Source organism: Centropristis striata, chromosome 14 (assembly GCF_030273125.1).
Source record: "Centropristis striata isolate RG_2023a ecotype Rhode Island chromosome 14, C.striata_1.0, whole genome shotgun sequence".
NCBI classification, from domain to species: domain Eukaryota; kingdom Metazoa; phylum Chordata; class Actinopteri; order Perciformes; family Serranidae; genus Centropristis; species Centropristis striata.
The window spans coordinates 16636128-16780306 of record NC_081530.1 but is presented as its reverse complement, the minus strand read 5'-3'; the positions used below and the strand labels follow the sequence as shown (position 1 = coordinate 16780306).

The 144179-nt window shown below is 39.3% G+C and overlaps 1 protein-coding gene across 1 annotated transcript; it reads right to left on the bottom strand.

Annotated features, from left to right (window-relative positions):
* Nucleotides 1-35820: 35820 nt before the first annotated feature.
* On the bottom strand, nt 35821-141845 carry pou2f2a (POU class 2 homeobox 2a). The gene is given in 18 exon segments (XM_059350681.1): nt 35821-36200; nt 40491-40564; nt 42118-42259; nt 42826-42874; nt 42988-43185; nt 44335-44483; nt 46009-46150; nt 47290-47547; nt 48970-49061; nt 49958-50072; nt 50226-50480; nt 51824-52012; nt 55713-55769; nt 56947-56975; nt 58849-58914; nt 136181-136285; nt 139265-139508; nt 141633-141845. Coding segments are annotated over 17 exon segments (2388 nt in total). The 5' UTR covers nt 139353-139508; nt 141633-141845.
* Nucleotides 141846-144179: the final 2334 nt, after the last annotated feature.

Here is a 144179-nt window from a genome sequence, read left to right as displayed (position 1 = left end):
CTATCCAAGGAAATCTGCCGTGTTTTTAAATGGAAAATAGGCCTGAGGGGGCAAATGGTAACAGAGCCACACCCAGAGAGAGCAGTGAGCAGCACTCACACTCCACAACAAAACTGTAATGGGAGAGGCCATTTCACACCAGCCCATCTGTATGCATAAGAAAACACACTCACACACACAGCAGTGGAGTGAAAATGAGGCAGCTCGTGTGTTCGTGACAGCAGAAAACGTTTTGAGTGGCCGGAGGGGAAAGTTTCTGCCTGTTCGTGTTTTGTGCTAAAGATGGAGTGATGAAGACATTTTCCATGTTGCGTTCCTCGGCTTTGCACCATGACCGTATGTTTGTGGAATAAGGAGGCCCTTGTCTGTGTTTCTGTCTGTCTGTCTGTCTGCCCGCTGGCTGGTCAGATGATGTCTGTGTGTCTGTGTGTCTGTCGCAGGAGGACTGGAGTCCCTCGGCTGTGCAGATAAGATGGAGAAATGAAGGGAAGAGGCACGTGGAGAGGTTTTTAAAAGAAAGGATAGAGGTCAGGGGAGGAGAAACTAGTGGGGATCAGCAGAGGGGGGAGGGGGAGAGAGGGAGAGAAAGAAAGAAAGAGTGAGGCAGAGAGTGAGAGAGAGTGAATGGGCCCTTTGTGATCAAAAGGCTTGTTTATTTTCTTGGCGCTTGAACTCTTCAGGAGCCACATTGGGCCTGTCTGCACTGTCTCGCTGCAGTCCTCAGCGCCTCCCCGACATCCCAGCGACCGGCCCTGAATCACAAAGAGGAGCCGGGTCGCCTCAGAACCAACACACACACAGAGAACATGGAAACTCAGCTGAAATATGACGTCAGAAGAAGAAAACATGAGCTAAAACAAGAGCTTCGAACATGCAGATACAACTGTATTTTACTTTATCTTCATCAAATTATGATCTGGACAGTAAGTAATCAAGTACTGGACTAGAATATTAAGATACTTTACTTGAGAATATCTATTTTATATTTGTTTATACATCTACTGCACGACATTAATATAGTTTCCAGTCCATAACTGATGATTATTTTACACAGAATACATGCAAAATTAGCTGAAATGTGACGTCCTGGGCACTTAAACAGTGTCAAAAGTAGAAAAATGAGCTAAAACAAGAGCTTCAAACATGCAGATACAACTGTATTTTACTTTATCTTCATCACATTATGATCTGGACAGTAAGTAATCAAGTACTGGACTAGAATACTAAGATACTTGTACTTTACTTGAGAATTTCTATTTTATTCTTGCTTATACATCTACTGCACGACATTTCAGAGCGACATTTATCAGACAATTTTAGTTTCCAATCACTAAACAGATTATTTTACACAGAGAACATGGAAACTCAGCTGAAATATGACGTCAGAAGAAGCCAAAATGAGCTAAAACAAGAGCTTCAAACATGCAGATACAACTGCATTCTACTTTTATCTTCATCAAATTATGATCTGGACAGTAAGTAATCAAGTACTGGACTAGAATATTAAGATACTTTACTTGAGAATATCTATTTTATACCTGTTTATACTTCTACTGCACGACATTTCAGAGCAACATTTATCAGACAATTATAGTTTCCAGTCACTAAACAGATTATTTTACACAGAAAACATAGAAAATCCGCTGAAATATGACGTCCCAGGCACTTAAACAGTGTCAGAAGTAGAACAAAAATGAGCTAAAACAAGAGCTTTGAACATGCAGATAAAACTGTATTTTACTTTTATCTTCATCAAATTATGATTCTGGTCAGTAAGAAATCAAGTACTTGACTAGAATATTAAGAAACTTTACTTGAGAATATCTATTTTATATTTGTTTATACATCTACTGCTCGACATTTCAGAGTGACGTTTATCAGACAATTTTAGTTTCCAGTCAGTAAACAGATGATTATTTCACACAAAAACTTATGGTAGGCTCATTAAATAAGATATACTGTTGTATAATTAAAGACACAGTATATAAATGAGCTCAAAACAGCTTCACTGTGACAAACTACAACAGCTAATCACAGCAAAGGTCACTTCTATAACACTATCTGTGATTACTAGAGCTAATGTATCCAATCACACACTTATTTAGGATCACAGAGAGCAGATTAATCAGACGTCTGTCCCAGTTCTGATCAGATGTGGGCTGTGATGCACAATGTTGACACAAAAAGGACAAAGAAAAGATAATTAGTGATTTGTTCTATGATTCAGATACCAAAAGAACTTATGATGGGCTTATAAAACGAGATGTACTTTTGTCAAATTATAAGGACACAGTATGTTAATGAGCTCAAAACAGCTCCACTGTGACAAACTACAGCAAATCACAGCAGCAAAATTCTGCACAATGCATCAATAATACAATCAAAAAGTTTGGACTTTGTCTAAAATATATTAAAAAAACAAAGTTTCATGTTTCAGAATGTGTCACCAAGTAGATTATGTAACGTAAATTCCAAGCAGTTTAGCAAGCACTTTATCGAACTTAACGTAATCAAATTCAAGTAGAAACCCTGAATACAGTACTGGAGTAAAGGATGTATAACTAGAGGTGGAAGAAGGATTCAGATCCTTTTCTACAGTAAAAGTACTAATACCACACTGTGAAATTACTCCACTACAAGAAAAAGCCCTGCATTTAAAACGTACTGAAGTAAAAGTACAAAAGTATCAGCATCAAAATGTACTTAAAGTATCAAAAGTAAAAGTACTCTAGTCTCACTCAGAGACTCACTTGTTTTGTATATTCTATATTAGATTATTTTTATTGATGCATATATGTAAGCAACATTTTACATTTGTCCAGGTAGGACTCACTTTAAAAGTATCATGTTTTTCATATTAAATCTCAACCTGAAAAGTAACTAAAGCTGTCAGCTAAAAGAAGTGGAGTAAAAAGTACAATACTTGCCTCTAAAATGTAGTAAAGTAGAGTACAAAGTTATATAAAATGGAAATAGTCAAGTAAAGTTACAGAGGCTCTAAACTGTACTTAAGTATGTAGTTGAGTAAATGCACTTAGTTACATTCCTCTACTAGATTTCAAAGCGTTAATCCCTCGGGTAAAATAAAATTTCTCCTCAATAAAGAGACTTCTTTTTGTGTTGGTAGCAAATTACTTCACCTCAAACTATAGTCCCTCAAAACTGATTTGAGTAAAACTTGTGCTGCTTATATTGAAACTCGCCCCCACTGCAGATTCTTTGTCCCCGAAAAAACCTAAAGAAGTTAAGAAACCTACATTTACTGAAATAAAAAGAAAGAAAAACAAGTGTAACAGGATATTTCGAGTATAATGAAGTCCTCCTCTGCATTACTAGATCTGAAAATGAAAAACTCCCACATTACACTTCATTATAATGCATTACATTATATTACCGTCACTACGCTGCATGAGGGGATTTTACTTTGAGCAGACAGACACAGAGCCGGAGTGTGCAGTCAGTCTCACTCGGACACAAACACTCTCTGTTCCCTTCTCTCTCTCTCTCTCTCTCTCTCACTCTCTCTCCTCTCTTTCTGTCTCTCTCTCCCGCTCTCCTCCAGCTGGTATTCACACATGTGTAATGGGATTAACACGCTCCTGTGCCGGCAGAGAGGACAGAAATGGAAGGAAAGAGGGGAGGATGAGGCCATGGAAGAAATGGGGGAGGATGGAGAGAGAAGTGGGCTAAAGAGGGGGAGGAGAGAGAGCTGGGTTCCTGAAAAGGAAAACAAATGTATAGAGGAAAGAAAGAGGGGTGGCAGAGCTCTTTCCATCAGCTTGTTTTCAGGCTACGGGAGGTCACGGGGGACATTTCAGCCTCATTTGAATTTCGGGGAGGACAGCCCCCGAGAAGCTCCATCTGCATAAAGTCAAACCAAGAAATGACACCAAGTTATCAATAAATAACCGTCCCACACAGTAAAAAGCATCAATCGTACCAAGTTGATCATTAGTGGCAGCTCAAATTAGAGTTTGGATCAGTGTGTGTCGAATTTGAGAGTAAAAAAGTGAAGATTTGTAAGAGGGGAAACAAATTAGAAGAACATGTAAATACAGAGTGGTGAGTGTGACGGATGTTTTGAGCTCACAACAGGTTTTAAATCTGTATTTTTCACAGAGGAAGGAGCTGATATTTACTGTGTTTTGCCAGGTTTAATAGGTAACTTTTATTAAGAAAAAAAAACATTTAATCATATTTCTTGAAATGGTCACAATATCCTGATGGAGACAGCAGATCTAATTCCTTTAGCTCCTTTTAGTGACTCTTATCTTCTCTTCTCTTCTTTTGCATTGATTTTTATATTATCCTTATTGTTTCTATCTATCTATCTATCTATCTATCTATCTATCTATCTATCTATCTATCTATCTATCTATCTATCTATCTATCTATCTATCCATCCATCCATCCATCCATCCATCCATCCACCCACCCACCCACCTATCTATCTATCTATCTATCTATCTATCTAGTTTAACAGTTATCTTTGCCGTGTATGCCGTGTGCTGCGGCGGAGCCGGGTTCGAATCCGGCCTGAGCTCCCTTTGCCGCATGTCTTCCCCTCTATCACCCCCTTTCTATCTCTCACTATCAATAAAGCAACAAAATGCCAAAAAAATAATCTTTAAAAAAAAAAAAAAAAACTTTCATATGTGGAAAAACCATGTTAAACAAAACATTTATTATAAAAGAGCATTTTTTAACATATTATCTATCTATCTATCTATCTATCTATCTATCTATCTATCTATCTATCTATCTATCTATCTATCTATCTATCTATCTATCTATCTATCATTAAATTACATTATTCATTAAATACAGTACAACAGATATATTTGCAAATATTTTCAAAGTGTTTTTCATATTTTTATTGGGTTTCTTTCTATTCATACAAAGTCTGCAAAGTTTGGCGAATGCTTGAGTTTAATCGTTAGATTTGTCAAGGTTACGAATAATAAAATGAAAAGTATCTGCATGAAAAGATCATACTGAAGTGTATATAAAGTGGGTGACTTGAACTAAATTACTGAGATCATTCTATTCTATCAGTTTTGGTCCTTCATCTAAACTGAGCTAAGTGTGTTTTTGTCACTTGAAAATAGACGCAATAGTGGATTCATCTTAAAAACATCTCACCTCGCTTTAGGTCACTTCTAACTACATCTGTGATTACTAGAGCTAAAATATCCAATCAAACAGACTTTTAATCAGACTGCCTGTCCCAGTTCTGATCAGATGTGGGCTGTGATGCACAATGTTGACACAAAAGGACAAAGAAAAGATATTGAGCCATTTTTCTTATGATTCAGACACCAAAACAAACTGAAAAATGTTTCCATGCATAACGGCATTTCATAATTAGCCATCTAAATGTAAAATAAGGGTGTAAGAAAGATGGAAAATTTTGAAAAGATTGCTCGAATCTTACTTATGAATCTGTCCTACGCACTCAGAATGATTACCACTTGAATATGTTTTGTGCTCAACTCACACAATAGTTTTTGCTGTTAATGAACCTCCACAGATTATTGCTCTGCATAATGAATCGCACAAAAACACTCACCATGTGGCCGAGTGGTGGGAACATGAAAAAAGTGGGCATTTAATGAGGTGCAAGTCAACTCTTCTGCACAGAGACGATGCGGTCATATTCAATAAAAGCTCTTAACATGCAGAGAGAGAGAGAGAGAGAGAGAGAGAGAGAGAGAGAGAGAGATAGATAGAGGCCACATTCAGTCCTTGGAGAGGAAGAGGGACTGCAGAGAGGAATGTGAGAGTTATATTTGACCTTTTTGTGGTCTCGTGCCAAGTCTGTAATGGAGAGAAGAAGAAGAAGAACATGAGTAAGGGAAACCCAAGAGGCCAGAGTACACAGACGAGAGAGTGAAGGAGAGAAGTGTGAGTTGGCAAGCTGGAGCGAGGGGGAGAAGGAGCGAGAGCAGAGGGGGGATTAGAGAGCGGAGCAGCAGTCGGTCAGTCAGACAGACAGACAGACGGAGGTATGTGTGGAACGGTGTCAGTCTATATAGAGCTCAGTGTGTATGTGTTAACAGCCTCCTCTGTCTATCTCTGGAGGAACTCCTTCTTCCTATTCCTATTGGCACCACGCACCGCTTCCTCCCATAATACACTCCCCGAATACCCAGACTGCTCCGTCAACCCCCGTCAATATAGAAACACGCTGCATCGTGTGTTAAAGGAACACTTCACCTGCAAAATGTATATCAATAGTTCACCCAGTGTTGAACCTGATTACAACCATAACCAGGCTCTGGAAGCCTGTCATATCAAGCTTTCAGGGTTTTTTTTTGTCTCCACTAGCATTCAGAAGATAACGTTAACCCTGGATTTGCAAAGAAAAATGCAAAGATGGTGCATATAGATGCAATCTGAGAGTAGTCAGGATAGGCCGGGTTCCTTGTCCCGCTGATTGGGACATCTGTGGGATGTTGTTGAATGTGGTTTGACCCATTACCCTAAAACAACGAAGCACTGCTGACACACCTTCCTCGTCCTATACACCAGTGATTCCCAAACTTTTTCTTGAGGGACCCACATTTTTATCATTGTAAACTTTGGCGACCCCCTCACTGTGTTATGGGACAGTGGTACAGTCTTAAATTTGTTAGCCACCTGCGGTCCACATAGTATCTCAGCCAATTTAATGCAAGTAGGTTTAATCAGTGTTTCCCCAATGTTGTGTGGCTTCTTAGCTTGTGCAATAAGGAGAGAGCACTTAAAAGATGCAACCGTTGCCTGCTTCTGGTTGCTTCCAGCTTCATTAAAACTGTAATGTTTTGGGGCCTGTTTGTGACAACAAGTTCCCTTTTTCTGAGAAAAAAACTCTTTGGGTTTACCGACCGTCTGGGGATGTTTAGTTGTCTGGTGTCGCTTCAGCTTGCAGGGTTTCAAATTTTCATTTGCCAGTTTCTCACTGCAAAAGATGCATTCGGCTCTAATTTTGAGATATTCAGCATTCTCGTCTCCCTGACGCTTCGCCATTTCTCCATTAGCTCTGTGTTTCTGTTGCTAGGTGAGGTTACCTCTGTGTATACTGCAGGAGGGATGTTACACATGTCCTTATTCTCTCGATATAGTCTATATTTTTAAACATTTCTATAGTGATTTTTTATTTAAATAAATGAATATACGTTTAATGTAGCCTTTATTTAGTTGTTTTTTGTCACACTAATGAATTTAATGCTGACTCGTCTATATTTAACACATTAGATTTATTACACCCCTTAAAATCAAGAGGGCTTCGCGACCCCCCTTGGACCTTTGGCGCCCCCATGGGGGGGTCAGGCCCCCCTGGTTGGGAGTCACTGCTATACACAACTCTCTCTCTTTGCTGTTTCAACCAAGCAGCAAACTTGAGGCCTGAACTGAAATGTCTTCAACCTGCATTCCTGCTAACGGCCAGCAGGGGGCGACTCCATTGAGTACCTTTTGGAAAGTGGCTGAGTGTTTTGACTACGTGCACTAGTTGTTCCCCTTTGTAGAAACTAACCAACGGTGTTCGAATGTGACGTAAATAGTTCTGCGACCCTTACGTAATTATTCAGCGCCAATTTTGACTGTGACGTCAGTGACGAGACACTGACAGCAGGCCGATGCATCCAAACAGTCCAAACAGTCGAGACATCAACATGGAAGGAGAGGAGATGGTTTCTTGGGTTAGGGTTCTCTCATCTCAGTCTGCTCTGCATATTTTATTTCAACCATTTGATGCACAACATATTGACACCCCTCCTAATGCACAACATGGGTCACATTAATTTCCCAAGTTATTTAATGCTTGCTGTGTGTTTCTGTGCTCTATCTTTTGATATCAACTCATTTTAAATTTGAATATTCCAAGTATTCTTTAAATATCTTGTTTTTCATAATAACAGATCATTATTTCCATTTTGCCTCTCATACTTTATGAAGAAAAAAAGTTTTTGTATTATTACATAGCTAACTTCTTGGCGAAGTAGCTTGCTAAGCTAACTACTCAACCAAGAAGTTAGCTATGTAGTTAGCTTAGCAAGCTACTTAACTAAAAAGAGGATATGGGTAATTTTTGACCCATGTTGTGCATTAGAAGAGTAGTGACACAAAAATTAATTAAAAATATGTTGTGGTTGTGTCGAGTTCTACTCACGTCATATTCCGTCTCAACCGTATCCAATCAGCGTCCACTAGATAGTAGCTACCTGAGCTGCTAACTTGTGAAGTTGGGCGGATCCTCTCTCCCAAGCCACACCCATAGCGGCTCACTAGAGGGAAAAGTACCTAATGGAAATGCGCCTCATGAAGCACTGCTGACACATCTTCCTTGTCTTGAACACAACCCTCTCTCCTTTATTTTGCTCCAGGCCTGAACTGAAATGTCTTAAACCTGCATTCTTTCTAACGGCCAGCAGGGGGCGACTCCACTGGTTGTAAAATGAATTCAGTTTGTATATAAGTAAATAGGAAAATGAGCCTACTTCTCACTTGATTTATTACCTCAGTAATCATTTTCATAATGAGTGTATGGTCTCAATTGTTAGTTTCAAGCCTTATACGGCATTATGTTCAATTTGTAAACTATGGTCCCATTTAGAGTAAAATACACAATAAAGCAGAGGAGGATTTAGAGCAAGTCACTACCACAGTGCACTGTGTGTTTTCCTCTTTGAACTATTTCAAAGTGTGTTTTTTTACTTCACTCAAGTTAAATTGAACATTTTATAAATGCCCTTTTTACTGTTTGGTTGGTCTAAAAGACCATCTAAAGAGTTGACTGTTGCCAAAATAAATGACAGGGTTTTACTCCTTCATGCCACATCATTTTTTTCCTGGTAGTTTTTTGCAAAAGCATATATATTAACAATTTAGATGTGTTGATAAAGGCTTCAGGAGTCTGGAAATGTTTTGTTCAGGTAAAGTGCTGGAACTTTACTCTTAAAGAAAGCTTTATGAACCCTGTAGATTTATGTCGTTTTCAGTACTTTTTATTCTGACTATGTTTACACAGAAACAAGGCAAATTCCTTGTATGTTCCTGGCAAAAAAACAGATTCTGATGCAGTAAATCTACTTAATTAAATTTCCCCACTGTAGAAATGATAATAATGCTTAATAATAACAAACAAAGTAACAAGTATGTAGCTGTGCAGAAATTTAACAGTAAGAAAAATACCCCAGCATCTAAGGGAATGATTTCTCCCCCAAAAAACTTTAAGTTATGTCCTAAAAAAGTTCCCTAAGTTATTTTTAGTCTAACTGCTTCCTTGCACGTCACTGCTCAGGATGCTTAGTCTACGTCCAAACTGACTGTAAATCACTCAGACAAACTGAATTACATGTCAGATTGAGTTTAGTCGCGATAGTGATGTTTTCAGGCTCTTTTCCCTGCAGACGCTCACAGAGCTTCATTCATTCATCGGTTTTACTGTCTGTTGACAGCAGAGACAGAGAAGTATGTAGAAGTCGACGGCACCAACACAGCGAGGGGCCAACAAAAACACCAGCCAGGTGCTCAGATTTGGTTCAGCGTTGATGTAAAAGTCTGTGGTTTGGATGCAAAGCTGCACGAGTTCTTGTGTGTTTCTTTGTTCTTTCACTATCTCCTAAATTTATCTCCCTTCACTTCCTTTTCTCTTCTGATCCTGTTCTTCATCACTCTGTCTTTTCTCTCCTGTCTGTTTCCTTTTTATGCTGACAAGAAAACATGAGATTCAGCAGCCTCCTCTCCCTCATCCTCCCTGTTTTTATTGTTTGAACATAATGTATATACGCAGTCTGACATGTATAGTCTGAACTGTCTACTATTCAGGCACGGGAGGCTCTGTTGTACGTCCACACTTGTCTGTACCTGCGTGTCTCGGAGACAAATTATAGTTACTGTACTGAGAGATTAAGGCGACTCTGACTCAGATCGCTTTTGCTTTTCTGAGTGTTTTGTTGGCCGCTTTTCACAGTCGAAACTTGACTTCAGAACCTGAAATAAAACCTGAAACATTGCATCACAAGGGAAGGTTTGGCTGCTCAGTTTTCCCCCTCTGCTTACAGTCTAAACCTCTATCATTTTCTACTTATTTGCATTTGAATTATTGTCTTTTTCACTTCTTTTCTATGTGGATATATTTGTGATTCATGGTTTTGGCTCTTCTCTTCCCACACTCGAGTGGTTTGTGGTCTCGAGTCTTGCTTAAACACTTTGACGGTAGACTGACAGACAAATCAGTTGTCGATACGATCAAGTGTTTGACCTTTCAGATGTGAGACGCCCTCTCTACCCACAGGGTGATGCTGCCACAGACAATTATGATGATTTCTTCCACTGTTTGCAGTCATAAGTCGCTCTGGGGGAGAGCGTTGGCTAAACGATGTCTGGGGTATTAAATATCAAATGCTGGGTTAGGGCAGGGTGGAGTGTGGTGGGCTTGGCTGCACACAGTTACGCTTGGATGGCTTTGGATTGAGACTGAGTTTGTCTGCGTTGGGTTGAGATTGGCTGGCACTGTGTTTGTGTAGGTTTGGCCCGGCCGGTCGGGGCGGGAAGCAGCCTATAGCCCCAGAAATATGCACACGAGTCCCGCTCCTTTCTGGCTGGAGTCAAGAGCGTGATGGCAACAGACATCACACCAGGGCTGCGGTGATTAGCCAGCAAGACAACGCGCCAACCAGCCGACCGCGAGCAGCCCGGCCACCTACCACACACCCCGAGCGCACAGTTTTGTTTCTATAGCTACAGAGGGACTGTCTGCATCACAGCGGTTACCGGGGGACGTTGTGTCTGGAGGTGTCTGGATTGTGGGAGACGAGTCGAGCGTCACAAGCAGATGTGGCGCTGTGGCGTTGGCTCCGGTATTTACGTTTTTGGGCGTGTGGCCATGTGCTCTCAAGCAGAGACGTGAAGGCTTCGGGGGGCAAATCAGGAGAAGAACGGTTCACACCAAATCCATCCACCCTGACAGCCAGGAGGGGAATCCCCCATCTACAGAGACAAAGCCTGTGGAGACAGTTTACAGGATTTATACTTAATTCACTTCATGTTTGCTCCCAGACTGATCTGAGAAACTCTGATCTGACTTCGTACTTTCACTCTATTTCACAGGGGAATATTTACTGTTCTACATTTAAACATGTCAGATGAATATTTTATATTAAAAACCAGCACGTTCTCACCCTAAAAGTACAGACACTTGGTCAGGACCTGTTGTTGTCACTTTTTAATGCCCTTTAAAATAACTTTTCCACATAAATTGCAGTGACAGACCCAGATAAACTCCCACAACGTCTGAAAATAACACCACGCCATGACACAAGTTTAATGCTTGTTTTGGTAACAAAACTACTTGGTTGGGTTAAGGAAAATACCACCTGTTGACACTTGTTAATGACGTTCAAAAATAACTTTTCCACATGAACGGCAGTGCGACAGACACATATTAACTCCCACAACATCTGAAAGAAAAGCCACACCACCATAGACAAATGTTCATTGCTTCTTTTAAGTTTAATGCTAATGGTTTCGGAAACAAAACTACTTGGTTGGGTTTAGGAAAAGACCACTTGTTGCTGTCACTTTAGGCCCTTCTTACCCCTTTTAGTGTAATCTTTGTGCAGGGTACTTCACAGTTCAAGTTAGAATAGATATATTTCTTATGCAACTTCAGTTATGTGTATCAGTATGTTCAGTTACTTAACTAGGAGACTGGTCTCCCCTCAAAAACGACCACATACAGTCATGGAAAAATGTTTTTCTTGTTCATTTTAATGCCTGGTACCACTAAAGGTACATTAGTTTGGACATATATAATGATCACAACAAAAATAGCTCATAAGAGTTTAATTTAAGAGCTGATATCTAGATATTTTCCATGGTTTTCTTGATAATAACCAAAATCATTATCAAGAAAACCATGGAAAATGGCCAGATATCAGGTAATAAATTAAACTCTTATGAGCTATTTTTGTTGTTATCATTATATATGTCCAAACAAATGTACTTTTAGTTGTACCAGGCAAGAAAACAAGGGTGGTCTAATTTTTTCCATGACTGTATTTCCTAATATATACAGTCATTCTAAATTTGATGTTTTTATCAACAGCATGCCAACTTTTCTGGAATCATTGTAGCTACTACAGCAACATGTGATTGCACACCTCCTGATACTTTAAGAGGATATTGATATCCAGGACTTTTACTTCTATGGAGTATTTTTACACTAATATATTGTTGCAGTCCTGTCTGAGTGCTATCAAATAATTTGAAGGTTACCTTAAACAAACCTCATTAACTAAACAAACACTAAATCAACGGTCCAGGCTCATGAACGCATTCAGTGTGAAGCTGTTTGCCCAGTAATTTTAATATTTATTAAAAATAACTCAAACCAGTGTGACATGTTTGTACCGGTTTGACAACACAGACAGTTTGACAACATTTACATGTGAAATGTAGCAAAGCACGCCAACTGCTGCAGAGCAAGTCTCTCCAATTCAGCACAAGCTCATTTCCATTTTATTGTAACAGAGACGGAAAGCTGAGAGAATAAACTGTTTCAAGCAAATCCTGCAGATGATTTAACAAGTCTCTGTCTTTTCTGATTTAAGATCTTCTAGTTATGGAAACTTTTTTTTGAAGACTTATGAGGTTTGAAAGGTCTATTTCTAAACATAAGTATTTAAAAGTGTTTCTTATGTCACAGAAACCACTCAAAGGGAATCATGTGTTTTGATGTTATTATACTGTTGGTGTGATAGCAGAGAATTTTTAAGTAAAATTTTGAAATGTCACATTAAAGAAAATGTGAATTAGTGACGTTTCCTTCAGCTTGTTTAGTGCAAATAAAAAAAGCTGCAGTAACGTACTTTGGTCAGAAGATGGCGGTGTAATGTGCCGCTTTAGCCTAATCTGTCAGTAAACAGGAAAGGAGGAGGAGAAAAAACAACAACAAAAAGAGGTTGGAATCCAGAGAAAATGGAGACAAACTTTCAGGAATTGGATTCAATTGGACAACTTATAATTGTTCTTTCATATCAGAGGAAACAGCTGATCAGTCATGAGAGTTAAATGTTTTCTACGTCAGAACTTTTTCCTGAAAAGTGTTTCCATCTCCTGTTTAGCGCATAAACTCTATTTTTTCCCCGAAAAAGAAACAAACCAACTCAAGTGAGCATAAAAACATTTATGCACATTTTCAAAAGTTGTATCAAATTCGGTGTTTCCATCAAGCTTTTTTTCACGCAAATCTTCAAAATGTGCAGTTGATGGAAACATGACTAATGTTTACGAGCCAGGTGGTGGTGTCGAGGGCACAGAGGTCCCCTGGAACTGTCAGTCGACCATGATCTGATACTTTTAGGATGCTTGAAATTCAGGAATATGTGACATTCTTGTCATTTTACTAAGTTTTGAGGTACGTGTAATTCACTTGACTCACTCACATTTTGCTGACAGCTTTAGTAACTTTCAGGTGAAGATTTAACATTAAAAAGCATGATCAATTTAAAGTCATTAGACATTTAAAAAATAAATTAAACCTCACAACAGCATATAAATAGTTAAAATGAGCCCTATCTTTACAAAATGAAAATGCTGTTTACATTAATGCATCAATACAAATAATCTAATAATATATTTGGAATATATAAAACAATCTGAGTGGGCTCAATCTGCATAACCAGTACTTTTACTTTTGATACTTTAAGTACATTTTGATGCTAAAACTTTTGTGCTTTTATTTCAGTAAGTTTTGAATACAGGACTTTTACTTGAATTGGAGTAATTTCACAGTGTGGTATTAGTACTTTTACTGAAGTAAGGGATCTGAATACTTTTTCCACCACTATTACATCACATCAACGTCTTGCTTTACTTCAACTACCTAATGACTTAAATCCTGGAAGCTACTTGCATTTATTTTTACTTTTTAACTTCCTTTGGCTTCGCCTAACCATGTACTTTACACCGCTAACATTAAGCAAGTAGTTTTGCTGCCTAAACCAACCAAACTACGACAGTTTCACAACAACGACATGTTTAAAATGGCACAGTCAGTGGTAGAGCGTCGTTTTCAATACACTCTCTCACCATCGGTTGTATTGGAGGTAGAAGAAACAACATATTTTATTTGGGGGACTTGTTGGAAATACAAGAATCTAATCTAAACTGGAGGTTTTCAAAGACACAAAAGTCAATAGTCTGCAGAGTTGTTACCTAATGCTCTTGAGAGGCAGTTAAGTAAGATTTATTTTCTCGAAAATTACAACAATTCTGAGAAGCTCGAGAGCTGGATTTCTGATGAATTTCTTTGAGGGGGGGTCTGAGGGGAATACTTTGTGCTCAAATGTATCTCTCTATGCTTCCTGAGAAGTGTTTAGGAGAAGGAATTCATACAAATTACTATAAATAAAGACCACATTTAAAAAAATATTTCCACAGAGACAAAACAAAGATGATTATGATTTATTATCTGCCACTTCAGATGATGACTACAGCCTAAAATGAATAACAAGTTAATTAAATAATAAGTGACCTGTTGATGTTCCCATTGAAGTATTTGAGTCTTTTGTGTCTTCATGATCTTATTTTTTTTATTATAGTGAACGGGCGCCCCCGTGTGGTGTTTGGGCTGAACTGCATCTATAACAGATGCCACGAAATCTCAAAATACACACGCACACAAAAAAGGAAAGTAAAACAGCTTATATTAGGCTGATGGTAACTTTTAAAAGAAGGGTTTGTATTGGATGAAAATAAGTAGTTATAAATACATTTTTGGCTGTTCTATGTGTATCAATGTGGTTAATTTAGTTGTTCCAAATGAGAAAATTAGTCTTGTTTAAGGAATATATATATTATGTTTAGTATAACAAAATGTGTTTGAATTCTGTTACTATTTATTTATTTTTACTGTTGATATCTGTATTTATAATCGTGACTTGGACATCCTATCAAATTTAATATGAATTATTATAAAAGGGAGTGACATTTAGGGTTATTTTTTACAAGGGGGAAATTTGCAATTCTATGTCATAAAGCTTTTTTGGGAATTTTCTAAACCTATTTATGGTTCACTCAAGATACAAGTAGAGCATATGATAACATAACTTAAAATGACTTATGAAAGCTGCAAAAGGAATCATTCTTAATTCTCTTAACCCTCTGGGATCACTTTAATGTACTACGCATTAAGGCCATAAGGACAAAAATGTCCACATCAAAAAAAACAAAAAAAAAACGCTATAAAAACTTGACAGATTCATTATTTTTTAGTTTTTTTCCTGCATAAATCTCTTAAACAACTTCTGCCCTGCTCAAAACTACTAAATGTTTAAACATTTTTTGGCATTTTAACCCTTTAATGTCAGTTTGATTACACAATGTCACTGATGTTTTTTTTTTTTTACATGAAAAACCCCCACAAAAATGTAGTTATTTTCCATATATTAAATCATTTTTGGCTTGGGCATTGGTTTTTATCACAGTCTTAGATATTTCAAAGATTAAGAACAAAATTGATTTTGATGCATTTTTAGTTTTTGTGTAGTGTCAGATTTAATATTTACTACCCTTTAAGGCCATTAATGCAAAAAATGTCCTATTAAAAAAAAAAAAATGCTATAAAAACTTTATAGATTAATATTGTTTCTACTTTTTTCCCCCACATAAAACCTCTTAAACAATTTCCACCCTGCTCAAAACTACCAAATGTTTAAACATTTTTGGCATTTTAACCCTTTAAATGCCAGGTTGATTACACAATGTTTCACATTTCACTGATGTTTTTTTCATGAAAAAAACAAAACCATAATTGAGTTATTTTCCATTTAATAAATCATTTTTGGCTGGGGCATTGGTTTTTATCACAGTCCTAGATATGTCAAAGATTATGAACGAAATTAACAAAATGATTTTGATGCATTTTTATTTTATTTTTTTAAATTTATCACCCTTTAAGGCCACGAAAGCCAAAAATATCCACTTCCAAATAAATGCTTTTTTCCTGCATACACCTCTTAAATAAAATGATGTGTTGTAGTGTCTAAGTTGTTGCTTTTTTTCTTCTATGTGGAATATAATGAGACAGATTGTGCACCCTGAGAGGATCTCCCACTGGAGAATAATCGTCCCACACCTGTGCACACAACATGAGCGGAACATTATCTATTTAAAAACAATGATGTAAGACGTGTAGGGAAGACTCCTGATGAGGGTCCACAGGGACCGAGAGTAAGAATGAGCAGTAAATTGGGATGCTGAGCCAGAGCAGTGTGCAGGCTCTTCTTTTTCTCCAAGGAGATGGGAGCAAAGAATTCATTTAAACTAAATCCTCAAGATCAGGAAACAGATCAAGTTATTCTAAAACCTTTTCGTTCCTGTGACTCTGCCATCTCTGCACCCTGCTCCGGTCGGGGCCGAAGCTGCTGATTTTACGCCTGCTTCACACCTGGTATTTCAATTTTGGTTCCCAAACATTTGGCTCATTCACATCTGGCACGCAGAGTGTGTAAAAGGTGCAAACACAGACGTACATTCACGGTTACGGAGCAACAGAGTGGAGACAGAGTTAGGACTGAGTGTGAGTGAGAGACAGAGTGAGCTTCTTCCTTGCAGCGGGAGAAGTTACTCCACAGGGACCTGTGGGTTACAACATGTTAGTTCCCAGAAGAGAGACTGGGACTGCCTGGAAACACACTCACACACACATTCACAGACCGGGCCACCCAGATCTGAACCACCCAGGACCGAAAGCAGCATCATTATTTCATGAGATGAGTTCATGAGGGAGGCGGCTGAATGTCAAAACTACACATCATCACACAGAAGCCTCATATCTGCCTTTTATTTCACCACAGCTGGCAGCAGCTGGGAGAGAACGCTTTATACGACTGGGACAAAGTCAAACTAAATACAGCGTCAAATATTTGAGGTTTATTGTCTTTGATGGGAAAAAATATACAGTGATATTAAAAAGCTAAATGACAGCGTTTACGTTGGTTTTTAGGTTTGACTTTCAGACTGTATGTCTGCCAGAATGTGACCCCATAGTTTGTTTGTACAAGCAGCTTATTATGAGCTCTATTATGCTTATTGTTGGGCAGCAACCTCTTGTGGCCGTAGTAATTATGACAGTAGAAAATAGGAATTCAGATGAAGTAGTATAAAGAGCGACAAAGTCCGGGTGAGGAGGCCGGGTGCTGTTCTTACCTCGTATAAAACAAAAAGTAATTGTAACTTGTGCATGTTAGTTAACTTATGTAAAAACTGAACTGTAGATAATGTACTTTCTACATCACACATGTAACAAAGGTTTACTTTCATACATCATGTATGTAAAGAAAAGTTACGTAACAAACTTATTTCAACCCAAAACCTTGATCTTTTTAAAAACCTAATCAAATTGCAACCGTTTTCACATTAACCACACGTTTAAAACTGCAACGGTTTCATTTATTTATGAAGTGTTCCAATGAGGAAGGGTCTGAAATGCAAATTTGTTAATCTGCGTTTAATTTTTTGTCCGGTGAAAAAGCAATATGATTTGTTAAAGCAGCATATCTGCCTTTTATTTCACCTTTCAGCTGGGAGAGAACGCTTTATACGACTGGGACAAAGTCAAACTAAATACAACGTCAAATATTTGATTTGATATGTATATAGTGATATTAAAAAGCTAAGTGACAGCGTTGACTTTGGTTTTTAGGTTTGAATGGTCTGAATTTCTGCTTTTTATAAGGCAACAACCTCTTGTGGTCATAGTAATTATGGCAGGAGAAAATAGGAAGTTAGGTGATGTAGTATAAAGAGCCACAAAGACTGTTTGCCCCTAGCCTGGGTATACCCATACTGCCTTGCGTGCTCAAATTTAATTTCGAACCTCCATCCAGCCTGGCAACCAGAGCCGTTTCTTAGCCCTGTTTTAGGGAACCAATCACAGAGCGGGGAGGGACGGCAAGACGATGACGCGTACTACTCGGCACTTGGAAGCTTGTAGTTTTCTTACTGATCCAACATGGCTGCTGCAGACGCGAAGCTCTCTTTAGCTGTAGACGGCGTTTTAAATAGTTTAGAGCGAAAGTTGAAAGGCGAAAGGTCTCTCGGCGGCTCCGCTGTCCCCCGGCTCGTAGCCAGATCACCGGCGTTACTGTACCGGGGCTATACGGCACTAATCACCGGCGCTACCGCAACGCCGGTGATCTCGATACCAGCTGGGGGCCAGCGGAGCCGCCGAGAGACCCGCAGCAGCTTGTTTATTGCCCATAAAATCAGTGGATGTGTGTGGCTGAATGACATGAGGGGGAATAAAGCGTGAAAATAAATAATCTTGCAGAAAGCGAGAACTGGAGAAGCAAAGCAGCAAACAACACTCTCTCACAGACACACACAACAAACATCCATTTCTGTTGCTCTACTACGTCATCTGGTATAACTGATCTGATTGGCTAAGAGCTACCTACAGACGCTTTTGATAGACATTCTAAGCGCCCAATAAACGGCTCCGGAGGATCGTAAACCACACCTCCTCTACGGAGAAAAGCATTGTAGGTTGCCAGACTAGACCTCATTTGAGAATAGTCTGGTGTTAGCCAGGCTAGTTTGCCCCCAGAATATGACCCCATAGTTTGTTGGTACAAGCAGCTTATTACGACCTGTATTTATGCTTATTGTTAGATAATGACCTCTTGTGACCACATTAATAATCACCAGAGCAATTAGGAGGTCAGGTGATGTAGTATAAAGAGCGACAAAGTCTGGGTGAGGAGGACAGGTCGCCGTTCTTACCTTGTATGAAACTAAAAGTCATCTTAACTTATTTATGTTAGTTAACTTACGCAAGAACTGAACTGTAGACAATGTACTTTTTACATCACACAAAAGTTTACTTTCATACATCATGGTTAGTGATTAGTTATAATTAGTTATTTTTACCCAACCTTAACCAAGTGGTTTTGGTGGCTGACCTTAACCAAAGTACTTTTAAGGTGCTTAACCCTCCTGTTATGTTGCGGGTCAAGTATTTTTTCGGGATTAAACTTCTTCTACTTGGTTTAATAAGTGTAATCAACATATAAAATGAAAATGCGTATCTGTAAAGTATGATAATGCAGGTGTTATGACTTTTGTTTTGTTATTTGTTATATATTTATCTCTGAGAAAAAATGTTAAAAAGTAAAATATACTTTTTTTAAAGGTCAATGTGATGTAAATGTATTGTATTTTATTGTAGGCCTTTCCAATGTAGATAAAAAATTTTTTAACATACTTATTTAAAAAAATGAAAAACGAGTGAATTATCCTCATTGAACCATGATCTGTGAGAGGTAAAGAACACCATTGCAATAAATATTGATTTAAATGGTTAGTTATAGAGTTATTAAACAATGTTCATTGGGATTTTTGGTTTCTGACACTTTTGGATAATCCAACAAATCAAATTGACCCATGAAGATTATTGCTGATCCTGAGAAATGAACACAACAGGAGGGTTAAAATGGTGATAATCACAACAGGGTTGCAGCGATTTAGAAAAGTTCAGATTCCACATATTTGTGGTTCAAAAATGGAGACATTTCCCTTTATCAGTAGTTTGCAGAAATGCCAACATTTATTCTGTCACTTAAAATAACTATATCCGGTATTTTGTTGTCATTTTGATTCTTTAAATCCTTTTCATTAACCTCACTGTCACCTGTTTGCTCTCCTGCCTTCAGGAAAACGCTACAGGTCACACAAACAAACAAACAGACTAAAGACCAATTTCTTTCCCATAGCAATACGTACCCTAAATGGACAATAACTCATCATTTACATCCATCGCCACTTTATCTTTTACCTATAAGGTATCTATTATGTTTTTAGACAATTTATTACATATGCGTAATGTCTTTACCTTATACAGTCATGGAAAATATTATTAGACCACTTTTTTCCTTCAATTTCTTGTTAATTTTAATGCCTGCTAGAACAAAAAGGTACATTTGTTTGGACAAATATAATGATAACAACAAAAATAGCTCATAAAAGAATCTTTGTGCCCAACTAAAATGTGTCATGTAGTGCTATGAACCGGCAGTTTCATCTCCTCGTGTTGCTCTCCTGCCACCTGTGTGGGAGCTTGTGGGTTAGAAACCAAAACCCTATTAGAGAGGAGGAACAAAGGACCTATGTGGTCGAATGGGTTCGGGGACTTGTTGCCGACTCGATATCTCAGCGCCCAGTAATTCGCTGGACAGAGAACTGAGAAAACTAATTTGTTCCCTGCAGCTATCTGTTTGTGGAGTTGGATGCACTGGTATGAATTACTGGATTTGGGAGGAGCTGAGGGGATTTTGGTTTGGCAGATGTGTGACATTGCAAAGCTGCTAACCACTCTGGATCCATCTCATGAAAAAAAGAACGAGGAGAAGACGGAGAAAAGGAGGAGGACGCATGTAGGCTGAGAAGATGTAGTTTTTTGGAAAGTAAACAAGTTCGATCTTGTCTCCCTAAACAACAACAACAACACAGTGTGGAGGGCGGCGGTACTGCCGGGCAGGAAGAAGGTGTGAATCTGTGCAGCGATGCCGCTAGAAATCCTGGACCCTCTGAGCTCCACAACATTAAATATCTATAATCCCTGGCAGCAGCAGGGCTCATGTCCTGCTCCAGGCTCCCTGAATCATTCAGGGCTTTCTCTCCCTCAACATGTGTAACTGCAGGAATGTAAAGCAAAGTGCACATGTGTGCTAAAATTCCTGCTGCTATGTCAGCAACTCTCGACAAACCAAAACTGCAAGACACAGAGCAGGGGAGGAAAAAAACTTTAGTTATACTCACTGTATATATGTGTAGTTTACTTGAGTATTTCCATTTTCTGCTTCACCACAATTTAGACGGAAATATTGGACTTTTTATGGCACTACATTAATTTAAAGCATTACTTCACTCACAATGATAAATGGTATATTAATAACTCACCCTGTGTTTCCTTAACCCTTTATCGGGGGAATAACTATATTTGGTAACTTCAGTGGATATCAAAATGGGGTGGAAAAAATTGAAAAAAGTCACAGATTTCTCAGAGAGAAAAAGGGAAAAAAAGCAACTTTTTGATTTTTTTTTTAAATCATTTAAATCTGCAACACTTTAATCTAGTAAATTTGCAACTTTCTCTGAATATTACAAATCCATGTGGTTCTACGACCTCACAGAGAGACATTGAGACCCCATTTTGATATCCACTGAAGTTACCAAATATAGTTATTCGCCCGATAAAGGGTTAATGCTTCACCTACCCCTTAAACAACCAGGCAGCTGGGTTTTGAGAGATTTATTTAAAAAAATATTAAATTGACAGTGTTTTTGAGCTGGTAAGATATGAAAAATACTTGCAGTTATATATTTTTCAAAATGATATCTTATAAGCTATATATTTGTGTCAAGAGAAACCTGAAGGAATAAAAGCACAGTTTGGTTGGAAGTTGAACCAACTTGGGATTTGAAATACGAAGAACTGTACTTTTGGATTTAATCAATACAATATACAAAAGTGTCTTTAAAAAAAGAGTCTTCCTCAGGGTCAAAGGCTTTTAATATATTTTTTGTTGTTGCTCTGCTTAAGAGAAGAGTCTTTTTTGTGGCTATTTCTCCCTCCATATTCAAGAACACTTTAGCATTCCTTAAATTTACTGCTTATGAAACAGTCTGAGTACTTTGCATCTGAATTTATTTTTGTATTTGGAGGACACAATATTTTTTGGCTTAGATTATATTTGGTTTGAATGTTTTCACCCCAAAAGCATTCACTGTTTCACCCTGGAGAGCTTTACAGTGGAATTAAAAGTATTTTTTGGCCAGTTGGTGGCAGCAGAAACACAAAAAGAAGACAGCTGCATATTCATGCACCCATTGACACCTATGTTGAAGTTGTATTTCTGGTGACCCGACACACATTTATGTTAAAGTAAAAAAGTGGCTGTAGGAATTATGACCAGAGCGGAGAAGGAACCAAAGCGTGTTGTTATAGAGCGACAAAGTCCATGTAGCGGATCGCTGTTCATTAGTGTTGGGACAACGAAGCTTCATGAACCATTTGCTTTATTTACGGAGCCCAAGAGATAGCGCTCTTTGTTTAACAAAGGGCTGAAAACACACTCAATTATCATGCTGAAGCCTTTCTTTTAAGCCAAGACCACCATCTAGTGGGGTCAAAAAAAAAAGCTAATGCTTCACGAAGCTTTGTTGTCCCAACACTACTGTTCATTCAACTTCCCTTTGGCTGTTTTTGGTCTGCAACCAGTTAATTGCTAACTTTGTCTAATCAAGCATAAGTTGTATAATAGAAGACGTGCAGAAACCGCCGTGGTGTCACCTATTGGTTTGCGGACAACCATTTTGAAGCCTGGACTTTTTTTTGGCTGTTGCCGTCTTGGCTTTTTGGAGCCAGAAGAAGGTACAAAGTTAGCTTCTATAATTTGAGGTAAACCAAAAACAAGTTCACAGCTGTTTAAATGTACACAGTGCCATGGATGAGCATTGCTACGTCTCTATCCTGACTGACAGGTCACTCTGGTAGCAACTTGTCAATCACAAGGTAGCCCCGCCCTAAATCATACCCTGTCTTATTGTCTATTTTTACTCTAAATGGGAACATAATTTAAGAAACAATCATCATGCTGTATTGAAGAAGACTTGAAACTAGATAAGAGATCATACACAGATCAGGAAAATGTTTACTGAGGTAATAAATCAAGTGAGAAGTACAGTGAATTCCTCATATGCTTCTTTCTCCAACCAATGGAGTCGCCCCCTTGTGGCCATTAGGAAAAATGCAGGTTTAAGGCTTTTTTAAATTGACTTCCCTTTATAGACTATGTCCAACTTTTTTTTTTTCTAAATTTTTATCCCACAATTTTGTAACCCATTTTATTTATCACCCAGTTTTTCCTATCGTGACCCTGGGCGTTACCTCGTCCCTGTCGGTCTGGAGCCCTGAACAGGCCACATGCTTCCTCCGATACATGCGGAGTTAGCAGACCGCTTCTTGTCACCTGACAGGGGGAGATTTCCCGGTAGGACGTAGCGCGGTTTCTAAATGGGTTTGCCGTGACACGGAGCAGAGACCTGCAGTCCAGCGGTGCAGGCTGTCTCTCTGAAGCAGAGGATGGCGGTCGTACGTCAGTCTTCTCACACAGCCCACAAACATGAAGACTTTCTGATTAAAGGTTAAAAAGTGTTGTTCCGGCCTTTATTTGTTCATGTAAACAACGCCCCCGGCCATTAGCTATATGAGACCGGCTATTTATTGAGGAAATACGGTAAATAACCATCACAATTAATGATGTAAAATAAAACCAACATAGCAGTCAGAAACACCTAAGAATCAATGAATCAATAAAGGCCTGATTCAAGCACAGGCCGGATCAAAACATTAAAAACATTTGTTGGCTGTCTGAGAAGACTGACATAAATGAAGACGACCGCCATCCTCTGCTTCAGAGAGACAGCCTGCACCGCTGGACTGCAGGTCTCTGCTCCGTGTCATAGTCTAAATGGAATTGTCCAAAAAGTGAAAGTGAGGAGCATTTATGGGTACAAGTCGGGAACCAACCTATTTTTCATATTTCAAAGTTCCCAAGCGAAATTTTGAGTTTTTGACCTTCTCATTTGCATATCAAAATGGCTGCCAAATTGCCCATTTTGCTCAGTCATTGGACCATTGGGGGGGGGGCTTTGGTAGCTAAGCAACCAGGTGGCCAGGTGGAATTGACCAATCAGAGCAGAGCAATCAACTGAAATGAACTGCTGGTGGAGACAGTTCCGCCACAGAGAGCAGGCAGAGGTGGTGCGCGGAGCGAGGACTTTTGACACATTGGGGGCGGGGCCAAGGCTGACCCCCGGCCTCTTATGATTGGTCATTTTCCAGCCCTCCACGTGGGTGCCTTTTCAGTTTTCTGCTGACAGCTGGGAGCGGCGGCATCATCTCAACAACAACAACGGTTGCTTCATGACGTTCACGACCACAACTCTACGCTTCATCACTGGTAATAAAAAGGTTAAAAATGCTGTTTCTTGTTTCTAAATGGGTTTGCCGTGACACGGAGCAGAGACCTGCACGTTAAGCCATTCATCTTCTCTTATTCTCCGTGCCTTCAATTATTTATCCTTCAAGTTGCTTACGTCAGTGTCCAGGTAACATTTTGTTTTGGCTCGATCCAAAACAACTGGTTACCTTGAGCTGAACATAGAAAATTACCGAACATATTTATCAAGTTCCTCCCTCTCTCACTCACTGCCCCTGTCTTGACCGAGGCTACTGTCCAATTAACCACTTTATGAGACACATATGAAACATATTGTTACAATTTAATGAATATATAATTGAAGCTCAGGAACATTGAGGAGTCCAAGTGGCTTACGCCGCGTAGCGTCAGTCTCAAAAGCTTTTTATTTTTTTCTGTGGGGAGTTCGAATCTATCTTTTAAATTCGTTTTCTGTGCTAAATGTTGATTAGCTACTTTACTGCTCCATCCGGATTGATATACAGTCGGAACATAATTTACAAGACTTGTGCGTGTACATTATGCATTTGAAAAGCATGGACATACACAAGTATTTTGACCAGAGAAGTATTGTCTGAGTTAGATCGTCACTTTTTAAAAGCATTTATTTGTCACAATATGTTTCATATGGGGCTCATAAAGTGGTTAATATGACATGGCCTCGGTCAAGACAGGGCCAGTGAGAGAGAGAGGGAGAAACGTGATAAATACGTTCGGCAATTTTCGATGTTCAGCTCAAGGTAACCAGTTGTTTTAGATCGAGCCAAAACAAAATGAATAAGGTGAATAGACTCAGTATGCAGCACAGATCACATGGAATCTAATTTTTTTTCAAATCAGAACTGGGTCTCTTTGTGATCCCAAATCAGATATAGATCTGATGTTTTCCATTGCGACCTCAGGCTGAACAGTCACGTCGCATTTCACAGTGGTCACAATTCAGGACTGTAAGTTCACACGCAGTCTGATGAACCACATTTATAAAATAATGTGAACATTAAAATTGAATAAACAATGACAGTTTTTTCATCAATTTAATTATGGTGTGGAATGAGCCAGGGGTACTTAAAGTAGGAACCCACAGAGCATCATCACCCAACTCTGCAATTCCTTTCAGGCCCATGGAGATTTAAGAATCTTGGTTTTAGTTATGGCCACAACTTTACTGTTAATGAGCTGTCCCCTCAACTATAGCGCATGACACAGAAATGCAGTGCCGCCCACCTTCCTACAAGTGCTGATTGCACTTAGATTTTATGAAAAGGCAGCTTTTTAAATAAATCAGACAACAGCATAAGTGTCCCTTACGGAAGCCCTAAACGGCCATGCATTCATATATTTTTTTTCCCGAGATAACGAGATAATTATCTCGTTATTATCTCGTTATCTCGAGACAGTTGTTTTCCCGAGATAATGAGATAATTTTCTCGAGATCTGTAGTCCAGACGCGTAGCCAGTAATGGGCCTACTTACTGCTTACTCACTGGCCCACCCAGCCAAGTTTGATAAAAACATATTTCTCACAACAGCTGGCAGGTCAATCTTAAACAGTACAAGTTAACACTGGCGTGAGACAACAGAATGTCTAAAGGCCGGTGTTGTGTCCTTACTGGTTTCCACACTAACTGGTTGCCGTAGGCTATGATCTGCGCATTTTCTGTTACGCATGAGCTGTCCATGGTACTGAAACCACTTGCTGTTAATGTGAGAATTCTGTCTGATGCAGGCCTATGTTATGCTGTGCGTTGACACCTTATCTACCGTTTAATACTGTAAGAAATAAAGCACGAAAATCATAAAAATCTAAGTGCAATCAGCACTTGTAGGAAGATGGGTGGCACTGCATTTCTGTGTCATGTGCTATAGTTGAGCCGCAAATATAACGACCACCCGTGTCCGACTGGTCCCTCCTCCGCCCTACATCATCATAAACAACACAACGCAGAGTTCCAGGGTGTGGAGAGGCTCATCCCACATGGTCTGGGTTACAAATACAATTATACATTTATTTCCTTTCTTACATACATGTTTATATTTTTTGTAACAAAATATGTTTTTATCATACTTGGCTGGGTGGGCCAGTGAGTAAAATGGGCGGGCCCTTTGCTGGCTACGTGTCTGGACTACAGATCTCCAGAAAATTATCTCGTTATCTCGAGAAAACAAATGAAATTAACTCGTTATCTTGAGAAAAAAATATATGAATGCATGGCCGTTTAGGGCTTCCGTAGGTCCCTGGCCCTCCACCTAATAAGGTAAGATATCTATCTACCCACTCTAGAAGAAGCAGCAAAAACAAGACAACCTGTTATTGTCTAGGGCAGGGATTCCCAAAGTGTTGTGCATGCACCCCTGGGGGTGCGCGAGCTGCCGCTGAAAAATGTAATGGCAGTCTGATAATTACACAATTCAATTTTTTCCCCCACACAATAAAGAAGTGTAAATAAACATTTCCTTTGTAAAATGTAAAATCAAAAACTGTAATATTAATTAACAAATAAATGCAGGCTATTCAAAATGCACTTCATCTTAAAATGAAGCGTAGAAGTTATCTTCTTCCATTTTTCAAACCTGTGTTATGATGACGGGTTGTTTAGCTCCACGCTCATTTAAACTTGCTGCAATTTTTGTTCAACACGGCTCAAAATATTATAAAATTTTCCCCAACTTATGTGCTTTCTGCCTCTGATCCTGAGCCTGTCATCATCCTCTTTGCTCTTAAAAGTGTAAGCTTGCGCATAACTTTGTTGCATTATATTGAAACTGTGTTCAGGTTAATTCAAATGCGAGACCGCATTGTTGTGATGGTGATTATTTAATTATATGTGTGTTCTCATTTGAGCATGATTAAACATGCCGCCTTTAATATGGCTATAAAAAAGCTTGTTGCATTTTGTTTTATTTGAAGGTGTGGGGGATTGGGGGTGCGTCAACACAGTTGGGACATAGAAGGGGGTGCGCGGCTAAAAACGTTTGGGAACCGCTGAGTTAGAGTAAACTGTTTTCAGTTAAAATGTCTGTGTTGGAGGAGGGGAGGGGGGCTTTGGTAGCTAAGCAACCAGGTGGCCAGGTGGAGTCGACCAATCAGAGCAGAGCAATCAACTGAAATTAACTGATGGTGGAGACAGTTCCAGCCAGAGGTCGACAAACTGGAAATTCTGGCCTCGAACAGAAAGCATTTTTGGCAAAACCATAATAACCATAATAATCATTGATCCGACTTCACTTTGAGCATCCTGACTTCTTCCTGAACGTCTACATATGTTTTTTTTAAGAAAAATGAAAAAATACCTTTGTTAGAGCGATCCAAAAAAACTGTTACATCTCCCCTTTTCAGAAATCTTCCTGCGTGTTTAATATGGGAGCCAATGAGGCTGTTGGTGCGTGTTGGTGGCGCATCTGTGCGTCCTACGCCCAAACTATAACTCTGACAGCTTTACCAGAGGATTGTGAGTGAGAAGACAAATTTTCCTACGTTTCTATGTATAAATTATTTCTGTAGTATAAATTATTTCTGTAGAGTGGAATTTGCGGCCTGGAGCGCAGTTTTCAAATTTATTTTTTGACAATTCTTTCTCTCCCTCTACACTCTGTGTGATGACCTCATCACTCTAGACTCTCCATAGGGTTACATTGGGGGATTTTTTGACGTGTTTTTTCCCAATAATTTGAAAACCGTTTGTCGAAACCCTATGAAAATTATCATAGCACACTGGTCATGGGCGAGCCGGTCGGTTTGATACCTTTTTTGTGTATGTGCGGCCAAAACTCTGGGAGGAGTAGTCGGCCGAAAAATGACACGGAAGAAACGGAAGAATGAGAAATAAGCCCGGTGAATAGTAGTTAGTGTGCTTTTGCAAGCAAGCACACAAAATAAATAAATAAACAAATTAAAAAACAACAAAGACACAGGGGATGACTTTGGTCTAAATTCGCACTTTATTCCTAACACTTACAGGTTTGTTTTGTCCCCGTTTTCCCTGGCCCCTAAAACAACAGGCACACAGATAGCGATGAGTTCAGGGACAGTAGAGAACAGTTTCAAACCCAAACATTTCCAACAGAATCAGGTTATAGAATCAACTCAGACAGAGAGAGCCTTGAGGTCAAAAAACAGCATATTGTAAGCATACTTCAAAAACAGAAAGAAAGACCCGAAAAACAGATACTAAAGCTTACAGAGCAGTGTTTGCTTCATCTTTATGTTCATCGCCACCATCATCATTGCCACCATCATCATCATTAGGCTATATTAAAGAATACTTTTGGAGTTTACAGCCATCATAAAAACATGGGAGTTGTACAATGCGGAGAAAAAAGAAAATCAAGGTGAGAAGATAACAGTGGAGCTCTTTGGTTTTCACTATTGAGGTTCTTTTTCTTTAGCAGTAAAATCTATCTTTGCTGTCCTCTTAACCTTTGGATTTAAGCTGCATTGTAGAAAAAATAGAAAGGAAAACGTTATCTTTTTTTTTAAATTTCTCCTTAATAAACGAACAATAAAATGGGGGCAAACAATATCGACTGGTTATTCTCTCTTTTTTTTCACTCTGTTGTCAGTCAGGTTTTACATTTTGTGTTCTCAAGGCCAAAAAAAGAGTTTTTTTGTGTTTCACGGTGACTTTGAAAGTTGAGCAGAGTAGTAAAATTAACATTCACAGCCACAGAAGAACTACAGTAGAAAACTGTCAAGGCCTGAAGTGCTCTTATTATCTGACAGTGTTTTTATATTAACGACAGGCGCCGGATACCTTTTATTTTAGCAGTTACAGTCCCTAACAAGAATCCTGAATGTTTATATACACATGGAATGACTGTGAGTGTGTTTGTGTGTGTGTACGGGTGTGTGTGTGTGTGTGTGTGTGTGTGTGTTGTGTTTGTAGTGTAGCGTCTCACTGTGGTAGTTTTTTACTTTGGTATCATTCTCTGTCCACCACAGGCAAGTCCGACTACACAGGCACACAAACAGACAGAGCTGCACTGCTGTCGGAGACCAAAAAAAAACAACAAAAAAAAAATCACATTTTAAAAATATAAAATTTTCTTATGTTTAGTTTGACACCCATGCAGTTTTTTTTAAAGCTCTGCAGTGGATTGTGTTACAGCCCAAGGGTCAAGCAACACATTAAAAACATAAATTTGTACTTTAAGTAAAAACCTGGAGTTCAAATGTTTTCCTCCGACAGCAGTGATGAATATACACACACTTTCCTCTCTACAAAACACGGCCACATCCTCCGAACTCCTTTAAGAAAAACGGGCGGACACAGTGGTGTATTCTGTAGGTTAAAGCCATAAGAACAACTGAAGATCTTTGTTTCTCCATCATCGAACTAACTTTGCTAGGGCCAGTTTCACATCCCTCACTCCTGAGTTCAGACAAGTCACGTCTCTTTTTTATTTTATTTTTTATTTTTTGTCATTAAAGCTTGAATGTCTATTTGGTTTTTTCATCAGAGTATCAGAGGTATGAGTTAAAAGCCCCCTTGTCCCCGGAGAAGGAACGGAGGGAATCAGAAAAAGCTTTTTAAGAGAGCAGAGGAGGAGACGTGAACGGAGGAAACTCACTCAGCGGGAGAGGAATGTTGGATTTTAAACCAAAACATCAGGCAAACGTTGAGAAATGTGTCAAACACTGACCGGTCTTACCAGTTAGGAGTGTGTGAAACTGTGTGTTTTATAGTCGGATTAGTTTACTTTCAATTAAGTGATTTACTAAATCAGGTTGCACAATAAACAAATAACTGTTAACATCACAAGCTGTGCCATAACTGAAAGAAATAAGTATTTATCTATTTACTACTTCACTGCTGTTTCTCTGTAAATGTTGAATTGTTGTTTTACTGCTGTTGTTCTATTAATATTTGCAAAGAACTTTGTGGTATTTACATTAAATTATGCTAACGGTATTAGCTAGTTGTTAATAGCATGACATTGTTTAACAAGAAGTAGTTTTATTGTGTTATTTCTGTAAAATGTAATCATTTTTTAAATATTTTTGAAAGACTGTCAGGTCAGCTATGTTGTCCATTTTTTTTTTTTTTTTTTGTCCAGTATTAGCTCTTTATTTGTTAATCTGAAGTTTTTAGTTTTAACAGGTCACATATCAGCAAGCTTGTTTGTCAGTTAGTCCCGTTAGCTATAAAACAGCTAATCTGGCAGTTACTGGGTGTAAATATTTAGCAGCCAAACAACTAATATCTCCCTAAAAATATTTTCTGAGGTGCAATTTTAATCTTAGCTATGTGAAATAATAAATTATTTGTAGTAGCCTAATCACATTTGTAATTATGATAATCTAACAAATGCTATATTGTAATATTTTTGTGAACTGTAATTTAAAAAAATGTTACTTTACATTATTCTTAATAGCATTGTGTCAGATCAGCTATGTCATTCACTTTTTTAAAAATATATTAGCTTTTTTACTTGCCATTCTAAACATTTTGAAAAGCTAAAGTTAGCTTTGTCAGTTAGTTCCGTTAGCTATAAAACGGCTAACCTGTCAGTTACTGGGTGTAAATATTAAGTAGCCTAACAACTAATCTCAACCTTAAAAAATAGCTTGTGTTCATGTTATGCTAAACTACATATAAAGAAAGTTTCTTTATTGTAGCCTAATCACATTCAATTATGCTAATCCAACAAATGCTATTTAGCTACTTATTAGCATAATGTTATGTATTTGTGAAATGTATTTTAAAATCTTCCATTTTACATTGTTTATCATGTTTTGATCAACTTTCAGATCAGCGATGTTAATAGTTTGTATATAAGTGCTCTTAGTTGTCAATGTAAACAGGTCACATATTAGCAAGCTAACGTTAGCTTTGTCAGTTAGTTCCGTTAGTTATAAAACGGCTAACCTGGCAATTACTGGGTTTAAATATTAAGTAGTCTAACAACTAATCTCAACCTAAAAAATAGCTTGGTTTGATCCGTGTCATGTTACGCTAAACTACATGAAAAAAGTTTCTTTTCAATTGTTGTCATTAGCATAGCTATGTGAAACAAGGGGTAGCTATAATACGTTATTTTTGTGAAATGTGATTTAAAATTTTCCAGATTACACTGTTTTTAATTTTTGATCAATTGTCAGATCAGCTTTGTTGATGACTTTGTATATTAGCACTCTTACTTGTCAGTCTAAGCAGGTAAAATATTAGCAATAACAACTGATTTCTACCTAAACATTTGTTTGAGTTGTACAACAAATTATAATTCGGTAATGTGTAAACACTAACGAGGCGAAATTTGAATTAACAAAGAGCTGGTGTTATGTGATTTTAAGTACTAGCTCAAAATCCCATAAGTCTGATCCAAATAATCGACAAAATGTTTTAAAAGCTGCTATTCTTTAAAACAAAATGTGTTATGAAGTAAACATCACTGACTGAAGCTAACAGGAACACACACTCCATGTTCTGCATGAGAGGATTTCCAACAAAGCTGTTTTAAAAACAGCCTTTTCCTCCGTCACAGTTTCCCTGCTACTTTCTCTCTCTGTCTCAGGTTACAACAGTCTTTATGTTTGGTTTTGCTTTGAAACATTCGTTTGGCACCTTCTCTTCTTGTCTTGATCTCAAGAACACCCCTCTCTCTGCAGATACAAGCTTCACAACAACCCCTGAAAAACTATTACAAAGATCCAGAAAGACATAAATAGAATCCAATAAATACATAAATAAAGAGTCAATAAATAAAGGTGAGGGACAAAGAAGTTAATAAAATACAAACGGACCGTTTTTTCCCATCCCCGAAAAAAGCACACACCTCCCTCGTACAATAAATACAAATATTTTTTTTTCCAACAAAGAGCCCGTGAGAGATAAAGAGTTTTAAAGCTTTTGGTTCTTAAATCAAGTCATCGTCTTCGGTCGTCATCAAAGGATATTAGTCCCAGCCTTTTTATACATCAGCAACAAGTAAGAGCAGTTGAACATAGATTATTTTCCCCCTACAAAAACCTAGAAGAACTAATGGATACATTCCCTCTAAAAGTGGACGTTTTTAGCCTTCAAGCCGCCTCAGACGTCAGCGTCCCCCTCCCCGACTTCCCTCCCCCATATCGTCTTAGTCATTGGTTGCCTTCGGTTCTTGTGTGTTACATTAAAGCTTAACTCTGTTTTCAACCTGGACCTTGAGTTTTTCTTCCATCAGAAGGATCAATTCTCACAAAAACATTGCTTTACTGTAGAGGCATCCAAAGGAGCATGTTTTAGACCATTGGATTTAAGTGTATGACCTGTTTTTTGGTTTTTCTTTCATTAAAGTCAGTATGATATGAAAATGTTTCTTTAAAACTCTACCTTGGTGATGCATTCAAGGGAAATTATAGATGTTAGAGTTGACTCCAGATCATGATGTGTTGTTGATATTTTCTTCTTTATCTTGTTTTGTTTTATCTTGTTTACAGTTTGACTTCTAGCTCAGCTCTTATAACACCAGCACTTTGGGGAAGAAACAAGTGACTTGATTACCAATCTCACTTATGTTTAAGTTTCCATAAGTTGATTTTTTTAAAATTTGTTTATAGAAACTAGAAGAGTTCTCGGAGAGTGCAGCGATCCGTCAAGGCCAAATTTAATGGGTTGTTTCTTTGGCTCAAGTTTATTACACACAGACCAGTTGCTTTGAATAATTCTACAAAAAAACAAACAAACTGAACTGAAATCATAACCTCCTTGGCAGAGGCAAGTGGCTGGCTCTGGAGTATTATAAAAAATAAATAAAACATATGGCATGCTCTGGAAGATACTCAACAATTTGATGATTATTATATGTCATTTTTAACCGGCAGTTTAGGCACTGAACTTTCCCTCTCTGGTTGCTTTGAAACTCTTAAAGCTATAATTTTTTTTGGGCCAAAATCCTGTAAAAAAAGCATGTTTTTGTCCTTTTAAACACATATTAACTTTTCACTCAGTAAAGAAACGTCTGTTCAAAGAAGTCAAGACTCAGACGCAGACTGATGAAATAAATAGTGAAACTTATCTGAACATAAATAAACTAAAAGCTACACTTGTGCATTTTTTTGGTGAGACATGGGTTTAAAAAGCCATACTTTGTGTTTCTCCTTTGGTGTTTCTATTAGATACGATCTGCAGTTTGATGGGAAAACTGTGTGAAATCGGGTCCAGGTTGAAAATGACCAGAGTTTTGCTTTAAACTGTCTAAAAACAAACATTAAGTGATATTATTTTGTCCAACATGTTTATGTGACAGAAAGAGTGGGTTGTGTTTTTTTACGGTTTAATTATTGTTTATACCAACATATGCTCACACAAGCACACACACCCATTCGTGTACACACACACACACACAAACACACACACACACACACACTCATACAACTTGTGCATTGGTTTGGTTGTTTCTATTATTTGGTTGTATATCTAAAAAGTTTTGCTTTTGGTTTTCAGTTTTGGCTTTTTCACAACATTCTGGATCAACTAAAAAAAAAAAGAAATGTTTTTTTTTAAATCTTGGAAGCTAAATTTTCACAGTTATTTCCAACCTGAACGAAAACTAAATAGAAAAACCCAGAGCACAACCGAAGAGACAAGAAGATATGAAAATAGGCAACACGCCGCCGATACCCCCCCCCCCCCCACCACCAACTCCCTCCCTCCTCCCTCCCTCCGTCCCGCCGCATAATAAGTAGAAAGCAATGAGACAAATCCATACATCATTAACAGACACACTATGGTAAGCAAAAACAAAAATATATATATTCTCAAAGTCAGTTTTTGTTGAGGTTATTCCATATTTTATCCATCCAGGAAAAAAGAAAGTGAGAACAAAGCCGAGGTCGCTGGCAGAGGGAGGGAGGGAACGATTTCTGTCTGTCGATACAAGAACAGCAATCACAGCTAAAGACAAACAGACAGACAGGGCCTTTCTCCCCCCTTTTCTCCCCTCATCCTCCCCCTCTTTGTTTGTATTTGGTTTAGTTACGGTTCAGTCACTCATACATAATTAGTAGCAGTAGTAGTAGCTTTTGGTTTTGGGTTACTTTTTGGTTTATTGGTCCGCCGCTTCGAGCGCACCTCCTCCTGCTCCTCTTCCTTCTTTTCCTCCTCTTCTTCTTCTTCTTGCTTTCCCCCTGCAGCTTTTCACACCTTTGGCTCCTCCGCTTCTCCTCCTCTTCTTCTTCTCCTCTTTTCTTTTGGCCCTTTGATCTGATCTTTGGAGACAAAGGAGAGGGGCAGATGGGAGGGAGGGATGGAGGGCAGGGGTTTGGGGGCAGTAAGGGGAACGCCGGTGCTTCACCTCTTTCTTTTGTTCTTTTTTTTTTTTTGGTTTGGACTCTTATGCTTGTAGTGTGTAAGTGTGTGTGTGTGTGTGTGTGTGTAAGTGTGTGTGTTTTCCCTTTGACACTGCTGAGGTTTTGTCTGGACACTCGTCTCCTGGGCGAATCAAGAGACAACGCTGCCAGAGGCGATGCTTTGGTATCCAAGAGTGACTGTCTGGTGGTAGATGGGCAGTCTGGAAGATGACATGATGATGGTATCGGTGTGTATGGAGGGTGATAATAAATAAAAGAAGCCAAACAATGCTGAATATAATCCCAAGACGGTCCACATCTGCCTGTGGGATCCTCTTTGTAGGAAGTAAAAGAACTGCTGAGTGTGTCTGAACATTAAAAATAAAAGTGAGAATGATGATGGTGATGGAGATGCTCTTTAAAAACAATACAAATAATCCAAAAAGTCATTGCAGAACTAAATAAAAAGAAGAGATTTTCCAGTTTTTGTGCGCCAGAAGAATTTACTGAGAAGCTTGGGCATTCACAGTAAGTTATTTTTGTACTCGAGTGTGTATGGATTGGCATCACACCTGATGCTACAGTAGTTATATTAGTAAACTCCACCCGTCTGCCACGCTAGGCTGGTGAAAACAAACACTGTCTGCTCTAATGTAAGGTGTGTTCATCACCGTAAAGCTGTAAAGAGAGAGGTAGGTAGATATCCTGCATGTGGGATCAGCTGTAAAACATTAAATGTACGTATTTGGTAGAGCAATGAACACAAAAGAATAATAGAAAAATAGATGTTTTGTTCAACTGAAAATGAGACTAACAGAAATCCTGAGTGAAATGGGAGATGTTTGTCATGAATGGAGCACTGAACTGATCCTGGACAGATCAGAAAGTCTTTTTGAACTAAAGCTTTTCTCTCCGTTTGTTGTTTTTTTGTCATTTTTGGTTTTCAGTTTTTGGTATTTGGAGATTTTGGTTTTCATCTTTGTAAGTGTGTGTTTTTCTTCTAGCATCTTGTTTTTTTCCTCTTTTTTTTTTTAACTTGGTTGCAACCACACATGACCTTCCAAGCTTGTTAAACAAGTCTTTTCTCTATGCCTCCCATTTCTCACACACAGTTTTCGCTTCTCATCCCTGCCCTCAGCGAGTTTATTTTTTTTCTCCAGCCGATAAAAAGCATGCTGTTCGTTTCCCGATGCCGAGCAAAAACACTCCTCAATGCCACCTCTCCAGCTGTAGATCATTATTTGGTTTCAAATTTCCCCCCTCCATTCTGCAGTTCTCTCTATCCTCTCCATCCTCCCTCTCTCTTTGCTTCCTCCCGTCATCCATCTGTGTATATTTTTGGCTTCAGAAGACTTCAGCGGGGAGACAGAGAAAGAGAGAGACGAAATCAGAGATGGATCAGACAGAGAGATGGCTTTGGTTGAAAGGCGAGGTTGTAAATTTAGATTTTTAAAGCTCCTTTAACTCTTCCTCTTCCTCCTCCTCCTCGTCCTCTGATAGGATACTTTGGCTGTCAGTCAGGGATCACTCGGCCATGGCCCCTCCCAGGGGTGGCGGCGATGCTTCGCTGAAGGAACAGAAAGAGGCGGGACTTGAACAAGGAGATGCGGACTCCTCGTGGCACGAGGTCGGGCTCATGAGGTCGCCGGCGCCAGGGGGCGGAGACTGGGAGAAGGAGAGCCTTGGGCCGCTCCCCACGCCACTGCTGACCAATCCCAGGGTGGGCGTGGAGGTGGTCGCCATTGAGCAGGTCACCATGGGGAGCAGGGTGGGGCGGTTGAGGAAGAGGGAGGGGCGGAGGGAAGGAGGTACAGCGGGACCCCCGGGTCCGCCCAGAAGCATGTGAGCGTGTGGGCTCCCCTCGAGGCCGGACATGGACAGCTGACCGCCGCTGGCCGCCAGAGCTGAGAGAGGAAGAGTGTGGACGATGGAGAAAAGAGAAAAGACAGGTTGAGAAAAAGAAGACAGGAGGAGGAGGAAGAGAAGAATCAAAACCCCCAAGAGAGATCAAAAAAGACAAAGAAAGGACAAAATGATGAGACAAACGATGAGAGAAAAAGATGGAGGTAAAAAGAGTGAAACAAGAGCAATGATGCCGGGGCAGTGAAGAAGAAATATGTAGAAAATAGAGAAAGACAGGAAGTAAAGAGAAGTCAGTGAACACATCAGACACATCAGTAAAGTAGGGTCCACACCAAGAACAATAACTGTAAAGATATATTGTTTAAAATGAGTTCGTTTCTCAGGAACAGCAATAGTCTTTGTGGGTTAATTTGATATGGTGTTTTCAGGTTAAGGTAAAGTGCTTGAAAGTTTTGCTTATACAGGATGCCAAGTCAAACATAATTATTATTGTCTATAGCTCATTTAATGTGATGAAGAAATGCAATAATCTGTATACTGAAAATGCTGTATTAAAATGAGTTTCAATTTAACCCTTCTGTTATGTTCGTTTCTCAGGAACAACAATAATCTTTGTGGGTTAATTTGATCCACAAAGATGTTTAATTATGAAAAAGTGTCACAAACTAAAAAAATCCCAATAAACATTGCTTATATTTCATTATTTCATCAATTATTAACCATCTCAATAAATATTTAGTGCAATGGTGTTCTTTAACTCTCAAAGATCATGGTTCAATGAGGATGATTCACTTGTTTTTCATTTTAAAAAAATGCACTTTGAAACTTTTTTTTATTGTATATTAGAAAGACCTACATATAAAATACAAACTTTTTACATGACAGTGATTTTTTTCTAATTTGATTTTACAATTCACAAAATATGTGAAAATATGTGAAATAATATTTAGATTTTAAAACTTTGAAATCAGTCAATTTGACCCGCAACATAAAAGGAGGGTTAAGTGGACGGTGGAGTCAACACCGTGACTATAACGACTACAGTGATAGAAACAGTGACAGCCAATCAAAATCCATCTGAGATCACAGGGCGTCACGTTTAAACTCTGTATAATAAAAAACGCTGATACCAAAGAATGCTGTGTGAAATGTAAATATGGTCTTCAGAATGCATAGCTCTATACAAAAAAACAATAGTTTGTTGTCCCTAGATGTTTTTATTGTTGTCTCTGCACCTTAATCTCCTCCTTTAGCTGTTTTCTTTAATGTACTTTATTACCTGTGTCTTTTTATCTACTGCTGATTTTAACGTGTCTGATTTTTCTCTTAGTCTTTTGTTTATTTTGTTTCTGGTTTCTGTAGCACTTTGAGATTTCTTTATGAAAAGTGCTTTACAAATAAATAAACTTTATTATTATTATTATTATTACTAGTATTATACATTATCTAACTTTTGAACTTAACTTTGGAAAGTTTCCAACTGAAAATATGTCAAAAAGACTAAGCCCATTCTGTTTTTATGAACAGTTCATCCTTTTTTGGAGACAGGGTTGTGATAAAAAAAGTGTAATAAAGTTCTTGGTGTGGACGGACTTTAACAGAATAATATTTGAGATAAAGATGATGAGGGAAGACTGCAGCGTGAGTCAACTTTTATAAAACTTGACAACTATAAACAAACCGGGAAAAAGTTTCCATACAATGTCTGATACAAACTATAGAACACAAATGATTTACAGACAGATGTTAATTATTAAAGGACCAGTTCACTTAAATCATAACCAAAGTATTTTCAAATTAATATTAAAACAATTCAAACAGTACAAAGGGGCTTATTTTCAAATCTGCTGTCAATTAGTAAATGTTAATGTTATTAATGGTGGCACTATTACTGTTAATGAATTCATACTGAAAATATTGATATTGAATTATATTAAATGTCACTGTATTGACACAGAAGTCTCAAAACCTGCAGATAAAACCAAAACTATCTGCATTTTTACTATCATGACAGTTAAGAAAATATCCTTTTTGTTATGGGGTGAACTGAGCCTTATACAAATATGTCTTTTTTCGTGATGAATACTCAAAGCTATAATGCAACAAGACAAATGATAGTCAGCAAAGCATGAAGATGGAGATTTACTACACATGCAAGTGATGAAATGAGTCTGATGCTTGTTGGAGTGTGAAGATAAACTTTTGTTTCATTCTGCTGATTCTCTGCACATGAACCAAGTCTCGCCAGAAACAAAATAAGTAAATGAAATCAACAGTATGTGTTGCATTGTTCATTGATAGTCAATTAGTGATATGAAGAGGTTTAATTTAGATATTATAAGACATATTTCAAGGCGTCGTTCTTTTTCATTGCAATGAGAATAACCCATGTATACAGTGCATTTGTAATATGCGTCTTGATCGGGGTTTTTACTGCGGCTTGCAACACAAAGTGTTTTGTTTACAGTCAGCAACTAACTAACAACTATTGCCAAGAGTTTGCAAGGCTCGGCTAGAGAAAGAAAAGCCCATATGTCTGATCGGCCACTTAAAACTCTAAAACAAAAGAAGCAAAAAGCTACATGTGGATGCAGCCGTTCCACTTTTCTATATTGGAAATTGAAATGGCTGATTGTGTTGAAGTGGATTCACTCGAGCACCGTGGCTGAGTGCAGTATTTTAAGGTGCTTTCTACCTTTCTTGACCAAATTTATTTTTTAAAAGCAGGTATTCAGGGCTCCTACGGATGCTGGAAAATCTTGATAATACTTGAATTAATGGGGTGCTTTCAGGGTTTGAAAAGTATTTGGTTGAAAGTTTCGCTTGTATGGGATGCTCTTTTGGTGGTCTGCTTTTTACGAAAACATAATTATTGTTGTTTATAGCTTGATAAAATCACATTTAATGTGATGAAGAAATGCAATAATCTCTACACTGAATATACTGTATGCATTGTGTTTAAATATGCAATTTACTACAGCTGTAAGGTGCTGGAAAATATTGAAAACACTTGAATTTAATGTGGTGTTATTAGGGTTTTAAAAGTTTTTTTTGTATAAAGTGGTTGCAAGTTTCGCTTATATGGGATGCCAAGTCAAACATAATTATTGTTGTTTATAGCTCATTTAATTTGATGAAAAATGCAATAATCTGTATACTGAAAATACTGTATGCACTGTGTATAAATATGCAATATACTATAACTGTAAGGTGCTGGAAAATATTGAAAATACACCTTGAAAATGCTTGAAAAGCTATTGAATTAGGACTTTGGATGAGGTGTAGAAACCCTGAGTATTACCGATGTTAATTTATGCTGTATAAGAATGTGATCTTGCACTTTTATCGCTAATTAAGTTATTAACTGATTGTGTATTGTAGGCCACCATTGCATTGGTCACCCCTGATTAAATAAAGGTATCTATCCGTCTATTCTTGTATTTTTCTGCAGCAGACGCGGCAGAATAAGCCGTCTATCAGTTGTGGAACAGAGAGTGACACCTGCTGACTTTTGAATTCCAGTGTAATAGTCAACACTTTTATCCATTACAGCAGCACGGGTGTAAACATTCATAGCGTGTGTGGCCCCAGAGGGATTCAAACCACAAATCCTTTTCCACGTCAACACTTCATTTCTAGCCCCCGCTCTCCTTTCAGCGCGCCTCCTCTTTCTTCTCTCCTTCAGCCTATAACTCTATCAGAGCCGCCAGTGCCAGAGCGGCAGTTTCCATAACAGACTGTATCCTTCTCATCAACACATGGCCTGGAGGGGGAGTCGGCTCTGAATGACGCTGAGAAAGAGGAGAAGGGCCTGAATCGGCGCTATAGGGAGATGGATCACATGAGGGATTCAAAGCTGAGCTCTTATTTGTGATGCTTAATTGATTTGGCAGCAGATCGCCTCTTTCAGAAACGGGGAATTTTGAGTGGAAACTAGTTATTTAGCCAACAGGCCTGGATATTGAGAGGGAGGGGATTGTGCCTGTTCAACTGTTTACTGTAAGCTGACTTGGCCTCCTAAGCTTTGCCATAAGGGGCTCTTGTCACTTTGTGATAATAGCAGGCTATTGTATGAGAATCAAATTGAATCTTTCACCATACTGAGCGATTCAAAAAGTTTGTGCTGAGGAGGAGGAGGAGGAGGAGGAGGAGGAGTGTGCGGCGGGCTCGCTGTTGGCTACTGTCGTCCGAGGCTGCACGGAAATGAATTTCAGAAAGAATGGATGAAGGGTGAAATGGGAAGCGGTCTTTAGAAATGGAGACTCATGAAGACTTGCTGGGCTGGAGGGGACAGTCTGCATGCACCAACACACACACACATGCACACACACCTTGCATGGTAGCCAGGGGATTGCTGCCAATGAGGGCCTGGTTCATCCCTGTGCTTACTCCCATCATTGTGTTCCTGGACGGCAAATTCACACACGTGGAGAGACAGTTTCAGTGATGTAAACCCAGTGTACTTATCAGCCACCTGCATGCTTCACTCTCTTTGTTGTGGCTTCCACTTTGACAGCTTCTCGTATTTTTGTGCAGCACCTGACACTTTCTATCTGTGTCAAAGCTGCATGCCTTGGCTTGTACGTATACGTCTCTTTGTGTGTGGAGACATAATTGCAGTGGAACAGGTGTGGCGGCCGTCTGACATAACCTTCAACAGCTGAATGCCACAGATTGCTGTTTTTTATTACAGGCTGTGGAGTGTTGATGCACTCATTCAAAAGCAGCTCAAATGCTTCAAAATGTGTGAAAAAAACTCCCATAGATGTAAGAAAATTAAATAACAAAGCTGTAAAAAAAGTATTGCAGCTACATGTGTGCTTTTATACAGAAGAGTGTATAGGACTTTTCCCAAGAGTCTTTTATTTTGAAAGAAAACACGTTTCTCTCTTGGTTGTTTTATTTCTTGATAACGATATATAGCATGACATAATATGCTTTCTAGTAATTTAATAAAAAAAAGTCTATATGAAAAAACAACCTTTTTTACCCTCATTTAATGAAGTGAAATTATATATATGCCTTAATCTGATTTTCTGAGAAATTTGAGTAAGTATTATGTACTAATCAGTTTGGATGACGTAAAATCTCAATCTATGATTAAATTACTATCTGGTTCCACTGAAAGACAGAAAAATATCATGAATAACATTAAATCAGGTTGCTTGATCATATTCAATAATTATTGCCCAGCTCTAACTGCAACTACTGACTATTTTTATTATCGATAATATATATATATAACATAATATATCGATGATATATATTTTTTTTATATAATATCAATCTTTTTTTTTTCTTCTTCAAAATATGGATTCACATAAAATGTAAAATTCCTGGTTTTATCTTACCGAAAACGTATAAAAAAATCAGTTTGGTTCAGATTCTCACCAAAGCAAACCCCCAATACAAAATAATAATAACACCACGATTATTTTTAATATATTTTTTCAATTCAAATGAGAATAATTCTGCAAAAAAATGTTAACTCCTTCAAGATTGTGAATCTTACCACAGTTGCAATATCACTCAAAATAATCACAATAAGATTTTTTTTTTTAAATCGTGCAGCTGCAGTAAAAGTGCTGCCTGCGAGAAATAAAAGCTGTATTTCTGTTCCATTGTGACATTGTATGATTTTTTGTTTCCCCTTAAGTTAGAACATCTAGAGGGGGTTAAAGGTTATATGACACTATTTGCAGGTGAGCAAATAAAACGCACCTTTACCTATGACAAAATACAGATTTCTCTCGGTTCGAACATTGTCAGAAACTTTTTTTTTAAAAATTCAAGCAAACAACTGAAACTATATAACGTAGATTTAGTTGTTTTTTTAAGACATTTTAATGCAGAAATGTTACATTTTTCATCTTTAGTAGGGATGAAATGTTTCCCTTTTGGATTAAAAATGGACTAACTGAATGTAAGATGTTTATTTATTTTTTTTATTACACTCACCCGGTGTTGAGCCCGTGGGCCCCGAGGCTGGGAGGGGCGGGGCTAGCTGTGCTATGAGGAGGCGGAGTCACAGAAGAAGAGGTGGAGCCTACTGCAGCTGAGCTGACGGGAGTCATGGGGCAGGAAGCTGAAGAGCTGGCGGCTGAGGGGAAGAGAAGGAGATATTGATGTGTAAACACTTTGGGTGACAAAAGTTCTTCATCAACAGTCAGGATCCCGAGATTTCTTCTTCAACTCCATCCAGCGACAGACTAGAGAGAGACTGGACAGTATTAGCTCCGGCTCAACGGGCCAATAAATTTCCAGCTGTGTTTGTTACCTGTCAGGCTATCTGTCATAGCAGTGAAGCCTGGGATCGCTCACACTGCAGCCGCGGTCTATAAATCATGAGGACAAGCCATGACTCATGGAGGTAAACAACTCAAGATGGGACCAGCGCTTCCATGTTGTTGTCCACAAAACATCATTGTTTTCTATTTCAATCTTCCTCTCGCAGAAATCATTTTTTTTTCAAAGTGATGATTTTTCGGTGTTTCATCAAACCAGCAAAAGGCTCCGCCAATACAGAAACATCAACTTCTTCCAAATAACGTCCAGTTTAATCTTCCCGTGACCGACCTTAGGGCTCCAAAAACACAATCGGGGCTCTAACCTTTAATAATTCATTGACGAGACTCTACACGGGCACAAACAGTAATTACAGCTCACCTGTTGTGCTGAGACAGGTGGTGACCTGGGACAGTCCCTGACTCGATATCTGGAGAGGGAAGGAAGGAAAAAATCATGAATTACTTCCATCCATCTGTGAAACAAATACCAGGCAGAAATTACACAGAAACTAGGAGTCAGTGGCTGAAGGGTGGAGCGTACCATGTGCGGGCTGTAGCACGGGGCTTTGTGTGTCACAACAGGCGAGGTCTGGCTGGGCAGGGGAGGGGTGGTGCTGCTGGACGGGTTGATGCGTTTCTCTTTCTGCCTGCGGTTGCAGAACCAAACGCGGATCACCTCTTTCTCCATGTTGAGCTGCTCCGCCATGAGCAGGATCTCCTCCGAGGTAGGCTTCTGGTTCTGAGGAGGAAAACATCAAACAGAGTAAATAAACCGACGAGGAGATACTGAACCCAACGTGAGCCTGTCGCAAAACAACTGATGGTACATTTTTATTTGTAAGCACTTTTGTAGACCCAAATTGCCCGACAGGATACAAAGGCATAAAATAAAGAAATGTAGACATTAAAGCCAGGGTTCGTACACTTTAGCAGTCGTCAAATTCAAGCATTTTTCCAGGACTTTCAAGGTCAATTTTCAAGCTTTTCCAGTATCTTACACCTGTTGTAAATTGCATGTTTTAGATGAGTACTTACATACTAAAAGGGGGAGATTTCACTTAACCATACCAATAGCGATGGTATTACACTTTTAGGAGGAACGGTCTTCATTTCAGATAGGCTACTCATTATTCTTTATATTAAACATGTGATTATCTATAGTCTATAGATGGATATAGTCAGATTGCGAGAGAAATACAGTAAGAATTTCAAGCATTTACAAGCAAAATCCAAGCACTTTTTAAACCTTGAAAATACCACATTTAAATTCAAGCATTTTCAAGCATTTCAAACACCCATACGAACCCTGTAAAGCACAAAACACTGCAGGTACAGATTAAATCATTAAGCATAAGAGCAGTTTAAGAGCATGTTTTATGTGTGTTTTAATAATTAATTAGTCTGCATTCCTGAGCACTGATAGGAGCAGTTTAACCCTGGATATCACAACAATTTGTCTTTAACAATGTTCTGGTGTCAAAAAAAGTATTGTTTTTCTTCATATGCATGACTTTTACTTTCATTTTTCTGATGAATTCTTGCTCTAAAAGATTAATTCCTAATTATTTTCATAAAATCAAAGCAGAGACTGAACAGATTATGAACCCTCTGAGCATAATACCTTTAACAGAAAACCACCAATTACACCATTTATTAAAGCCAGAAACTATAACAGCAAAAATTATTGTTGAATTTTTAAATTTCCACAAATCATGTGTTGCTTCGTTTTCAGAAAAATAACAAAACCTTAAAGCTTAAAATAGTGATATTTGATCAAAATCATTTTACTGTACATGTTTCATTTAAAATATTGCCAAAAATGTGCGGGAACTTGGCAAAAAAAGATACAGTTTTCTGTAAAAACATGGTAAATAAGTGAATCTCCTACCATGCAGAAGTTGCGCTCTAACATCACGCGCACGTTGGTCTCAATGCTGGTGCGTTTCTTCCTGCGGCGGCCGGACAGACCCTCGATGCCCAGCATGGGGGAGGAGAGAGAAGACGGGCTGGGCAGCATGCTGTCCACTGCCATGGTTTCTGTCACACAGAGAAATAAAGAAGAAACATTAAGACACACAGTACAGAAAAACACGCAGTGAAGACAACAACAGTTTGTGTGACGGAGAGTTTGTTTTACTTAATTCAGATGTTGAGAGAAAAATCACAATTATAACTTTAGACTTATAAAACTATTGCTGTCATAAAGTTTCTCTGAGTACTCTGTGACACCTAAAATGATTACATTGTACACAGTGTTTGTTTATTAACCCTCTAGAGTCCATGAAACCACCGGCACATTACTTTTTCATGACGTGACGACATAAAAATGAAGCAACATTGAGCCTCTCCATCAGCTTCCCTCTAAAGTTCTGGCTTGAAACTCCATACCAGAGTTTTTTGGATGATATTTGGCCAAGTAAAACCCGAGATATTGTCAAATATATTTAGTATAAAATATTGAACTAGATATTATCCTCATTTTACCTGTTATATGTTAGATATGCAACCTGTATTCATATTTGCAATATTTAAAATTCTGTGTGTTGAAACATCATTTTCAAGATCAGATTTTATGTTTTCCTTTGTTTCTTTTGGGTTCAACATTTTGATCAAGTAAGTCAAAGTTAAAAATGAATAATCAGGGCATATAGGTGAGGTAACGCTGAAAAAACTGGCAACATGGCATGGTGAAGATTTTTAACAGGAGGACATAATAGCCGAAGATTTCAGAGGGTTAAGAAGGGACCACTATTAACGGTTACACCCCCAGAAGGCAAAATGAGGACAGCTGAAGAATGAGAGACCCAAGTAGTTGCAACACCAAAAATCCAGTATCAGTGATGAAACTTTTTAGAATACATGCTTTTATACTCATTAACAGCTTTTTCACCCCAGGCCATGAGACTACTTAAACCACCGTGATCATGACACAAACAAAGACCAAATGACTGTCAAAATAACTTAATTTAACCCAATGTTATGCACTATTGTCTTTATATGCACAATATTATACGTGTCTACAATTGCATCTCCATGCTGCTCTGCACTTCTCATTATAGCACGTCAATAACATACCTCAAAAACTGACTACACTTTGGCACACTGTGAATTTTCTGTATACACTTATAGGTCCATAGTCTGTGTATATGTTGTGTCCATTGTTGTTGTCTGCTTGAACTATTTGTTCTATATTATATGTCGTGTGTTACATTTTTACTTGCACATTTGGAGTATGGGGAAACACAATTTCAATCCTCTGTGTAAATAGTTGTTGCATTGTTTGGTTGACAATAAAGGTCACTTTGACTTTTTTTTGATCCAGGAAATAACCTGGTCCCAAATATCTCGCTTATAACAAATGACGAGGTATACTCGACTATGTCACGGCAGGTTTTTTGCTCAGAATCCAAGGAAGTGCAGCGTAGAGTGTGAAGGTTTTGGATGAGTGGTTGTTGAGAAAGCTGCAAGCAGCTTTTTTAATTGGAACTGCACTGAAAATTAAAATTAACTAACTGCTAATTGTTTAAAGAGTTTTAGAGGTTTCGAAGTTCTGGACGTTTACCTGCGTCGCTCAGCCACTTCTCCAGCAGCGGTTTCAGCTTGCACATGTTCTTGAAGCTCAGGTTGAGAGCTTCGAATCGGGAGATGGTGGTCTGGCTGAAGTCGTTGCCGTACAGTTTGCCCATCGCCACGCCGACATCTCCCTGCATAAGACAGATAAACAGAGTCAGCTGAGACTCACACACACACACACACACACACACACACACAAACACACACACACACACTCTTGTACTTAGTAGTAGTTTTAGTTTTAATTGGATTGTCAATTTTTGTTTTCAAGTTTTTAGAGTGAGTTTGCTAGTTATAGTTTAGTTTTTATTAGTTTTAGTTTTTTGTGATGGGGGTATTTGTTGGGTGGGAGATTAAAAGAGGTCACAGTAAATTTTGTCTTTATTTCCTTTTATTATCCATCTTCATTATGTATGAAAAAAGTGGACAAAGACGAAAATGAAAGTCATTTTCACTATAATTTAGTTATTTTAGTTAGTTTTGTAACCACATAATACAGTTTCAGTTAGTTAACGTTTTTTTAAACTCTCATTTTTATTTTTATTTCAGTTAACGGAAATGTTTTTTCAATTCTAGTTTTCGTTATTTCGTTTCGTTTCGTTAACTATAATAACCTTGTTCCCTAGCCCCTTACCCTAACCTTCACCATGACAACTAAATGCCCAACCCTAACCCTAACATAAACCTGATTGTAACTCTCAAAACACACACACACACACACACACACACACACACACACAAAGATGTACTTTGTCAGTGGTTAATGTTAGGTGTTGGGCTTATTATATTAATTTTTTGGGTTTATTTGAATTTTTTTTCGTTCATTTTGGTTGATGCTACTTTTTATAGAAGCGATGTTTGCCTGGATTCATGATGTCCAGGATTACAATCAATTATACTGGTTAAAGCTGTATTGTTTTTTTTTCGTATTTTATTTGTTTTCTGATCAAATGCACTTGACCAATTATTCCTAAACATTTAATCCAAATGGCTATAATTTAATGGTTTGATTCTGCAAACTGTCTTTTTAATTTGTGCTGCATTTTGTAATGTACTTTTGTGCTGCACTTTTCTAATGTATTTTGGAATGTATTTTTACTGTTAAAGTTGTTGTAGGACTGTTGAGTATTACTTGTGAAGAATGTGGACCCCAGGAAGACTAGCGAACTGCCATGGCATAAGCTAATGGGGATCCTTCAATAAAACATAAAACATAAACACACACACACAGATTCACACACTCCGCCTTCCGCTCCTCCCCGTCTTTTACCTGGGTGAAGCCCAGCTTGATGCGTCGTTGTTTGAAGGTGCGGGCGAACTGCTCCAGCTCCTCCAGGTCGCTGGGCTCGTCCCCCATGTGACCCCCGTGGCCCCCGTGGCTCCCGGAGGTCAGCGGGGAGGTCATGACGCTGCTGGACGCCGAGGTGGCTCCGACAGACGTCACGACGCCGACGCCGCTGCTGCCGGTGGCGACTATAGAGCCGCCGCCACCGCTGCTTCCACCGACAACATCACTGCTCTTCTCCCTCTGTGATGTCAGGATGAGACGTAAATCACACATTTTAAATCCATTATTAAGTTCATTAAAGTGTATCATTTGTGTTTAAACTATGGTAAAAATTCACAGAGATTTTATATTACTTATATATGTCAAAATATCAAAACATTTAATGCTTTTACTCAACCCAAAATGTCACCAGGAGGGAAATGGAGAAATAAATAAAGACATTTTTCTGATACAATCCGCTAATACAACTCTTTGAACATCCAGTTTTCTGGAGATACTTTAATTTTAAATGTTTTAATGTAGTTAAAATAATACAAAATATATATGAATTCTGCTTTAAAACATCACCTTCGACATTTGTATGAGTTAACATACAAGTTTGTTGGAAAAAAAGGGCTTTTAAAACTATATATTGTCATTTTTACTATTGGTTGTTTAAGATTCAAAAATAATAATAATAAAGTATACCATTTTTCTTATATTGCTAACATTTTATGAGTATATTCAGAGCAAAAAAATAGATTTATTGTGATGGGTTTTATTTAGTTGTATTATTTGTTTTTATTATAAAGCACTTATTATTCATTTTTATTTATAATTAATAGATTTTTTTTATTTATGTATTTTTTATTTCTGCTAAATTATACTGAGCTGTCAAGGCATTAAAAAACATTCACTTTCCAGAAATTGAAAAAAAAAAAAAGCTAAGTGAATACATATGAGGTGATCAGCTGGGAAACATGCATATAAAACAATAATTTGACCCCGGGTGCACTGACAAATTAAACAGATTCGACAGAAATCATGCACAAAAAATATATCTTATTCTAAACAGGAGAAAAATACTATGTGTTTAACCTCGACGTGCCGTTAGGTCAGCTGACAAAAAGACGACACCTGTCGATATGAAAGCAGGAATTCGACCCTGTGAGCTTTTGGGAGTCTCAACTAATTGACCAGACATCATGCATGATACCTGCTGCTGCACGCCTCATTTACATTCATCGCCTCCGTGCATAAAACACACGAACAAGCAGGGGACGCCCGCCGTCCTGTTTGACATGACTTCATCACAGCTTAATGAAAAATCTATAACTGCCCTCGGATGTGTGAGGACGCATTCATGCATTATGTTACAGGCGATAAAGGCTGAGACACGAGGTGAGCCGTGTGAATATATCATCGGGATTCTGCATCTATTATGAAAAGAAGCTGCTATAGAATATATTCTGTATGAAGCTGCAGACAGATTGTTGCAGCAGAGATCAGCGATTTGTTAAAGTGTCTCCTGAAGCACAACGAAGGATCAAAGAAGTGTGATTTGCATTCTGCAGGTGGTTGACAGCTTATTACGGTACGTGTCTCAAGTAGTTAGATTTTATAGTTTCCCAAGGTCTCTCTCTCTTTCTCTCTCACACACAAATACAAAAACCGTCTTTCTACCTGTGCTTGGAGTCCCAGGCGGGGTGGGGACGTCAGGAGTCCCCCTGGGCTTTGCTGAGGTAGCTGGATCAGATTTGGTGTCGAGAGCAAACCTGTAAAAAGAAAAGCAATATAGATGAGTACTTCGATACTAAAGGGGTAATTTCACTTAACCATACCACCAGCAATTATACTACACTTTTAACAACTAAAAGTAGTTTGCTAATCTCATAAAACATACTGGTATGGGAATCTAGGGGCTAGGAGCAAAAGTAAGCTCACAAAAATCATCAACTGGCAGCTGGTGGAACTAAACACGACCCAAACTAGAAGGAAAGCCCCACAAATACTTCAGGAGCCCTCACATCCACTAGGAATTAGAAAAACTCCCTTCAGTAAGAAGATACAGGGTAGAGCAACAAGAAACATCTCAGAAACAAGAAGACGCAGGCGAGACGCAGGCGGAGCGGTCTTCATTTCAGATAGGCTATAGGCTATTCAGTTTATATACTTTTTTCCATTGAAAATGTGGTTATCTATAGTCAGATTGCAAGAGAAGAGTAACAGTAAGAATTTCAAGCATTTACAAGCACTTAATCCAAAATCCAAGCACTTTTCAAATCTTGAAATTCAACATTAAAATGCAAGCATTTTCAAGGATTTCAAGCACCCGTACGAACCCTGAATTAAGCCAACATCCATGTATTCTTGTCAGTTGAAGTATAGTATAGTAAGTATGAATATGATTGGTTAAATAACTTTATTTGAACTGCAACATTACAGGGCAGACAGTACGAATGTTTACCTGCTGTGAATGTATGAATGTTTGCTTATTTTTTTGTGAAAAAACAATAAACACATGTTTAAAAAAGTTTGGAATATACAACAACAAACTTATGCTCGGTTTTTAGCTCCCTATTATTAGTATCGGGCCCGAAACTCCAGTACCGGTGAGGCACTAGCTTAAAGTGAGTATTTTCTCATATTTCTCAGGAGTGGTGCTCCTCACCCTGCTGCGGCTGCTGTGCCTGTGCTGGCTGAGGCAGGAGGAACTGAGCAGGAGACTGGAGATGATGACCCGGCATCAGCACCAGCTGCTGGAGCTGCAACAGCTGCTGGATGTCCTGCAGCAAACACACACATACGCACGTAAAATAAATGCAGCTTACAGGTCAAAGAGAAGCAACTGAGTGGCAGAAAGTGCAGCTCATAAACATGCTTCGCTTCATGTGTTTTAGTCAGGTGTTAACCATGAAGGTGGTTCAGTAAAGTGTTACCTGGGCTGTGAGCTGGATTGGCTGCGACAGGGCCAGCTGAGGGGCTTGGACTGTTTGTTCCTGTTTGGTTTGCTGCTGCTGCTGGGATTGTGATTGGTTCTGCTGCTGCTGCTGCTGGTTGGCTTGTTGCTGCGCGGCGGCGTGGGCAGCGTGAGCGGCGTGGGCCGCGTTGGACTGCTGGACGGCGGCCGCCAGGAGCTGAGCCTGAGCCTGTTGCAGGAGCAGCTGCTGCTGGGCCGGAAGGAGAGCGGCAAGCTGAGGAGGAGGGAGGAGCAGGAAGAGGAGGAACCCGGCGAGAGAGAGAGAGAAATGAGATGAAGATGTAAAGATGCAGAGAAGGGGTTGAAAAGAAAGGTGAAGGATAAGTCGAAAAGGTTGAATCATGTAGAGGAAGAATTAAGTGGAGACATGAAGGAAGTGAGGAGAGAGAAGAAGGAGCAGCGTCAACTCAGTGCTCCAGTCACAGAGGTGAATCTGTTAGCAGACAGTAAAAGCATGCCAGAGCAAGACAAGCAAGAAAAGCCATCCCATTTAACTGAGGTATTTCTCTCTGATGTTAATACTGTACGCTGGAACATTTTTTTCCACTTGTTGTGCAAGTGCTTTCTTGTCCTTCAGGGCAGTTATGTTCAGTTCTCACCTGAATACGTTTCCTGTGCATTAGTGCACGACAGCGGTCACCACATTACTCTGAGCTGAACACTAACTCAACTAAATAAAAGGATGTTCATACAGAAGCATTTGTGCAGCAGCTTATTTAATCCATAGAGCACTTAAAAGGTAAACTTTGCCCGCTTTCACCTCACTCTGTGTGAGTACTAATGAACAGATTAACTTGTTGAACCTTGCAAATGAGGGAAGTCAAACAGTTTCCCCTTTTTTGGTTCACTTAAACAGGTGAGAGCGACACCAAAGTGCTGCAACAAAAATGTCCACAAATGTAAGATTTTAGACACAGATGTGGATATTTTGTAGCCAGTGGGTTAATATTTGGTAATTTCTTCTATTCTTACTGATGCACAGGAGAAAAAAAAACTATGGTAAAGGGTGCTGAAGTGCTCAGCTATAATTTGAAAGTGTTTAAAAAACATCAACCCTGTCTGTCAAACAAACACTGTGCTATGCAGCTTTTGTTTAAAAGTTGTGCTATACTTGCTAAACTATATATTGTCATTTTTAGTATTGTTTATTTCTCGTGTTAAGATTCTAAAAATGTTAATAATAAAGCATAGCATTTTTCTTATATTGCTAACGATTAATGAGTACATTCAGAGCAAAGAAGTACATATATTGTGTTGGATTATATTAGCAGTTTTAGTTTAGTAGTAGTAATAGTTTTATTATTTGTTTTCTGCAAAACCATTTTGACCTAAAGTTAATAAGACAGCACGAAGAAAAGATATCTGTAGCTCCAACTGGAAAACTTTTGTTTATTTGTAAAATACTAATTTTGAAATTGATGCATGAAATTAATTTTTATTTCACAGCGTCGCTACTTATTTGGAATCACGGTTGTAAAAAAAAGCATAATTTACCCACAGAAATAATGGACTGAGGGGAACTTTTCTGCTTTGAAATCTGTGTGTGTGTTGTCTCACCCCTGCTAGCTGACTGCCAGCCAGCATCAGCTGTGTATGGTGATGTTGTTGTTGTTGCTGTTGCTGTTGCTGTTGTTGTTGTTGTTGCTGCTGCTGCTGCTGCTGTTGTTGTTGTTGTTGGGAGGGAGGTGCAGGAGGAGCAGGGTGAACGGTGCTGTGTGTCATCTCAGAGCTCTCCTCGCTCTTTCCCTGAAGCAGATCACAAAGACACATTTTCTCTTAGCAGCTGCATTAATCCAAGGAACACACACACACAAACACACACACACACACACACACACACACACACACACACACACACACACACACACACACACGTACAGACCTTGAAGCTGACAGCTGAAACTGACTTTTTGTTTCTCTTTTGCTGGTATACCCAAAGGTTTTCTAATCCCATGGCCGAGTTCGGAAATCTTAGTATTAAACCGTGTAATACTTTGTATTTACAGTTCAGATAAGATGCACAAATCCTCTTTAAAATCCTGCAAGCACGTCCCCAAAATTATTCCTCTTTCAAATAAGAGGAGGCAGACAAGAAACACCGAAGACACTCACACAGCTGTGAGGAAATGTCAGTCAACTTGTGCACACACTTCAGCGATCAAAGCCAGTTCAACACATACTTTTTGCAGCCATTTAGCACATGCAAACACAACACTTCAGACTTAATTTCTTATGCCTTCACTTTCTCGTTTTTGCTTCCTCACTCATACGGACTCAGGTCTTAAAACACAGAGAGATTAATGTAATATTTAACAAGCAGATGTCCTCCATTTCCCAACTCTCAATTGAAAAATATGTTGTGTATCCGTTCCTAAATTTTATACGTTCTCCCCTGGCCTATACTACACACTGCCACCGAATTTCATGACGACGGATTAACTTAAAACCTGACCTCAACAGAGGAAAAAACTTTAACAGAAAGTGACTTTCAGCAGCTGCACAGCTAAAGTTTTAAACCAGTTTTTCTCAGCCAGGGAACAGGTTCATCAGCATGCAAACGCTCGAGAAGACAAACCACATTGTGCAGATGAACAGAAATAACTCTGAGACTTCATCAGCACTCTTTTGTTTCTTTCCATCTATCGCTGCCTCCTGCTGATTCACGGGTTCGAGTGGTCGCCGGTCACCTGTCCAGAAGGTCGAGTCAATCCTCGCCGTTTTCATGGTGTCAGAAACATTCCAAAGCTGTTGACCTCTGACCTCCAGCTGTCGTTACCTGCTTGCAGCCCTGTCATTACCCATCCATCACGGCTGCACTGTGCTGCATCGCTACGTCTATCACTCACTGCCACCTCCTTCACATCCTCTCCTCTTTCTGCCTTTCCCTCTCAGGGCGCACTGCCTCTCGTTAACGGTGGGAAGGGACAAAGTTTTGCATATTCAGTGCTGCAAACACAGCACATATGCATCCACGCCCACACACAGAAACACTCTTTTACAAGTCCTTACACCTCTGGAGAGTGATGTAAGTTACTTAGAAAGTATTTAAGTATGGAAGTTAATTCACAGGTTAACTTAAAGTACCAACAGTGACACAAGTCTGGTGAAAGTCCAGTGTCCTCTGCCATTCACAGACCATAACGCTCTTTATACTAAGGCACCAGCAAGATGTGAAAGCTAAAAGGTGCAGAAAAAGTCTCATATCAACATATCTGCTGTTTGCAGATTCATACTATGACAAAAACTATTTTGTGGCAACTTCTGGGGCTTCATCTCTCTGTTAATAAAGGATCATGCCTCCCTTTCTGTGCAGCAAGCAGGAGGAAAAACAGTTTTTTGACCAAAGTGAAATAATTATTATAATTGAAACCCCAACAATATGGATTGAATCAGAAAATGAATTGAAGAAATGCTAACATTTATCTTTAGGATCAGGACTTATATATCTCACATCTCTATTTACTTCAAATGTATTCTATATTTCCATATTTATATTTGTACATATCTCTATTTACTTAAGACTCAATGTATATTGAGTGTAGGGTGTTTTTAATTTTTTTAAAATCTTACTTACTTATTTCTATCTCTAATACAGCAGCAAAAAGCATTTCCCCCTGAGATCAATAAAGTAATTCTGTGTCTGATTCAGATATTTTTGCAGGTTTTCTTTCTCAATTATTGTAGGTATCATGTGAAAGTAGATAATCTACCGTTGGTACCAAACATGTTATGATATGATATATGACAGACAGACGCTTCCAGGTGCGTGACTGTTCAGTTCAGCCCTGAAAGCTGCTGACTGGGGACGCCTGGATGAACAGGTTTTGTGCAAAACGTCGCCCTGTCATAACCTCAAGATCTAAAGAAGCTATAGTACAGACGGTGCCCTGATTTCTGCATTGTTGTCCCGTGAGAGCGAATTTCCCACCAGACATGTTTGTGTGTGCGGTGAAAGACGGTTTGTTTTGTTAGTGAGAAGTCGCATCACTCACCTGATGATTTGGTAAGAGCTGTAAGAAGTGTCCTGACCTGACTGTCTCTCTGTCTCCCTCTCTATCCTCTCTCTCTCTCCATCTACTGTATTTTACTGTGTTGATCTGTTCTGTACAAAGGACACCTATTGAACATTTGTCCATCCTGGGATCCCTCCTTTTTCTCCTTTTATTTTTCAGCATTAAAGGGTTTTTTGTGATAAGTTATTCTGGGCCCTATAAATAAAATTGAAGTGAATCGACAGGCCTGCCTTATATGAACATGAAAATGCACCTTAAATCAGCGATGTGGGAGGATTTTGTAATCTATAAAATGACCAGGGAGTTAATTATTTTGCTCAGCTGCAGGTAAAAGTTGCCCCAAACGAACATCCAATTAAATCTATTACTATAACTTGTGATCTGTTTCATTCCGAAGAGTCAGCTTTTTCAAAACCAACATTCTGTTTCCAAGCAAAACTTCTCATCTCTTCTCTGATATTTAGAACTTGTTTCCTTAATATACAGTCATGGAAATTTTTTTTAGACCACCCTTGTTTTTTTCAATTACTTGTTCATTTTAATGCCTGCTACAACTAAAGGTACATTTGTTTGGACAAATATAATGATTACAACAAAAATAGCTCATGAGAGTTTTATTTAGGAGCTGATATCTAGACATTCTCCATGGTTTTCTTGATAATGATTTTGGTTATTTTCAAGAAAACCATAGAAAATGACTAGATATCAGCTCGTAAATTAAACTCTTATAAGCTATTTTTGTTGTTATCATTATATTTGTCCAAACAAATGTACCTTTAGTTGTACCAGGCATTAAAATGAACAATTAATTAAAGAAAACAAGGGTGGTCTAATATTTTTTTCCATGACTGTACTGGTAAAAGTTGCAGCAAACGAGTATTGAAATAGTCGAACATTAGGGTCTAGTTCTATATATTACAAGAATAAAATATAATTGTATTTCATTAGCTTTATTAGAAACGTTCTAAAATGTTTAAGTCTATTACTATAGTCAGCTTTTTCAAAACGAGCTTGGCGCAATTCAAAATTTTGTTTCCAAGCAAAACTTCTCATTTCTTCCCTGATATGAACTTTTTCCCTTAATATATATTTATATTTAGTACTTTTGCCAGTACAACACAGCAAATTCCTTGTATGTGAAAACCTACTTGGCAATAAAAATTATTCTGATGGTTTTGAATGAATGAATGGCTAATTAAGCCAATTGTCTTAATTATTTCTCATTTGTAAAAACTTCTATGATTTATAAACATGATATCAAAATCTCTATATCGTGCTGCTGCTGACAGACAATATCTATGAGAAGTTATGAGCTAGGATAAACCAAAACAACACAAAGACACACACACACACACACACACAGACACACAGACACACACACACACACACACACACACACACACACACACACACACAGTGTCAGAGTGTCTCACCTTGCTGCCAGCCGGTGTGGGAGAGACGCTGAAGGGGCTTGTTTTCATCGGCTGGACCTGCAGCAGCACACACACACACACACACACACACACACACACAGATATGATCACACACATTCACAGCATCAACAGTATGTCGACGCGGCCTCCAGAGATAGTTAGGTTCAGTTAGTCTCCTCAGCGGTCGGTCGGGGACAGGAGGCGTGAACGGCCAAACATCAACAACTACAGTGGAGATTATTAAATATTCTCTGAGGAATAATATATATAAAACCAGAATGCGGTAGCTATTTACCCTGTTTACTCCTGGTTCTTCCTTTGCTGAGGGTTTCCTTGCACAACAGGTTCTCTGAATAAGGCAGGTCTTAGACCTACATTTGTAAACTTGATTTGTACTGTGGTGTACTTTTATGAAATTTTGTACTTGAATGGGTGACGTGTGAAGTATAGTTATTGCTGTAGGCTATTTTATATTTTTTCTATCCTTGAAATGTTTTTTCTTTATTGTTTTACTATTTATTCTGTTGTTTTGAGACATGTCTATGGTGAAACCAAAGAGGAATTTCCACTCAGTGGATAATAAAGTTTTCGTATTCGTATTCGTAACAAACCGATTATTTGCTCAAAGTGCAAGAAGGAACTCTTCAAATAACACCAATAAGGATTTGCATCTCACCACTTTGTTAATTCTAATATTGATATTCACAGTCATGCAGAAGGACTTCAGTGTACTATCCACTAAACATTAAACTTCAACAATGAACGGATAAGAAACATTCAGTTTAATCGGGGTGATTTAATACAGATACTGTTGCTTTAATTTATTTTTTCATCTATATATTTACTGTGTTGGAACAATTCTCTTTCACCGAAACCAAACAAACAAAAAATAATCAGCACATTAACTGACAAAATAATAAATAAATCCTTAGTTAAAAGTTAAAAATGAGTAAAATCCTTTCACATAGATGCATGAGTAATAACAATCTAATGATATAATATATAATACTATAAAATGTACAGGGGACATTTTACTGCACCATGAGTAATTTAACTTTCAGTACTTTTTCCTGATTATACTTTCATAATTTTAAGACATTTAATTTTAATACATTTGATTTGAATTCTAATAAATAGTACCTTTACTTTAGGAACTGATCTGAATACTTCCTCCATCACTGTTTGAGGTACATTTTTTTAGAATTATGATAATAAATAGAAATGAAACACCAACCTGGTCATCAGGGCTGTTTCTGTCAGAGTCTGAAACACAAAGAGATGGCTTATTACACAGTGTGTGTGTGTGTGTGTGTGTGTGTGTTCACAGGTTTATATAAAGCATGATGCATAGCTGATGATTAAGAAAGATATGATTGGACCTCATGCAGGAAGATATAAACAAACACATTTCATCATGTTTTTGTTCATATTCACAATTTGTTAAATTTTTTTTTAGTCCTCACTGATTTCACAATGTTTCCTAGTTTTTGCTTTTCTCTTGGTTGGAGAAAATTTTACAAGCGGTTGAGATCACTCTTATCTCAGACAGGAAAAATCATCTTGTTTTTGCAGTCCACAATTTGTTTGTCCAACTCAAGGAAACATAGGTTGTAAATTTGAGGAATATAAAAAAGTTAGATCTGTCTTTGACTAAACAAACTTGGTTTTACTGATCTGCTGGTTGAATCAGATCAGTAAAACCAAGTTTCTACACAAAGAATTGTGCAAAAGCACTTTAAAACTTATTTATAACGTATTTGCCTGAGATATTCTCAGAAGTTTCTTGGAAATAAGTCATTCAGCATGAAAAATATAAAAAAATGAATCTTGACCAAAACCGCAAACGATTAATCGACTATCTAACTGAGAGGGCAGCAATAAAAAAAATCCAGAAAATCACAAAATTTAAATGTATTATATTATTATATTTATATATTCACTTGTTAGATGTTTTAATATGTTGCTTTAGTTTGTTTGTTTTATTAATAAATGTTTTTGACACCAGAAAATCACGTGTTTTCTTAGTTAAGTTTTATTTATTTAAGCGTATGTATATGGGTCAGTGAAAAATAAGGGTTGGCAAGATGTCAAATGGTGTAACCACAAAAAAATGAAAAATATTAAATACTTCATCCACCTACATTGTATTTAAATGGACTTATACATATAATTACTTCATTTTAAAAAACAGTATTTCTTTAGTATTTCTACATTTACACATACAACCATTTTTTTCTAAAGTTTTGACAAATGATGTGAAATTCGTTATATACCATAGTGTTGCAATGTAAACGTGGATTGTATTTTTTTTCTCATTTTAGTTCACATTTATTTTCCTGTATATAATCAGATTTTTATGGGAAAAAAATTACTGGTTACACCAACTGACTGCGTAAGATCACGACATTGACCCATATGTCTTATTTTTAATGTGCAATATCTGTAAAAAGTACAAAGTACTTTCAGGAAAACAAACAAACACAATATACAATATATATATATATATATATGTATATATATATATATATATATATATATATATATATGTATATATTTATATATATTAATAAAAAATGACAAATAGCAGAAATGTATGTATATAATGTAAATAATGTGTATGGATGTATGTATATGTATGTTATTTTTTATATTCTTATTCTGTCTTCTGTATTTGCGTGTCTGTATCTTGAGCTGCTGTGATGACTACATTTCCCAACTGCAGGATAAATAAAGTCTGATCTTATATTTCACTACTGCTGAAGTTTTTCTACCAACAGTTTTTTTTGGCACCATCTTATTCTCCAGTGTGTGCCAGAGGATTTGCATATAACCCGAAACCTGCATTAGGGTGTGTTTCCTATACTAACAAGCAATTATTAACATGTGGGATTCCTCATCCAGCGACCTGGGAGGAGCTGACTTCTCTTAACAGAAAACTAAGATCTAATATTACAGAAATTTAAAAGAATGATGCTGCATGAGGATCAATCACTCACAAATAATGAGAGGAAGCTGCCCCTCAAACACAGATTTATTTCACATGATTAGAATATGATGTATGAATATGTATAAATAGAATGTGATTATTATTCATAACATGGATTATGTTTCTATGTTTATGTGTGTTTGTTTGTACCTGAACTGTCCCCTGGATACTCAGCCCCAGGCTTCTCCTCCTCTGCTGCTTTAGACATCCTGATATCTGCAAGAAACACACACACACACACACACACACACACACACGTCAGAAATCGTTCACGGAAAACACACAAAGACGTTTATAAAGCGAAGAACAAATGGTTGTTGGTTCGAATTCCTGGCTGACGGGGAAGAGAAGAATATATTCTGTCAGTGACTGCCGTGGTCGAAACATTTGACCGGCGAACTGTCCGTCAAGAAAGGACGAGTGTCCACACACACACACACACACACACACGCGCGAATGCTGCTAAATCCGACAATATCAGGAGGTGAAACAGACAAGACACCATTTCTCTTTGTTTTTATTTTTTAATTATTTTTTAAGATAAGAAAACGGTCATCATTTGATCACTAAAGTTACTAAAAAATTACAATATTATAAAATATAAAAATAAATAAAATAAAAATGCAAATAAAAATCATTTTTTTACTTGGTTGATTATTTTCCTTTTTGCAATTATTATTATTATAATAATAATAATAAGCATTTAAAACGTTTTTTTAGTTTGACCAGTTGTCAAATTATTTTGTTATAACTTATTCAATTGTTATTATTATTTGTCTCTTTGTGTTCTTTTTTTAGTTTCTTATGGTCATTTTGCATCTTATTATGGTTGTTTTCTGTCTCTTTGTGGTCGTGTTGCATGTTTTGGGGATTTTTTGTCCCTTTGTGGTTATTTTATTTCTCTTTGTGGTCGATTTGCATCTTATTGTGGTTGTTTTCAGTTTCTTTGTGGGGTTTTATTTAAAAATGTAACTGTCATTCTGTTTTCATCTGATTCTTCTTCAACTGTCTCTCCTGTCTGTTGTTTCTTTGTATTTATTTATCAGTATTTAGTTTATTAAGAGCAGTGAGGGAGACTGCTGGGGAGGAAGAATAAAGGGGGGAAATTAATATTTAAAAATAAAAACATAATTCTGTAATACTGTATCATCATATGTGCAGATGGTTGAATAAAATGTGTTTTTTAAATAAAAAAACAAGGTTCTGTGCAGTTTTTTAACTCTGACTGCACTGCAACTTTAAAAAAAATGACCTCTGCAGATAATTTCATCCTGTTTTCATTAAATACAACCTGCAAGAGACAAAAAACCTGCAAAGCAAAAACTTTCTTCAACAAAACTGATGATGCCATCGTCTCATTTGGCTCTTTAAATGTAAACTTTATGGTTCTGGGATTAAGAATCAGCTTTTCGTGCTAACTACCCTCGCTGTACCTCGTGTTCGTGGCGACTTCTGGGACTGCAGCGGTAATTGGTCGACGCCAGAGGAACTGCTTAGCCGAGCAGCAGACATTACTCAGCAGTAGCGTCGGCGCCATCTTGGATAAAACCCTCCTTCACCCTGCAGCAACACGCTCTAAACTTCTGTCTGTCTAACTCATCTTTTCCTTCTCAGCTCAGGAGACTTTTGCAAAGAAACGTCTTGATATAAAAAAATAAATAAAAAAACTGGAAAGAAAGAGCTCTCTGTGATTTAGTGCTTCACGTTCTGTCTGCATGAGCTTCATGTGTCTGACAGGAGGCCAGAAAATAATCAAAGTCCACCTGATAAAACCTCAGCTAACATCCTCCACCCTGCTCCTCCTCTTCTTCTTCCTCCTCACTATAATTACAACTACAGCTTCTGTCCTGCTGCTTCACTGCCTCCTTTATACCCTATGGAGCACACACGCACATGCACACGCACACGCACACGCAAACGCACACACACACACACACACACACACACACACACACACACACACATACAGAAAACCCACATTTTGTGTATGATATAAGAACCGTATGACGAGGATATAATGAATACTTGAAAACAAAAGAAGAAGAAGGGCTAACTGGAAATTATATATAAGACCAGTGTGTGTGTCTTTGTGTGTGTGTGTGTGTGTGTGTGTGTGTGCGTGTGTGTGTGTGGGGTAATCTTATCATCAGGGTCACAGTCAAGTTCAAGGTGTGATGAGAGGAAGTGGAGAGAAAGGACAGAGGGAGACAAAGAAAGAAGAAACAGAGCGACGCAAAGATGCACGGAGAACATTTAGGATTTGAGGAAAAATATCAGAGAATTAAACACAAAAGACGAGTTAAAGGACACAAAAAAATTGGATGAATTGATTTTTCTGGGTCGAATAAAGGCTACAGTGTACAGTGTTGTGGGCTGTTTTTCTTTTACTATTTCTATTTCTATTTTTATAATATATAATAATATAATAATACACTATCTTCATCACAATGTTTTGCTATAAATATAAATATAAAAAAACAATGACTGTCAAGCTTATCTTTAGTGGAAGCCCATGGTTTTGAGTGGCAGTCTAAAAATCACTCAAGGCTCTCTGATTGAAGGTTAATAAATAACATTTTTTTTTTTTTTACAATTTGGATGATTTTTAGACAAATTAACCTGGACAATAATTGTTTTTTTTAAATTCTTACTAAACTACTTGTCCTGTAATTGAAGCACGTGAGTGCACCGAACAGAGATGCACACTTCATCCCCACTTCTCTTTTCCTGTATGTTATCTTCTCCTTTCTACTCTATAATACCGCACATCAAACTACGTGATAATCTCCCCATAAATATCACCAAGAACCTTCCCCAGTTGATTATTTGCATTAAGACAATTGTTTGTATTAGAAGTTTTTTGAGATTTAATTTTTAAATATTCAAATGCCAATCTTTGGTGAATTTAGGAGAAATCTACAGCTATAAACAGACAAAGTCTCCTAAATGTGTATTTCAGCTGTTTATTTCTGCTAGTCTGAAAGTTGACCATTATTGCATAAAAAAATACATGTTTTTGACTGCAGTCTCTCGACTGAAAAGGCGGTAAAATTCAGCTCTATTCGGTCAGATTAAGTAGAAAATAGCTGATGTCATATTTTGTTTTAAATGTCAAATGTTTCCAACAAAGAACATGGAAATAAATGTTTAGAAGTCTTAATATATGAGATAAAAATACTTTAATTCAAATCCACCTGCATTAATTAAATAAAAAGGAGCCTGAAGTGAGCGGAGGGCTGCAGTTACATGATTCAACCAGATGGTGGCAGCACTCTCCTGGAAATGCTGAACTATGAGTGTGTGTGTGTGTGTGTGTGTGTGTGTGTGTGCGTGTGCGTGTGCGTGTGCGCGTGCATGTGTGTGTGTGTGTGTGTGTGTGTGTGTGTAGTATGGAGCACCTTACACAGTAATAAGTCATCTGAATCCTTTAGGTAATAAAATAATCTTTCAGAAATAAATAGATTTGAGTGTGTAAAAGGCTTAAGTCAAATAAATAAAAAAAGAGACTGAAAGATGACTTAAAAACTGCCGTGGAAATATTTTAAAGAAACATTTTAAGTTACAGCAACTCTATTAGATCCACTTTGTCGACAAACCCGATTTATTTTTGTGACCTTCAGCAACAAATGATCCTCTTTGTGGCACCAAATCATCCTAAAAAATCCAAGCAGAGGATTTAAATATATTCAGTTATTAACTTTTCAACATATTCAGTTGAGGCATGCTTTATTAGAGCTGCTAGGATAAGCCAATTAATCAATTCGTCGATCATCTAATGACAATAATCTTTAGCTGCAGCCCAAATCAGATCCTCTTCGGTTACAAACACAATTTTATTTCTGGGACCTTCTGCAACATATTCTCTTCTTTTTGCACCAAAACTCCAGAAAAACCCACAAAAATCCAAGCCAGTATTTCAAAAAAAGATTCAGTTATTAACTTCACTACATATTAGATTAACTAAGGTGTATTCGTACACAGAAAATGTACTATTTTGATAACTGATTGATCGGTCAAGTGATGTTTCAAGCATAAGCTGTTTTCAGCCTCAAAAATATGCTGTTTTTGTCTGTTTAAAATCATATTAAACTGAATATCTTTAAGTTTTGGACTTACAGAAAAAGACACTTAAAGACATCTCTTTGGACTTGAGAATCTAGGATGCACATTTTTCTCTATTTTCTGAAATTTCATACAAACTTCAACACAAGTTCATCAGTTTAAATATAAAATATATTGTCTTTGTACAGTTTAAATTGAATATATGTCACAAAGAATTTGACAAAATTCTGTTTAATTAATGTTTTAGACAATTTTAGAAATTTTTTAGGAATCAGGAATTAATCTAGCTAAATAATCGTTAGTTGCAGCCTTCGTCTCTGTTGCTTTTTTACTTAAAACACGTATTTATACTCCTCAAGTCACCACTGCTACCTCCACCATTAGATCTACTGTAGTACTCATATAGTGCTGATACTACTGCGACTAATACACTTTTCAGTTTTTGCACCAATCCAAAAAGTGCAGCTGACAGAAATTATATTTATTATATTTGTCATATACCACTTAACTTTTGTGTATATCTCTGCATATATTTAATTATATTTATTCATTGATGTTTATACTACTACATGCAACAACTTATTTAAGCTATTTAACGTGCTAAAATATAGTTTTTCCAATGTGCAATATCTGTAAAATGTAAAGGACTTTCAGGAAAACAAACAACACAATAATATATGTAATTAATAATGCCAAATAGCAGAAATACATGTATATAATTTATGTATATGTCTTATTTTTTTATATTCTTATTCTCATTCTGTTCTGACATCTATGTGTCTGTATCTTGAGCTGCTGCGACAACTAAATTTCCCCACTGCAGGATAAATAAAGTCATATCTTATCTTATCTTAAATTAGTCCACCTGCACAAAAAAAAAAAACACCCTTTCCACTATTTAAAACTACTCTAAAAAATGCTGGAGATTCATTTCATTCAAACACATGGGGTTCAATGTAATATACTCCACTTCAAACACACACACACACACACACACACACACACGCTATTATTTTCCAACTCCTTCATCCTCTCAGCATATGAAGGGAGGGGATCCCATAAAATCATTTTATCATTCCCCCCCTCTGCCCATAACGCCTCAACTGCCCCTAACCCCTCTGGCCATGGGGCCTTTCAACCCCCACCCCCCCATATATCCACCACCAACCACCTCATATATGCGAACAAATCAAACAACCCCCCCTAAATGTCACACATGTCCAGCTCCCTTTCTCCCTCTCTGATCAGCATTAAACACCAAACTATTTGTTAGAAAGCGTCTCGAAATGTCGCTCAGTTGTTCCATTTTTGAAGTTCTGGGTGAAATTTCTCTCCGAGTTACAGTGACCACCGTCCCAACACACTCCTCCGCCCCGGGGGCAGTTTGACAGCAGCCGCTCGGATGCAGACCCCCCCCCCTCCCTTTCTCCCCTTCTTACTCATCCTATCAGTGCTAATAGCAGAGAGAGAGAGAGAGAGAGAGAGAGAGAGAGAGAGAGAGAGAGAGAGAGAGAGAGAGAGAGAGAGAGAGAGGGCAGATGATGTATCTGTCTTCTGCAGTTGACATGGCCAGCGTGAGTGTGTGTGTGTCTGTAGAAGGGGGTGCGGGGTCACTGTCAGGGAATTAGAAAAGGGGGAATGAGTGAGAGAGAGAGAGAGAAAAGGGGGGAGAAAGGGGGGGTAGGATGGCTGGAGGGGTCCTAAACTCCCTCCTCCTGTTTGCCCACCCACCCCGCCTCGGTCACGCCTGTCAGGGGCCGGTGACAGACGGCGCGTGGGTTTCTGTGTGTGTGTGTGTGTGTTTGGGGGGGGGGGGGTCGCCCCGCGCTGTTTGGCGTGTGGATGTCAGAGGTCAGGCACATGGTCTCGGCCACCTCGCGCCTCACACTGACACACACACACACAAGCTGCCTGGCTTTCCCACCTGTCCCCTGTCACATTCACTACCAAACAAACACACACACACACACACACACACACACAGTCAATGAGCAAATCTGCAACTGCTGTAATGAGAGCAGAGCTGCAACTATTTTGATGGTTGATTAATTGGTTTGAGTAATTCTTTTAAGGAAAATAAATGCTTTAATTATCTGATTCAAGCTTCTTAAATGTGAATATTTTCTGGTTTCTTTACCTTCAGTGACATTAAACTGAATATCTTATAATAAAAAATAAAAAAAATCATTAGCTGATGCCCTAATTGAGTAGAAAATAAAAAAATCAGCTGTGAAACTTTTTTTTTTTTTTTTTACACTTCTTTAGTGTTAATTATGTGGAAGAACAATGCAAGAGAAATGTATTAAAAATAAAATAGATTCAAAGAGTTATAGATCTGCTAAGTTTTAACTTAATCTATGAACTACTATATATTTCAAAAATAAAAACATTATTTATTGAACTCTGAGGGTGCCCACTTTGAGAATATCTGGTTCAGTTTATAAAAGCAGCTGGAAATAAACAAACTTTTACAATTTCTACAAGAACACAATATCAATTTACAAAGAAAAGCAGCAAATCCTCACATAGGAGAAGCTGAAGAATATTTGGCATATTTGCTTGAAAAACGACTGAAATGATAAATCGATCGACAAAATAGTTGCTAATTGTTGCAGGAGAGACTGAGAATAATTTCAGTCTGCCACTAAAAGGTTTATAAGGCTCAAAAACTAAGATGCACAATGATGCACAATGATTATAAAAGGTGAATTATTATGATTTTAATTACTGTAAAAACTTCAACAAAGTTTAAAAAAAACAACTTTTAGTCACAAACAAATGTGGGAGAACTTGTAAAGAAAGTGTTAAAAGAAAATATAAAAAATATCAAGACACAAGCTACAGTTAAAAGACTTCTCTTTCTGAGTCTTAAAAGATTGAAAGAGAAGAAGAAATAACAGAAAAATACATTAAATGGTTGCAAAGAAAGTCCAGAGAACTTATCAGCTCTTTAACAGCAGTTCAGTCTTCAGTGTTACGACCTCTGAAAGCCATAAAAAAGTTTTTTTAACTCTACTTTTATAAACGAAAGTAGCAGAAATAAAACATAAAGCTCTGCAAAGAAAGAAAAATGGAACCTTCCTGACCCTAGAATGAGGAAAAAGTTGCAGATGTCTGTTAAAAAGTTTGACATTTGCATCTCTTTTTCTGCAACACATCTGAGAAAACGACGTGTTATGTCTCGCTTTAATGACCGACACACCAGCTGAAAACAAGCACAGAACAGAGCTACACATTTGGCTGCATTTAATGAGAATATATGTTCGAGGTGGCTGCATATATAAGCTACACTCTGGCTGCATTAAGTAACTATATGTCGTCCATATTGAATACTTAAGCAGAGAAATTATACTTCCAAATTATGTCGCTCTACTGTGTGTGTTTTTTTTCATATTCTACATTATATACCATTGGTTCACGACCTTTTTCCTCAAGGGATGTGTACTGACGAGCGCTGTCTAAGTGACATATTCTATATTATATTCGATGCATAACAAAAAAAGCACAGAACAGCTGATAAAAATGTCAAAATGAACCCAAATACAGCAAGGAAAATATAGGGAAGTTTCTGCAAAACCCAATTCTGGGTGATTTGGATGAATTTTGAGCAAATTATTTCCTGTGAATGCTGCATCACAGATGAGTTTTCTTTTAAAAAAAATCCAAGCTCCATAAAGTGCACATTTAAATAAAATCTTAAATAAAAATAGCCTATGAAATAAAAAAGGGGCAATCTTTTTCTGAAATAATAAATAAATGAGATAATAAATATTGATGAGAAAAGAATAAGGAAGATCACAAAATAACAAAATATGACAAACCCTAGTAAGGGCAGCATTTATATATAAAGAAAGAAAAAAAATAGAAAAAAATTATATTGATTTATGCGATATGGTCTAATTCCATATCACATTTAAAAATATAACAATATATTTTCATATTGATAAATCGCCCAGCCCTAACACGGAATTAACATCATTTTTGAAGCGGTTGCAGTTTCGTTCTTTGCAGGTTTAAGCAACAAAACTTCTTACGTAAGATTATGGCAGAAAAAGCGCCTGCTTAGGTGTTAAAAAAGAGAGAGTTAAAAAAGTAAAATAAATGCCAGAAGTGAGGTAGTAATGTAAAATATGATGCACGGATGTTAAGTTACGTTACTTCACAGAACAATGTTCACTTTTGGTTTCACACGAAAACAGATTTTCTGACCAATCCAACACCCTGCACACCCTCTAAGTGGACCTTTCAGTTCTTTATATTATCCTTGCGTGTGCCTTGGCGTCAGTCATAATTACTACGACCACTAGAGGGCGCCACTAAGTACAAATATAAATATGGAACGTAAAAAACTGCTGTACAAATGACACATGGAGTCATTTTTTGGGGGGCAGGCCACTCTTATTTTTCCACAGCTGTAGTTAAAAGTATTGGATATTTATGTGTTTTATACTACAAAAGAAGAGATGATTTTAGGTGGACATAAAACATGATGTGAGCCTTAGAGGAATGAGTATATTCACACTGTAAAACTAGTTAAATTGCACCATCCTTACTCTAAATAACATCTGTTGTTCCCGATTTCTATAGGGGTGAATACTGGGGATTTTGTTTTCCATCTGAAGAGCTATAGTCTCTGCTCCTGGCTACCCACGCCTTCACCCCGAAACTGAAAAATGATCCACTCTGTGTCAAAGCCTGGTTTAATAAGCCCTTGCAGCAGAGAAACACACTGCTGGAGCGCACGTAGTCACTTTCCAATATAAACCAAGTATTTTTGGATTAGCGGTGAGCATATTTGGCTATTTGACACTCGAGTGAAAAGAATACAAAACAGAGAGATCTGATGGTGTTTGTGCAAACAGGCAGCCTGCACAGAAAGCTGCACAGTTAGCTTCACTTGGTTAAGATCCACCTTCACGTCTCCTATTAGCATCCCTCCTCCTTCACTTCGTCCCTCACCTTCTACCTCTCTTTGTCCTCCGCTCGGTCCGTTCCTGATTTATTCTGATCTCTCTCTCTTCCTCTTCTCCCTCAGCTATAATACGACCATCTCTCTTGAACTTCTCTCTAACCTCCCCCCTTCTTTCCATCTCTGCCTCTTCCCTTAATTCCTCCATTCCCACCTCCCTCTCCCTCTGTCAGATTTAATCTCTAACATCCCGTCCCTCTCTCTCTCTCTCTCTCTCTCTCTCTCTCTCTCGCTCTCATATCTTCATGTTCTTCAGCTGTTTTTGCATTTCTTTTTCATGCATTTTTGGTCCAAACATTGGCTGAGCTGCTGTGGACATGAATAAACACACTGGTGGAGATAATTCTCATTAGTTGGATCATGTTTGTGTGCAGGAGAGAGAGGGCGCCTCTGGCAAACGTCAGGTCAGCAGACTGGTAACTAGCTCACCTTGACACTTGTTGTGGCTGCACTACAAACCTCTGCCTGCTCTCATGAAATAATGAGTCCTTACAATGCAAATAACTCAAAACAAAAGAAAAAGAGCGGAGAAATGACTGTGTAAAGCAGCCACAAGGAGTTTTAACTGGGTATAAAACAGTCTTAATTTAATTCTGATCGTTTTATATGACTTACATAAGCAAAACAGATGATCTGTGATAACATACAGTCATGGAAAAAATGAATAGATCACTCTTTTTCTTCAATTTCTTGTTCATTTTAATGCCTGGTACAACTAAAGGTACATTTGTTTGGACAAATATAATGATAACAGACAAAATTAGCTCATAAGAGTTTAATTTAAGAGGTTTAAGGTTTTCTTGATAATAACCAAAACCATTACCAAGAAAACCATGGAAAATGTCTAGATATCAGCTCTTAAATTAAACTCTTATGAGCTATTTTTGTTGTTATCATTATATTTGTCCAAACAAATGTACGTTTAGTTGTACCAGGCATTAAAATGAACAAAAAATTGAAGAAAACAAGGGTGGTCTAATCATTTTTCCATGACTGTGTATCTAGATTTTCCTACTTGTACCCGGGTTTGATTCCTCACAAAACAACTTATTGCAATTATACAACTTCATCAATTGAATGTTTACATTTTCCAACAAGGTGTGACTGTGAGTGTCCAGTTAAAAGGAAGCAGAAGGAGATTTTTCTTAAGAGAATTGTATTTTTGACGTTATATTTTGTGGTTGTGGCTGATACTGGGCCAGGATCAGCAAAGAAAATAATTGACTAAAGAACAAAAAACAAACAAAAAAACTAAATAGAGACTGTGACAGAGAACAGGGAGAAAACATAAATCAACAAGAAAATTGTGAGATTTGAATGGATTCAGAACTGATCATAAATTGACCCTCTTCCTCCTAGACAGGTACGTTATATGTTTATTTCATTTATGATGTTGTTTTACATCAATATATGAATTTACGTTGATGGCTTGAACAAAGTTAACTTTGTTTCACTATTATATTACAGTTATTAATCTTATATAACCACAAATAAATACATTATCTCATCACTATGCATCCTGCAAACAGCTGTTTAAGATAAATAGTATTAAAAATAAGTTGCATCTTTCTTTCACTCGCTTCCAAGACAAATGCACATACCAGTGTAACACAAGACGTTTCTGTCCTCTTAGTTACTTTCACTAAAAATACTGTTAACATGCATTGATAAAACTGTCTAATTGTGAAGAGATATTCTTTATGCATTATTAAGCGTGCAATGCATCAATATGTATTTTATCTTAAAGCTACAGCCTGAATTAAACAGATAATCTTATTTTTGCAGACTGTCCTCCCAGAAAAAGCAGCTGCAGTAATTATTACGGGTGAAAAAGTACGAATGACGTATAGGATAAAGAGCGACAAAGTCAACGTTGGGAGGAAGTCACACAGACACATGACTTTCATTCAGTAGGTCAATGTTTGTGTATGTGAGACCAAAAATGAACACTGACTTATTTTAACTGATGTCATGTTGCATATTTATTTGAACCAAGATCTTTTCCTGAACCTAAACAATTATTTTTGTTGCCTAAAACTAAACAAGTAGCTCCAACATTAACCTAACATGCAGATTAGGATGTGTTGAACATTACAGGTGCATCTCAATAAATTAGAATATCATAGAAAAGTTTATTTATGTCAGTAATTAAATTTAAAAAGTGGAAATAACACATTAAATAGATCCATTACACACAGAATGAAACATTTCATGTCTTAGTTAATTTTTTTTTTCTAGTTATAATGATTATGGCTTACATTTAATGAAGAACTAAAATTCAGTGTCTCAAAAAAAATTGAATATTCCAAAAGAACAATTTTAACAAGTATGTTTAATATGGAAATGTTGGCCTCTGAAAAGTATTTCCATCTATATGACTCAATACTTGGTTGGGGCTGTTTGACTTGAACTACTGGAAATGGACTTTTCCATCATATTCTAATGTATTCATGCACCTGTATCTTCTTCCTGTCTTAGTAAAGGTTTTTTTTCTCGACTGCTTCGGTCTGATTTTACTTTGCAGGATTAAGCTTCAACATCCACCCAAAAATAGCAGATTTCTGTCTCATGTTAATGTCTGTATGGCTAAAACTCCAATTTGTGTCTCTCTGTGTCTTTTCCCCCCGTCATCCCCTCCACATCTCCTCCTCTACCCGTCTCCTCCTTCCTCCCCCTCTCCTTCAGTAGTGGTCAGCCGCAGCGGTCATGGCACCACTGGACAGCGCTCTGCTAGCACAGGACACACAGACTCGTTGCCAGGCAACAGCAATGAAAGATCACTCTGTGTGTGTGTGTCTACACACAAGAGTATGTGTGTGTGTGTGTGTGTGTGTGTGTGTCCGCTCCTCGCATGTTTGTGTGTGTACCTGTGAGAGTGTTAATCATTAAGAATAAACATGTTTCCCTGCCTGTAGCTGAGGCTTTGGTGTGAAGCAAACAAAGTGCTGCATGCTAATGTCTCCAGTCATGTTTACACTTTAACAACCACCATTAAAGGGTTATTCTGCCTTTTTTTCCTAGGTGATATTCACATTATTGTTGCCCGATAAAAATAAAGGTGAAACCAGAATAAGAGACAATAAAACAGAGACTTCAGCTTCAAAAGGTTGTCAAGTTTTATGCCAATATGCATGAAAAGTAGTTTAAAAAAGGCCTAATATCTGCAGGATCTGCATGAAAAAGGCACATAAAACATAATTTCAGCAAGCCCAAGCTGATCTTTAAGGTAATGCTCCGGCTAAGGAGTTGATTTTTTTCATAAGTGACTCGTTTCGTACATCTTTATCCTGAGGAGGCTGCATCATAAGTGCCTCTCCAGAGTGAATGAGCAACGCTGTGTGTAGACGTTTGTTTGTATGAGTTTATGCACACATGTACTGTAGCATGTGTGTGTGTGTGTGTGAGTCAGAGACAGAGTGATTACGTGTGTGTGCATGCACGGCTTGCATGCATGTGTGTTGGCGAGCACATATGAACGTGCACGATGAGGGCGAGCGCCTTCCCGAATATGTCTCTAGAGTGTTTATTATATCCGATACAGTACCTCTTTCTCGCACCACATATTTCTGTGCCGATCGATTCTTCTGACTCCCGACAAGACAATAATCGCACCGCCCTCCCTCTCTCCTTCTCTCCACCATTATTACTGCCCTCCCCAAGGAGCGCAACGCAGGGATGGAGGGATGGAAACAGAGAAATAAAGGAAGGGAGGACAAGGGGAAGGAGGAAATGGCCACTGTGTGTTACTTCCTTTTTCCAGAATCCCTGCGCTGGGGGCGCGAAAGATGGAGGGAGAAAATGAGAAGACGAGGGAGAAAACAAATGAGCAAGAAAGATGAAGACGATGGTGAAAATTTAGGGAATTTTAGGGGGATAATAGTGGAGGCTGGGAGACATGACAGAGATGGTTTCAAAGAGAGGAAACAAGGGGACAGAAAATGGCAGGGGGAGTGATGGAGAGAAGGGCTGGAGGATGGTGATGGGACAGTAGGGAAGACACATGAGAGGAGGGAGGAAAAACAAATGAGGAAAAGAAGATAAAAAAAGAAAAATACACTAGCAAATGACAAACAAGGCAACAAAAAAATGTAGGAATCTGGGGATAATGGCTGAAGGTGGAGAAAATAACGAGGTGTGCCTGAAAAAGAGAATTAGAGGAAGAAGAAAAAATACCCCCACCCCCCAAAATAAAAAAGGAAAGGGTGGATAGGAAGAGCAGGAGCAAGTGAAAGGATGAGTAGAGGGATGCTGGGACAGTTAGTGAGGAACAGAAGCAGAGGGGAACTAAATGAGCAGAAAATACATCAAGAGTATGTTAAAATAGAAATTAAAGACGAGCCAGAAGTGAAAAACAGAAGAATAAAGTGAGAGAAGGTATAAAAATGGACAAGAGGGAGCTGCAAGGGAGACAGAGCGTCCTGCAGGAAATAGCAGGAAGGGAAAAGATAGTGACAATTGGACTAACAAAGACACACAGCCTCGCCTTGATGGTGTGTGTGAGTGATTGGATGAGGAGGGAGGGGGCAGATTGTGTGAGTCAATGACAAAATGAACAGACAGAGTGGACAGAAAGATGACCGAAAAATGAGACGAGAGGGGTTCAAGAAAAAAGAAAAGAAAAAGGTCAGATAAAAAAGCCTCCGAGACACGAAAACGTGCGTCGTGAAATCCCAGTTTCATGTCCGAAACTGACGCGGGCGTATCATCACTGTTGCAGCAGAAGAACACAAAAAGAGACTCACGGATGAAGCCTTAATAATAAAACAAACTTGCAAAAATTCAAGGAAAATATTTGGTTCTGTCCTAAAAGAGACCCAGTTTGAAAAACACTCTCTAAATCTTTTAATAGCTTTGATGTTGATAAAAAACACTTTAATTGTGTATGCAGTTTATTTTGCACCACTGCAGCTGAGTGCACCTGCAAAAACAACATTTATTTTCCTTAAATTATGTTTTTTTTTTTTTTTGGTGCATGCTAAGGAATATCAATCAAGTTGCTAAGGAGTTGTTTTGATAAGAAATCTTAAATTATTTTAATTTTGCTAAATCATTTATTTACTATTGTGCAATCTATTAAAAAAATCTAATTGGAGATGATTTATTTATTGTAAAAATAGCTTTTATTTGTCTTTGCAAATGAGCTTGCAAAAAAGCAAACAAATTCTGCTCACAGATAATAATATAAATACAAAAATAAGGAAAAATAGAGACAAAGGCTGGTTGAAAACTGATATTCAGCTCCTTCAGCACTAATTTTGAGTCAAAATCTTGCAGCCTCATTTCCGGCTTGACCACCACATTTATTCAGTTGGGGGACTGAAAGGATCTCATAAGTCCAGGGACGGCAGAATTTCCTCCTCCCGTAGGAGATCATATTATCCTTCAATTTGGAGTTATGAGGTTGTCATGTGACTGCAGGGATATTTATGTTCAGACTGTTTGGATTCAGGGTGAAAATCACAATTCTGTATGTGGAAAAAAGAAGCTTTTGTGGCTAATTCTGATTCAGGATCTGCTCTTGTGTCAGTATAAGATTAAAAAAGCTTTGATTCTGCTTTGTGGCTCTACAAGTGCAAACAGATGCATGAATGAATGAGTGAATGAATGTGTTGAAACCAGCCCGCCGTGCTCTCCTGCAGCCCTGGATGGCGGTGATCTATGGTGCGTGCTGCGAGCCGTTAGATGGTTAGGTTTACAGGTTTATCGATTGGACCCGACTTAAATTGGCTCCCAATTAAACAGAGCGCTTATTTGACCTCTTTACCCCTTCCTGTCCTCTCCTTTCCTGTCCCGTTAAATACCCCCCTCACCTCCATCTCCTCCTGATTCTCCCCACCTCCAGAGCTCCTCTCCATCGACACATCCATCTCTGGCTTAGTGTAATACCTCTACTCCCTTCCCCCCTTCGTCTACGGCCGTCACCCCATCCCCTATTTTCTGTTACCAGCAGCTACCCCCCTCTATTTAAACCCCACTCTCTCTCCATCACCGTGCAGCGCTGCGTTTTCGCTTCCTCCCGCCGTCCATTTCCACACCTTTCCTCCAGATCTGATCTTTGCTCTGTTTCTCTCTCTTACACTTTCTCTCAGTCGATCCATCAATCTCTCCTTAAATAACAACGATGAATTATTAAGTGTATTTATTCAAACACCATTAATTATAAAATACAGGCAGCTTGTCAGTCTATTCGCCTCGGCTGAGGCCGTTGTCAACAGGACGGGGAGGGAAGTGGAGAAGAAGAAGAAGAAGAAGAAGAAGAAGAAGAAGTAGAAGGTTGGAGGTAGAGGAAAGGTGCAGGGTGAGGTTGTTAGGTTTGGAAATGGGGGAGAGAAAAAGAAGAAGAGGGAGGTGAAAAGAGAGAGGGGGGGGGGTTAGGAAATTGGTGTGGCTAGCGGAACAGCTCCCTCCCCACCACCCCATCCCCTCCTCACCCTCCCTTCCCCCCTTCCCTTCCCTTCCCCGCTCTGCTTTGTATTCTGCGGAGATGACAGGGGGAAAGCTTTATTGCTCTGAGTTTGTATCGATCGGGGCCCCGCAGAGGGGGTAGCCAGACCCGCGCACACTGGAGGCCCTTTCGCAGAGGCCGCTGACTCCTGCCTACAGCCCCCGCCCCAGCCAAACACACCCTTCGTTCTGCCTCTCCTTCTCTTTTCTTTAAAAAAAATTGCAGGTTCCTTTTCCTTGTTCTGTGAGGTCAAGAGACGAAGCGCGGCAGCTTTTTATTTACCTGCGTGCAACATCAACGAAACCCGAACACAGAAAAAGCCTTGCACCGGCAAGAGCGGAGTGTAAATGAGAGCGAATGAAAACATGATCTCTCTCTCGCAAAAAAAAGACTTTCCACACAAACGAGTAGAGGTGAAACACTCGCATGAATACGCTCGTATGTGGCAGCAACTCACATGAAGAAGTACACAAACTCACACACACACACACACACACACACACATTGCCAAAACACAATCCCAGGCTGCGGGGCTGAGCTGCTGTCCTGACCAGTTGCATCAGAAATCCCTAATCTGGGAGCGTGACCGTCCTCAGTTCCAGCAGGCAGGGATCAGGACGCTCCGGGCAGATTCAGAATTTAAGGATAAGATGGGATGCAGGTTCTAAAAATCACCCCGAGGGACGGAGGGATGGGAGGGAGCCGGGGATGAGACGGGGTGAGGAGAAGGGGGGAAGGTGAGTGGTATGATATGCCCCTCCTGTGCCCCCTCACTGTGCATCCAACTTTCCAGCATTCCTGGGGCAGAAGGCCAGAGGACGGACATCCGGACTGAAGAGTGTCACAACTCGTTACTTTTATCAAATTTTAATTCTGTCTTGCGTCTTTAGCAAAACATACAGCAGTTCCTTCTTTTTAAAACTAACTTGTTTGTTCATAATTCACTAAGATTCAAACCTGGCTTGAAATCAAAAGCTGTCCAAGTGAAGAAATATGCTCTGAAGACTAAGATTTCTTTAGTCCATTCGTCATTTTTTATGCTTTTTCATGCTGAATTACTCACTTCCAAGAGCACAACTTCTTTCATAGAATCTACAGATCTATCAGTTAAGTCAACAAATCGATTCATCAACAAAATCATATCAGTGTTTGTCGTATTTTTTTGGAAGCTGATAGGATTTTTTTGTGACTTTTTATAGCTTTAATAGCAATAGTGTCTAAAAAAAGATGACAGGAAGTGAGGGTGATAAAGGTCCGTAGCTGGACTCATTTTTGAGACGTTTCAGTTCATAGTCCACATCTTAACCTCTGCATAAAGTGACATTTCTACCTCTGCAAAGGAGGTTATGTTTTTGTTTTGTTTGACTGTCAGCAGAATTACAGAAAAATTACTGGACCGATTTTCATAAACTGAACAGAAGTTTGCAGCATGAGCCGAGGATTACATTTTGGGGCGAATAGACAAATTATTGTTAACAAAGCGAGGTGGGGAGTTTGTGCTGCATTCTCGTGCTGTCGGAATAATCTGAACAAATAGTTTCAGATCATATTTAATGGCTCACCTGATCTGTTTCCTTTGCTCTTAGTTCTCACGTAAATACTAGAAACAGTTAAAAATCGCTTAAATGCTCCGAGTCATAAAAAACAAATATGAAAAAACAAAGTCCCAGGTTGGGAAAAGAGAACATCCAAGGAGCACCTGAATGCACCACTGGCCTTGTCAGACTTCTCCGAGTGTCATTTTAGTTTTAAGATAGTGTTTTTTCTTCTCTGACTTCTATTTTCTGTCTGTATGTGTTTGGCAGAAAGAGCACTTGCGTGAAAACTCGCAACAAGGACACACAAAAATAACAATAAATTAGAAAAAAGTGTGATGAAATTCAATGAAAAGTCCACTGTGATAAATTATTACCTCCACCAAGGACGCTATGTGTTCAGTTTGGTTTTTGTCTGTGTGTGAGCAGAGTTACGTAAAAACTACCGAGCTGATTTTTCATGAAACTTTATATGCAGGTGCAGCATGGGCTGAAGAAGCAGCCAGAACATTTTGGTGAAAATCAGAAATTAAAGGGCAGATACACAAATTATTTTTTCGCTTTGGTCAACATTGTGAGATCGGGTTGGCCTTGGTGGAGGTCTGGAGTCTCTGAGTGCCCTTCTAGTTTACATTTGCGGTTTTTTCAATGCACAAATGAGGTGAAATCCAAACCACAGTGGATCAAGGAGAAGCCTTTGAGAATAAAGACCTTGTTCCACCTGACACAAGTGCCACTGGAGATGCAGGTGCATTTTGGAGCCAGAGATAAATAGAAAAGGAGTGTGAGAGCATATATTAGAGGTGGGGGAAAAAATTGATACAGCATAGTATCGCAATATTTTGCGTGGCAATATTATATTGATTCATGGCCGCCAAGTATCGATATTTAGAGTCACCAGGCCGTATTTTTGCCCTTTTTTGTTTTTTTCCAGAGGCCGTAGCGGGCTCACATTTAAGAATATACTGGAGATATACTGGCATCATATGAAACTAAGGCACCATGTGCATCAGGATCAGTAAGTAAGTTGTTGAAATAACGCTTTAAAGTTCGTCTTTCTTGTTTCATTCAAAAAAAATTCAGAGCAGTGAAGCTTAAAGTTGAGGAAAGTTTGATAAAATGCTGCAGTTGTTGTGGTCCATACATGTTTGATATCAGTTGAGTTCAGTTTGACTGAATACTTTGTTGGTCAATCTGTGGGTTTGACTCTTATTGTGGAGAAATAAAAAGACTGAAGTGAGATGAATAGGCTGAGAATTTTGTCTTATTTGACTAAAAAACAATTCTTGATCAAATTTAATTTTGTGGACACTAAATGCAGTTAAACCGTTAAATCGCAATATATTGTACCGTGACTCAAGTATTGGGATAAAATCGTATCGCGGGGCCTCTGGTGATTCACACCTCTAGCATATACAGGTGCATCTCAATAAATTAGAATATCATAGAAAGTTTATGTATGTCAGTAATTCAATGGAAAAAAGTGGAAATAACACATTATATAGATCATTTACATACAGAATGAAACATTTCATGTCTTAATTTATTCAAATTATAATGACTATGGCTTACATTTAATAAAGACCTAAAACTCAGTGTCTCAAAAAAATGCAAAATGACAAAATACCAATTTTAAAAAGTATGTTTAATATGGATGTCCATCTATATGCACTCAATACGTTTGACTTGAACTACTGGAAATGGACTTTTCCTTGATATTTTAATGTATTGAGATGCACCTGTATCTTCTTCCTGTATGGGGAATTATCTTGCTCAAAAAGTTGTCTCATAATCTACAAAGGAAGCAAATGGCCTCTTCTGATTGGTTGGTGGTTCTTCATGTGCAAACAGCATGGCCAACACAGATTACAACAAAGAGACAAAACAAATCAAATGTTTTTTCTCCCTTTTGAACGATCTTGGATTCAAACCTTCCAACTTTACGGTCACTCGCCTGAATCTGTAGCCTCCTGGCCACCGTCCGTCGCTGCCTTCCACTTAACAAACTCCATTTTGTTGAGGTGGGCTGAACGAATCGGCGAGCCGGCCACGGGGAGAGAAAGAGATAGATAGAGATGAAGAGAGAGAGACGGACGAATCGACGGCTGTAGGGAAGAATGGGTGCTCAAGGCCACCCTGCTCTGACCCACCAACCCCCCCCCTCCTTCAACTCTTTCGCTCCAGAGTGGCTGTTATCTCTCTATTTTTACACTCCTTCCATCAACAGACCGCCCCAGACCCACTTATGTTCACTCACCAAATGACACATGGACGGACACGCACAGAAAAATACACAATTACAGATGTAGACAATGGCCGCGGTGCTGCCGAGCCACCGCCAGTCCTCCAGCGAGCGTGAGTGTCTTCTTCATGTGTTTGTATGTGCGCCGCGTAACCTTTTTACAGACAAATCACCTGCTGCCCTGCTGTTTGACCAGAGGTTTTTGATCAGGAGTGGGGTTTTTTTCCTCTCTTCTGCATTAGGCTGCTTTAGAAATGCTCCTCTGAAAATGCTTCATCTTTAAAAGGAAATTTTTTTGTTATATGTGGGGTGATTTTAAAACCTGAAGATAAAAGGGTTACCAAGGCTGCTTCACTCAGGTTTTACATGAGAAAAAGGTCACATAATAAGTGAATAAACTTAGAAAAAAAAACAGTGATAGAGGCCGTTTTTGAGATTCCTTAAAGCTGCTTTGATGACCGGAAAATACGGACAAAAATAAAGAAAATACCCTGAAAATAATCACATCAGGTTAAGGTACGTCCATCACACACACACTTACACACATACACACACAATTACAGGCTTCCAGAGCAGAGATAATTGTAAAAACCATACAGAGAATGGGTGTGTGTATCTGTGTGTCATTGTATGGATCAGATCCATAGGTGGTAGACTATACAATAACGACCAATTTAATGGAAAAGTCTATGTTTTCGTGGGTGGTGTGTGTGTCTGTGTGTGTGTGTGTGTGTGTGTGTGTGTGTGTGCATTTACAGTGAAACACACAACAGGGGTGCCAGCATGACGCCATTATACGTTTCACTATAACATTATGCCTGACGCTATGTCTTTATCATTTACTATAATCATGTCTGTTATTCCCTGTGTGTGTGTGTGTGTGTGTGTGTGTGTTTGGTCTTTATTCACTGTAGATGAAAGCATGCTGGCACATGCTGGACCACCACAGTGTGATGTGCAACTAAGACCACTCTCTCCTCACAAACACACACACACACACACACACACACACACACACACACACACGCGCACAAACAGACACACAGAGAAACGTTGCCTGGCTGACTGACCTACCGCCATTTCACACCACTGACCAGTACAAATTGGATAAGGGTCCATTCTCTCTGCACCAGCACACTTTTGCACACAGACACAAAGCGCACGAGCACACACACACAAACACACTCTACAAAACAAGCTCAAAATGGCCGAAATGTTGCGGTGAGAGTCGGTCTCTCAGAGGCGAGTAAAGTTACAGAGCAGAGCGAGAAGGAGAGGCGAGATAAGAGAGGCGTCTCCGTTTTTATGCCAAACTTTGGTTGCATTTGCAGCTAAAATATAGACTTAAAAAAGAAAATGAAGCTGTTTGGAAGAAAAGTTGGAAACCTTTAGAGATTCTCTGCATTATAACGATAGTAAAATCGAACTAATACTCGTAACAGAACACACAGACACACATGCTGTCCTTCGAACTGATGATGTGTTATTGTTGTTGTGGTATGTAACTTGTTATATGTGGTGGCCTTGGTCATGTTTCTGACATACTTTTCTTTATATTCTATAACGTTTCCTGTCCTTAGTTTTCTTGAAGGCTGAGCAAATTGTCTGTTTAAATCCTCTTTGTTAAACTGCTGCATCCCTGTGTGTGTGTGTGTGTGTGTGTGTAATCGTGTGTCTTTTATTTTGTGTCCTTCGATACATCCAACATGACTTTCTATAGCATATATATATATTCTGTAGAAAGTGAGGTATATATATGTTGTCCGCATGAAGCACATCATCATTCCCGAGAGATCGATATCTGCTGTTTCCTCTTGTCTCCCTCTTCGAGTAAAACGTTCATATATTTATCTTTTCATAGTGTATTTATCATGTCAGAATAATCAGAAAATGTGGTTTTTGACTGGGAAAGTTCCCCTTAAAGTTGGAAAACAACTCGGAAAGTGAGCAAAAACTTTAATACACAACTTTTGGCATTCATAAAATGCAGAAACGTAAATATTTACTGTAAAAAAAAAAGTTTTATAAATGAGTGTGCTTGTTGCATATTTTGGTTTTGCTTGGATGTATTTTTGAAATATAAGGTTTTAGCTGTTGCTGTTAATGTTGAGTGACCTAGATCTGTTAGAAAAGTTATTTATGTATTATTATTAACTCTGATAAATCAGATAAATACATATTTTATTGGTTTTAGTGAATTAACGTGTTGTTTTAATGCTCTGAGCAGTAAAATGCAGCACTTTACTTTTCACCTGAATAAACTAAGTTCCCTGTAACTTTTGGTTTGGAACTTGCTGCAGTGACATGATTCCCTCCACGAGGTTTTGCTGCTCTGACTGTGTCTCTCTGGCCCATCTGTGGCGTCAGATCACTTTTTTTGTATTAAATCTGAAGCGACACCAGCCTGTCCTTGTAATGTTGCTGCTGATGTATTCACCGCTCGCCACATTGGTCCGTCAACTGTAACTGCACCTGGTGAGCGATTCCTCTCAGACCCCTGGAGGAAAAGAAATGTACCAGTGATTTAAACACCGCCCTGTGTCTCCTCCTGGATTCCCTTTTTTACCAAAATAAGAGGGTCAAAGGAGGAGACTTTCAGGGACCTCGTGCTCTCCTTTGCCTGTTGGAGCCTTGTTCCCTCTGCCTTCGACTTGGTCCTTTTGTTTGTTTGTTTACAAAATGTGGGGGAAAACTACCGGCCCTGTTTTCATGAAACATGGTGAAAGGGTGAAGCCAAGGAAAAACCTGCTTTTGTTAACTTTGCAGAAAAAGGGTATGACCTCGCCATGGCTTCTCCTCTTACCGCTCTCTTTCTGTTTGTATCCTTTCTTTTCTGAATGGTGTGCTTGAGCTTTGCCTCTTGTGTACTTGTGTCGTCCTCTTTTGTGACTCAAGCCTTATTTGTTTGGCAGAACCTTGAGGTTACCCAACGTCCTCCTGCGTCCACAATCTTTACAATCTAAGTTTGATTTTGTATCCGGATAGTGCAATATAAAAGTGTATTTATTCAGTAGAAGGAGATGTCCCGATTCTCCAAATCCACGACTCTATTAGACTTTCAATTTTAAGGTCACGACTTGTTTACATTTTTGATTTTTAACCTTTTTGTTTTTTCAGCACTGACAGCTGTGCAATCGTTAGACTATCTGTACTTGATTTCACAACAGATCGTTGGTTTTATGGCCTGACAACTCACATTTTAAAAAGAAAGGCTACATTAGATATTACATTTTTGGACTGTACGAGACTAAAATCATGTGGTGAGATTTTTAATTTCCCTGATCCTGCTTTTGATTTCAAGGCTAATTTCTATGGATTTTTCATTTATTTTTTGAGACTGTGACACCCCTGTTCCAACAAGTTCGTGTGTGTGTCATGTTCGTATCGCGGCCATCGGTACAATGGCGCGTTCTAAAAATAGCACACACGTACAGTTCGTGATTGTTAAAAAGGCTGCAGTTGTTGTGGATTCATGTTGTGAAACCACAGACCTAGGTTTAGCGTAAAAAAAATCCTGGTAAGTTGTTATAAAAGACAGTTTAAACAATGTACGTAAATGTCTGAAGTGAAGTAGTAACAATGGTCACGTGACTACCACAAGTTAAGCAAAAAACTTACGTTAAAAAACGTGACTCACGTAACTTACATAAACAACATAACTTAATTCACTGAGTGAACCTCAGTAGCGCCTTATAAGGAGCAGTCACACTGACCAAAGGAAGCGATTTCTTTGTCCTTTTTTCTTTGTTTACTTTTGTTTTCACACGGGACTAGAACCCCGTGTTCCACCCATCGACCAGCACAACCTCCAACTGAAAGCGGAAATCTCTCATTTTAAATTTGCTTCGCTACTACGTCAGCAAGACGGAGGCGGACGCATTGCAGCGGTTGGTGAAATATCTAAAAATCGCTCGTTTTTTGCTGCCTGTTCACTCGACCTATATTGACGTTTTTGACGGGAGAACAGGCTGATACTTTCAACTTTCAACAGATTGTTGGATTTATGCTCTGACAACTCTCATTCACATTATTTTAAATTCTTGAGGAAAAGAAGGCTACATTAGATATTCAATTTTTTGTATCGTACAACTCTTAAAAGACTTAAAAGATTTTTAATTTCCCTGATCCTGCTTTTGATTTGGAAGCTAAACACTGAAAGTTAATTTCTATCGATTTTTTTGAGATTGTGACACCCCTGTGCAGTACTGCATGTTCTTCTTTCTCTCTTCTTGAGTTTTCTTCCATTTTTTCCCTTCCAAAGTGTTTTTCTTTATCCAAATCGAGGGTCTCGGGACAAAGGGGGGTCGTACTCTGCACAGACTGTAAATCCCCTTGAGGCAAACTTGTGGTTTGTGATATTGGGGTGGATATAAGTGACGTTGACTTGACTCAGTCTTCTCACCTCTCTATTCACTCTGATGAAACACTATTGATTGTAAGCCGGGTTTTCAATGCAGCAGCTCGGGTCACAATGCAGCACTGTAGTATATTGTGCGCTGCGCTACCCTTTGCTTCCCCCCGTCCCCACCCCACTCAGCTTCATATAGAGCTATGTAATTACAGTGTGGCCTTGCCATACCCCCCTATAGCATCTAATTGTGTGGATGCCAGGACCACATGCTGTTAGGGAGCGGCTGCATTGTGTACGTTTCAGATGTTTGCCTTCATGTGCAGGTCTGGTGTAATAATGTCCATAAGAGCAGGGGAGTGGAAGGGAAAAAAGATTCATGTGTGTCGCCTGCGTTTCTCACTTGTGTCTCTAAATGCTGTGCAGTATTTCTATTCTGTGAAAATGAAATGTGAAATTACAAGGTTTAGAAATCCAGTCTGATGAATTTGATCATATAAATCTGTTAAAATGGATGTTTACCAGTTCTAACGTCTGTTCTTTGTGCAGTTCTGTGAGCTCAACCATGCCTGGAATTCCTCCGCTGTATTTTCTACACTTGTTTTGTGACTCTATTTAACCTGATGGATTATTGAGAGTATCAGTAATTGATGCTTCAATGCAGAGGTTTAATACTGCTGCTGTTAAGTAAAAGATTGGTATTTCAACATGTAGATTATTGTAGGTCAGATCAAAACCAAGTGAGTATCTTTAAGCAGGGATGATCTGATCTCAAAGACTTGGAATTAAAGACAATCAAGGCCATTTTTAAACAATTGGTATTAGTTAATGAGCTTTATTTGACTGTGTTTGAATGCTTTGTATTGGAGTTTTTACTTGCAGCAGCTGTTAACTACCTAATTTAAGTGCACTTGTTTCAATTCAGCTCAGAATTAGAGCTTCCTGTGTTGTGGTGTCATTTATGGTGCACCCTGTATCATCTGCAAAAATAACTAAGAAAAAAATAATTGAGGAAAAGCTTGGATTCAAGCTTTGTTTTTCTTGCAATGCAGAGCTACTGAAATGTCAATATATACATGATTTAATTAACTTCAATGAGTGTGCACTGTGTAGTTGTATTATGAAGAAATAAAAGTAAAGTGATTATCCACACACAGAGACACTTTGCTGCTTTGCACATATAGTATATTGTAATTTTTTATCCTGTGTTAATCAACTTCATTTGGTATTTTTATTCTGTTTTTTAGGAAAACATGTTGTATGTCTATTGTCGGAAGTTGCTTTGTGAACTGTATGTTGTGAGCCATGTCTAAGACAGTTTTCTGTCATGACAGACAATAAAGTTTTCTGATTATGAAAGTATTAGATTAGGGTTTGGTGTGGAAAGATGCTCAGTATTAAGTTACTTAAAACAAATAAATGTATTCGGGGCATCTTTGTTTATTTGATGTCACTTGATTTCACCCGAATTAATTCTCATCCAATGAAAAAGCTACGTTTTAATGTCGCTGAGGGGCACAGGTGATATTGATACAAAATATCCTGCAATGAACCTGAAGTAATCACCTCCGGGATTAAATTACTGCCTGTTTTTGCATATTCCTAGATCATTTTTCAGTCAACAACATTTGTACCAATCACTAAAGCTGCAACGATCAGTTAATAGATAAATAATGATAAATATGAACAATTAATAGTAATTTCAATGCAAAAAGTTTTGTTTTCAGCCTCTTAAATACAAAATGTTCCTGTTTTTCTCTGTTTCATATCTATGAAACTGAATATCTGCAGGTGTTTGAGAAAACAAAACATTTGAAGCCATCAGCTTAGACTTTGAGTAACTGGGACGGACATTTTGCACTATTTTATAGATCACAGAATTTATAGATTAATTGTTGATAGAGAAACAATCTTTAGTTGCAGCCTGACTAAACGCTGAGCTGTCCAAGGTGAAGTGTTGCTACAATGAAATAAGAGGCTTTTTTTCAGCTTCTGAATGCCTTTAAATGTAGAAAAAATGGAATAATATCTGCAGCTCTGGTTCAGATCCACATATATTAGACGTATTCTCAAACCGAAGGGCCTAGTGTGGTTATAATGTCATATCAGTGTCTCTCCTGCGGCTCCCACCTGACCGCCTGTTGGTCTAACTTAGTGTACATTTGTAAATCTGAATATTTGTATATCACCGTGTGTTTGCACTCGCAGTCGAGCCACGTGGCCCGGTGTGTTTACATTTGTTGACAGGGGCATGCGGAGCGATATCTCACGGTAATCGATGAACGAGGGAACGAGAGGGGGGGGGGGGGGGGGGGGATCGGAGAGAGTGGGGGAGGGGGGGGAGGGAAAAAATCGGTAAGGAAAGCAGGTTATCTCCTGTCATTAATGGAGGGATTCCCGCGTGGAGGGAAGGAGGGAGGGCCGGGCGGGTTGCGTAGGGGAAAGACCTGGATTCATTGAGAAAAAACACAGGGTGTTTGGCATGAAGAGAAAGCAGACAATTATCTATATTGATTAAAGCCAGCCAGCCAGCACAGGGAAGACAGAAAACTATGGCTGGATCAATAGAGAGGGAGGCAGGGAGGGAGGGAGGGAGGGAGGGCAGAGGAAAGAGGGATAGTTGGAGACAGACGAGACGGTGAGGGCTTGAAGAGAGACGAGGCCGAGAGTCGACAGATGAAAAAGTGAGTGGAGAGACGGAGTATTACGAGCGAATAAAAAGAGAAAATGAATTAAAGAAAGACGAGGGAGGGAGGGAGGGATGACTGGCAAGAAATCTCACGGCGAGGGATGAGGTCGATGGATTTAACCGACGATAGTAAAAGTGTTAATGAAAATGACGGGTGGGTATTTGATGACTTAGCATGTAATGTAGATGCGGAAGAGAGAGTGTAAGGAGATCAATACGTAGACAGATCCACTGGACGAGGACAGTACAGGACATGGACGGACGGACGGAGGTTGAGGAGTGATGCTTAAAGAAGGGGCAGGAACAGGAGTCGAGGAGGAGCGAGGTGAATAAACAGGACAGAAGTTTGGTTTTATGTTCATAATATTTCCCTGTGGGCTGGAAACCATCACGAAGGGAAGTAACGCTAAAAAAAGACAACTTGTGTTTGTTTTTTTGTGCTCGTGTTACATTTGCATCCCACCAAACCACGTTTGGTTTCACAAAGATAGACTGTGAGAACTTAGAGTCAGACTTCAGACGTTTAAGTTCATTCATTTTCCGAGGCTGTCGAGTTCTTGACTATCTTAAAGTTACGAGATCTCCATTTGATTCTCATTGGCTGCACCAATGGCAACGATTCCAGGTCTGTGTTTTTGGATTTCACTTTCACTTGTTTTTTTTTTTTATTTCTCTTTTAAGAGTAAACTCCACCTGCTGTCTCCTCTAATGCTGCTTGTGATTTTTTTCTGGGAATATTGCCACAGATACCTAGTTTGTCTCCTTCCTAATACTGAAAATGGAAGAGCTTTTATCATTTATTTAAATGAAAACCTTTGAGATTATTACTTCCCTCAAAAATGACCCCATAGGTTGTTTGTACAGCCAGTAAAATACGACCCATATTTATGTTTTAGACTGTCCTCCCCCAGCCTCTATTGGCCGTAGCACGATACGCAAAACACCGAAGTTGAACTTGGGGCGGGTCGAACAAATGTCAGACTATAACCCAGGAGAACAGAGTCTGTGTCCAATGTCAAAATACAGAAGTAAAGGATGTCAACTTCAGTGCCTCACTGTTTGTGCACCACGTTTTTATGCAACTATATGTCACTTCTGGTAGCCAGGACTGTAGAACCTGATAATGTAATAAAAATCTGAACTTGAGTCCATTGAAAATGTAATAAAACCTGATAATGTAATAACTTCCCGATAATGTAATAAAGTGCATTTCCCAATAATGTAATACACTTTTTACCAATAATGTCAAAAAATCTTAAGGTGCTTGGTGTTATACTTTATTACATTATTGGTAAAAAGTGTATTACATTATTGGGAAAAGCACTTTATTACATTATCGGGGTTATTACATTATCTGGAATTTATTACATTATCAGGTTCTACAAGGACAAAGATAATTTTCTAGTTAAACTCATCGAAGCGTCTAAGGATCCAAAAACTTCCAATAGCAAAAAATCTCTGCAAAGTGCAGCCCTGTAGAAGAGCTGAGTCTTCTTCATGTGAGACTGAGAACTTCCTGTCAATATAAACTCATTAGACTATTTCACTATTTTTTACGAGTCTCAAGTCTGTGTCGGTTCAACTTGTCTGTTGTTTTTTTGACCCTCAGGTTGCAAACATGAACTAAAACCCCTCTGATGAAAGTGGAAAACACAGTTTACTTTTATTCCTGCATCCAGCCTCTCTGTATCTCCCTCTTCATCTCTTTCCCTCCTTTATTTTCTAATTCTCTCTCTGTATTTTCCCTCTCTCCTCTACAATCTCTTTTCTCTCCCTCTCATTCACAATTTCTCCATCTCAATTTGTCTCTCTCTTCAGTCCTACCTCTGCCCGTTCTCCCCCTCTTCACTCCTCTCTCTCCGTCTGTCTCTCCCTCCGCAGGGTCAGCCTGATGGTCACCAAGGTGCTGTAGTGAGCAGTACGGAGGATTGTAGGTCTGGGGCGAAATGGCCCTTAAATGGCTCTCAAACTCACACTGGCTTTATTGATGCTCTGGCCTGACGCCAGCTAGCCTCAACACTATCCGTGTGTGTGTGTGTGTGTGTGTGTGTGTGTGTGTGTCAGGGGGAGAGTGGTGCTGATTGCTATGTTGATTATACAGAATAGTCCTACAACCCCTCTGAAAGCTTCTTAACACAGACAAGACAGAGACAGTTGGAAAACACAACACTGCCCTGAGCTGGTTATTTTTTAAATAAACTGTAAATGTTAAATGAAAAACAAGTAAAGGAAGCTTCCGTGAAGTAAGAAATTATAGTTTTTAAGGGCTCATTAATTAAATTGTCCTTTCAGACATGTTTCAAAGTGGATTAATAGTCTGTTTAACATGTTTTTACCACATGAAAAGCAAAAAATTCATTTTAAAAAGTGCATATACTCATTCGCCTCCATCGCTGTTTGCACGAGGTTGACCAGTAAAAGAGCACTGAGATCAATATGCTTAGAGGAAACATCATAGACATTCGGCCACTCGTTTGAGCCTCCAGACTCAGATGAGAAGTCTGTTGTGCACCAAAATCGATGGCTAGCAGACAAGGCTGTTCTGCCACCTGATATAGACATTATTAAACTGTTAATTAGGTGTTTTATCAGCAGTTATCATCTCTTCTAGTAGGGTGAGCAGGTTGTTATCAGCACATTGTTTGGCCGATCCACTTTTGTTATGTGTAGAGGCAAAAACTATGGTTTAGAAAATAACAAATATGTGGGTAGATTTGGGTAAAAACATAATGTTCTGGATTAAATAGCTTCAAATTACTTGTAAAGTGGCAAAACTGAATGGTTAAGTTTAGTTTCACAACATCATGGTTTGGAATCAGGCCTCTTACATGTTGTTAAAATTACTTACAAATGTATACATGTTTGTGATATTAATAGTAAAACATCACATATTAGAGCTAAGCTACGTTAAGTAAGTAAGTCAGCAACTTAAAGATAATACATTTGCTGTTTAGTTACGATACGTTGATTACTGCAATAATTCTTCCTCGTTACTTCATTCATTCTTCAACGATTTAACCATTTCCATTACATTTCCAAGTCTGGAGTGAGAATGACTTTTCCAGGTTCTCCATGACCAAGTAAACCCTGTGTATCACTGCAGGTGTGTTGCTAAGGACTCAAGGAAGCGCGCTGTTCTGATGAGAGTTTCTAATGAGGGGTGATGCGTTTACACGCAGGTCTTTCTACGTCATAAAGGTCAAAATCCTCGAAAATGACTGGAGCTGATTACTGCACGATGGTGTAAAAAACTACAGTAGCTGTGCAGAAACAAAACACGAAGGTGGCCGTATATCTCACACACACACACACACACACACACACACACACACACCTCAGTCAGTCATACATAGTTAGGAGTCTCATCCACATCCTGGTTGAATGTCTGGTTTCTTTTTCTTCAGCTGACGATGGCATGTTCCTGTGGACACAATGCAACACAAAAGAGTGTGTACACTCTCTCTCTCTTACACACACACACACTCACACACACACACACACACACACACACACACACACACACATATTCAAAAATGCACATACACAATGCCTGGTCTCTCTCCTCTTTCCCACATAAACAGAGATGATGTGTGCAAAAATATTATCCTTAAAAAAAGAATAAAAAAGAAATTAACTCCAGTTTATCAGCAACTTTGACTTTAAATGAGCTTATTTTTAATACCTGTCCCACATAATCGATATGCAGATGTGTTATTACCACATTTTCATACCCCTGAGGAGAAAAGATGAAATATACTGATATATCTCTATGAGTAACTACCCCCGCTTTGATATTGCCTCTGACGTGCGATTGATGAATGACTGAATTCAATAAAAATCTATTCTGGCAGACTTGAGGAAATTTGGAATGCAAACGTATGTTAAAGTATGTTTTCTGTACGGGATGGAGGGGGGGGGATGCAGAGTTGCCTTGCTTATGAGGAGCTGTGGGTGTGTATGTGTATAAGATTGGGGGTGCTGGGGGGATCACGCTTATGAAAAATAAATTTCAAAAAGCCAGCATTACCTCTGCTCAGGCCCGAGCTCCAGCCTTTGCATTTCAATGTGAGGTGCAGCCTCCATTATTTATGACGCTTTACACCTCAAAACCGCGGCCTGCCTCTCTCTACCTCCCTCTCTCTCTCTCTCTCCCCTTATCCCCATAGTAACCACTAGCACTGGGTCTCCAGAAACACTGTTTGTGTATACGGAGGGAAAGATACAGCGGCCTGTGGCGTGGTTCGGTACCAGCGGGCGTTTGATACGTGGAAACACGCAGGAAGTTCCAAAACCAACTTAGACTGATCACAGAATCGTCACGTGATATTAAAGTTCACATATAACCATCTCCGGAGAGACTGACAGAGGAGAAGATTTCACTGCTACAGATTATTACAGATGTTTTCTCAACTTTCTTTTTCGTGTTATATCTACAAGTTTGTTCGGCGATAGTAGGGGCTGTCAAAACGTTCACTCTGTCTGTCTTCCTGTCGATCTCTGCCTGAAAGGAAGCTGAGTTTTATCTTGACATGTGAGTTGCTGCGCTGCCAGAAAACTGCATATCACACTAAACAAAAAAAGTTCTGCTCAAAGCTTTAAATACTCAGACGTGTATCTCTAAAAAGTTTAAGGTGCCACACTTAGAATTTACTGTAACAGGGTCTGGCTACGGGGCCGAAATCTATCAAGGTATATCTAGTTTTAAATCATGATAATGAAGTGTATAATGGTAATTGTCAAGAAGGAAATGGTTTAAATTAACCTTACAGTACATTATTACATTTTACTATGTTTTTCTTTTATTTGGGACTTCCAGATAAACAAAAACAATTGACTTTCATGAGACTACACCTAGAAACAAAAGACTACAACTAGTAATACTAACTTTCTTTCAAATGGAAGCTTTAAGGATCCATTGAACAATTATTTCAAGTGTTATGCTGCAGATTTGCAGCTGTTTAACTACACGTTCACATACACAACTGGCTGCCTGTGCACAACGCGTGTTACTGCAGGTTTTCACCAGAGAAATCAGACTGCATAGAAATTTCGGATTTGCAGGATGTAAATAACAAACATGGCAACTCTTATATATATAACATATATATTCAAATATACTACATAGAAGCTTCTAAACCAGGGGTGGGCAATTCATTTTACCAAGGGGCCACATGAGATACTGCGAAGGTTGCGGAGGGCCGAACCAATACTAAATTCTGCTCAATATTAATTTCATCGCTTTATAAAATGCAGTAAATTATCTAGTTGTGAGCTGCTACTAGTAAGAATACATGTTATGATAAGAACATGTTAATGTGAAGTAATATAGCGGTAAAAGCAGTAAAAACTCCAATCATTAATTATCATGCACTTTTCCATTATTTTAAACACAACATCCATTCAAACCAGAAAAAAACAATATAGAGCATGTATGTTATGCAGTAAAGCAGCAATTTATTTACTTTATGCAAAAAGCAATAAGAGTTTTTCACAAGGTAACAAGGTTACTCTGTGTTTTTTTGTGGAACGTACACACAAATGTATATCACCTTCAAAATAAAAGCACTGGGGTTGTATTGATTTCTAATTTCTGGGCGCAGAAAACCAACAATTTTTTTGCTGGCATCGGGCCAGACGTTGTTCCCGGTCTGTTCTAAACCATCACTGTGATATTGTTAATACTGAGTTCACAGCAGAAAAAGTGACAGTTGTGTCATCATAAACAATATGTAGGCGTAAAACACTTCTCCGACGCTGCCCCCTACTGTTCATGGGTGTATTGCATCCTGCAGATATGTTTCGTTAATGAACAACCATCGCTCCGACCAGCTGCAGGACACACAAGGCAGCCATCCTGCACGTGTGATTGATTTATCTCCGTTTTAAGATGATCAGAATGCCTCCTCCATCTCTGTATTTACATTCTCCTTCTCAAAGACCCAAATCATGTCACCTTGCCAGGCAGCTGGACTTGCAACATCATGAGATCACATGAGAATCACATGAGAAAACCAACAGCTCCCTCTGTGGAAATGGTATGACCCAATCTCTACCAGTGGACACATTTCCATTTCCATATCCTCCAACCCTAACAGGCATAAATTAATGCCACAATAGTCAGATACTTGAGTTTTAACAATAAAAAACAATGTCTACTTCACAACAGAAAGAACAAGGTTCATGGGAAATGTATTGTTGGCACACTAACAGCGGCGTACTGCAAAGGCTGAAATACATCAGTTACATCAGGGAACGCAACTATTCTGACAATAATTTAAATAATACAACAAGCAGCACTTACAGTGCATTTGCCTGCAGGATTTTGATATGGGTTTCAAAAGAGCAGCAACTGGTCTATTTTGAAAGGTATAAATATTATGAAGAAGACAGCTGCTAATACATGAAAACATCTTTGACAAAAAAACAAGAGACACCACCATCTGTGCCACAAAAATCCTGTTATTTATAATGAATAAACCAAATGTATTGGCGGAGACAGGACAGCCCCAAAGTCAAGTCCATGTCTTTTCTTGCAGTGTTAAAAAAAAGTGCAAAATAATTTGTGTATCCACCCCAAAATGTGATGAGTTTCTTTCTTGGCCCAGGCTTCTACGTTCCACCAAGTTTCATAAAAATCACAACAAAAAACAAACAAAAAACTCTTATTTTACTCTTTATAGTATAGTGTAGTATTAGGACGTTAAACCAATTGTGATAATTCCATCTAATATAAAAAGACAGAAGAGGATTTTGTGGTTTACTCCTAAATTTCTTTGAATTTCTACTGACCTGATATCATTTTTCAGTATGCACACTTCACTAAGTATTGTATAAAAACACCCTTGAGGATAATTCTTACTCTTTATAGCTTCGCTGGTGCTCAGTTGCTCCACAAAGTTATTATAACCCATTACCAGAATGGCTGTAATTATATAAAAAACTGTTTTACACGCTAAACAAATTCCCATCTAATATAAAAGACAGAAGAGAATCCTCGCTAAGCATTGTGTAAAAACACCCTGGACGATCATTTTTTATTGTTTTTATGAGCTTTTTGGCGCTCAGCTGCTCTACAAACATAATCCAGGATGCTAAAAACATTAAATTTGTGTATGTATTTCTACATTGTGACTATAAGAGAGGATGCATGTCCTCCACATTGTTCAGAAGGTTAACATGCACGGTGCAGGCTCGGTGGCCTCTGCACGCAGTTAAAGTGTAAAATGAAACTAATGTAATAACCACGGAGCCTAGAAGGGACGAGGCTTTTCATGGGGGAAGATTTATAGTTTTTGAGCGCAGAAGAATCTCCATTTCCTGAATTAGAAGCGAGCTGACCCCGGCCCTGCGACAATAGTTGGCGTGTAGCGTTAGAACATCTGCCAGATATTAGTCAAACACACCACGGGCTGAATGATGAGGCTTCTGAGGGGGTTGTAAATTACAATGGGAAAGAGGGGTAATATCCATCAGTCCATCCATCTGTGTGTGTGTCTGCGTGTGTGTGTCCGGACCCTCGGACAAAAGGCCTGCTGCTGCTACGTTGGCCAAAAGCTCTGCTGGTCAGACTTAATGAACCTTACCCTACCCCCCGCTCCATCACACACACACACACACACACACACACATATAAACACACCGCCCATCCCCCCTGGTGGCTCTCTCTCCTCTCAAACTCTACCTTGGCCTGCAGTGGCTGTGTCACTGCTAATATTGACGACACCCCCCTCTCTCTCTCTCTCTCTCTGTCTCTCCTCCCTCCCTCCCTCCCTCCTTCTCCCCCCCCTGCTTTGGCCGGCAACCGCTGTTGTCCACATCTCACCTCATCCATAGTAGACAGTATTGATTTTCAGCACGGAAAATAAAAAAGGCCATGAATTTTAATGCCTCACTGTCTGTCTGTCTGTCGCCCGCCCGCCCTCTCTCCCCTTTTTCTCTCCCTCTCCCATTCTCTTAGTACTCATCTTCACCTCCTCTCCTTTTATTCTCACAGCCATCTCTCTCTCTCTCCTTTTTCTCTGATGTATCTCTATCTGTCCATCCCTTCCTCTCTCCCTCACTTTCTTTCTTCTCCGACCAATGCTATCTCCCCCTATCTCTCTGTCCTTTCACCAAACCCACCCACCATCTCTCTCTCTCTCTCTCTCTCTCTCTCTCTCTCTGTTTTTCTTGCTCTCATTTTTGTCCTGAGGGAAGGATAGAGGGGGAGAGAGGAAAAAAAGTGGGGAGGCAGGTGTGGGGGATGCAGTGATGTGTGTGTGTGTGGGTCATGTGCCATTTCCAAGCTTATACATACAGTACCAACCTTGTTAACTAATATGAGGAGGAAAAGTGTGGAAGTGTGTGGTGGGATTTGTAAAAGAATGCCAATATGTGAAGATAAAAAACCCTTCCTTATGTCTTATTAAAAACATTAGCTCATTAAAAAACGCCCTAACACTCACTATTTGATCATTATTTTGTTGAACCATGTGAGAAAAGTCTTACACCGGCGAGCCGTTTCACGCTGTCTTACCTTCGACTACGGCTGCAGCAGAGCTCTATTGGATTTTTCCTGTTTTTCAGATGGTTATTAAGCCTGAGAGTAGCCACTGGTGACCACTACATTTGACGCTGGCTAATGTGTAGTGAAGTGAGGAAGATACTATAAAAAGAAAAAAACACACCCTACTGTTTTTCTCATCTGCCGGAATCATGTTTCAACAGAGAGGTGTTTTTTCTTCACCATTTTGCACATATTCAAGAAAATGATGCACGCACTGTGTGTAATTTTATCAATATAACGGGTGAAACCACAGTACTGAAGGGAGAAAACTGACAAGTTGGAACATAGTGATTTCAGCACTCAGGAACAGAAGAAGAAAGTGGCGGTTGCCTTCAATGACAGGTTGCATGCTACTGTCAGCGCAGACTGCACATCATCGTTGTCAGGTAAAATCTCTGTTTTTGCAAAAAGCGCAATTTGCAGCAACGAAGAAAAATATTTTTTCCCCCTGAAATTGTAATATCGGGTGTTAGCTTTCATGGTTCACATAACTCACTTAGTACATAAATAACAAGCTTTCACTTACATGAATTTCCTGTGGACAGCACTGCAATTTTTTATTTTTTTCCCCACAAATACAGAAACTGAATCCTCTGTGGTTTAAACTGATATGCTGACCACATGTATGACATTTGTGGCTCAAAAATTACCGTAACCTGTAATCACACCGGCGATCAGATGCATTTACACCTATGCAGTGTCGCACCAAGGACACACAAAGATAAAGATAATCCCTGAACACTGCAGAGCTCCAGCCTATTTTGGAAAGAAAATGATACCTCAAGTACAATATTTATCAAAAATGTGATTTGTTTAGTATGACACTGGCTTATATTACAAATTCCCGTTATTTATTTTAGACTAAGTGTCATTTTGAACACATGAAGAAATGTAAAATGGTAAAATGTCTCATATCATAAAGAAAAAATATGTTATAAATTGTCTGTCTGCGTTTTTTCCATATAATATGGGTGATTTTTATTTATTTATTTAACGTCCTAAATATCTTATTTTAGTGTTGGTGCTATGGCCAAAACGTCTTTCCCGATATCCTGGTCATTTCATATCTTGATAACTACATACAGTCATGGAAAAAATGATTAGATCGGCATTGTTTTCTTTAATTTCTTGTTTATTTTAATGCCTGGTATAACTAAAGGTACATTTGTTTGGACAAGTATAATGATAACAAAAAAAATAGCTCATAAGAGTTTAATTTAAGAGTTGATATCTAGACATTTTCCGGGGTTTTCTTGATAATGATTTTAGTTTTTATCAAGAAAACCACGGAAAATGGAAAACAAATGTACCTTTAGTTGTACCAGGCATTAAAATGAACACGAAATTGAAGAAAACAAGGGTGGTCTAATAATTTTTACCATGACTGTATGTTACAATTCTATAATTCTTTGTTTACAACTGTGGAAGGAAATACTTAGAGATATAATTTTCTCATTTAGAGCTTTAGTGCAAAATGAACATAACTGTTAACAGTTAAAGTACAGGGGACAAAAAAAAGCTGTACACTGACTTTGTTTACATGCATGCACACAAATACAGAGTAATCAGATTAAGATAATAGTTTGATTTAACTACACTGAAGTATTTCCATAAGAAGAAATCTTGAATTTAGGTACACAGGAGGTGAAAAATGAAGAAAATCCTGTACACTGCTGAGAGAAAACATGACTCACGATTTATTTTAACCAACATTTGGGTTCCAAGAGGACGTTTGCACATTAGTCTCCACTGTTATTCTGCACAGAGATCCCTGTCCTGAGCTGTATGCACTGTTGTATTCTGGGTAATGCAGTTTAAAGTTTAAAGGAGAAGCTTGTTACTGGAGGGCTTCCAGTTGGAGTCCAGTTTGTTAATCACACTAAAGTGATGTAAAGTTTGATGTAAAAACAAAACTGCAACCTTCAAATGAGTTTCCCTCAAAACGTACAACAGATTATCTGAGAGATTTGAGTTAGTATGTGCTTGTTATTATCAATTTACCTGACAAAATAGATGCAATTTAATCAGGATACGATTCCAAATATGATACATTATCCTATTAAATTATTTCCCTCATTCAATGTCTGCATATCCTGTGTGTCTCAGAGGAATAAATCTTGCATTATTACAGTATGTTCAACAGTGGAAAAGTGTATTTTAGTTTAACAAACAACTTTCTCTGCCTCAAGTAGATTTCTTTTTCTCTGTTGAACTCATTATCGCTCACTGATATGTGGGTCAAGGCCAGAAGGAAGCACAATGGACACACACAGTCGCACACACACACACACACATACAAACATGTCCATGTATATCTCTATATATATTTACACACACACACACACACACACAAACACACACACACACACACACACACACACACACACACACACACACACACACACACACAGTGTCAGGGGGACTCACTAACAATAGCTTCACCTCAGTTGAATGTCAAAAGAGCTGCACAATAACTATTGATTTGCAGCACAGAAAGTGTCCAAACTAATTAAACTAAAACAGACAAGTTATGACGGAATCAGTGCTTCGCTGCCGATATTTCTGTCAAAGCTGCAGCCTTGATTAGTATCAGTTTGTGTCTTATTTTGTCCTTTTTTTTTGCAGGAATACAGTTCTCCTAGTTGATGCACATTAGCTGTCGTTTGAGGCATTAAAATGATCAAAGTTAAAGATGTCAGCTAACGGAGAATTCCTGTAATGTGTGAGCCCTTGAATCCGTCTCAAGCTGAACTTTTCTACTTAAAAACAGCAATTTAAAACAGCTTCTGCAACAAACACACACATTTGCATTATACATACCCAGGCGCACACACACACACACACACACAAACACACACACAAAGACCCTTAAAATTTGAATGCTGCGTTTTAAAATAAACACCGTTCTTTTGTCTGTGCAAAGTTACAGTCATTTTGTAGCCTCAGCCTGCACAATAGGCTCAATTGAAGAAAGAGAGAGTCTCTGGCGCTCTGACTACATATACGTCTCACAACAACCATTACCAACTGGCTAGCTTTGGCTCATGGAGGGCAGAAGTCATCCTCCATTTGCAGGATAACCTTCAGGCCAGCTCAATCAGCTGTCAATTGGGATGCTTTCAAAACAAACTCCGGCCCATTATCAGCAAGAAAGCCCCAAACACAAGCAGCGGGTTAAATGTCAGATGCCTAAACAAATTGGTTTCACACTTAAACGCATCCTTGGACTTTGTATGGCTCTGCATCTCCTCAAGGAATGTTACTTAGCTTTTTCCATGAAGGAAAAATAAACAGCACAAAACACGTCGTATTTCTATGTTTTCTGGGGTTAATATGTGTGGAATGTACGGCATACAATGGTATGTTTTTTATTTTATTATTTTGCACCGAGTGGGCGTCCTCTGCAGGCCAACAGGACAATGGAGGTGTTTTTTAGTTTAATAAAAAGCTTTTATTGTCAGGAGATGCTCCATTCATTGCATTCACACCTACATATTGAAGGCCAGAGGATAAGACACAATTAATTTTTACAACCCTTATAATACACGTGAATAAAAATTCTTTAACCGCTCACACAGTGAAAATCTGCTGCCCAACACAAACAAACACGACCCTCACGCGCCAAAAAACCATCACTTTCAAACCTTCCTCACTGACAATACACTTTAACACAAGGAGCCTTCCCAATCCTGTTAATCCACTCATCCACTCAATGTCAAGTCCACCGTCTGTGCGTCCGTCTGGCTAGCTGACCCGGGCCCCACCCACCTTGACCCTGACCCCGAGACCGCAGCACCAACCCCCCAAAGCAGCAGAGCAGGCCCCTCAGCAGAGGCGACAATGGAGCCTCTTGACAAAAAACGGAACGACTTCTGATTGTAAAGGTGAAACGCTGCACTGGATTTAATGAAAGCCCCTGAACAACATCCAAATAAATAACTTGTATGCATTGTACTGAGATATCTTTTTATTATTTAGCTGGCCTTCACTGATATAAATGTGGTGGATAATGATCATAAAGTCCTCTAAAATGATGATACAGCTGAAATAACGTCTCCCCAAAACAGTATCAACAAAGGCTAAACATTATAACATGAAAATGTAATTAATTGTGGTAATATTAGACTGCATTAGTTTTAGGGAATCATAATGTATGAAAATGTTACATGCAATATGGCATAGTGCAATTTCCAGATTGCATAAAAGGCGCAAAGGTAAAATATGATTCTGACTTAAGCAGCTGCAAAGATGTCTTTGCCTAAAAATCATATTCTATAGACTGAAGAGAAAAAAAAACTCACACATGGTAATTTTAATACATTTCTTCATTTAAATTATGCAAAAATGATCATTCCCTCCAATATCATGAATCATAGTGCAATTGCACTTAGAGCCGGGCCGACAGATGATGCCATTGTCCATCACCGCTGGTCAGTGCTGACAAATGTGCTACTTTAATGCATAAAGCGTGCTGTTTGTGGTTCAGGACGGGTGTTTGATTAACGTGGATTTTTTGCAGATTGGCTCTCATAACGGGAACGGGTGGGTGCATATTATTAAACCCTGACCCTCAAATCCCTAAAAGGGAAGCAAAGTAGCCTAAGGAAAGACCAGTTGAATAGGCGAAGATGCTCAAATGTGCAAAAATTAAAATAGGGATTAATACACAACATATAGACATACAAACATGCAGAGCTAAATTTGTTATGTCTGTTGTCTGTGTACAAAAACACTTTCTGCTGCTACAATTCTGTGCAATATAAATATTCTATTTTTACAGTTTTATATTTTATATTCATATTCATACTATATTTATCTGAAATTCCAGAGTAGAATCACTGTGAGACAAATGCAACAAAATTCCGTTCAATGTGCATTTATTATGTATAACTGAATGACAATCAAGTCTGTCTAAGTCTAAGTATATAAACATCATAAAAAAATATCATAATCAGCGATGCTGTTTCGGTCGGTATTGCCCAACTTTAGTTTCAGCTCTAATAATAATAATACATTTTATTTGTAAAGCACTTTTCATAAAGAAATCTCAAAGTGCTACAGAAACCAGAAACAAAATAAACAAAAGACTAAGAGAAAACTCAGACACATTAAAATTAGCAGTAGATATAAAAGACACAGGTAATAAAGTACATTATTAAGAGATTAAGGTGCCAGCTCTAACTATGTTTTAGCTTGGTGTACCTAATAAACTGCCAGGCTATTTATTTAAGATTAAGCTAAAGTACCTGAGAGTAAACTGACCAAGTGAAATCACCAAATAAGTTTCACTTGTTCTGTAAGTGAGAAGATTTCAGCCTTATTATCTGATTAAATCACCAGTAAGAACAGACGTGTTTGTCAGAGTGAAGCTGACCTTGGCGTGTGACCTCATCCCATCCCCAAAACACTGGCCCACCATCTCCCTCTGACCCCCCATAAAAAATGAGCAGCCAAACACTAGTTGGCCCCCCTCCCTCCCCCCGGTCCCGGCTGCCTGCCAGGTCTGGTCTGCTGTGGCCTGGCCCGGCCCTGGACGGCCTGTCCTGTCCCGGGACTTGAACTTGAGACGTGACACAACAGCCTGGCCAGGCGTGGACAGATGAAAGAGAAGAATAGGCGGGTGACGGGTCACTTGCATATGAATCGCCAGCGCGACGGAGAGGGGAGGGGCGGGGTTAGGGGGTGAAGGGTAAAGGTCAACCCCCCGCATCCCGGGGTCCCGCACAGACCGCTCCCTAACTGACGAGCAGACAAAGGAGATGAGGAGGGGGTTCGGGATGACACGGGGCGCTGAGCGCTCGGACCCCTGCTGCCCCCCCCCAACCACCAGGAGCAAGGAGGGGAGTGTGGGGGGCTGGGAAATAAACACACACACACACACACACACACACACACACATGCACGGACACTCACACTAGGGCAGATGCGCTATGCAAACACACTTAGGCTCACATGCGCCGCAGCTGAGGGACAAAAACATTCGGACACACAGACGCCCACACACACTTAAGTCCATTTCATCTGAAAACACACACACACACACACACACACACACACTCGGGCCTCAACTCACATGAATGAGCACACTGAGGACATTTGCATCAATATTTTATCACGTCTAAATTCAAATGCTAACATTTGTGCTCACTGCTGTGATGAACACAGGAGCACTTTACTCTGTGGTCATCGATTAGATTCTAATGGATAAAATCATTAGCAGGCTACTTAGAGTATTAAAAGTATTTGATAAGTAGTTAGAAGTACAATTTGTTACATTGCTGCATTAAAATGACGAAACATATGTTAAGTATTTTGTTGGGTTGTGTATTTAGATGAAGAGAAAGGCTTCCAACTATTTTCAAACCCAAAGAAATCTCTCATTTTAATCACGGTTTCATTTGGTTGCCTGTCAGTGACATCATATCCCCCTTGGCTTTGCGCATGTTTTCCACCAGAAGCTGTCATAAACTGACTTTTTGATCAATTTTTGCAATACGTTTTCTTGATCTTGGTCATTTTAGTCAGCAGACATCTGGATCTGGAGTCATCTAAAGCAGGACAGCACTGGAAAAACACATTTTTAACATGAAACTGCTTAATTCTTCATGTTTTCAGTGGTTATTATCATCTGGTCTGTTTGTTTTGGAGAGATAATTCGGCTCCTCGCAAACATCTCCTTAACATTCATTGAAGGAATCCTAACAGGGAGAAACGGACCGCAACGACAGCATTGCTCCATCTTTTGTTATTGTTTTAACTGCTTGAGCGGCTGAAAATTACATAAAGCATCTATTTCAAGCTCTCAAATGACCAAAACTCTTAATACGTTGTTGGAATAATAAAGAAAAATCATACTTGTCTTTATTCTTTCAGGCTTTAGTTCATATTATCCCTAAAAGAACCTGCCGGCTGATTAGAGAAACTGTCCCTCATCCGAGAGGTCACAGGATTGATTCCCTCTACGGGTCATGTGTCCTTGGGCAAGATACCAAATTTCTCTCCCGCTGCAGCCTGACCCCAATAAATGTTTGATTTTACAAGCCTAGGTGATTACGATTTACACACAGCCTTTATATTGCATGAAAACTTAATCACCTGCTGAGTAGAATGAGGAAATATATCATTTTAATGGAGATAGCTTGATGTAATGACTTTATATCTTCTGGGACTGTGGCTATTGTGATCAATACGGCTCAAATGTTAAAGTCTTTGTGGTATTTAAGGCTGCATTAGGCTTAACTTACATGATGTTGGACAAAAACTAAGGTTACTAATCCTTTTTTTCTTAGAGATCACATTCTATCATTAAATACGGTGTTAAATAGCTAATAAACACAATAAGTTACATCATTGACAGTAAAGTAATGAGACAATACGTGATTTTAATCACAGATCATAATAATAAACACTCGCAAAAAGTTGGTGAAGATGAGTTTCAGGACTAACAGGATAATTGTGAATATTGTCACAAGTAACTTAAAAGGCTGTCTAGTTCCTCTAACATCCTATATTTATTTCTGGATTTGCTTCAAATCACCACAAAAGTTCTTGCTCTGCAATGCAAAGCCTCTAATCTCATCCTATGTTCAGCTCTTCTCACAAGAGCCTATTTTTCCACAAGGGCCGCCAAATTGACGTCAACTTACCACAGTTTTTCTTCTAACTGTGAGGTTAATTTTGCACATAAGTACTACTTCAAATCATGTAGAATGTATTGTATTTTAGAGGAAATCCATCTTCTAATTTAATGTATGTTTTAGTTCCAGTTTTTTAGTTTATTTTGATGATTATCTGGAGTATATTGTGAATCATAATTACAACCCTGATCCCAAAAAAAGATGAAAAATGTAAATAAAAACAGAATGCTGTGATTTGAATTTTTCACGTGCATTCAGTTGAATACAGTGCAAAAACAATATTGTTCATACCGATAAACTTTTGTTTTATGTAAATGTATACACTGATACACTCTGTTTTTTTTGACAGCACCCCAACTTCTTGGGAGTAGGGGTTGTATTTCAGCCAGGATAACCGTGACATGAAATTTTCATACCGTCCCGTGCCCGGGCAGTATTTTGCAGCTCTGCCATGGAGGCCAACTAGGTGCAAATAAACTGAATGCTTTGTCTTCTGCAGTAATGGATGACTGACAGACTGTCTGAGGGAGCTGCCATCCAACCATGTTCCCTGACCCCGACAAGACTGGAGCTGCAGAGCTGGTAGCCGAAAACAACCCTCTGTGTGTGTGTGTGTGTGTGTGTGTGTGTGTGTGTGTGTGTGTGTAACAGAACATGACGATGGTCATCGGTGATCCCTCACTGCCTCGGGCGAACACTAGCTAAATGTACCTCACTCAGTCAGCGAGACACTGACACGGATAGAGGCTCTGCGTGTGTGTGTGAGTGTAAAAAAAGGCATGCATCCAGATAGCGATAGCTGTGTAGCTCCAGCCACCATGTTTAAGCTAAGCTGCTGTGTTGTGTGCTATCACTGCTGCTGCTGCTGCCGAGGCGAGATAGATAGGAGGATTGGGGCAGGCCGGGGCCCTTTCAAACCCCCAGAGAGCAGAAAGGGAGTGAGTGCTGGGCCTAAATGCAGAATCTCCTTAGCTTATACCCCCGAGGGACGCAGACACAGGGCCATTTTCTGGGAGAGAAGCATGCCGCCAAGCGGACAGCGGATTTACCATATTCATACCACTCTTTAGAGAGGAGGAGGAGGAGGAGGAGGGAGAGGATCTTCACCTGTCCCATTTCGCTGCTATGACTGTATGTGGCTGCACCAGCTCGCACGGCCGCTAAAACCCCTAGGGGAAACCATTAAGGAGAATCTCGCTCACTCCCCACATTTCTCTCCCTCATCCCCCATTTCTGCCTCCCCCTCCCCTCCCTGCATCTCCCTGCCTCCCTTTTTTTCATATGAAGTATGAAGCCTCTCTCATTCATTCGATATCCCCGCTAATAAGGCAGGGTGGTTCAGCCAAGGCCAAAGCTAAAATCCGGCAATATCGCCTGTCTCTATGTAGAAGTGGCAGGAATAAAAAGGGGGGTGGGGGCGGCTGTAAACAGCTATTTTCCAGGCACAGGCCCTGATGAAAGATGTGTAGCTGCTAAAAAGTACAGCTGGTATATTGCTGCTGCTGCCAGCATGGAGAAAACAGCCCAGATTCATATCAATGGCTTTGATTGAAGCACCGGGAGAAACCCGCCGGAGGACGGTTTGTCAGAGATGTCAACATGTGTGTGTTTGTGTGTGTGTGTGAGTGTGAGGACTGGGATTTGTTGAAAGATTTGTTTAGATACCTGTGTGGAATGAAGAGTGTGAGCACGGCGGCGTCCGTGCATGCTTCTGTTCGCCACAGTGTGTGTGTGTAAATAAGTGTGACCGTGCCTTTGTGCGTGTGTGTGTGTGTGTGTGTGTATTTGTGTACGTGTGTGTGTGTGTGTGTGTGTGAACTATGTAGATTGAGGCAGGGAGTGTTAGAGAGAGGGGCAGGCAGGCTAACAGATTCATATCCAATATGAAGAGGTTAAAGTGACGAGTCCAATCCTCCCCACAGAGCAAAGAGAGAATGAGATTGAGATGCGGGAGGTGGAGGGAGAGCAGGGAGGAAGAGGAGGAGGAGGAGGAGGAGGAGGAAGGAGGAAGGAGGGGTGTAGTACAACAGATTAATTTCATTTCTGCACTGAGCACTCCTCTGCTGAAGGAAAAAAAAGCAGAGGATAATAAAAGAGGATAAAAAAGAAGGGAGGAGGGGGGCAGTGATAAGCAGGAGAGCTGTGAGGAGAGGGAAAAAAAGGGGTAAAGAAAAAGGAGGTTTTTTTGCTCCTTTATCTGATGTAGTAAATGTGTGTGTACTGTATGTGGGAGAGATTGGAGCCGCCGAGTGTGAAGACGATTATGTGTTCAAAACTGCTCGTGAGTACGTCTGGCCTCTGTGAATCTGAGGGGGGATACGTTGCAACTTCACGGGCCGACTGAGCTACTTTAAATCACACAGAGCGGCTGGAGAAGAAAAAAACAACAGCATTTGATTACAGATCTGAGTGTGAAGTTTGCTCTTTAAATATGTCCTGTTATTGTCATATCATTTTAACATATTACCTTTATACAAAAGAGGAGATAAACTGTGATATAGGAGGATTCACATTCAATTAAGAATATTTTTAAAAAAAAGAAAAAAAAAAGGTAGAAAAACCCCTTACTTAAAGAAAACCCAGTTATTCTTAAAAAAAATAAAAATATTTTTTGATTTTCACACGATTACTCCAAGACTTTGGAAATGTTATGCATTAATTTAATTTAATATATTTATTTACTTTTACTTTACTTTTAAACATAATTCTACTGAAAAACAATTGAAAAATGTGTAAACAAATAAAAGAAATAATTTTTAAATATATTAAAATACAACACAAATATCTTTTTATGTTGATAATCTGGTTGGTAATCATTGCTGGAAATCAGAATTGTAATTAAAAATAAAATTTGATCAATCACCAAGCCCATGATATGTATGTACATACCATGTACCCTAAAAAAAGATGTTGCACCTTTAAAGTAAACCAGAAAAGTTGAATTCACTCTGTAACCTCTTACAGGTCTTCCAGATGTAAAGAATAAGCCTTGCAGCTACAATAAAACCTGTTAGTCAGTCCAAACTTTGTAAAATATGCCCTGGTCTAATAAAAACTCAAAAAAAGCTCAATCAGAATGTGTTTTTTAAGAGGATTTGGTTAAGATAAACCTCTCATTCTGACCCGTTTTGACTATTTTCCCAAATATTTCAGCCCTTTCTGGTCATCTCCATATGTGTATAGACTTTCCTAACAGATTCACAGTGTGTCATATAGGTTAGGTTCTCATTCAGAAGCAGTTTAGCGGCTTTAAGTGTCAGTTTAATGTCAGCAGCCCACGTTGAACCAGTAACCTTTCAGTTGCTAGGTAACCTTCCCAACCAAACAGCCGATACGTTTCTGTTTTGATGTATAGTTAAATATGTATGAGTGCAGGTATTAGGATGCATGGCTTCAATAATGGTTAAACCAATATCTCACATGCAAATGCAGTTTGTAAAATGCGAGCACTTGATTTAAAGTAATATACAAACATTCTCAGACTGTAACGTTGTTAAATATCAACGAGCGGAGATGTTCACAGGGAGTTATACATGATGGAGTGGTGTGATGTGCCTGCTTTCACCTCAACCAGGGTTTTGATTTCGTCCTACATTTCATAGAGTGCCTTTTGACAGCAGCCACATGCTTCTTCCATCTGAACTGGGAAGTCTGAATTGCTAAGTTCCCAGTCAGGGATTGTAATGAAACGCCTCCTTAAGTTGGATTTCTGACTTGGAAAAATCTCAGATGGCTGCACTGCAAAAAGCTGTGGGACTACACCATTTATTAGCACTTCTGTCTTATTTTTTGTCTCACATTGTGTTTGTATGTGCAAAAGACAGCTAAATGCAACCTGGCAAACCCCGCCTCCCCCACCCTGTGGAATATGTGGAGTGGCTCAATTAGTACACTTCTGTACTTGCACATTTTATTTTGAGTGCATGAAGTGTGTTCACACTGACAGTATGGAAACATGCAGTGCACTATGAGCACCCTGATGTTGCAGTCACAATAGTCAAAAAATTGAGTGTGGTTTATGTCAAACCTGAAAAAAAGTGGGCAAGAAAGCTGCAGCAGTCGCGATTGAAGTCAAACACTGAACTACACAGATTTCAGTTTTATTCCACAATATTGTTGTCAGATAGACAGCATTAATTGGTTAATTTATCAGTCTTAATTGAATAACTGTCAATACGCCATGATGTCTGCAGCTGATCTACAGAGCTTCCAGTAAGCGGAAGTGTACTAATGGGAGTTTCCAAGTTGAGCCACAGCAATGGTTTTCCGGCTTATTGTACAGAAACGTGACCAACTCAGATGTAACATCATTCCCAGCTGCAACATCTGAGACATAAATGGAATGCAGCATGAGCCAGAACTTGTCAGTTTTATGCATCACAAACATTAATTTATGCAAGAACATCATTTCAAAGAGCAATGGACTTTTAATTCTTAAGAATATTCACACATGAATGTCAAAAAAATATTTAAAAACCCTCAATAAAAAAAACAACAGAGAAGAAAGCTTAGGCTCTCTGATGCTTCCAGGTCTTATTATAGTCGGTAAAACCTGCTGTTTGTCAAACATCACGTTGGCTAAAGTGTTGGTGACATTATTAAGTAAAAAAAACCTTTATGGAAACACAACGGTCGATACTGAGGTCTGACAAAATTTTGGTAGTCGTGTCCATTTATCACACAATAAGTCGATATTGTAATTATGGTGACAGGCCGAGCACAGAGTCCAGAGAGACTTGAACCCTGTATGCAGACTGACCCGCCATGTCTCAGTGAGGACTCTACAGTGGTTTCTCTCTGCATGACTGTAACACATGGATATAAAATGGTGCGTCCACAAAGAGGCCCTCGCTCTCTCCATCAGAGACCAAAACCTGATGTTTTTTACTGTTGATGTGTTAGACAGGTGAAAGATTTTCTGCTATTAGTCTGCGCTGTAGCTGCTGAAGATGTCTCAAAGTGACACCGTGCCATCTGTATTGGGCCGGTTATCTATGACGAATAAGAAAATTACACCTTCAAAAACAACAAAATGGACCCAGAAATGCAAGGTACATAGCCAGCAGCTGTTTTTTTAGTGTGTCTAGCGTGGATTTTTTTCTTCTTTCCTTTAACTCAGCGAGCACTCAAACTGGATTCATTGCGTGCATTAGATGCAGTACATACAGCCCATCCAGGTACTTGTGGGGAATAGCTCACTGTCTAGCATTGCTCTTAGTCTGTTTCTATGCTTGTTGAAATTGCACATCTACAGTACCACTCTTTTTTTTTTTTTTTTTTACCATTCTGCCGTGTGTTGACAGTGGAGGCAGCTGAAGAAGACTGTCAACAAAAGCCAAAGTTCAAAAGAAAAAAGATATTAATATTAAAACACTTCATACTGTTGCGCTCACATCTGGCGGACAGTACAATTAGGAGCAGCATCAGCTGTACGGCCGGCTGAAAACACCTTCTAAAAGCCCTTGAGCTCGTAGTCTGGCGACAGCATATGTGGGTGAAAATGAGTCACAGGGAGTAAGTGCATGTATGTATTTGAAAGCATGTGTGTGTTTGTGTGTAATATGTGGGTAGGGGGGTTAGTTGAGTACAGCAGATTGAAGCACTAACCAGAGCACTCAGATTTATTAAAAAGGGCCGGACCCAGCGCCTGTCCAACCCCCCCACCACCCCTCCTTTCTCTCTCCATCCTCTATTGTTGTCACTTTACTTCTGTCTCTGTGCATACATACAACCCCCCCACACCCCTCCTCATCCTGCATGATATTACGTTTTTCACTAAAAACCCTCCACAGTGGCCGCTAGTCCCTCAATAAGACAGGCTGAAGAGAAGGAGGGGTCAGGGGGGAGGAAGGAGGAGAGGAAGGACGTGGTGTTCCTGAGGTAAATGGGGACCTCAGCCCCTCCTCCCAATCCATCCTCCCCTTCTTTCCTCCACGTTCATTACCATAACCCCTGTCCGCTAAATTAAATTGGGGGTCTAAATCTCCTCTCTTCCCCCCAAAACAGTGCTGACCACCAGCCAAGGGGATGGCCCGGTGGAGAGAGGAGACAAAAGAGGTGGAAACCAATCTAACTAACCCCACTTTTGTCATCCGACTTTATTAGCTAAATGTATCAGCGGCGGGAAGGAACGCATTGTTGGCTGCAGGGATTCATATTGCTTAGGAGCACACGCACAGTTGCAGACATGCAAAAGGGCCACACAAAGGACACGCGTTGGCTCTGTGTGTGGTTTATTCGATACAAACTATGTTGGCGAGCATAAAACGTCCCTGCGGCGCTGCAAACGGCGAGATTACATTACAGTGGCGCACATAAACATGCAAACACTCAGAGAAGGAGAGTGTGCTCAGACACAGGAACACACACACAAACACACACCGTTCTGCTTATCCACGGCCTTGTCATTTTAATCTCTTTAAAAAAGTCTGACAGCTTTGAGACGGCAGAAGCGTGCATCAAGACGAGCTTACTCACACTCGCACAGAAAGGGGTTTTGCGTGAGATCACACACTGGCTTCATTATGTCAGAGACCTGTGAAGGAGGACAGGAGCCCTTCCTAAGCCCTGTTCTCTCTATTCATGCAAGCAGGGGAACAAGATCACTGCCTTCAGGTTACCAACAAAAGGCCGGCACTTCTGTATTACACACACCAGCAGCAGGCGGTGATGGACATTAGCTAACAGATAAGCACACACACATGTGCAAAAATACAGTCCAATCTTCTGTACAGTGTAAAGCATATCGCACTATATGTCTTTTAAACACTGGAAGGATAGATTTGTATTTCGTTTACAATAATCAACATATTCTGATAATAATTACAGAGCTTCGGAGATTCTGACTACTGGAAAAGGCTGGGAAATGCTCACAGGATTATCAAAAGCCATTTCAGGTCCAGACATTGTCCAGAGTCGCTTTATACATGAAGCACACGACAGGAGATTGTCCGTGTCCGATGTGTGGTCTTGCCTCGGTCAAGAGTTCAGGAGACAGGATATGACGCAAAAACTGGATTTACAGTCACGTAGCCAGTTGGTAATTTGGCCAAGTCTCTGTCAGTTTTTCTTAAATATATCTGACAATGTTGGTGTCAGCCCTTACCGACTGAGGTTTCTGAACCACATCGACATTGTCAAAAAAAAAATCTTTCTTCTTCACTTCAGATGTTTCTTCAGATTTCGTCTACATAACAAAAACAGTAACTACATGTCTACTCACTCGGACATTACACAGGTTTTTTATTGGGGAGCTGGAAGGGTAACTTCCGTTAAAATGAGTCTGGAAACCTCTCTTCATTTTTGATTTCCAAGGGGCATTATCAAAGGCCCTCTGAATAGACCCACAACCAATCAGATCAATGAAATGTGAGTTGGGGCCATGCTTGGTCCATTTCTGAAAGAATTTGAGCAGAGAAATATGCAATATTTGACCACATCGACATTGTCCAAAAAAATGTTCTTCTTCACCTCAGATGTTTTGCCTTTGCCATAGCAAAAACATCAACTACATGTTCACTCATTTGGACATTAGGCTTTTTATTGGGGAGCTGTCAGGGTAATATCCATTAAAAGGGGCACATGCCAGTCTGGAAACCTCTCTTCACTTCTGATTTCCAAGCGGTGTTATAGACAGGTACAGACCATAAGGCCTCTGAATAGACCTACAACCAATCAGATCAATGAAATGTGAGTTGGGCTGATGCTTGGTCCATTTGAAAGAATTTAAGGAGAGAACTATGCAATATTTGATCAGTGTTGCCAAGTTTGACAGTTTTGTGAGTTGCGCTGGACGTCAGTCATAAAATCAAACCCGCCTTATATGAGATAAACGGTTATGAAATGGTGCTTCAATATAAGTCTGAAATTAGGGGACAAAACATAGATTGTCCCATTAGTTAATTAGTTGTTCTGTCTTCCTGGCAACCATATGTTTAAAAAAAACTGATCATTTTTATGGAAGCTGGCAGACAGACGGGTCTTAACCCTAAAAAAAGATGTACAGATTACATACCGGCTGTAATCTGGATCTGGGATTAAAAGAATAAGGCGATTAGAATTTATTTTTTATTTTTTAGCCATAACAGTGAAACTTAGTGAGTCAAAATCCTAGTTCTTAATCCTGAGGGTATGTGTGGTCAAGAAACCAATTTACCTAGAAGTGTTTGAACAGTGGTGTCTTTTTTCTGTCTGCCTTTAAAGCTTCTGAGATATTTCAAAACCGATTCAGAGGTTGAATAACCCCTTGAATTAGCTGTATGGCAGCTATAAAGGAGAGCACCTTTTCACACTCACTACACAGATACAGTTTACATGCAGATAAGGTGCTAATGTGAGCAATGAACTACTCACACGTCTGACTCATGTACGGTGTGAAACCTAATTATTCTGCTTAATTAGAAGGTGAGCAGCAGCCCTGACCTCCAGCCAGCCGATAATCAGCTGCACAGCCTCCAGGCCTTTCTCTCTCTCTCTCTCTCTCTCTCGCCCTCGTGTTCTCTTTTCTTTCTACCTTCCCCTCGTCTGGCCGAACACACCCGGTGGCACGCCGGGGCCAAGGCGGGGGAATTACAGTGATGGAGGGAGTGAAAAGGAGGGATGGAGAGCAGCGTGAAGAGAAGGAATGTGAGCTATGAGACGAATGAATAGGCACGGGGTTCTTTATGGCATTTATGTGCGCTGAGGAGAAAGCCTATCGACGGACACCTTGTCGGACAAAGGGGGAGCACACACTGAGTGCATTCGATTAGGGGTGCGCATTGGTGTTAAACCAAAAAAGGTCCCCTGCTGTGGCCAGGATTCATTATTTAGCAGGGGTGTAAAATGGACACAGGCCTGTATACACACACACACACACAAGTGCTAAGATGAGCCATCAGGGAAACACCGATTTTTTTTTTTACACACAAACCAGAAATAAGTACTCAGTGAGTACACTGGTACACAGAGAAACTAGAAATGTACTCACAAATGGCCACAAACACACACTTACATATGATTGGCGATTACAAACCCAAAGAGAGCGAGACACGCGGAGAAGTCAAATATAGCCTGAGTACAGCCAATTTAGCCCTTAATGGTCTTTGTGACCATCAAGAGCACAAGACAGAAAGACGGCTGTCCAATGGAGGGTGCATGTGGAGGAGGATGGTGTTTACCTAGATTCTTTTCCTTCTATATGTGTGTCTAATGGCCTATGAATGTTTCCACGGTAACAATGACAGTTTGAGCTGGTTGGATGGACCGACGTACGGACAGCAGCCGAGGGGAAGCAGAGTTCAGGTGACCATATTTGGTCGTGGCTGGCGGGGTGGCGGCGGATTTTTATTTGATATCCGCACAGCAGGTAGTGTCCATGATGTGAAATGACTTTTTTCATCTGTGTGTAACAAAGACAAAAGGTCTGCATGTGTGTGTGTGTGTGTGTGCCCTCAGGCTGTGTGAAGTTAATGTACAGAACATGCATGTGTGTGTGTGTGTGTTTGTATTGATGGTAGCTGGGTCTGAAGCCATTTACATTTGGTTTTAATCATGAGGTCAGGCTCTTCTCATGAACGGTTCGTAGTTTTTCCCACAAAATATATGTACTGAATTTTGTAGCCATCCCATGAAATTGCCTCCTTTTATGTAGCTTGAAGACCACATACCCTCTGGAGTCCCTGATCTAGTCACATGACTTCATGATGTCACAATGTAAAAATAAAGCAGCGTGTTTCCCTCTAAAGTAGTGGCTTGAAACTCCATGACAATTTTGTTTCATTATGATTGGCCTAGATAACCAGAGAAAAGGTCAAATGTATTTATGTAGTATAAAAATGTAGAAATAGATGTTCTCCTCATTTTACTTCATATGTTATATTTGCAACAAACATTTAAGATTCATCATTGAGCAGGATGTTCTGAAAGTAAATACCCATCATTTTTAAAATCAGATTTTTGTGGGGGTTTTTGGGTTAAAAATGTAGATCCAGTAAGTCAAATTGGGAAAAAAATAGTTATCAGGTCATATAGGTGAGGTTGTGCTGAAAAAATGATAACACCAGGAGAGGTGAGAGAGAAACAGCGTCCAGTGGTTCTTCATGAAAAAACGTTATTTTAGGTTTTTAGGTTTAAGTTTCCAATCACATATTCTATGAATCAGCCTACCAAAATGAGATACCAAGGCTGGTTATCACCATGGTCTCTAAACCCAACCATGTCCTGAACATGATCAGATATCGAAATCAGACATTATCAGGTTAATACTAAAAACTAAATATGGATCAAATGTACATTGAAGGGTCTTAAATATATTGTCTTGTTACTGTTATGTTACGTTAAATGTATTTCTTATTGATCTGACAATTCATCATCAGTATCATAATCGTTTAAAACAGCGACTGTTATTTCGTAGGATGTCATCCCGTCTTGCAGTGCATAAACTTATAAACCGTACAAACCTGAGAATAATATATTTTCGTGTTGGGTTTTTTTGGTGCAGGAAATATGTTTGCTGGCACTCAGGAACTAAAGACTCCAGCGTCTCTGGTTTGTTTGGAATAAACAGAGCATAATCATCTCGACAAATTTACTGTCTATTTTGGACTTCAGTCAACACACTTTAAGCTCAAACTTCAGGAAATGCAAGAAAAAGATGACAAAATAGTAATCATGATGTTTCTCTGTGTAGTGAACTGCAGCGTAGGAACATCACAGTAAAAAATCTTTATAAACAAGCTGTTGTGTAGGTATCATTCAGCAGGTTTTAGTGACTACTATAAGACCTGGGCAGAAATAAAAACTACTGAGACATGTACAGTACATGTCATTTCTGTTCTGTTGTTTTATTTATTGAGGATATTTTAATATTTCTTTAATATTAATTTTGGAATAATCTTGGGAATTAGTTAGGAATAAAATTGCTTTATAATCCTATTAGATTATCATTGTATCAGTGGCATAAAATGGTCTACAAACTTCTGCTAAAAGCATAATGACACTGATGACACTTTTGTATGTATGTATGTACAAAAACACTTTCTGCTGCTACACTTCTGTGAAGTTTTCTATTCTATATTTATTCTGTATTTATGACATTTCAGAGAACAATCACTATGAGCCAATGCAACACAATTTTGTTAATGTGTATATGTTTTATGTATAACTTAATGACAATAAGTCTGTCTAAGTCTAAATCTGAAACCTTTTCGAGTGACTTTAAAGTCTAATAACTGTGTGTAACTGTAAATGTGTGAAGGTAAAGTGTGCAGGTGCATGTGTGTGTGTGTGTGTGTGTGTGTGTGTGTGTGTGTGTGTGTGTGAAGGTGTATAAATTGGTTTGATAGTGACGCAGGTCAGTGTGCACGTTTAAGTGTGTGAACATGAAATTACGTCATCTGCATGCATGTGTTTTAGACAGCAACTACAGAGCAGAAATGTCCTCAGTTTGTGTGTGTGCGTGTGTGTGTGTGTGTGTGTGCAGAGCCCTGGGTGGGGGTGAGGCGGCTTAACGCAATAAAGCATGTTGTATTGACATCTGTGTTGTGTCTATTGATTCCCCATTATGGAGCTAACAAACCCGCCTGGACGCTTTGTCATTCGCAATCACGTTAGCACCGGGACTCACCAACAACGCTGCCCCTTTTAAAATCTGATCCATACACACACGCACACACGCAGGAAGCAGGTGTCCTCACATGCACACACACACTTTTCTTGCATTCCTTCACATTCACGGCAATCGTTCATGTCGCCATGCACACCCAGCTCGCCCACACACACACACACACACACACACACACACACAGATACGTTAGAACCACAAGTTCTCATGCACACACACACACACACACACACACGCACACACACACGAATGGGGTGGCGGGAGAGTAGTCAATGCTGGCTGATCAATAGCGGTGGAAGGTTAAAACCACTCACACAATGGGCAGCTATGAGCTTGCGGTTTCCAGATAAACCACACATGCCGGACAGATCCATAACTGACCTCAACGTGCAATTATTGAATCGTCTACCTGTCTGCTTGCTTCACACACACACACACACACACACATGCATAGTGAAATAAGCATAAATGCATGGATTTTCCGTCTCTTCAGCTGCAGACATACAGTATCTACACCTGTACAGACGCATATATAAACGCAGCTCCAACCTGAACAAATTCCTTGCACACAAATGATTGCAGATACACATTTTTGTACACAAGCCCATACACAAAACACAGACACACACACACACACACACACACACACAGACACACACACAAAAACACACACACACACACACACACACACACATACAGCCAATTAATCCAGGCACGGGGGCCTTTGCTCAGGCCCAGTTTGGCGTGGCCCAGACAACACAACCCCCTCCTGGGCACGGCGAGGTGAAGATCCTGGGTGGGAGAGGAGGTAGTTATCGTGTATAGTGTGTGTGTGTGTGGGCAGGAGGCTTGTGCTTTGAATTCTACAATAAAAGTTTCTCTGCACGGTTATTAAACAATAGAGTAGACTAGCACACGCTATTGTCTTCAGTATCTTGCACAATGTTGCTGCTGTGGTTATTTGCATTAACCCGTCATTCAATTTGTTTGTTTTCTTTGTTTTATTTTTCATACCTCCTGCATAAAATATTTTTTTACACAGCTTCTTTTGATTGATCGTGTATCATCATGGCTTTTGATCACTTTCATCAACGCGTGAACTAACACGAGGAGCAGACAGCAGAACAGAGCAGGTTGGACCGGAGAATAAAATCAACAGTGTGCTGAATAACTACAGCTCGGATAAGAGGCCTCTCAGAGTAGCCAACATAAATAAACCATCCTTCTCAATCCAGACACGTGCCTTTTCTCTGTGAATTTGACAGCTCTCAGTTTTTATATGGGCCACAGTGGCCCTGGAGGATTTTACAGCAGTGTACATAAAATAAAAGAGCATTTAGATTTCCTTTGTTGTGGTGCAGAGCAGGGACAGAGCAGCGGCAGCTACAGGTCCCTCTCCGCCCTGCCTGCCCTCTGAAAACCACACAGCAGAGGAGACTTGTCTGGTCAGATCTCTGAGCCGCACAAAAGAGAAGCAATCTGAGTCTTTGTGGCAAAGATGTGACGCTCAAAACGAACTGAGGAGCATCAGTCTGCACTCTACAGCACTTAATCTGTGTAGCAGCACGGCACGGGTGTATTAATGACCGCCAGACAAGAAAGAATTCAATGAGGGGCTTCACTTTAGGACAAAGGATGTGTTTTCTCCTCTGCTTTCCTTTTTTCTTCGTGCTGGTTTATGACCCCAGTCAACACAGACGGGATGTCAGGGTTCATTCTCATTCGTGCCCAGATGGCTCGGACTGTCTCTTGTTCAATGTAGAAATGACTAAACAGAGTAAGAAATTTAAATCCCTACACTGATCACAATTGAGCATGTCTCAGTTACAGTAAAACTGTGTTATACAGGTTTTAAACATGACTAAAAAGCAAATGTTTCAAAAATCTACGTCAGTACAGTGTGCATTGAAAAATTACAAATGTGTTAAATTGCTAGGTTTTTCTGCATACTTAAGGATCCACTGACTGGAACAATGTTTGCAGACATAAAGCAGCACTATCAGGTGGTTTATTAATGATGGAGTGAACATTATGTTAATGATAGATCAATCAATATTTTTTATATAATACTCAGTTCACAATTATTGCAGATATTCACTATCCTTAAACTTTTCCATTTCTATAGAGTGACAATATTTGCATAAGTAGAGGATAATCCTTTTAATCCTTTATTTAGTGGTGCATTCAACATCCTGTTGTGTTTTTAGTTTTAATCACTGCTTATCACAGACTGAGGTTCCAGATAAAAGACAATACATTAGAGAGAATAACGCACACACAAATAAGAAAAATATAGAATAAAAAGATTAATAATCAGGGTCCTACTAAGAGACAATTACATCAATGTCTTCACTCCCCACAGCTTCCTTGATTCATCACTAAACCTCATGTTTGATGAGCTCAAGATGATTTAATTTTCAGAGTCATTAAGTTAAGTGTTGAGGTTTATATACACATCGCTGCTGCTTGGTTAACACCGCTTACAAACACACCAGATGACAGAAAGCTCGTCTCAAAGCTTGTTGCACACAGGAAACATATCGTTCAACGTAAAAACTAGGGGTGTCACAATATAAATTCTGAATTGAATAAAATCTATCAAAAAGACCTTTTAATTTTTATTATCAAAATGAAAGCAGGTTCTGCAAAATCAAAAGTTTGACCACATGAGTTAAGAGTGGTATATTCCAGAAAAATTAGCAGAAATATCACACTTCTTTTTTTCTCACGTCTTTTCGAAGCATTTAAAAATGTAAATGGCAAACAAAAAAAAAACACACCAAAAAACTGGATTGTTCAAGTTTATGAATCAAAACTCAATAGTGTAACATTAACATAACTTTCAGTGCTGGAAAAAAAATGTTTAAATCAAACACTGACTCAAATTATGATCCTCATGCTGAAAAACAGAGCAAAACTCTCCACAGGGCTTTGAAATGAAACGTGCCTTAGAATAGGACTGTCATAGGACATTAAAAAACACAAAAACTCAGACTAATGGATTTCCTTTAGTGTTAAAAGTTAATAAAGTTAACTAACTCATCAACTCAACGACAGTTTTCTGCCTTCTAGTAAACTATTTATTTACATGAAAAGTAAAAACGTGCAAAAGAAAACAACTTGGCTGCTGTTTTAAAAGCGTTTTACTGTGCTGATGTGTCTTAGGCCCAGCTGAGCTGAGGCCAGCAGTCTCAACACTGTAGTGTTAAAGAGTCGAGCTGACAAAAAACCCATAAGCCCTCACTTTAGATCCACTGTAGAACCACTGTCTGCTAGCGTCTGCTGTTTAGGACCTCTCTCTCTCTCCTCCTCCACTGAACCTCACTCACCTCATCTTAGACTTTTGACACCCCCGTCTTTCCTCACACCAACGCAAACACACCCAGATATGAGCGCGCGCGCACACACACACACACACAGTTACAGGTGCAGGCAATCGTACAGATGCACACATGCACACCTTGGTCAAAGGCGCAGATCAGAGGGAGACAGAGAATTGTGGGTAACAGACTTAGCTAAAGTGGCTTATGGGGCCCGGCCAAACCACACCAGGCAAATCCAATTCAACAACCTCCCTGTCCATGGGGAACGAGGGAGAAAGAGAGAGAGAAAGAGAGAGAGAGAGAAAGAGGAGAGTTTGCATTTTACTGAAAAGGCTTTCGTGTCAAGTGAATACTTCACAGAAATGAGAGAGAGAATGAGAAACAGGGGATTCTGAGTTTCTTTCTCTCCGGAGATTAGGGGATGAAAGACGGAGAAAAGAGAAGGAAGAAACAGACGGGGAAATGAGGGATGAGTGTTGGCCTTTGCTCTCCTCCCAACTTTATTTCCCTCATGTGTATTGGCTGCTTATCACACTGAAATGTTTGAATAAAAAAAGCATCCGGCGCAGCCACTCTGACCCTTTTCATTCAAGACCTGCTCGCTCACACCTTCATTTTTTTCTGCTCGTTTGTTGAATAATTGACCTCCTCATTTATTCCCCCACATTATTCATCTTTACACTGTTCATTAAATGATTGATTCTTTCACCCGATCATTAATTTATTCGAGCGTTTCATGTGTTCAATCACGGTGTTTATTAACTCTCCGCTCCAATCCGCTGATTCTTTCACCTGTTAATTCACTAACTGGCTACTTTCACCTTCTCCTTCATTTATTATTCATTTATGCACTCGCTCATTCGGCTATTCATTCAATCATTGGTTCGTTTGGTTCACCCCCAGCCCTCCACCTCGTCTTCTTGTTCTCTCATCATGTCTTTCACTTTAATTTCTTAAAGGACCAACAGAGAAATTGACCCCACCCCCCAAAACAGAAGAAGCTGGTGGTTATATGTCGCCTGTCAAAGCCTCCAGGAGCAGCTCTCATTAAAACCTCAACCGTTTTTCTCCTCCTGACACCTACTTAAGGTGATAGCCTGAATTACCCCTGCACAGCTCGGCACGGCTCAACATACACACCTACCCCCCATCTGTCATTTGAAATTTCCGCCTGGGTGGATTAAGGCGGTGGTGGGGAAGGGGACAAGGGGGGACACACTGCCACTGTCACCCTCTGAGCACCCCTCTCACACATGTAGACACACTCCAGTACACGCATACGGTTTGTGTTGCCAACAAGTCACACTCCTAAGTTTGAAAAAGTCCCACAGGTGGAAAGGACAACTAAAGCAGGTGGCTTAAACACTCTGTGACCTCTAACACATTAAAAAAAAAATCTAATATCTTTCCTTTAACTCCGTTAAGTTCTGTGCTATTTATTTTTTATGGATTTCGGAATAATATGCAGAGTAAATATGTGATACAGCCCATTAGGAGCCTTATAAAAACATTATAGTGAGATGAAAAAAAATACCATAAAGAGCATTATCCGTATTGATCACACGGCCAGTCACTAAATCTAATATTATAGTGATCATTGAGTATTAAAGGGCAGCATAAAGGCGCGATGAAGTCGTTATTGTGAGCAAGTATTGATTGACAAACTCGCTGCAAGTCCCTGTAGTGAACGGGCAATTATCGGATTGTTAGGTTTACTACATAATAAAATAAATGATGTTCGTGTTTTAATGAGAATTATGTATTAGAATTTAAATCTTTTAGAAAATGCCACTGTTTATTATTTTTATTCTCCCCCATTCTCCAGTGAAGCTAAACTTTCTCTCCCTCAGCCAACTTCACTGTACTTTCCCAATGTGGCCCCCAGTTGGAGATCAATACCTAGTGATCGATGGATGACCATGAATATTCCCGGCTAACCTGAGCAAGAAAAAGACTGAAGGAGAGGAGAGGAGCGAGGAGAGGAGAGGAGAGGAGGCAGCTGGGACGGAGGCTGAGATGGATGGATTGCCATGAATGAAAGAGGGAAAGATGAGGAGAAGCGTGTGGCACCTCCGAGAGACTGTGATGGATGCTAATGAGCCAGATATTCATGCATCCCATTTTGGGGTGTGTTTTACATCTTGGATTTATGTGCAAGTAAGTATTTTAATTAAACTCTCTGCCTGGTTAGTGATAAATCCAGTTTATTCCTATTAGCAGAGATTCAGGGGAAAGATAATAGAAGAAGAAAAAAAAACACTTTTGTGTAAAGACATTCTTCATCTTCAGATAATTTAACTGAATGCTGTTTCACTTGTTTAATTTAAAGCAGAATGAGGAAAATCACAGGAAAATCATCAGCAATTCAGGAGACATTTGAATTTTATATGAATGAAACAACTTGGGGCAGATTTTTCATTCTTAAAGAAATCACACTTAAGGACTCAGACATTAATAAGGATTTGGTAGCTGTAAAAATAACTTTCACATGTGGAAAATGCTTGATGCGAGTTGCATGATGTGTCACATTTAGTAAAATATGCAGATTATTACATTTATGGACGTGTGAGCATGTAATTTATGTCATCAAGTTCAGTTAAATTAAAGAGTAAATGACGTTCTGTGTATAATTGTAACTAAATCTATTTGGTTAGAAATTAAAAGAGTAAGCTACAGATAATAACGGGGTTTTATTCTTTGTGTAGGTGCACAGTGGGGATAAAGAGACCGGTAGAAAAGGAGTCTTACCGGGGCTGGACCGCGGAGCCAGCGAGGACTTGAGTCTCCAGGCGCTGAAGTCGGACGCTGTTCTCTGAAAGACGAAGGGGACCGGCAGGGGGACAAACATGGTCCTCTGTCGACCTGGGGGTCGTCGTTTTTTATTTTAGTCTCACTTTTCTTCTTTTCCTATCCGTCGTGCTTCCGTCGTTCTTTGGCCTTTTCTTCGTTTGCTTTCCAGGTTTGTGGATGGACAGCCGGTTGCAAAGACGCTTTGGATGGTTTAAAGAAAAAAAGAGAGAGAGAGAGAGACTCAGTATTTGGCTTTTTCTTCCGTGGATCGAGTCTGTGCCTCTTCACATTTCACTCTTCTTTGTTCTAGATTTGTGTGATTTCGGGATACAGACGATATCACGGTCCCCTTACTTGTGTCTTCTGAGTCAAGTAGTCCGAGACACACACACACACTCATACACACACGTACACGCAGCGATGTGCAGGGCGCGCAGCGACAAGCTTTGGGAGAAAATGTAAAGCTATCAGTGGTTATCCATACCGGCTAATACAGGCTGCAGGTGACTGGACAGCGGATGATATGTGTTATCATCGCACCCATGTGGATCTAGTAGTGCAGTTGGTGCTCCGCTCTCAGCTGCTCTCCGCTGGATGCAACACAGACACAATTAGACTCCATTTATTGTGTCCAGACAGCTGTGCGTAAAGATCGCAGAGGCTCCCCGTCTCCGTCTCTCCTCCTCGGCTTTGGTTTAGCTTGTGAAAAAGACAGATTTCTCCTCCTGCGCTGTCATGAAAAGTCTCAAACAAACAGTCCAACCGGTGAATCCTCGGCACGGAGAAATGGTGGTGGCGGTGGTGAGGGGGAAACTGTCCGTGTAACACTGGGAGTTTTTGGTTCTCGTAAAGATTTGGTTAGTAGCTGGCTGGTCTGCTGAAGAATACATGCACAGAAAGCGACACAAAAATAAAATGCAAAACCGATATTTGGTAAAAAGATCGGAATAATCAAATAATAAAGTAAGGCTACGCAGGCACCTCCTGTCTGACTTTCGCTCCTCCCTCTCCTCCCCTCGCTGGTCTCCCTCTTTCTCTACCGCGGGTCACTAATTAAAGCAAAATCAATAGATAAATAAATGAATAAATCCATATCAATAAGTACACCTGTCTTCTGCTTTCCTCCTCCACTGAAGCAAGAAAAAGAGGAGGGGGAAGCGATGCCCCTTTTTCTTTTTACGCTGTAGTGTCTTTTCTTTGGCTCTGCTCCGCCATCCGCCGGTGTGTATCTCTCTCCCTTACTCTCTCTCTCTCTTCAGCCTTTCTCTGTGTGTATCCTACGTGTGTGCGCGTATCTGCGTCCCCTCAGTTTATTTTGGGAACCCCGGTGGTTTCGGTCCTTCACCGCGCAGCCTGAACGCACTCTGGCACGGCGAAGCGCTCCGTCCGGGAGACAGACTGAGATACCCAGCCCCCCTCTTTTTTCCCTTTTTTACCCCCTTCCCTTTCCTTCCCTCCCCTCTCACCCCCCTTTCTCCCTCTACCCCCCTCACCCCAACACATATGCACATACACAAACATACACCCCACTTTCTCTGCACGTTTTTTCTTCTTTTTTTGGACACATTTTATTGAGTTTCTTGTATCTGATCTGTATTGAAGTTGCACATGTGGGCACTGAAATTAATATTACATTTAAAACACTATGTTCATCATTTACAACATATTTAATTAAAATGGTTTAGAATCAAAGAGTGTCTTGATTTTTTTTTTTAATACATACACACACACACACACACACACACTCTCTCTCTCACCACTATAATCCCGTACAAGATCAGCACAGATCCGGCCAATTGATCCTCTGATTACTTCATTATAATGAAGCCAATAATCACATCATCGCCGGCCTCCGAGAAATCGATCGCCTCTTCACAATGTGCGGACATGAATTCAAAGGGGGGGAACCTTTGATGTATATTTCAGCAGGTGGATCTCTCTCCCTCTCTCCCTCTCTCTTATATAGATTTACGTGGGTCTGGCCGACGCAAGGTCACCTGCAGCACTCAACTAATGTATTTTTTTTTTACGCACAGAGGTGAATAATCAAAGTCTGCACAGCCACGGGTGTTAAATTAGTAATTATTTCGGGCTCGGGAAGGCTACGTGCGTGTGTGCGTAAAATGTGCGTAAAATGTCAGTTGAGCTGAATCTAAATTGACTGTTTTTCCTATTAAGGGTCGGTGAGAGTGTTTTACTTGCCTTGGTGTGTGTGTGTGTGTGTGTGTGTGTGTGTGTCCGAGGGAAGGTGCCTCCCGGCCATCAACTCTATTCTCTCCTCAGCACTCCGTCTGTCAGACGCACCGCCCCAATCTGCGCTGTGCATTTACACTCAAGATTATCGCCAACATAGTTTTTTTTAATAGAAAAATCTATACGCTAAATATCGCAGTCAATAAAAGAAAATCGACCAAACCACACGCACGTCTCTCCCTCTCTCTCCCTCCCTCCTTCTCTCTCTCTGTATACACTCCGAGGTGAGACTGAGCTGTTAATAAGTTATCGATCAATTATGGCCCTCATATATGGAAAGGCCTCAGGCTCTTTGCCAATGCTAATGTCTATGCAAGGAGAGAAAGGAAACGTCAAATATAAACTCTGCTATATAATAATAATGATGAAACTTGATCAGAAGCGTTCTGACTCACTGACTCCACAGATGCAGTACTCTGTGTACTGTGGTCACTAGTACTGACAATACTAGTACTGCATGTACTGCTGCAGCTCCTGGTATCATTATACTTGTGCTATCGCCACTAATACTTCTACAGAGCCAGACCGATACAGATACTCATTCTAGAGGGGAAAAATCACCAATATGGAAGCCAATATAGTGAATTTTTCAGCTAGAATAGAAATAAACCTTTGTATATAGATTTTGCACCGATATGACTCTGCAAGCAGAAGGCTGCTTTCTTAAACAAATAACTTAATAAAGAATTAATTAATTCATTATCAGTTATTGCTCATTGGGTCCTGGTGAGGCTGGAGCCAATCAGGTGACATTGGATATAAGGTGAGGTACGCTAATTAACCTTACCTGCGTGTCTTTGGACAGTGGGAGAAAATCGGAGAACCGGGAAAAACCCATGCTGACACAGTGGGAACATGCCAGGTTCAAACCCCCTTTCCGCATAGACACAATGCTTTACAATGTCAAACAATTCTAGAAATGATAACTGAGAAAACAAAGAATATCCTAAAGAATAGCTAACGTTTCTAAATCATCGCATGCATCATTTTCTGCATTAAAAAGTTTTCATAACAGCACATAATTGACAATATATACACTGATACCAATAGATAACATTATGCCAAAATCAGCTGATAATATCAGTCAGACTCTACTTCTGTCATCAGTAATGTTGCTTTAAAACAGCTACTACCACCAGGTCTTATTAGATACTTCAACTACTGCAGATACTACCATCATTATAGTGCATACTACTAGAACTACTATTTACCACCACTGCTACAAGGAAAAAACGGACCCATCTACTACTGCTACTAGTGAATACTACAGTACTTCGGGAGTGGGATTACAAAAACACTTTTGCATTGCTAATTATTTCAGTATAAACAGTAGTACTCTTACCAATTATATCCAACTACTGCAGCTGATTGTATCTTCACAGTTCGGCTACTTTAACTGCAACCCTGATTGCAAAAAAGTTGGGACATTTTCTAATAATTGACTAAAACAAAAATGCTGACATAAATTCAATTGCATATTCACTCCAAATTGGATGCCTTTGGGGTTGTACTGAACAAAAATACTTCTATCATCACTAATGATGCTTTAAAACAGCTGCTAATACTAACACTGCTACTACTACTGCTGATATAGTTATTATAATCCATACTATTTCATCTACTACTACTATTAGTACTAATTAGGGTTGCAAAATTCCCGGAATTTTCAAAGACGGAAACTTTCCATGGGAATTAACGGGAATTAACGGGAATTAATGGGAATTAACGGGAATTTATGGGAATAAACTGGGAATTTTCAAAATTGAAGGTTGGCTCTTCTTAGGGAACTTAAATATAGTTGAGGAAAGTATATTTTAGCATAATCTTGACTAAAACAAACAGATGCCATTCAAATACACTTGAATATCCATGCCATTCCTCAATCACATGCACAGAGCACACTGCTTACTGCATGGCTATTGAGACCACACCCCCTACTGGCACTGTGCACTAACCCTAACCCTAACCCTCCCACACAAAGGTTCGCAACAGGCTCACAAATGTGAGAGTGGAAAAGCTGGTTGGCATTCGCACAAACCTAAGGCTCTTTGAGCCTGACACAGAGCCATCCTCAACAAGGCTGGAAAGTGACACTGAAGAGGAAGACTCAGAGTTGGATGTTGAGGAAGGGGACATGTTGTTGGATGTTGATGAGGAGCAGGAAGAGTCTATTGACTGAGCAAAAATGCAGAGGATTGCTTGAAGGAAGATTTGCATGTTTAATGGAACGTTTTGGAGGAAGAGTGGCATTTTTCATTTAACATTTTGAATGGGACTTTGTGGAGATTTTTGGATGGGGGGGTGCATTTTTGAATGAGTGGGGTTAGGGGATGGGTGATATTGAACCCAACACTCCTGTTTTTGTTCATCCATGAAACAAGTAATTAGAACGTGTTCTACTCTACTTACAAATAAATCTGTTGAAATTACATATGTATTATATGTATTGTAGCTTCCAATATGGAATATTTCCAAAATTCCCAAGCTTAACTTCCCATGGAAATTTACCGGAAATTTTCCAGAAATTTACCGGAAATTTTCCGCCCCTTTGCAACCCTAGTACTAATAATAATTGTTCTGCTGCTGCTTTAGATGCTGCAAAACCATCTGTTACTAGTATGAGTACTACCACTGAGGCCTCTACTCCATCTACAACTTCCAACTAAATCTACTACCCCTTTTATAAGTTTGTGCAACAATGTATTACTAATTTTTCTAGTATAATAGTACTGTTACTGCTACAAATGCTGCAAAACACTATATTGCTGCTGGAGCCTCAAACTCTTTAAGTAAAAATACAAACATTTCTATAACTTGTTACTGCTTCTACATAGTATTTGTAATAGTACTGTTAGTGCTACTAATGCTGCTGTATCCTGTATTTCTACTAATACTGTGAGTACTGCTGCAGTCTTGGCTTCTACTACTACAGTACTTGTCCTTCTTCTTCAGCCTGTGTCCTACGATTCAGAGCATTTCCGTTAGCAGCTTTTGATGTCATGTATGCAAAGACACACGTCACATCACAAAGGAGCCCCCCCCCCACATTAAAAAAAGCCCACTCCCCATTGACAGATGACATCCGCGTGTCCAACGAGCAAGAGAGGGAGGAAAAAAGAAAAGGAGCAGGAGGAGGGCGAGCAGAAGCCATATAAAGAAGCGACCAGTTGTCCCTCAAGAGCCCCCCTCTCCACATAAGGGCGAGCGCAGAGGAGCCCCGATCCAAACTCCTTCCAGACAAAAGCAATTATTTCTTGTAGAATATAGTGTGTTTTGTGCGTCCATTGCGGGAGGGGAGGGAGGTGTGCGTGGATTTGAAGGAGAGGTGAAAAATATGGCGCACGGCGGGCCTCATCAATAGCAATATGTTCTTTTTCCCTTCTGTTATATCTATCCTTTTATAACTACTCTGCAACCTGCTGCGGCTGCTTTGTCTGACATCGTGGGCTTATAGGCCATAGTGGACTTCTGATCAGTTACACATGAAAAAAAACCACACACACACGAACGGACAGCACTATAAAAGGAGCCAAAAATAGATTCTGCCTCTTATCTTTCATGCCAAACTTGTTGTTTCTGTATCCAGCCCTGAAACTGTATACAGCAATATTTCAAAAATAATGACACTGAACTGATGTTTCTGACAAAATAAGTCAACTGGTGCTTTTCATTGTGATTTATAAAGAAACGACCGATTTGTCAGCACACACCACTGTGTTTCTAACTCTCTAAAGTCATTGCAACATTGCAAGAATAATAGAAGCAGAATTGATTTATTCATTTGATTTCACAGATTTTTGGAGCTTGGTGTACTTTTATCATGTTTATATCATGTTTGTCTCTTGCCTGTGTTGTTTGTGAAATGTGTGTGAGTGCCTCGGCCAGTCACATTCATTGCAATATCGACTTATTAAGGTCTGCAAAAATTATTGAGAATGTCACCAACATTTTAGCCAACATGATATCATAAAAACAGTAAGGATTTCTCTGCCAAATAACCTAAAAACAACATGCTGAAACACCTTTTCCCGTTATTTCGGGTCACTTCGGTCCTCTCGTCAACTCTCTGTGTCGGAGTTTCACCGTGGGCAAGGTGCAGAAAGACAATTAACAGTTCACTGCTCTTTAAAAGGGTGTACCTGCAGTATTTTGCTATTATATTATCATTATATCAGAGGCATAAAATGACAATAATATCGTGTACCGCAGATTTACAACAATATATACAACAACAAAAGATGCCTTGTCTGAGTGGAAATTAAATCTACCTAATGGTACAAATAAAAGTAATCTATTGTAGTATAACAAATATTAGTAATGTCACATTGTGTTCTGCACCAGGCTTTATTATTTTTGCTGGAAAAATACAAACACATCTCTGGAAAACCCAAATCTGACAAAGTGAAGGCATCCCTTTCGGCACAGGAAGTCTATTGCAGAATTAGATCTTATTGCTCTCTATCTGTCTGCTGTGTGTCTGTGTGTCTGTGTGTGTGTGTGTTTGTGTGTGTGAGAGAAAGAGAGAGAGTTCATTGTTAAATGGCAGTGTCATGTTGACAAACGAGTTGGTTGAATTAAATTCTCCCTCATCAATAACAAGAGGGGCCAATCAATACCAGCTTACAATTATATCACCGCCTTCCCCTCCGCTACCGCTGTAACCACACACACACACACACACACACACACACACACACACACACACCTAGAGATAGCGCCACACAGCGAAGAATCATTACCTCGCTGTAATACGGAGCTTAATAAACACTAAAATATTCACACACACGCTGAAGAAAAGAGTTATTACTTTGGTGTTACATGGATTAACCTAAACACACATTTAGACACACTTGCACACACTTGCACACACATATACACAGAGGGAATCATTCATGAGACACTGACCCTAATAAACACACACACATTATTTTTAGCATCTGACATTTTATCTATTTTCAGCATCTCTCTCTTTCTGTCCCTCTTTCTCTCTCTCCCCTTTTCCTCTCGCAGCCTGACTAAGTAATCAATGCTGACAGATTGTCAATAGGCCGGTCCGGGCACTGCCAATACCTCTCCTACATATCCATTATTCCTCTTGAGGACAAACACAGAAAAGAGTAAAACACGATGCTGTCGATACGCCACCTTGATGCGATCATCGAGGCAGATCAATGCTCTTGCTTACAGCTCATGAGCTCGCCGCAAGCTCGCTGGAAATCACAGTTAGCATGAAAATTGGTTTGTGAATACGCATTTTCTCTCACTGGATGTTTTCCTGTGTTCTTATCTTCATAGGCTGGGGATTTTTTTTCATGTATATTCTCTTTTATTTCACGCATAATTTTATTTAGACTTTGAAGATGTTTTTCCCTTCTGTGAATTTCCCGGTTTTCGTATTTCACACATGTTCTGCATCCTATTTCATCCTGGATTGGTTGTAATGGATTTAGGATGTAAAACGCAGGACTGGAGTTAAGGAGGGGGGTGGGGGGGTGGGGGGCTGCAATATCGCCTTTTTTTGCTATCAGGTTCACACACACAAGCCTGTATTCCACACACACACACACACACACACACACACACAGATGCATGGTGGTGCAAGCACAGACACAAATTTAAGTACACGCTTAGCAGCACACACATGCAAACGCACCGTAACATGCAAGAAAGCACGGAAACACCGAACGGACACACTCATGCAAGATATTCACGTACATGCAAACATATCATAACATGCATGGATGCACGAAAAGTACAAACACACACACACACACACACACACACTCAGCCTCTGGTTCCCCTGGTCAGAGAGGCCCAAACAGCTTAGCTTAGCACAAACGCAGCATCAAGGCTCGGGGTAATGCCAATGACATGGATGGAGCTTTCCAGACCCATGCAGCCTGGAGTGTGTGTGCGTGTGTCTGTGTGTGTGTGTGTGTGTGTGTGTGTGTGTGTGTGCATGTGTCTACGTGTGTTCATGTGTGTGTCCATTGCAGACATGGGGGGAGATGAGAGCCTTAAACACTGAGAGGATCAGACCCGGCTCCCCTGGACACCATGGAATACGATCAAGAGGAAAGAGTGTGTATATGTGTGAGTGTGAGAGAGAGAAGAAGAATGATAGTAAGACATACCTGCAAAAAAAGCTACAAATATAAGAAGTAAAAGGTGTTTAAATGTCGTCTTTTTATCGCTGAAATAGCACGCCATAGAGCATCAGTGATCATATTCAACATTTTAAAGCATCAAAACAGATTTTAACTTCATCCAGAATTCTTTAAAAAATAGGCAGAAAGACCTGTCTGACCCCAACATATAATACTTTTTATACCAGATTTTATCGGTTATTTTATTGCTAAGTAAGATGTGGGTGTGTGAGGCAAAGGGAGATGTCTCAATTTGAAAAGATCACTTAAATTATGGACGATAAAATCCTCCAAAGACCTTTTCTGTCTCTTACACACACACACACACACACACACACACACACACATGCACACACACACACAGATGTGCACGACATATCTCCTGTGAGACGTGAATTTTATTCACACAAACCTTATAATCCCTTTTCTTGTACTACATAAACATCATCGACCAAAGTCTCAAATATCTTTTCTCTGCATCTTTTCCTCCATGTTTACTCTTCATCTGCTTCCCTCTCTCTCCGTCTTTCACTCACTCACTCTCTCTCTCTCTCATACACACACAAGCACAAACACACGTGTTCATGCTCGGCCTGCATGGTGTTCATGGAGAGAAAGAGAGACAGACACACAGTGTGTGTGTGTGGGTAGATTTAGAAGCGGGGATCAATGAGAAATGTAGAAATCAATGCACTTAGCAGTGGGAAATCAATGGGGCCTAATCGGGATGCCAATGGCACAAGTCAAAACAATTAAGAAGGAAGAAAAATGTTTAACAACCCCCCACCACCACCGCCGCCGCCCCACCCTGATGCTTACACAGAGGCCGAGGAGAGATGGAGGGAGCGGAGGGAGGAAGGAAAAGGCTAAAGAAATGCGAAGGATGTTGGGAATGTCGAGAGGAAGATAACTGCAGCGTCTGGATGTGCTCATGGAGCCAAAGAACTTAATTAATTTACCTTGTATACAGCCTGCAGAGTTGCTGGTTTGAATCCAGCTCAGCAGATTACGTTGCTCCATATTCCATCTCACATTGAAGACCAGGTCACTCACTATAACCTGCAAAAAAAAGAACACAATGATTAGGGAAGAAAGAATGAAATTCAGAAGAAGACAAATAAGGTCAGATAAATTTAAAGATATGATTAAAATAACAAATTATGACAACAGTATGCATATTATGGAGTAAGTCATTGGGGTTATTAAAGCATACGAAAATGCCAAATTGGTTTTTGCTAGGGGACTTCAATGATAAACTGGAATGAGTATGTTTTAATCTCGCTCATGAGGGTCGATAAATTGATAGAAACATACACCTTGCACCTTTGCAATCACAAAGAAAATCACTGTCAATAATCATCAAAGTACATTTTTTCGCTGCTAATCTGTGGTGTCAGCAGGTCAAGATCTAGATATCCTCTCCACCATCACATCCAGTTTTTCCAGGGGGATCCTGGGGCTTCTCTAGACCACATAGTAGTGCAAATCTCCATTTCACCCTCACTCATGACCAAGACACAAGAAGGACAAGAAGTGGTCAGTCCACTGTTTTGTGGCAGTGGATGCTGGACGGCATGCACCGTTTAGAGCAGCAGAAGTAAATTACCCTCCACTCTTTGGCTGCGCTGCTGCTAATTCTGACATTACTCTGATTGAAAAATCCATCCTTCCACCTTCCTCTGCTAATCTGGGGCCGGGTCACAGAGGTAGGAGGCTAAACAAGGTATTCCACATGTCCCTCTCCACAGGAACATTTCCTGCTCTTCCTGGGGTACCCTGAGGCATTTCCAGGCCACAAAAGATATATAATCACTCCAGCATGTTCTGAATCTACCCCGGGACCTCCTACCATTTGAACCTGCCCAGAGAACCTCCTGATCAACCACCTCAACTGCCCCCTTTTGGCTCAAAGGAGCGGCGGCTCTCCTTGGAGCTCCCTCTGGATGTCTGAACTTCTCACCCTTTTCCCTAAGGTTGAGCCCAGCCACCATGTAGTGGAAACTAATTTCAGCTGCTTGTTTCTGCAGTCATTATTTTTGTCACTCCCTAAAGCTCTTGATCATTGGTCAGCATTGGAACCTACATGGGCTGGTGAACGGAGAGGTTTGCCTTCAGGCTTAGCTCCCTCTTCACGACAATGGTCCGGTACAACGCGTGCATAACTGCTGATGCAGCACCAAACCGCCCGTCCATTCTGAATCAAGAATTCTCTGGGATAACCTCAACAATAGTAACTGACAATCTTCTGGATGCAGCTCCAAGCAAGCAGACAGAGTTTCATTATATATTCCCACACTCACTTGGTGCCTCTCTGAGGACAAAAAGCGAGCCCCTAACCAGGAGTTTGGTTCAAGGGCAGGTGCTGTGCATAGAATTGAGTCCCCCCAATTTGGAGCTTCCCACCTCCTGCAGTTGGGCAAAAAAAATCCAGATTTGCACACAACAGATCAATCCAACAAGGCCTTCACCTTCATCTGACTGGTTACGCACGAGACTTTTAAACCTGGTTTTGTGGGTGCTGGGTCTATTTGGTGGCAGCCCCATACTGAGCTTGACCAGACCATTTAGGTACGAATATCAAATGCTTGCCTGCAATGTCCTTCCAAGGCCTGATTTCAGAGTGGTTCTGGGTTTGCTGATCTGGAAAAGGTGCCGCTTATCTGGAGATGGCAATCTTTGAGTGGCTCTTAGAGATCTGAAACAAATTTAGCTCATAGGGAGGCCTTGCAAGGAGCTCTAGTCCCCAACAACACAACTCCTACGTGCATCACCAAATCACCAACACAATAAGCCTCTCATATTCAGAGGGTCATATGTCAGTCACCTATTACTAAAAAAGAACAAAGTGTCTCTCTTTTGACAATTAAAAAAAGGCTTGAAAGGTTGCCGTTTATAGTTTTCACCTACTTATATTAAATTCTAATCATGACAAGATTATTTCTTTTCCTGACACATAACAACATGTAATTGACGATTTAAACTGACCAAAGCTGCTTTCCTCTGTGCAGAATGAAAACTACAAATGTTTTACAGCCACCTTTCAAGTCAACAGAAGGTGAAGGTTTCAGATGCTGAAGATTTTGGGAGGAGAATCACTTTAATGTGCGGATGGAGATGAAAGGATATGAAAGTATTGGCAGTGGGGCAGAGCCGGTAGAGAGGGAGAGAAGCAGTTTTGTTAGAAACCTCCTACAGCTCATAAAATCTGTCAATAAAAATATTTCACTCTGAAAAGAATTGACTGATGGAGATGACACCACTGCATAACACAAATATACCCAATGGCACACTAGGAGAGAGACAGGAGGCGGATAGGCAGCAAGAGGAGAGCCATAGAAATGTAGAAAGAAACTATCTGAAGGTATGGCGAGGCGCATGCCGTAGGACTGCAGTCGGGTTGATGTGTATGTGTGTGTGTTATGGGGAGGTGGTGGTGAGGTTGATCTGGGGCCAATCAATAGCGGCAGGCTCTCTTACGACCCCTGAGTTCCTCCTGGCTTGGCTGGCAGGCTGGAAATCAATGGGCCAGGCCAATAACTCAGGATGGTGTGTGGATTAGTGAACTGTCAACTAATCAGAGAGTTACTGAATCTGACACCACAGCTATTAACCTATCGATGTGACACTTGGCACTGACACACACTCACACACATGGATATATATATATATATATGTATTGATGAACACACACGCACATAGAAACACGTATGTAAATGCCTGAAGCTGTTGATACACACTTTCAAGCACACTTTTACTTTCCAGTGGATATACAGCAGATTAATTCACACTCATGTAGAGATCTGGATAGTATGCGTACTCACACACAAACATATATGGTTGGAAGCATAGACACGTACAATATGTTCTCACCCCATGCCACCCATTTTAGTGTCATGTATAAACAGAACATATAATAAATGGTTTATAACCCACTATAATGTAGTGGTAAGCGGGGTAAAAATGGACCCACCAGTAAGCCATTGGAGAGTAGCAGAAAAAAATGGCTAGTTTGTCTATCAGAGTTGATGATGACTACAGCACGCCTCATGTTGTTGGGTTTTTGCTGAACAAACTGATCCGTGCCTGAACTGGACACACTGTCAAACTGGACAGGTCAGGGAGGATGTAGAGCTCAGAGGTGCAGATTTGGTGCTGCTTCCTCTTCAACATAGCATAAGCGCTACTCCTCACAGAGGACTGCACTTTCCTGGGCTTTTCTTCTCCAGGCTGGTCGGTCCTGAACTAGGACTTCCCAGATTTCCAGGTCAAATCCAAAGCTCATCAGGGAAGCTATCAAAGTATCCATGTATCTGTTTCTCCAGGCCACTTTGAACTGATTTACCTTTATTAAGATTGCCAAAGACTTGTTTTCCTGTGCAGGGCATTTTGGTCTATCTGAGCTGTGCCTTCAGAAGTGGGGTGGGGATACCGGGAATGTTATTCTAGTCTGAGAGAATCTCTCAGACTGGAATTCTGTCCTGCCGTTGGATTTCCAGCAGTTTCCTCAAACAGCTCAAGTGGATTGGCTCAACTTCTTGGCATGTTGCAGTTACATAGACTTCAAAAAGCTGCACTGGCCTTCACAATCCTGATGTTTACTTCATCATTCATATGCACAGCCACGGACAAAATGCTACCATGACTAATGACTACAACACACAAGTTGGGCAGCTGGTTCGAATCCCGGTACTGACAGGTCTAGGACTGAAGTGCCCTTGAGCAAGGCACCTAACCCCCCTGCACAGCTCCCCGGGCGCAGTAATGTGCTGCCCACTGCTCCTTGCATGGTGTGTTCACTTGTGTGTAAAAAAGGATGGGTTAAATGCAGAGGTTGAATTTCCCCATTGTGGGATTAATAAAGTAATCTTCTTCTTCTTGATCGCCCACATTTTGTTTTTCATAGACTCTGCACACTGACTGACTCTCACTGTCCAGTGTCTAGCTAGCTACATTATCTAGATCACAACCTGTACTACTGGGACCACCGAGGAGAAATCAGCTCTAACTGTAAAGAGGCTCTGCAGGTATGTAGCAGCAAAATGCTGGAGTAGATTAATCTAAAAGGAAAAAATGAAGAGCACAGTAGAAGCACAATAAAAAGAAAATTTAAAGAGAAGAAATGCTTCACAGATAAGGGAGTGAAGGGAGAATGGCATGTTTTATGACAGCAAGGACAAAACTATGAGCTGCAACGTTTGCTGCAGGTACTTGATGAATAGGACCTGCTCCTTTGTTTGTGTTCGGTTTTATCTGCTGCAGTTTTACGGCCAGTTGAAAAATATTTGGGATTTTTTTCATTTTACTACCATTGGCAGATAGACCAAAAAGTTAATTTAAGACCCTGGTTGTAAGAAAACAAGTGTTTATTTATGTATTGTTGTAGCTATAACTTCAATGGAGGCTGATGTTTATAGGTTGATAAGAATGACAATACAGAACATTTATCAATTATAGAAAATATGTCTTCATAAGATAATTTATAATTGTTAAAGAAATATGTTAGATTAATAAACACTTAATATCCTTACATCTGAATACAACTACATTATAGTGCTTTATAAACAATTTATGAAATTATTTTATACTGCTTTTAAATACTAAATAAGTAATAATACTAATAAAGTATTATTGGGCAGGTGAAAAGGAAACTGATTTATATTGCTTCATTGCACACAAAAAACAGAAGTCAGCTATAATAAAAAAATATTTGGAATAAATCAAAGTAAAATCTATCAAAAAAATGAAAATGAAAATTAAATTAACTGATGAAAACATGATATGTTTTGTATATTTTAATTTGGATATAGTATAAAAAAATCTGCATCACTTCTACATGTTATTAATGGTGAAAAAGTGTCTTCCCTCATTAAAAAAAAAGAGTCCTTACATCTCAGTAACTGAATGAATAATCAATAGGTACTCATTTAACAGGACAGCGTGGGAAATACAGTTCAGCTCAGTTCAGCAACAAAACACTGTTGAACGTTAGTGACAAAGACACAACTCGCAGTTTTTGTAATTATGGAAAAAAGCACATTTGTTATCCTGAAATAAAGATACTTAAAACGCACCTGAGCTTCATTCAGAATACAAAGAATATGCATTGATACCTTATTCAGTGGTCAGTTCATTAGAGGATCATTTGAAATGAGCAGCCGTCACTCAGATTTATAACATGTATTGTGTGCTCTGACCCTTGACCTTCACAACACTAAGCTCTTTGGATGTTTGTGACGCAGACATTTAAATGTATTCCTCTGTTTTAGGCTTGTATGTCTCAATATCTCTGCTTTGCTCCGAGTGTTGACAATGACTAAGCCTTGTTTCCTGCATACTAAATAATTCATTAGTGCTTCAATGCATTTGTTTAAGCTTTAGAGTAAACAACAACTAATATGCAGGAAAAGCACATAAAATGTTACGGTGTGTTGTTCCTTTTTAAGACTTTTTCTAGCCAACACCATATATATTATTCCTGGAACTTTTTGTCAGCTGAAAAAAGGTGAGTTATCTCCACATAATAAGCAGGATAAGCTGAGTTTAGGTGGCTTTACTCTGTGCTACATCCCCGCTTTTTATCCACAATTCATATCCAGATTCCTTGGTGCTTCTTTAATATGTAGACTCTCTGATCTTTTGATATTCTCATGTTCCTCTAGTGTGGAACTACAGGCTTATTCTGTGTCAAGGGTGCTGGTTCGTTTTACATTATTCTCTTCTATTCTTCTGTCCTTTTCTACTTTTTTTTAGGGAGGGGGGGAGCAAAAGGAGATTATTTTGGGGGGTAATTCCATTGAAACCGCTCTGAAATAACTTGACTTGGCATGTGCCTATACAAGGCTCCACAAAAGGCTCCAGGAATACTATTCAGTAATGGGGTAAAGCAAGAGAAGAAGCAGGACAAAAAGCCTCTGCTCAGTGTGTGTGTGTGTGTGTGTGTGTGTGTGTGTGTGTGTGTGTGTTACAAGAGCAGCTGAAATGAGGGGAGAGGAGAGAGAACGAAATCACCTGAGAGAAAATAAGACAGCTAGCGAGAGGGAAAAAAGAGGATGAATGAGCAGCAGAGAAACCAGTGGAAACTAATCAAGTGTTGAGAAAAGAGAAGAGAGTACACTAGTTTGATATCCTGCAAAAAAAATAAAATTTTTATTCATTCATGAAGTGACAGCCCTGAACAGATTTGTGTATTCGCCATCTTTTCACCAGAAAGTTTTGGGTCCGCTTTTTTGGGCAAAGGGCAGGCTGCTTGGACTATTAAAACATGTGTATGAATGAAATTAGAACAAAATCATAATAACGACATTTTGAATTGTGTTCCTAAAAATATGAGGATAAATCATTCAATACATTGGAATATCCACAGAAAAAAATCTGCTCAGAACTTGCAAGTTTTACACAATCTTCCTGCAGATTAAGGTTCACTGTGCAGTGGTTAGTATAATGAAGAATTAAAAAAGATATTTTAGAAGAAGAAGGCTTCTTTCCCCCCTTTTTTGTAATTGAATGTGGGTGGGAGGCAATGGGGTCTTCACTGTATACAAAGCTTAAGAAAAAGGCTTTGAAAAGCACTGAATTAGATTTATTATATTAGGGTTTTGTTCATGAAGTGTTTGATCGAGTGGTTTTAGTTTTAGAGTAATGTAAAAGAAACAAAAAAACAGGCCTGGCTGAATCCATACAATGCATTTTTTACGGTGGCCGACAAGGGTCAAACGGACGGCAACGGCCCAATACGTCTCAGTTTGAGAAAACAGCTTCAAGTACAGAAACGATGCAAAATCACAAACTCAAACGCGCTGCAAATGGAGAAACGATCTGCAAACCGAGAAACGATCTGCAAACGAAAAACGCTGCATGCTCCAAACCTGCAGGGGGCGCCCTCAGCGTAACAGCTCAATAGAGAGACACACGGGATGGAGAGAGACAGAACAGCTGACTGAATCCCAACAGTGTGTGAAGATACAGCGGGAACGGTAATGTGACTTTTACTTGATTTTATATATATGTATATATGTGTTTATATATGTTTGCATGTAGATTAGCCTGCTTGACATAAAACACCCGTTTTAATAATACATTAAAAAGCCCTCTTATCACAGTCTCCCATACAGATCGTTTCTCGGTTTGCAGATCGTTTCTCCATTTGCAGCGCGTTTGATGATGATGATGCATTTGTCTTTGTTTTTTGCAGCACGTTTTTTAATTTGCACCACGTTCCTCGTTTTGTACCTCGTTTAGACTTGTGTTTGAGTTTGTGATTTTGCATCGTTTCTGTACTTGAAGCTGTTTTCTCAAACTGAGACGTATTGGGCCGTTGCCGTCCGTTTGACCCTTGTCGGCCACCGTCATTTTTTCTTGTTTAAGCACATCAAAGTGTAATTCCCAAGAAAATTGGGAAAACAGTTAACAATACCATGAGAGAAGTGAGGAGAAAAATGTAAGAAATGTACAAAAAAAAAAAAAAAGAAAAGAGGCGGAAAGGCTTCAGAAATCAGTGGAGGGGAAGAAGAGAAGGCGCAGGCTCGTTCACACTGCGGTCTAACGATAAGAGTTGGAGTCCGGGGCTAAAAGAAAGAGGAATGGAGGCAGGTTACAGAATTACAGCCACCAAGAGAAAGGCGAGGAAGGAGGTGAGTGAGGAGGAGTGGGAGGAGGAGGGAGGGGGGGGGTTCATGGGCCTCCCACACACTCCGGATTAGGAAACATATGCAGTGGAGTAGCGAGGGATTAGGGGGTGAAGGAGAGCTGGAAGAAGGAAAAGAATGTTTTTTTGGGGAGGCGAGGACGGGGTGAAGGGGAGGGAGGGGAACACAAGTGCTCGGCCAGGCGTATTTCCACCCTGCTTTCATCCTACATCCCCTCCTCTGCCTTCCTCCTCCTCCTCCCACCCACTCACCTTCATCTTTGAACCACTGGGATGATGAGATTGGTGTGCAAGGACTCGGAGGGAGACAAGGGAGTGAGGCCGCTTGCTGGCGCCATCCTTTGATTGTGGTTTATTTGTTGCGGACACAAGAAGCACATCGGGAAAATTGTTAAAATGAGTAAAAACCTTGAACTTAAATCCTTTTAGTTCCCATAAAACATGAGCGGTGACTTCGGGGGACTCAGAGTGCTGAGGGTTTTCGTTCGAGGAAGGAGAAGAGGAAAACAGAAAGCATTTTGATTTGGTCAAATCAAGGTTCAAGAGGCTGAATAAATAAATAAATGAATTGGAAAAAGTAAAAGTCATTACAGAGACAACTTAACACATCATGGTAATTCTGACAAATCTTTTATGAATTTTCAATATGTGAAACACTCACTTGTTCACTTATTCACTACATAGCAGTTAACTCTATAATGAGCAGTAACAGTACATGTCCACAGGATCCCTTATTTCTTCACTGCCCATTCATTATATTTTATTCAGTATATAAGCAGCCAGGCAATGCATTCTGGTAGCGCTGCGGTGCATCTTGGGAGATGGAGCGTCACATCTGCATAAAGTTGAGGTTTACTTTATGCAAATCAGAGGCATCCAGCAAGACTCGCATCCTCTGGAGCCTCCCGAAAAACCTTCAAACTAACTGTTGTCAATCTAAAATAAAGCAAGTTTCAGCATATTTCTGGCCTCAAATCTATTTTCAGAAACACATTGCAGTGAGCTAATTTTGTACTATAAGAGACAAAGTTTTCAAATAAGCTGCCATGTTGGTCCGGTTCAAAATCCCTTTAAAGCCTTTGTCCCATCAGGTGCCCGAATGTTTTCTTTGTTGGTCAGTTGTCATGGAAGAGAAATTGATAATTAGCCCTCCGATGCTTAAAATAAAGCTGAAAAAATGTTCCATTGTGTTTCAGAGAAGGAAAGCACCTGTCAATCATTATCTACACCCACTAGTGACACGCCTATCAATTGCTGAGAAGAGACGTGACCCTTTGCTTTCAAAAACGCCCTGTGGGCACGAAACATAGGTTGAGATTTCAGACAAGTGCAGAGTCCATCCCGTGGAGACGACTTCTTTCATTTCACTGTGAGAATTTCTGAGGGAGTTATATAATACATAAACTTAACACTGAGAATGAAGACACTCAAATAAAATGGCAGACAGTAAATATAGTGCAATATATAGTAGATAGCAAGTGATTTTGGACAAAGTTTGGTTAAATGTGCAAAAGCGTGACTCATGGAATCGATTATGTAAATATAGATTGGGTAAATATAACCAAAATAACTGTTGCCATATTTATATGTATTCTAAAAATGAACTATATTAATAGTAAAGTAGTTTTATTATTACTCATTACTGCAGCTGTCCCAACAACATCTTAAGCAGCGTATCCATCCTAAAATAAGACTTACTTACTAAATTTACACAATTAACTTTTTTTTTTCAACATATGTTGTGCCCAATCTGCTCATCCTGCGAATCAATTCTCTTTCAGTAAAATAAAGTCAATCACACTCAAACCACATTCATTAAAATACAAAATTCTACAACAAATCCATATTTTTTTCTTCAATTTTTTTTTTAAGACAACAGGTCTCTCTAGACTAGATACCTGCAAATCATGCAAACCTATTTTTTTATTCATCATCTAACTATTTCAAAGCTCTATGCACAGTATTTAAGTTATGGCGTGCATTTAAACATGCTGTATTTCATCATATTTAAGTTTACCAATATGTAAAACAAAACATATTTTTCACAATGATTGTACATTTTTTAACTGTGTCAAATAAATTTACATTTACATTTACATTTAGTCATTGAGCAGACGCTTTTATCCAAAGCGACTTACAGGAAGAAAAAAAAAGCAAACAATCAAGGAATAGTGCAGTAAGAGCTATTAGTGCATCGATAAATAAAAATACATTTAAACAAATTTTAAAATTGCCTCCAAAATATAGATTTCAATACGGTCTGGGAATCTCTCTTATCAGTGTGACCGTACATAAGTCAAATATCTGATACATGCAACTTACTGCAGATAGCTAAAATAGTGTGTGTGTGTGGATGGCTGCTGTACACAGGGGAGTCTACAAGCCTAGTGTGCATGTGTGTGTGTGTGTGTGTGTGTGTTGTGTGCCTGAATGTGTATGTCTCTGTGTGTCTGTGTGCATGTGTGTGTTTGGGGTGTTACAGAGGGTCATGAGTCAAGGTCAGGTGATAATTTGCCAGAAAATCCGAGAAGAGATGAAGGGAAGGAGGGACAGCGGAGGAGACGAAAAGAGAAGAAGAAGTAACAGAGAAGGAAGAAATGATGGCAAAGTGATACTCAGAAGAAACAGGAGGCCAATCACTGAGGAAGAAGAAAACCTGCGACCGAATCTATCCACCAATCTGTCATTGTTCTCATTTTGGCCAGTTTGCTTCAACTTGTTTTCAGTTTTGTCTCAAATTTTTCTCATTTAATTGACTTTTTGTTTCGCTGCTCGCCTCTTATCTAAACGATATGACCACATCTGGTATAAAAACATTAATAAACACACTAAAATAACAGTCTTCCTGTCTTAAAATCATCAATATCTTAAAATCCTCCCACCAGCCATCCTCTATCTACCCTTTGCTTTTGCCCTGTCTCTCTCTCTCTCTCTCTCTCTCTCTCTCACACACACACACCAATTTCTTTATGAAACAATTGACACTATATTTCATGTGTCCACCAAATTTCTGCCTCCCTCTCTCTCTCTCCACCATCTCACACACAAACACACAAGCACACACACTCCTGGATCAGTGGGGTCAACCTTTGGTGGATGAGGTCAGGCGTCTGGGATGAAGTTGACCTTTGACCTTGAGGGCATGATCGCCTGCTTGCATCCTAACCAGCTGGACAATGAGCCAGCCGTCCAGCCATGTGTGTCTGTTTTTACGTGCGAGTAGTGCATGTTTACATATGTGCACCATCTCTATATTTTGTGTGTGTTTTGGTGAAAGTGTGTGTGTTTTAATATCTGTAAATGCATGTGTGTGTCTGCAAGGAGAAATTGGATTTACCTCTTCGGTCTCAGAGGGACGGGGTCGGGACTGCTTGTTACCGACGCCGAATAACAGAACAATATTGATCCGGCCGGGGTCATCCATTGACGAATCCTGTCTTTAGTCTTTCCTGCAAACGCTCATCACTTCCTGTCTTCTTCCTTATTCGGGGTTAATATCTCATTAACTGCTATTATCTCCACACCGGTCACCACGGCAACAGCCGGCGGGACAAGAGCTGACAATTCCCGGCACTGCATCCTGCGGATCAGACAGGCAATGACCAGATTATAGGAAATCAATCCAAGGGGAGTTACTGTTTCCCTGACCTCCCAAGCTTCATTTCCACTATTTATTGAGGAACGCTGGTCAAACGTCGACTATTGTAAGGGTTTACACAGATGTCAATACATGCAACGACGTGAGTCAATATGCAATGGGCATCATGATTGTGGTTAATCATTTCAAGGTTCATAAATCAGACGTTAGCTGGAAGCAATTTGATGTCAGAAAAAAAAGGGAGTTGGTTACATTGATTGAAAAGATTTTAGATTTATTATTTAACTCCCGGGGTTATTGTTTCTTTTCTGCCAATTGCGTAATTTTCAACACGGTAAAATGTCAAGCAGAAATTAAAAATATACTCACAGATGTTATCAGTTAATTTGGAATTAATTCATTTTTATACGACCGAGTAACACAGAGATGACAGTGAACCACAGGGGGTAAGAGTAGCTCCATATGTGAGGGGCTTTTCTTTCTTATCAGTCACTGGACAGTCCTGATCCTTATTCTCCACGGAGCAATGGAGGAAATATTATTTAACAGCCTACAGTTTGAGCTTAGCTATACAACTTTACTGTCACAGTATTTTTGATGATTACACAATTCTTTCATAATGACTGGTCAATAATGATCTGCTTTTCTTACTCCTTCATTTATACATTTTTATTGAGGAAGGGTTAACTTACTGGGGGATGTCTTGTAACCTACCTCACCTAAAATTATAGAAATGTAACCATCAAAAAACCCCTAATCAGATCCACTGACAATTACAATAGAATTGTATGATTGTGAAAATACAGTGACAATAAACTTGTTCATTCAAAAGGCAAGCTTAAACTGTAGCAAGGTTCTAAAATAACATTTCCTACATTTTTAAGTCAGTGCACCAGAGAAGATTCAGATTTCCTTTGTCATTTTTATGTGCAACATAGAAACACAATAACATTTTGAATAACCCAGCCAAAATAAAAACATAAAATGGAACATCTATTAAAAATAAATAAAAAGAAAATTTGTGGGTCATCGGTAAGTATGTGATATGTTAAAAGGTTAAAATGCTAGCATTAAAAACATGTTCATATTCTGAGGTAAAAGCAGAAGTACATTAAGAGTTAAACCATGATAACAGGACATATTTGTCAATTACCTTGCTCTTGTGTTTACATTCAGGTACACAGCTGACCTGGAGAACCATGCTAACTATATGGCAAAAGTTAGCTTATTTGGCTTAGTAGTAAGGAGCTAATGTTTGTGCAACTGAATAATACATTTCTGACTTAAACAGGTTTGAGCAGCTCTGTAAGCTAATTTACTACAGCCAAAAGATACTGTAGGACCTTAGGACTTGGTAGAGAAATATTGTCACACTGTTAAAATAATCGCCTGTCATTTTTTGTCAAAATTGTTTTTTTGCTTAAATCATCTCCTCATGACACCGGCCACCTATGGTAAAATCGCCTACATCCTCAGTTGATCAGATCATGTGATTTTACCCCTTTAAGATAATGATCTATTTCAAGTGTGTGACTTAAGCAGATTTATTATGCCTAAGTCAAAATAAAATGTGACTTAGGCAATTTTTTGAACATGCCTTTGTGACTTAAGCAAGATATGGTAACACTTTATTTTGACGGTGTCTACATAAGAGTGACATGAGCGTGTCATAAACATGACATGGGATGTGTCATGAACATTAATGACACTTTGAAGTAACGTTAATGCTCATGATACTTGTCTTGTCATGTTTCTGACAGGCTTGTGTGACTCTTATGTAGACACCTTCAAAATAAAGTGTTACCATATCTAAGTTACATAATTTACACACAGTGTTATTACTATGCCAATAGCCATCCTTTGTTACATCCTTTTTGAGTGAAATTATCAATAAATGTCATATGTTACACTTTTGGTGAAGTTTTTTGTGTTTCATGCAAAACTAGAAAAAAATGAGTTAGGCTATTATTTTAACAGGGAGACGATGTAACGTCAACTGTGAATGAGGTCATCATTTACAATAGTATGTGGCTAACTGAAGCCTAATGCTAGCCTGGCATTGAAAACTTTTAAGCTAATTTAAATATAAATACGAACAAAGCTTACCTTTCATACGTTCTAGAGCGGTTACCGTTACCATTGACAATGTTCTAGAACGGGTACGGACAGCTACCGCAGTGTTCTAGAACGTTCTAGAACCCCCAAACAACCCGAATTCCAAACAATGTGTTGCCGTTTGTTTACAGCATTTCACATAAAACTATCATGTTCCACGGTGCTATAGAAGGAAGAGAAGGAGTTGTTATTGGGCCTACAGGCTACTTACCCGTAATTAAAAACGCGCCTGGTGTCTGCACTGGGATGATGAGCTGTGGTAATGGCGAAGTGGCCGGCTGACCTTTGACCCTGGGGTCAAGGCGGCGGGGTCTGGCTCGCGGGCCCGCAGTGACAGACGCTCCCCGTAAATTGATGAAAAAGGCAATAGAGTCTGTAATAAAAGCAAATAATCACATAATGGCCTCGGTGAAAATAATGATGCTTTTTATTTTATTTTTTTATCCAGGTTTCATGCGTAACAGTTTACTTGATAATATATATTTCCAATTATACCTGCAGATGTTTAAGGGGGTTGTGTTTATATCTTAGGTGCAGTGTTTTGCAGTTTAAAAAAAACAAACATATATATATAAAAGCTAATAAATAATTCACCTTAGCTGAATGTTCTCTTTTCTCCAAAGAACATTTTGTTGGCCAAAAGTGGCTTTCTCTTGGTCCATAATTTCAAGAATCAGCCTAACAACATAAAGGTCAAGTTTAAATATTTATTTCGATAATACGTTTCACAAAAAACAGGCAAAACGTTTATAATTCGGCTAAAGGAAGCTATGAAAACAGTTATAAGCATCAGTGGGCATGTGAGCTTGTAGATATGAGATTGTGGTTATTATTCATTAATTCAAATGGAAGTCAAACTGTTTGGGTTTGGATGGAAAATCGATCGATGACAAATGGACATTTGAAATGCCGTTTTCAGGCACAATGTGGAGTTATTTTCTTCCTTTTCAGAGGTCAGTCTTTCTTTCTTTAACTTTATTTACACAATTATATTAAAATATACATGTTAAGCTTAATGCATATATCTTAAATATATTTTCACGTATGCAAAAAATAAATAAACTAAATATAGCCTAATAAAATGCGAATGAAAAGCGTTCTTGATTCTCTTTCATAAGGTGATATGTTTTTATTTCTTTATATTTTTTTGATAATTTATTCATGCATTTAAATTTCGTTTACTTTCCCTTTGGTGCTTTTAATAAAACATTTTTCTCTCTTATTTTTAATATTTCCCAGTGACAAAAATTCAAAACCCTATCACGTTGTTCCGGCGCATCCACAACAGGCCATTTACATGCGATGCATAAATCAAAACTTCACGAAAATAAATACAAATATGTGCAGAAGAATTAGATATTATGTGTAGTACTGCTATCTGGTATTTATTCTAATAAATGAGAGCAAGAATGACACTTTTATACCGAGTGTGGCTAATTTGCATATAAGCAAAACATTTAAATTAATGGAAAAAGCGTGAAGCTTCTTGTATTTTGTTAAAATTTGACAAATGTAGATGACATTTTTACATTCAAAACGAAAAATAATTACGTATTTAAAATAATTTTAAGCAAAATATCATAAATTAAAAACAAAAGAAAGAAGTTTTAAAGATAAAAAACCCGCCCAATATCAGTTTTATTTAACTTATGGGAAGTCTTAAAAAGAGCTGATGAATATGTTCTAATTATGCAATTTCCATTAATCCATATGTTAGATATGAAACAGTAAAGAACACCTGCTGCTGAGTTCATTTACCAACTGGTTTCGCGTCAACCAGGTTACATTAAAAACACAAGAATGTGAATAAAACTGCTACGATTGAAGAAAAAAAAAAGTGCACCACAATTATTTAAGTTAGCTTTATTTTTATTTTAACTCTCATTCATAAATAGCTTAAGTGATCCTCGTGGGTAAAAACAAAAGAGTTTGTTGCAGCTACAAAAACAACAAAAGTCAAGGATGTAAATAGCATTAAGAAAACAACTAAACATCATATTTGCAACAATCTAAACAGCGTATTGAGCTGATTTATGCTGCATTAAAATAGCCTATAATTTGAAGCTGAATTTAAAGAGAATTTATAATTTGAAACAATCATCACTGGCTTAAGAAGTGCGTGCAGACGTGCAGATGCGTGGCAATGACCTGATTATATGTTATGCAATTTATTGATCAGGAATCAGGAGTATTATAGAGGAGAGTGCACCGAGTGTGTGTGTGTGTGTGTGTATCCCCTCCGACTCAAGATCAGGGTGAAAATCCCATTGACCTGTGTGTGTGTGTGTGTGTGTGTGTGTGTGTTTGTGTGTGTGTGTCCACGATACGACTTCCATTAATTTACCTGCAGCCTCGGAGTTTTTAGGAGGAAAAGCAAACATATGTCCCGGATGTCTCTGTCTGTCTCTGCCTGTCTCTGCACAGGGAGAAAAGGAGGCTTTTGTTTGGTGCCAACTGCTGTAAAGTGTGAGCACGTGTGTGTGTGTGTGCGCGCGCGCGCGCGCGCGTGTGTGTGTGTTTTGAAGAGATAAAAAGAGA